Source organism: Artemia franciscana, chromosome 1, assembly GCF_032884065.1.
Source record: "Artemia franciscana chromosome 1, ASM3288406v1, whole genome shotgun sequence".
Classification (NCBI taxonomy): Eukaryota; Metazoa; Arthropoda; class Branchiopoda; order Anostraca; family Artemiidae; genus Artemia; species Artemia franciscana.
This window is the reverse complement of record NC_088863.1, coordinates 16,759,516-16,903,694: the sequence shown is the minus strand read 5'-3', so window position 1 is coordinate 16,903,694 and position 144,179 is coordinate 16,759,516. Positions and strand designations below refer to the sequence as shown.

The following is a 144,179-nucleotide window of genomic DNA, read 5'->3' as shown; positions in this document are numbered from 1 at the left end:
ACTATATCTACATATATAAAAAAATATTAAAAAAAGCTAAAAAATAAAAAAAGTAAAAAACTAAAAAGAAAAAAAGCTAAAAAAAATAGAAAAAACTGCAAAACTAAAAAAAAGAAAAACTAAAAAAGAAACTATATCTACATATATATATATATATATATATATATATATATATATATATATATATATATATATATATATATATATATATATATATATATATATATATATATATATATATATATATATATATATATATATATATATATATATATAAGTTGTTTGTAGGCATGTTTGTTTGTTTGTGGGTTTGCATATGACGTCATTATAAGTATATAAGGTTTTGTACATGACTTTATTATAAGATGACACTACATACCGGAACACCGGGACACAAATGACGACCGGGACACAGGGAATATACAACTACAACGGGGACGCCGGGGGGCACAGTTGTTTGTAGGCATGTTTGTTTGTTTGTGGGTTTGCATATGACGTCATTATAAGTATATAAGGCTTTGTACATGACTTCATCATAAGATGACACTACAGACCGGAACACCGGGACACAAATGACGACCGGGACACAGGGAATATACAACTACAACGGGGACGCCGGGGGGCACAAGGAGATATATAAGTGACGACGGGGACACGTCTATCTATATTCACAGGTGGGACACAGGGACACAACTACAATGACGCGTAACTAATATGGCGCGTAACGACTTACGCGCGCGGGGGGCTGTTGGGGTGGCGCGAAGCGCCACCCCAACAGCTAGTCTATATATATAAAAATAAGTTGTTTGTCTGTATGTCCGCATATGACGTCTGATTTATTTCATCATATACCAATTCAAAAACGAAAGTATACAAGCCGAAGTAGCTGAGTTGGTAGAGCGTTATGTTTCAGGTTTTAGGTCCGAGAGGTTCCAGGTTCGAACCTTGAATAAAAAAGAAGAAAAAAAAACTAAAAAATCATAAAAACTACAAAAAACTAAAAAGAAACTACTAAAAAAAACTAAAAAGCTAAAAAACTAAAAAAAAAATTAAAAGAAGGTAAAAAACTAAAAAACTAAAACAAGAAAAAAAACTAAAAAATCTAAAAAGAGGTAAAAACCACAAAAAAACTAAATATATATATATATATATATATATATATATATATATATATATATATATATATATATATATATATATATATATATATATATATATATATATATATATATGTTTTTAACTACGTAAAACTTGCGAATATACAACATTCTTCGCTGTCTCATTGTCTGTGCATATAAATAGATTGTCAGGGTTACCGACTCTTGAACATGCATCGAACATTCCCTGTGTCCCTGTCGTCATTTATATATCCCCCTGTGCCCCCCGGCGTCCCTGTTGTAGTTGTGTCCCTGTGTCCCAGTCGTCATTTATATTCCCTGTGTCCCGGTCGTCATTTGTGTCCCTGTGTCCCAGTCTGTAATTTCTCTTTGAGTGTCCTGGTCGTCAATTTTTTTCCCTTTGTCCCGGTGTCCCGGTCGTCATTTGTGTCCCCGTGTCCCGGTCTGTATATACATTCGTTTTTGAATTGTTTTCTTTTTGTTTTTACCTTTTTTTAGCTTTTTTAGTTTTTTTTCTTTTTTCTTTTTAGTTTTTTTTTTGTAGTTTTTCCCTTTTATTATTTTTTTTATTTTTTTTTATTTTTTTTAGTTTGTTTTTCTCCTTTATTTTTCAGTTATTTTCCTTTTTTTATTTTTTTTCTTTTTAGTTTTTTACCTTTTATTTAGTTTTTTTTTAGTTTTTTAGTTTTTCAGCTTTTTTTCGTTTTTTTTTTATTAGTTTTTAGTTTTTTTTGTTGTTTTTACCTTTTTTTAAGCTAAGGTTCGAACCTGGAACCTCTTGAACCTAGAACATAACGCCTTACCAACCTGGAACATAACGCCTTACCAACTCAGCTACATCGGCTTGAATACATTCGTTTTTGAATTGGTACATGATGAAATAATTCAGACGTCATATGCGGACAAACACGACGTCACTCGACAGACAAACAGACAGACAGACAACTTATTTATATATATATATATATATATATATATATATATATATATATATATATATATATATATATATATATATATATATATATATATATATATATATATATATATATATATATATATATATATATATATATATATATATATATATATATATATATATATATATATATATATATATATATATATATATACTAGCTGTTGGTGGGGCGCTTCGCGCCACCCCCCCCCCCCCCCCCCCCAGCGCGTGTAAGTCGTTACGCGCCATATTAGTTACGCGCCATTGTAGTTGTGTCCCTCTGTCCCACCTGTGAATAGAGATAGATATATATATATATGTATATATGTTTTTAACTACGTAAAACATGAGATATACAACATTCTTCGCTATCCCATTGTCTGTGCATATAAATAGATTGTCAGGTTTACTGACTCTTGAACATACAACATATAATTGTCCATGAGAAAAACAATCCGTATTCAGATCTATACCTCATTATTCTAATGATGTGTCCCTGTGTCCCGGTCATCATTTCTGTCCCGGTATCCCAGTTTGTAATTTCTCTTTGAGTGTCCCGGTCGTCATTTATATTCCCTGTGTCCCTGTGTCCCGGTCGTCATTTGTGTCCCGGTCTGTAATTTCTATTCGAACAATCCCTGTGTCCCGGTCGTCATTTATATATCCCGCCTTTGTGTCCCCGTTGTAGTTGTGTCCCTATGTCCCGGTCGTCATTTATATCCCCTGTGTCCCGGTCGTGATTTGTGTCCGGGTGTCCCAGTTTGTAATTTCTCTTTGAGGTTCCCGGTCGTCATTTATATTCCCTGTGTCCCGGTCGTCATTTGGTGGGGGCGAAGCGCCCCCACCAACTAGGTGTTGGGGTGGCGCGAAGCGCCACCCCAACAGCTAGTACATAATAATTCCTGTTCGTTTTAAGTTTTGATACTCCTTGCTTCCAATTGAAAAAACTTTTTTTTATTTATTTTTTCATTGTTTTTTTTTAAATAATGCTAGAAAATGCTGCGCTTCTTTCATGTAGATCGTCTTTCGTTGTGATAAATTCCTCCATGGAAAGATCCTTCTACGTAACCCCCTCCCCCAACCCAAATCCCAAAGTGAAAAAGTCCCCCCGAAAACGTCTGTACACCTCCCAATAAGCATTACTATATGTAAACAATGGTCAAAATTTTTAACATGCAGCCCCTTTCCTGGGCACTGTGGGGGATCAGTCATCCCCAAAGACATAGTTATTAGGCTCTTTGACTATATCGAACCAAATGGTTATCTCAAAATTTGGATCCGGTGACTTTGGGAAAAAATAAGCGTGGGAGCAGACCTAAGTGCTCTCTGATTATTTTTTTGTCACATAAAAAGGGCGCTAGAACTTTTAATTTCACGACACTCCAGGACCAACGGCTCAATACGATCACACTTAGGGGAAAATACAAAAAACAGCAACAAATAAACACGCATCCGTGATCTTTATTCTGGGATTAAATATAAAAAAAACTAATTTTTTTTAGCTGAAAGTAAGGAGCGACATTAAAACTTAAAACAAACAGAAATTACTCCGTATATGAAATGAGTTGTCCCCTCCGCAATCCCTCGCTCTTTACGCTAAAGCTTTGAATTGTTTTAAAAAGTAGAATTGTGGCAGAGTCAAACTTTAGCGTAAAGAGCGAGGGATTGCGGAGGGGACAACTCATTTCATATACGGAGTAATTTCTGTTCGTTTTAAGTTTTAATGTCGCTCCTTACTTTCAGCTAAAAGAATTAGTTTTTTTTTATTTAATTTCTGAACGTTTTTGAATTAATGCATGTTTGGCTTTGGTTTGGCAGATTCCCCCAAGGAAAGATCCTCCAACATAGCCCCCTCTCCTCAGCCCCACCCCCAAACAAAATAAAATCCCCCTGAAAACGTCTGTACACTTCCCAATAACCATTACTATATGTAAACAATGGTCAAAGTTTTTAACTTGCAGCCCCTCCCCCAGGGATTGTGGGGGAGTAAGTCATCCCCAAAGACATAGTTATTATGGTTTTCGACTATGCTGAACAAAATGGCTACCTCAAAATTTTGATCCATTGACTTTGGGAAAAAATGAGCGTGGGAGGGGGCTTAGATGCCCTCCAATTTCTTTGGTCACTTAAAAAGGGCACTAGAACTTTTCATTTCCGTTAGAATGAGTCCTCTTGCGACATTATAGGACAACTTGGTCGATACGATGACCCCTGGGGAAAAGAAAAAAAAAACAAACAAACAAACAAATAAACACGCACCCGTGATTTGTCTTCTGGCAAAAAAATACAAAATTCCACATTTTTGTAGATAGGAGTTTGAAACTTCTACAGTATGGTTCTCTGATACGCTCAATCTGATGGTGTCATTTTCTTTAAGATCCTACGACTTTTAGGGGGTGTTTCCCCCTATTTTCCTAAATAAGGCAAATTTTCTCAGGCTCGTAACTTTTGATGGGTAAGACTAAACTTGATGAAACTTATATATTTAAAATCAGCATCAAAATTCGATTCTTTTGATGTAGCTATTGATATCAAAATTCAATTTTTTAGAGTTTTGGCTACTATTGAGCCGGGTCGCTCCTTACTACAGTTCGTTACCACGAACTGTTTGAAAAAGTACAAAATTCCACATTTTTGTGTATAGGAGCTTTAAACTTCTACAGTGGGGTTCCCTGAGACACTGAGTCAGATGGTGTGAATTTTGTTGACTTTTAGGGGGGTTTTCCCCTATTTTCTAAAATAAGACAAAATTTTTTTAGGCTTGTAACTTTTGAAGAGTAAGACAAAACCTTGTGAAACTTATACATTTAAAATCAGTATAAAAATATAATTCTTTTGATGTAACTATTGATATCAAAATTCCTTTTTTAGAGTTGTGGTTACTATTGAGCCGGGTCGCTCCTTACTACAGTTGATTCCCACGAATTATTTAATGAAGCAGTAATTTTGGTCCGTTTTAAGTTTCAAATTTGCTCCTTACTTTCATCAGAAAAACTAATGTTTTTTTTTAAGATTATGCTTTGTTCTTTTCTAGGTTAAAAACAAAGATGCATAATAAAGCTTATAAGAAATATTTTTATCCAACTCAGGCAAAGAAACTAGACATGGCAATATGAGTTTTTGGTCAAATAGGGCATTAAAAGAAGGTTTTACCTTACATCTGTCGTAAATATATCCTAAAAAAAACCTGCAATTTGGTCAAATAGATTTTATAGATCGGACCCATGATTCCCAACGAGGGAAGGAGGCCCCAACAGCTTGGGACTGCAATATTTTAATGGAGTTTGGGAATGACTTGCACCTTTCGGCTAACCTTACATTAGAATATCCTAAGAAACTTACAAGAACTAAATGGGAAGACATTCAAAAGAATTGAAGGCTCCATTTTTACGAAATTTGTTGCAAATTTTCCTGTTTTGTTCCTCCGAATTAAAAACTTTGTTTCATTTCACATTCCTTTTGAATGAGTAAAATGAGAAAAAGAAAATTTGTATTCAAAATAAAATTGTTTGAAAATTATGTTCTATTCAATCAGTGCAATTTTTTTGCCGATTTGCGATGTTAAAAAAGAAAGCAATTTGTTTTCTGGGAAGTTAACGATGGAAAACTAGAACTATACTACAGCTGATAAAACTGCTCCCTAATCATTTTCATTTCAATTGTTTGCTGCTATATCATCTGTTATGGATTTTTTGGACTTTCAAAAAGGGTAAAGTGCTTTACTATCTAATTCTATCTTAAATTCTTAATCACTCACCGTCCACTTATCTCAAAAAAGAAAACCAGCGTCGTCGTAAAAAGAAAACAAAAGTGTTTTCAAAACATATTGATTCTTTTTACCCTTTCAATCATCGAATAAATCCTAAGCCAATGCATATAGATGAGCTTGAAAGTGTATCAAAATAAGAAAAATAACACATTGCTGAGGCCAATTTAATTCCAAACATATTCCACGAATAATAGCTTTATCAGAAGAAAAACAGGAGAACGAATAACAAACAGGAACATTGAAGTTAATACAGATATTGGCATTATCCATGTCAAGGATTCAAGTCCAAAGCTGTTGTTGTATTGATTTTTCAAAAGTAGTCAAAACTGACTGAAGCTAAATTTTTAGATAAAAATATTTTTCTAGCCAAAAATGCTGTCTGACACTAGACATTAAAAAGAAATTAGAATAATCGCAGCGTATACTCTCTTGCAAGTATGAATACCCCACTGACTCTGTTAAAGTACCTTAGGTAATTACAAGGGAAAGATTCAAGGAGTACAAAAGCGTTAAAAATATTATTTGAAATTAAGTTTCTCATCCTGGCTCCTTTCTTGCGAAGGTCTCCCAGTTTAAATCTCTAGTTGTGATTTAAATGCTTGTTTAAAAAAGATTTCAGTTTTTCCAGTGGTGAAAAAATTTATTATCTGTATCCTTCGTTAAATGTTTGTAAATTTTTTAGCTTGCCTCTCCTTTACCATAAACAAAATTGTGTTTACATATATTCTATGCTTTTCACACACCAATTTTTTTTTTGCACAATATGCAAAAATGAGTGAACTGCCACAGAAATAAAACTGCCTAAAAAGATATACACCGCTTGAACATGACTGACTTTTTCCTACTATTAATGTATAATTTAAACTATTCTTCTGAAGCTGTTACTTACAGTTACTGTTACTATTATTACTTTACTGTAGCTGTTACTATTATTATAGTTAATAATATTATTATTTATAATATTATTATTATAAATAATATAAATTATATTTATTATATAGTATAAATAATTATATTTAATATGATAATATATAATAATAATAAATATTAATATTATAATATTAATATAATAACATATAATTATTAATATTATATTAATAGAAAATTAATATTAATATTATAATAATAAATATTAATATAATAATATATAATTATATTTAATATAAATAATAATATTATTAATTATAAATAATTAATATTATTATTTATAATATTATTATTATAGTTACTATTATAGTTGCTTACTGTAGCTGATACTATTATTTCTAGCTAAACACTGAGTATGACAGTTTTCCCAAGCAAATACATATGTAATCGTGCTAGGAAATTAAAGCTTTGAAACGACGCTCTCAAAGCTTAAAAGCTATTGCTTAGATATTAATGAGGTGTCACTTCTTGTGTGTTCTCAATTTATTCCTGTTTTGAATTGTCATACTTCTGTTTACAATCAATTTGTTATTCGTGACATCTTTCTATGACACTAATTAAAACAAACAGATCATTTAGTAATTAGTATTTCACGCATTAATTCACACACAAAAAAAGAGAAGAAAGGCGAGATAGAGGTTTTACGAAGCCAACGAAAATACTGGATGTAAGAAAACAGATATTTCGATTTGATAACTGCCTCCTTTCTTCACAAACATTAAAGAAAGTCTCAAAATCAAGATCACATTTTCCAAGCATAAACGGGAACGATTGAGGCCATAGAAAGAGAATAAAATAAATGAAAAGACAAAAAACAAACAACGTGGAGATAAAAATGAAACATTAATTAAAGTGTAAGAATTAAAAAGCTACCAACACTGAAGAAAATAACACATGAAATCAAAAATAAACAAATTAAAAAGAATGAAACCAAATCTAAAAAGATAAGCAATTTACTCAGAAATAACGACTAGCAACGTTTTAGTTTGAGCCCAATTTGAATATTCTAACATTAATTAAAGAAGTGTGTTTAATCCACTTGTGTTTTAATTGTTAGCAATGACTCATTTTCTGAGTTTTTAAAATAAAAAAATAGAAAAGTGCAATGAAAAAATTGCTAATCAGAGACCTCAGAGACGTGGGGTTTCTGAAATTTGTAAATTGTAAGTACTTCACGTGGATTACACGACTCTGTAAACTTTATCCTGTTTGAATATAGCGACCCGGAACTGAATAATTAATATGCCCCTTTCTAGACGGAAAGCAAATAAAAAATGACCCAAAGTCTTCAAATTTTCGTGATTTGGCAGAAAAGGTGATTTCAACAGTGTTGAAAGGAGACACCACGTCTACTAGTACCATAAGTGAACGAAGCTGTTGAAGACTGTTTAGGGGATCAATGATTGTATAAATTTATTTTTATATAAATAAAACCCGAGGAATATTGAGGAGCCATAGGGACAGTGCTGCCTACCAATAAATATATATCTGATAGTAACTTTTGAAGTACAACGGGACCCAGAAAATGATGCTTGATAGTTTCACAGCCATCTGACTGCCAATACTATTTCATCTTTTTTTCAACGAAAACAGAACAAGGTCACTAGTGAGCAGTGGATAAACTGAATAGTTTCGGTCCTTTGCCTTAAGGGTCGAATGAGTCATGTTAACCGCAGAATTGTATCATTTAAAGTTTAGACTACTGTGAGTAGAAATACGAACTGACAATTTTGGTCTGATTCATTTGGACTTAATAGGATGCCCTGGGGGAACAAATAACCCCAAAGGAAACTAGATACTTTAAATTGACTTCCAGTTTCAAAGAAGAGGGATGGAAAACTAATATAGCTCTAGAATTATAAAAATTAGACATACTTTTCGAATTCAGAAATCGAACTTACGAAAACTTAGACGATATCTATAGAATAAACTAATTAACTGACAACACTTATTTTGGGAGAATATGGTAGCTTTTCTATCAAAGAAATTTCACAAGGGCAATGGTACAAAACATAATAATATAATAAGATTTTTTTAATGAAATCAAATAGTTCGTAGAGTTCGATTGAATTTAGTCTTACTTATCAAAGAGTACAACACTGAGACAATTTCCCTGATTTTTGAGAAAAGGTGAGAAAACCCCCTAAAAGTCCCAGAATCTTAATGAAAATTACACCGTCAGATTCAGCGTATCACAGAACCCCACAGAAGAGGTTGCAAGCTCCTATTTGAAAGATGCGTGTTTATTTGTTTTTTTTCCCTCAAGGATGATCGTATCGACCCAGTAGTTTTTCAAAATCGTGAGAGGGCTCATTCGAACGCAAATTAAAAGATCTAGTGCCGTTTTTAAGTAACCAAAAATAGGAGAGTAACCAGGCCCCCTCCAACGCCCTTTTTTTCTCAAAATGGTCCGATGAAATTTTTAAGATAGCCTTTGTGTTTAGCATAGTTGAAAGGCCAAACAACTATGCCTTTGGAGATATCAAAAGCCCCCACAGCTCGTGGGGAATGGTCGTTATGAAATAAAATTTTCCCTTTGTTTACGTGTAATATTTGTTATTGGGAAGAATGCATACATTTTTCAGGGTAGAGGGCGAATTTTCTGCTGGAGGGATTTTCCATTGTGATGAATTTCCATAGGGAGTGACGTTTTAGGGGGGTGAACTTTTCAGGGGATATTTATACGATGTAATTTGCCAGAACTCGTATACGAAATTCTTCTTATGTCTTGCTTTCTCATTGTCGACTAATTTTACGCTTGACGATGTTAAGGGTAATTGTCTGGGATAAATTTACACCAGGGTTGAGTTGGCTGGAGAACAAATCCCCGAGGAGAAGGTATTTATCCACGAGGTGTATCCAGATCTCCTGACATTACTTAAAAAATGATAAATAAGGGGGGTTGCTCCTCCTCAACACCTCACTCTTCACGCTAAAGTTTGAATTGTGTCCCAATTCCTTAAGTACGACTCCTGAAACCCTGTTCTATTAATTAAAACAATAAGAATCTTTTTAAAAGTACTAAAAAACTTCAAAGTGAAGAGCGAGGTTTTGAGGAGGAGTCCCCCCCTCATATACGTAATAATTTCTATTCTGTTTAAGTTTTAAAGTTGCTCTTTTTTTAATTCAAACACAGCGTGAAAAAGTTGACAGCATTAGAGGAAAAAAGTCATGCCGATCGTTCATAAAATGACATTATGAATCTTGATAGTATCTTTTATGCAACAATGAATAAATTTATCAGCCATATTTGTCTAGTCACTTTAACAAGTGAGGCATGTTGCGTCCCTATACGATATTAATCTAAGAATGTTAATCTTGGAGAATGTTTATTTCCAATTTAAGCTGAAGGATCATTGCTATTGCTCTCTATTAGATAAACAAAAGAGAACCGACCCAAAAGCCAAAAGTAATCATAGGTACTTTATTGCGCATTTTCAGGCTAACTTATTACTATGAACTACGGGATACTTCTATATCTGATCGCAAATCCGTTGTTTCAATATTATTTTTTAGCATAGTCTCATGTCGTTACAAAAACGTGTCATCACTTTTATTCTACTAGGCCTACTACTGTCACTGACAATTCATCGCAGTGCCAGTCTGCAAGACCAGTGTAGTTTTGTAGGCTCTTCTTCCGCCTACTTTATTAGAGCTCCTTCACTGAATCCAACTTCCTTACAGACAGTTCCAACTAGGTAGATTAAACAGTTCACTTTTTCTCATGACATAAGATCATTTCTTTGTCCTTAGTCGAATGAAACATCACCACAAGGCTATGCTGGACGAGAGTCATTTGCAAATTACAAACAAAGAACAAGAGCTAAGAGCTCATATGGCACTTGTGACGAGGCGAGAAGAGCTAACAGCCAAGAGATCATATGGTATGAGCTCTAACAAAATTTTATGAACCAATAGATTGATTTAAAAAGGAAAATAAGAGGCTTAATGCCGGTCAAGATTTAAAATAAGAGCTCTGAGTCACAAAGTCCTTCTAAATATCAAAATACATTAAGATCCGATCACCCACTCGTAAGTTATAAATACCTATTTTTTTCTAATTTTTCCTCTTCCTTTTGCCCCCCAGATGGTTGAATCTGGGAAAACGACTTAATCAAGTCAAATTGTGCAGCTCCTTGACACGCCTACCAATTTTCATCGCCCTAGCACGTCCAGAAGCACCGAACTCGCCAAATCACTGAACCCCTCCCCCCAACTCCCCCAAAGAGAGTGAATCCAGTACGATTCTGTCAATCACGTATCAAGGACATTTGTTTATTCTATCCACCCAGCTTCATCCCGATTCCTTCACTCCAAGTGTTTTTCCAAGATTTCCCCCTCCAACTCCCCCCAATGTTAAAAGATCTGGTCGGGATTTGAAATAAGAGCTTTGAGACATGAATTCCTTCTAAAAATCAAATTTCATTACGATCCGATAATCTATTCGTAAGATATAAATACCCCAATTTTCATGTTTTCCAAGAATTACGGTTTCCCCCTCCAACTCCCCCGAATGTCACAGGATCTGGTCGAAATTTGAAATTAGAACTTTAAAGCACAAGATCCTTCTAAATATCAAATTTCATTAAGATCTCGTCACCCTTTCGTAAGTTACAAATCCTCAATTTTCAAAATTACCCCCCCCCCCCAATTCCACCAAAGAGAGCAGCTCCAGTCCAGTTATGTCAGTCACGTATCTTAGACAGGTTCCTATTCTTCCCATCCAGTTTCATCCTGATCTCACCGCTTTAAGAATTTTCTAAGATTTCCGGTCCCCCCAACTGCCCCCCCCCCAATTACGCTTGATCCGGTTGAGATTTAAATTAAGATATCTAAGTTACGAGGTCCTTCTAAATATGAAGTTTCATGAAGATCCGATCACTCCTTCGTAAGTTAAAAATACGTCATTTTTTCTTATTTTTCAGAATCCCCCCCCCCCCAATTGAGCGGATCCGTTCCAATTATGTAAATCACGTATGCAAGACTTCTGCTTAATTTTCCAACCAAGTTTCATCCCAATCCCTCCAATCTAAGCGTTTTCCATCATTTTAGGTTTCCCCACCCCAAACTTCCCCCAATGTCACCAGATCCGGTCAGGATTTAAAATAAGAGCTTTGAGACACAATATCCTTCTAAATATCAAATTTCATGGAGATCCAATCACCCGTTCGTAAGTTAAAAATACCTCATTTTTTCTAATTTTTCAGAATTAACCCCCCAACTACCCCAAAGAGAGCGGATCCGTTCTGGTTATGTCAATCATGTATCTAGGACTCGTGTTTTTTCCAACCAAGTTTCATCCCGATCCCTCCACTCTAAGTATTTTCCAAGTTTTAGGTTTTCCCCTCCCAACTCCCCCCCCCCCCAATGTCACCAGATCCGGCCGGGTTTAAAATAAGAGCTCTGAGCCACGATATCCTTCTAAATATCAAATTTCATTGAGATCCGATCACCCGTTCGTAAGTTAAAAATACCTCATTTTTTTAATTTTTCAGAAATAAGTGTTTTCCAAGATTTTAGGTTTCCCCCCCCCCTCCAACTCCCCTCAATGTCATCAGATCCGGTCGGGATTTAAAATAACAGCTCTGAGACACAATATCATTCCAAATATCAAATTTCATTAAGATCCAATCATCCGCTCATAAGTTAAAAATACTTCATTTTTTCTATTTTTTCCGAATTAACCGGCCCTCCACTCCCCCCAGATGGTCAAATCGGGAAAACGACTATTTCTAATTTAATCTGGTCTGGTCCCTGATACGCTTGCCAAATTTCATCGTCCTAGCTTACCTGGAAGTGCCTAAAGTAGCAAAACCGGGACCGACAGACCGACAGACAGACAGACCGACAGAATTGGCGATTGCTATATGTCACTTGGTTAATACCAAGTGCCATAAAAATATTTTGCATAACCTTATCCAAAATCCACAAGATTATTTATGGAACCAGACTAATAACTTAACACATCAATAAAATCAAAAATTCTATTAGATTCAAATAAGGTTTTGACCAGTAAAAACAAAGTAAAATTAAAAAAAATGGCATCATGACTAAACAGGAATATAAGAAAAGGAAGAAGAAATATGGCAAAAAAACTCAGATGTATTAAGATTGAGAAAGTGATAGAAGAAACTCATTTAAAGTAAAACATCCTAAAATATGACAAAGTAAAAATAAGAACTAAAAGGTATGGGCCTAATTAATATCACAACTAATACGTCCAAAATATATTAAATTTGTTAACCAAATCATGATAAAAATTCCATCATTCCAAAATTTTTGCTAAGATCTAAGACTTTATTCCAGGAAAAATTCTGATAGTTTTGTAAAGTCTTGCTGAATTTACTTGAAAAGGGGATCCAGTGAAAGTCCTCCAGGAATTTCTAAAGGCTCCTGATGCTTCGAGAGCAACTTTTTCTCAAGTGGTTCTGAAGGGCCCTTGAAACACCGATGGAAAAAAGATAGTCCTTGATTAGCTGACATAGAAAAGCTACAGTCTAACATTCGTTTAATACCTAGATTCTGAAATGGAGAAGTTCTGATCATTTTATGCGGTAATTTTACTCTTAACTTATACTAAATTTTTGAATTTACACAATTTCATGTTCATTTCAAATGTGATAAAAATCTACACGGATTATATTTGGTTTCTAAACCACCATCACAACTACTGTTGGAAAGTTAACGTTGTTTAAACACCAAAACGTTAAATTTAAGGGCTCACCTTTGCATCTTATCCTAGGGAAGGGGGTGGGGTTTACTTGATCAGAAATTGATTTAGGACAAGCACCCCTTCTGTATATTTGATTAAATAAAAAAAACTAGTTTTTCTTAACTGAAAGTAAGGAGCGACATTAAAACTTTAAACGAACATAAATTACTCCGTGTATGAAAGGGGCTGTTCCCTTCTCAACGTCCCGCTCTAAAGGCTAAAATTTGACTCTTTCTCTCAATTCTACTTTATTAAACAGTAAAAAACTGATGACAAAGACTAAATTTGATGTAACTTATATATTTAAAATCAGTATGAAAATCTGATTCTTTTGATGTATCTTTTAGCATAAAAATCCGTTTTTTAGAGTTTCGTTTACTATTGAGCCGGGTCGCTCCTTACTACAGTTCGTTACCACGAACTGTTTGAATAGAGAACCTCGGTATTTTACGTGCAGGAAAACATAGCAATTTCGTGCTAAACGTCATTTTTTCATGTTCTAAGATAGGACGCTAATATTTTCTTCTTTCACTGTCAAATTTTTACCATCAACGCTCTTTAGCACATGTCATAATCAATTAAATTTGACGGGATATTATTTTAGCGTTTCTAGAAATAATTTTTCTGGTACACAAAATCTTACAATAATCAAATCTTTCCAGATTTTCTCAACCTCGTAGGTGGGTAATACTGCCAAGACGTTACAATGACGCTGGGGAGGGGCAATACACTTGGCGTAGAGTTGTCTTAATTTTCAGGCGTTACATGAAGGGAGGAAGTAATGGAATGCAGGCTTTCTATCCTATTTCAGGGACGACATTACATGTAGAGATATTTAATTTTTTTTTCTGGATTGTATTTTTTGTTTATATTCTAAATGCATATGCTAGACGCTAAGGTGTTTTATAATAAACATGTTAAGTTCATTTTTCTTTGACTAAGGTCTTTTTTATTTAATATTTTGAAGGTTTTAGCCAATTTTATTTCTTATTTTTAAGATTTTTTCATATTTTTATTATTTTCTCGGTTTTGTGCATAACTCAATAGGGTTTTTCGAGAGTCTTTGCCTATCACTCAATTTCAGAATACTTATAAGTTCGACTTTTCTTTGAATTAGGCCTTTTTTGATTTATATCTGGAAGGTTTTAACCAATTTTTTATTATTATTTTTGGATGCAATAAAACTCAGATTATGGGAGCTAGGATTAAAACACTAACCCTTTCTAGCGTCTTACACTTTGACCATATAAGCCCTTCCTTTTTTCTTGGATTATATTTAAAGTGTATATTCTAAGCACATATACTAGACGCTAAGGTGTTTTACAATAAACCTGTCTAAGTTCAGCTTTCTTTGACTAAGATCATTTTTGATTAATATTTTGAAGGTTTAAACCAATTTTTTTCTTTGTTTTTTAAGATTTGTTTCATATTTTTATTATTTCCTTGGGCTTAGGTATAACCCACCCGGGATTTTTTAGTCATTGTCTATCATACAATTTCAGAAGGCTTTTAATTTCATCTTTCTTTGAATTAGGCTCTTTTACTTTATATTTGACGATTTTAATCGATTTTGTTTTCTGTTTTTAACATTTCTTTTCATATTTTTTATTATTTTTATGGCTTCATGCATATCACGCAAAGGGTACTTCAGGGGGTTCTTTTCGAGAGGTCTTGGCTGTCACTCAATTTAAGCAGGCTTTTAAGTTCAGCTCTCTTTGAATTAGGTTTTTTAATTAATTAGGTTTTTTTATTTAAGTTTTTTGTTAAAGTTTTTTGAAAAACTTTGTTAAAGTTTTTTAGTTTTATTAAAGTTTTTTATTAAAGGTTTTTTTAATAGGTTTTTTAATTAAAGGTTTTTTTAACTAACCGATTTTTTATATATTTTTAAGATTTGTATATCCCACACAGGGTATTTCATATGTTCTTTTTAGAGCTGTTGACTGTCAGTCAATTTCAGAAGACTTTTAAGTTCATATTCTTGAATTAAGCCATTTTTGCTTTGTATTTTAATTGTTTGAACCGAATTTTATTCTATATTTTTAAGATTTGTTTCATATTTTTTTTTTAACTTTCTCGGATTTACGCATTATGTGGTTATTGGCTGACAAGCACTCTGGCTAGGAAGAAAATTAACACCCTGGGGGAGGGGTTAAATAAACTCTTAACTTGGGTAGTTCAAAATCACTACCAGAAAGTACACCGCTGAAGATGTACTTTTTTGACACATTGACTGAAATAATTTAGGGGAGTTCTTCGTAAAGTGCCCGGTGTGGGAAGGACCTTGGTGGAATAAAAAAAATAAGATTTAGTACTTCAAATTACTGAGAATCGTAAAAAATTATATTAAAGAAATGAAAACATCGAATTTGACAGTATAGTGTAGATATACTGACAGAAATTTTTACTTCCCATCCTTGACGCTAGGGATTCGCGGCACTAGTGTTGATGTACTGACAGGAATTTTACTTCCCGAGTCTGCCGCTAGGAATTCAGAGAGCTATTTTTGCTATTCTTGAAAATTTGTTGGTTCCCAGCCCTGTCACTAGGGATTATTAGCGTTATACTAGGCCTTCTTGGGGGATATCCTTCGTAACCCCAGACAAATTTCAATTCAGTCTGAAAAGTTTCTGCTGTACATTAACATAGAAGAACATGTTGAGTTAGAAATATTTTTTTTATTGTAGCTGTTTTATGTGTAAAGGGCATTAGCATGATTTCAGGCATTGTTGTAAGCCTACTATAATATGTTTGGATATCGTGGACTTTATAATAGACGAGAAGAATCTGGAGAGAAATGAATCTGGACGAGAAGAATCCAGAGGAAATGTCTTTACATAGTCGTAGTCATGCATAGTCATTACATAGTTATGTAGTCATAGACACCCAGTTGATTGACCGTTGCTGAAACAAAATGTACGAAAAATATGACACGATCCCGTTTTCAAGGGCTATAATGAACAGAAAGTTGAAATGACTCGGATATGTTTTACAGATAAGGTATAACAGACTGCCTAGTATCCCTTTTTGCATATCCAGTAAAAATCAGGCCGTTCCCGAACGGGGTGACAAGAAACTAGAAATTTAGTTCTAGAACTTAGAAGGGGAAACTAGTGGAGCTTTTAATATATTGGTGACGAGGAGCACGCACAGGTATGGTGGTCTTAGGTGGCTTGGTGCTGCAGTGAGTTGTTAGCAGTAGCAGTAGTAGTAGTAACAGATATGAATTGAGATCATAACTATTTCGAGCGACTCATTAATTTCCAATCACAAGAATGGCTCTATGAAGATATTAGAATGGATATTTATAGACGATGCCAAAAGCATTGCAAGGGTTTTATACTAGTCACTTTTGGTGTAAAAGCGTATTTTATATAACATCTTGTTTTTCAAGGATGACAAGGCACTGTGATCTTGTCTACTAAATTCAGTATCAGTAACGCCTAATGTCATTTAATATCCATCAGTTTGATGACAGGTAGTAAGATTGGGAAAAAATTTCCGTTCCCTTTCCATGAATGGTAGATTTTAGGCTAATGGAAAAGGATACAGTTTTCACACTTGGAATAAAATTGAGACGACTGGTTCTAAAAGATAGAGACAAATTTAAATCAAAGAAGACTGACTTTATTTTTTCCTCCTAGCGTGTTAAGGTGTCAGAATAATCACAAAATTGGTTAAGATTTCGTGAAACAAACGTTTTTACAAAGAGTGAAAAAACTTCAACTATTTGAAAAATCATGGTTGCAGTGTCACATGCAATCTTTTATTTTAAGACTTGCTCTCAAAAAAATCAAAACGGAACAAAATATCAAGTAGGTATGACTTGCCAGTTCAAGCTGACTAAGTAGTAACTATTAATTTGATTAATTTCAATGATAAAAGTCTATTGGGAAAATAAGTTCATGGAAATCTAAGAGACATCTAAAACTCTACAAAAATGGTGTTTTATTGAAAAGAAAGCTATATAATTGGAATAGCTTATCCATGCACTCAACGTAGGAGAAGTACAGTCCTCCATTTTGAGCAAAAAGGAGAATCACTTTTTCGGATGGAAAGCCGTGATATGTCTCCACTTTTTTTATTTTTCGTCACCATTATTGGGTAACTGAAACACCATAGAGGGTTGTTTAAGGGGTCACTTTAACGCTAATTTCTAGATTTAGTGCCGTGTGTTAACAAAATAAAATGTCAAAATAAAATGCAATTTCTTACAAAACTAGAAAAAAAAAATTTTCTCACTTTTTTGTCTATTTTGGCTCACTTTAGGGTATTTACATACATACATATATATATATATATATTTATATATATATATATATATATATATATATATATATATATATATATATATATATATATATATATATATATATCTATATATATAAAAATAAGTTGTCTGTGGATCTGTGGATCTGTGGATCTGTGGATCAGGTGACGTCAACTAAAAAAAAACTTAAAAAAAGGAAAAAACTGAAAAATAGAAGAGAAAAAGAAAACTAATAAAATTAAGAATAAAAATAAAAAAAATAAAAAAGATAAAAACTAAAAAAAAAGTAAAAAGAAAAAACTAAAAAAAACTAAAAAAGCTAAAAAAAAGGTAAAAACCAATAAAAAACTAAAAAGAAAAAAAGGAAAAAAACTAAAAAAAATTTTCATCTAAAAAACTAAAAAAAACTAAAAAAGGTAAAAACTAAAAGAACTAAAAAAGAAAAAAAAAACTAAAAAAAGGAAAAAAACTGAAAAATAAAGGAGAAAAAGAAAACTAAAGAAATATAAATAAAAATAAAAAAACTAAAAAGATAAAAACTTCAAAAAAAACTAAAAGATAAAAACTAAAAAAAAAAGTAAAAAGAAAAAACGAAAAAAAACTAAAAAAGCTAAAAAAAAAGGTAAAAACCAATAAAAAACTAAAAAGAAAAAAAGGAAAAAAACTAAAAAAAATTTTCATCTAAAAAACTAAAAAAAAACTAAAAAAGGTAAAAACTAAAAGAACTAAAAAAGAAAAAAAACTAAAAAAGGAAAAAAACTGAAAAATAAAGGAGAAAAAGAAAACTAAAAAAATATAAATAAAAATAAAAAAACTAAAAAGATAAAAACTTCAAAAAAAACTAAAAGAAAAAACTAAAAAACCTAAAAAAAGGTCAAAACCAATAAAAAAGAACTAAAAGGGGAACACTGGGACACAAATGACGACCGGGATACTGGGAATATAAATGACGACCGGGACACAGGGAATGTTCAATTAGCAATCACCATCAACAAAGCTCAAGGGTAATCATTAGAATCATGAGGTATAGATCTGAATATGGATTGTTTTTCCCATGGACAATTATATGTTGCATGTTCAAGAGTCGGTAAACCTGACAATCTAAATAAATGACGACACTCAAAGAGAAAGCAACCGGGACAAAAGGTATGTTCGATTAGCAATCAACAAAGCACCGGGACACAGGGAGTATAAATGACGACGACCGGGACACAGGGACATAACTACAAAGGGGACGCCGGGGTGCACAGGGGGATATATAAATGACGATGGCGACTCAGGGAATGGTCGATTAGCAATCACCATCAACAAAGCTCAAGGGCAATCATTAGAATCATGAGGTATAGATCTGAATACGGATTGTTTTCCCATGGACCATTATATGTTGCATGTTCAAGAGTCGGTAAACCTGACAATCTATTTATATGCACAGACAATGGGACAGCAAAGAATGTTGTATATTCGCAAGTTTTACGTAGTTTAAAACATATATATATATATATATATATATATATACATATATATATATATATATATATATATATATATATATATATATATATATATATATATATATATCTATATTCACAGGTGGGACATAGGGACACAACTACAATGGCGCGTAACTAATATGGCGCGTAACGACTTACGCGCGCGGGGGGGGGCTTGGGGGGGGGGGCGCGAAGCGCCCCCACCAACTAGGTGTTGGGGTGGCGCGAAGTGCCACCCCAACAGCTAGTGTATATATATATATATATATATATATATATATATATATATATATATATATATATATATATATATATATATATATATATATATATATATATATATATATATATATATATATATATATATATATATATATATATATAAGTTGTCTGTGTGTGTTTGTGTTGAGTGACGTCATGTTTGTGTGTCGACTGATGTCATGAAGTTAGTTGTCGTCATGTTTGTTATGACGATGCCGTCATTAAAGGTAGTCAGTTGTCGTCATGTTTGTTATGATTTTGACGTCATTAAAGGTATTTAAGACATTCGTTCACTGAGAAATCTATTAATGTTTAACTGTAAAATGACTGATGAACCTACAATGGCAACAGCCGAGGACGATGCTCAAAGAGTCTATGCCAAAAATTTGCTGCTTATAGAGAAAGTAAGAAAAGAAAGCGTGCCGAGGAACTACCAGAGCAACGCGAAACCAGACTTGCTGCTAAAAGAGAAAGTGAAAAAAGAAAGCGTGCCGAGGAACTACCAGAGCAACATGAAACCAGACTTGCTGCTAAAAGAGAAAGTGAAAAAAGAAGGCGTGCCGAGGAAACACAAGAACAGCAAGAAATCAGGCTTGCTGCCGATAGAGAAAGTAAGAAAAGAAAGCGTGCCGAGGAATACGGCCAACCTGAAAGTTATCGCCTTGCAGAAATTAAATAAAAAAATAAGTTTTTTTAAATGAAAGTAAGGAGCGACATTAAAACTTAAAACGAACAGAAATTATTCCGTATATGAAAGGGGCTTTTCCTCCTCGACACCCCGCTCCTTGCGCTAAAGTTTGATTCTTTCTCGCAACTCTACTTTTTAAAACAATAAAAAAACTTTAGCGTAAGGACCCGTGAGCGTAAGGAGGGGGCTATATGAGAGGATCTTTCCTTGGAGGAGTATTTAATGGGGGAAGAGAAATTCAATGAAAAGGGCGCAGGACTTTCTAGCATTACTATAAAAAAAACAATGAAAATATAAACATGAAAAAGTTTTTTCAATTGAAAATAAGGAGAAGCATTAAAACTTAAAACGCACAGAGATTATTGCGCATATGAAGGGTTCTAAAAATACTTTAGCATAAAGAGCGAGGTATTTAGGAGGAGATAAATACTTCGCTCTTTATGCTAAAAATTTTTTAAATAATTTCAACTATTTATTCTACGGCCTTTCTGATTCAGGGGTCATACTTAAAGAATTGGGATAAAACGTAACGTAAGTTGCGTAAGTTATGTACGTTTGTTACGTAAGTTAATTCTTAAGTTACGTTTTTTTTTTTACTAATAAAAACGTTCGTTAAAAATTAAAATATCTAGTTGCCTTTTTGAGTAACCGAAAAATTGGAGGGCAACTAGACCTCCTTCCCCACCCCTTATTTCTCAAAATCGTCTGATCAAAACTAAGAGAAAGCCATTTAGCCAAAAAAAGAATTAATATGCAAATTTCATTTTAGTAATTTATGTACGGAGAGCCAAAATCAGACATGCATTAATTCAAAAACTTTCAGAAATTAAATAAAAAAAAACAAGTTTTTTTAAATGAAAGTAAGGAGCGACATTAAAACTTAAACGAACAGAAATTACTCCGTATATGAAAGGGACTTTTCCTCCTCGACACCCCGCTCTTTGCGCTAAAGTTTGATTCTTTCTCGCAACTCTACTTTTTAAAACAATAAAAAACTTTAGCGTAAGGAGCGGGGTGTCGAGGAGGAAAAGCCCCTTTCATATACGGAGTAATTTCTGTTCGTTTTAAGTTTTAATGTCGCTCCTTACTTTCATTTAAAAAAACTTGTTTTTCTTACTTAATTATTACTAAGGACGACGGATGCGGTGAAGAGTTTAAAAGTAAAATAGCCAAGTCTGGGGTGTTTTTTTTTTCACAGTTGAATATGTTTGAAAGAGTAATACCACAAGCATGTAAAAGAAAATTATAATATTGGAAGCTACAATGAAAATAGTGGTCAAATATGGTTTTGAACCGTGGGTACTAAGGAACATGAAACAGGATTAGTTAGATATTTGCGGATGAAGGATGACAGATTGCAAAGAGAGCCATTGATGGCCAACCATCTAGGGCTAAACGAGAAGCAGTTCATCCCTGAATAGGGTTGGGGAACGTCGTAAGGAAAGATTGAACACTGAACAAACAGAAATTAAAGTAAATTAGACATATTAAATATAAGTAATCTTAAGATAATCTTAATTAAATCTTGATTAAAATCATAAGAAAAGTAAATCTTTAAAAAATCTTAAAAATACTTAATACAAGAAAAAATTAATCCGGGCATGGAGTTTGGCTTCTGCCTTGTTCTCCTTCCCGTAAGACTTTAGGTTTTAGAAGCCGTAAGACTTCTAAAACCTATCGTGCTTTTCGCACTTTACTGAAAAAATTGACAATATATTAAACTTGTTTTTTATATTTATATCCTCATAAAATAAAAATACAGTGAAAGAAGGTGTTGAATTGTTGAAATATCCAGAAATTAGTCTCATTATATATTAAATATTCAAGGTATTTTCATTGGTTCTGTCCAGTAATTTTGATTATATTAGTGATTTATTTTTTATTTGTCGTCGACGTTTTAAAAACTAAAGCATGGCGTTCAAAATTTAGTTTTCAATAAAACCCAAATGAAGCAGCTGGCCTTAGAACCTTTACCATTAGAGAAGGAGGAAGGGCTCAGTATCCAGCTCTTAATACTTTTTACACCTACTGAAATTTGAGACTCCTCAATACTAATATTTCACAATTGTTTCTACACATATTATTCATATTTGTGGATGTCACTTATCCAAAAAGGACGGACGGGCAAATTAATAATCAAATTATAATTTTTTAAATATAACCATTACTTTAACAGCGAGTAAAATTCTCGATGAGGGAATCTTCCATGGGGCATTTTTCCGCAGATGGGAAGTTCTCTGAAAGAGAGAATTTTCCATGAATTTCGCTTTTTCTTGAAATCGCCCAATTTTGACTTTAGACGCTTGTTTGCCAGTCATTCCACAAAAATTAACGGTTAATTTTTAATTCTTGGTTCAACCTGCCCATGACCATAAGGTAGGCGTGCCTTGTTTACCTCTTATTCCAGGCAATCTAATGGTCCTATGTCAAGTTTAAATTCTTGATCAACCTGTCTGAGACTCCAGGCTGGTTGCCTTGCTAAAAGATAACAAACAAGTATTGATTTGACAAGAGAGGCACACTTACTCCCTCCGTTTACCCGTGCCATTTAACCAAACACTTGGAAAACTACAGGTTCTATGACTATCTTAGCTCCATGACTATCTACATTAGTTCTACTGCCCTAGGAATAACGCATGAACGGATAATAGTTAGACATATCTATTAACAAATGTACTAGCATCATACTTTATACAATCCTAATAAGGGGGATTTAACGCCAGAATTACCTCTCCCTCAATTGGACTATCTGTCTTGGCCTTTCTTACAATTAGTCATAACTTGATGCTCACAACTGTTAAATTTTAATTCATTTTAATTCACGACGGGTAGCCTAGTTCTACTTTGAAACTTAGCTGGAAAGAATTGACAATTCGTACTACTTATGGCACTTGCCCCTTGGGTTACAGTTGCCATGGCATTCCCAGGTGAGTGTTAATTGGTTGTTTTAACTTCTTTGGGTAGAAACTACATCTTAAATGAGCATCTTCTCAAGTTTGCATACCACTCTTCCGTGGGAATTGGCCAGGGTTTGCGGCCCTTTTCTGGCTCATTTCAAAGGGACCAATGTTATTTTTCGGTTTTTCTTCTACTTTGACTTCAAATTCGGGCAAGGACATAAAATTTGGTAAGTTTTTTAAAGTTTTGTGTATCAAACTGTTTGAGGTAATAAAGTCTAAGCAAGGAGTGACGTGGGTCAATAGTAACCGAAATTCTAAAAATTTTGAAATCAATAGATACATGAAAAGAATCGGCTTATTATCCTGATTCAAAATATGTAAAACTCATCAAGTTTGATGCTACCCATCATAACTACAAAGCTGGGAAAATTTGCCTGATTTTTCAAAAAGGGAGAAACATCTGCTAAAAATCAAAGAATCTCAATGAAAATCATACCATCAGATTCAGCCATTCCCTAAACTCTTTTGTCGAAGTTTTTAGCTCCCATCTGGAAAAGTGTGGATTTTTTTTTCTAGGAGCTAGGTCTAGGATGTGTGTTTGATTGTTTTTTTGTTTTTATCGTTTGTTTTCCGCGGGTATAATTTTTCGGGGGAAGTGAAGTTTCCAGAGTTGATTTTCAAGGGGAATTTTACACTGGGGGAATTTGCCCTAATTCCAATTCGAAATTATTTTTAATTTCTTACTTTCTCTTTGCCGCCTCAATTTTACGTGTGTAGATGTTAAGGGAATTATCCGGGGGAAATTTTTACCGGGTTGGAACTATTTAGAGTATCTTTCTGTAGAGGGAGTAATTTTCCATGAGGGAGTTTTTCACGAGATAAATTCTAAAGAGAAAATTTTCTACCAGAGCAACTTTCTACTAGTCGGCGAGGAAGGAGGGAATTTTTGAGAATAATCACAGAGGGGGGATTTTTCAAATGAAATTGCGCAAAGAAAAATTTTCAGCCGGAAATTTGGTCCGCAAGACATTTTCCGGGAAGGGGTTAGTTAGAATGGAATTGTCTGTGGAGAATTTTTCTGGTGGAGGTGGAGGGAGTATTTCACGTGGGATGATCTTTCCATGGATGAACCTTCCATGAAGGGAGGGAATATGCCACGAAAGAAGAACTAGAATTTCCGGCATTATTTAAAAACGAAAAATCAGTCTTTTTTCTATCTGAAATTAAGGAGCAACTTCAAAACTTGAAACTAACAGAAATTAATACTTATATGAGGAAGTTGCCCACTCCTCAATACCTCACTCTTTACGCTAAAGTTTCTTTTATAACTTTCAAAAAGGCTTATTATTCTAATTAAATGGCATTTGTTTTTCAGGAGTTGTTCTGGAATAACTTGGACAAAAAAGCCAAACTTTAGCGTAAAGAGTGAGTTGTTGAGAAAGGGACAATCCCCTTATGTACATAATAATTTCTGTTCGTTTCAAGTTTTTATGTTGTTCCATACTTTAAGTTAAAAGAAATGTTTAATTCTATTTTAATATAATGGCTATCCCATGATTTGATCAGATCTCTTTGGAGGCTAGAGGGGATATAAAAAAGGGTAGGGGAAGCTGTTCACCTTCTAATCTGCTTGCATCTCTTAAAAAGAGGACTAGAACTTTCAACTTCAATTTCAATTAGTCCTCTTCAAAATTTTTATGATCAACCCTTCCATTCAAAGGGGAACTGTCAAAACAAGAATAATCAAATGATTCACTGAAAGCTTGTGTCTAGAGGAGACGTTAGTGTTGCTTCTGGTTTTATATATAAATGACGAATATTTAGGAACTTAAGCTGAATCTAAGATGTCAGGTAGATTTCATCGCTTTTATTTGCCATCTAGTTTCCTCAAATTTGGCCTGAGAATGGATTGAATATAAATCCATAAATCCATCGTAAATTATAACGATAAACTTAACACACCTTCATTATAAACGCAAACGAATTACTAAAAGTGTGCCTGGTTGAACTTATTGCAAGGTTGCAACTTTCTCCAGTGCAATTTCTTTTAGCCAAAGAGTGTTAGTTCCCCGTCAGCCCTTTACAGCTTGGACAGTATTATTATTGTGTGCTTCTTATTAATTGCTTTAAACACATTTTAAATATTTAGTTAAAAATTAGACAAAAGGATTGTGATGAAATCTAAATTCTCATTTGAAACTAAAATTTTAAAACAACAACTCCCATTAAAGGTCAACCTTTCTGTGCAATTAAATAAAAAAAAACTAATTTTTTTAGCTGAAAGTAAGGAGCGACATTAAAACTTAAAACGAACAGAAATTACTCCGTATATAAAATGGGTTGTCCCCTCCGCAATCCCTCGCTCTTTACGCTAAAGCTTTTAATTGTTTTAAAAAGTAGAATTGTGGCAAAGAGTCAAACTTCAGCGTAAAGAGCGAGGGATTGCGGAGGGGGCAACCCATTTTATATACGGAGTAATTTCTGTTCGTTTTAAGTTTTAATGTCGCTCCTTACTTTCAGCTAAAAAAATTAGTTTTTTTTTATTTAATTTCTGAACGTTTTTGAATTAATGTATGTTTGGTTTTGGCTCTCCGCACATAAATTATTAAAATGAAATTTGTATATTATTTCTTTTTTTGGCTAAATGGCTTTCTCTTAGTTTTGATTAGACGATTTTGAGAAATAAGGGGTGGAGAAGGAGGCCTAGTTGCCCTCCAATTTTTCGGTTGCTTAAAAAGGCAACTAGAACTTTTAATTTTTAACGAACGTTTTTATTAGTAAAAAATATACGTAACTTATAAATTAGCAACTTACGTAACAAACTTTCATAATATTATATTTTTATTATGTATACAAGGGGGTTTGTATCCTCGTTAATACCTCGCTCTTTACACTAAATCTTAAGTTTTGTTCCAATTCTTTAAGAATGACCCCTGAATCAGAAAGGCCGTAGAATAAATAGTTGAAATTACTAAAAATACTTTAGCATAAAGAGCGAGGTATTTATCTCCTCCTAAATACCTCGCTCTTTATGCTAAAGTATTCTTAGAACCCCTCATATGCGTAATAATCTCTGCTCGTTTTAAGTTTCAATGCTACTCCTTCCTTTCATTTGAAAAAACGTTTTCATGTTTATTTTTCATTGTTTTCTTATAGTAATGCTAGAAAATCATGCGCCCTTTTGCTTGAGTTTTTCTTCCCCTATGACAGATTTCTCCAAGGAAAGATCCTCCAACATAACCCCCTCCCTTCAGCCCCACCCCCCAAACAAAATAAAATCCCCCTGAAAACTGGTCAAAGTTTGTAACTTGCAGCCCCTCCCCCAGGGATTGTGGGGGAGTAAATCATCCCCAAATACATAGTTATAATGGTTTCCGACTAGGCTGAACAAAATGGCTATCACAAAATTTTGATCCGTTGACTTTGGGAAAAAAAATGAGCGTGGGAGGGGGCCTAGATGCCCTCCAATTTTTTTGGTCACTTAGAAAGGGCACTATAACCTTTCATTTCCGTTAGAATGAGTCCTCTTGCGACATTCTAGGACCACTTGGTCGATACGATGACCCGTGGGAAAAAAAAACCAAAAAAAAACGAACAAATAAACACGCAAAAAATACAAAATTCCACATTTTTATAGATAGGAGCTTGAAACTTCCACAGTAGGGTTCTCTGATACGCTGAATCTGATGGTGTGATTTTCGTTAAGATTCTATGACATTTAGGGGGTATTAACCCTATTTTCTTAAATAAGGCAAATTTTCTCAGGCTCGTAACTTTTGATTGGTAAGACTAAACTTGATGAAACCTATATATTTAAAATTAGCATTAAAATGCGATTCTTTTTGTGTAGTTATTGATATTAAAATTTTTTAGAGTTTTGGTTACTATTGAGCCGGGTCGCTCCTTATTTACAGTTCGTTACCACGAACTGTTTGATAGATTTGTAGTTACAAAGCTGAAATTAAGCGAAAAATATCAAGTTCTATTTTGTTGAAATAAAAAAACTAGTTTTTTTGAACTGAAAGTAAGGAGCGACATTAAAACTTAAAACGAACAGAAATTACTCCGTATATGAAATGGGTTGTCCCCTCCACAATCCCTCGCTCTTTACTCTAAAGCTTTTAATTATTTTAAAAAGTAGAATTGTGGCAAAGAGTCAAACTTTAGCGTAAAGAGCGAGGGATTGTGGAGGGGACAACCCATTTCATATACGGAGTAATTTCTGTTCGTTTTAAGTTTTAATGTCGCTCCTTACTTTCAGTTAAATAAAACTAGTTTTTTATTTAATTTCTGAACGTTTTTGAATTAATGCATGTTTGATTTTGGCTCTCCGTACATAAATTATTAAAATGAAATTTGTATATTAATTCTTTTTTTTGGCAAAACGGCTTTCTCTTAGTTTTGAGCAGACAATTTTGAGAAAAAAGGGGTGGGGAAGGAGGCCTAGTTGCCCTCCAATTTTTCGGTTACTTAAAAAGGCAACTAGAACTTTTAATTTTTAACGAACGTTTTTGTTAGTAAAAAATATACATAACTTAAGAATTAACTTACGTAAAAAACTTTTATATTCTTATATTTTTTTACTATGTATACGAGGGGGTATGTTCCCTCGTTAATACCTCACTCTTTACACTAAATCTTAAGTTTTGTCCCAATTCTTTAAGAATGACTCCTGAATCAGAAAGGCCGTAGCATAAATAGTTAAAATTACTAAAAATACTTAGCATAAAGAGCGAGGTATTTATCTCCTCCTAAATACCTCGCTCTTTATGCTAAAGTATTTTTAGAACCCCTCATATGCGTAATAATCTCTGTTCGTCTTAAGTTTCAATGCTACCCCTTACTTTCAATTGAAAAAAGTTTTCATGTTTATTTTTTCATTGTTTTTTTATAGTAATGCTAGAAAATCCTGCGCCCTTTTCATTGAATTTTTCTTCCCCCATGACATATTTCTCCAAGGAAAGATCCTCCACTATAGCCCCCTCCCCTCAACCCCACCCCCCAAACCAAAAACATCCCCCTGAAAACATCTGCACACTTCCCAATAACCATTACTGTATGTAAACACTGGTCAAAGTTTGTAACTTACAGCCCCTCCCCCAGGGATTGTGGGGGAGTAAGTTATTCCCAAAGACATAGTTATTATGGTTTTCGACTATGCGGAACAAAATGGCTATCTCAAAATTTTGATCTGTTGACTTTGGGAAAAAATGAGCGTGGGAGGGGGCCAAGGTGCCCTCCAATTTTTTGGCCACTTAAAAAGGTCACTATAACTTTTCATTTCTGTAAGAATGAGCCCTTTTGCGAAGTTCTAGGACCACTTGGTTGATACGATGACCCCTGGGGAAAAGAAAAAACAAAACAAAAAACAAACAAACAAATAAACAGGCACCCGTGATTTGTCTTCTGGCAAAAAATACGAAATTCCACATTTTTGTAGATAGGAGCTTGAAATTTTTGCTAAATGGTTTTCTGATACGCCGGATGCGATGGTGTAATTTTCAATAAGATTCTATGACTTTTAGGGGGTGTTTCCCCCTATTTTCCAAAATAAGCCAAATTTTCTCAGGCTCGTAACTTTTGATGACAAAGACTAAATTTGATGAAAATTATATATTTAGAATCAGCATGAAAATCCAATCCTTTTGATGTATGTTTTAGCATTGAGTCAAAATTACGATTGAATTTCGTTTACTATTGAGCCGGGTCGCTCCTTATTACAGTTCGTTACCACGAACTGTTTGATTTTGTATCAAACAGTTCGTGGTAACAAATGCAAGGAGCGACCCAGCTCAATAGTAATCAAAACTCTAAAAAACGGAATTTTGATACCAATAGTTACATGAAAGAATCGAATTTTAATACTGATTTTAAATATATATGTTTCGTCAAGTCTAGTCTTGCCCATCAGAAGTTACGAGCTTGAGAAAATTTGCCTTGTTTTAGAAAAAAGGGGGAAATACCCCCTAAAAGTCAAGGAATTTTAACTAAAATCACATCATCAGATTCAGCGTCTCAGAGAACCCTGCTATAGAAGCTTCTATATACAAAAATGTGGAATTTTGTGTGTTTTTTTTGCCAGAAGACAGATCACGGATGCGTGTTTATTTATTTATTTATTTTTTGTTGTTGTTTTTTGTCCAAGGGTGATCGTATCGACCCAGTGGTCCTAGAATGTCGCTAAAGGGCTCATTCTAACGGAAGTGAAAAGTTCTAGTGCCCTTTTTAAGTGAACAAAAAATTGGAGGGCAGCGAGGCCCCCTCCCACGATCATTTTTTTACTAAATTCACCGGATCAAAATTCTGAGATAGCCATTTTATTCAGCATAGTACAAAAAAACCAACTATGTTTTTGGGGATGATAAAGTTTCCAACAGTCCCCATGGGAGGGGCTGCATGTTAAAAACTTTGACCAGCGTTTACATATAGTAATGGTAATTAGGAAGTGTACAGACGTTTTCAGGAGGATTTTTTGGTTTGGGGGAGGGGTTGAGAAGAGGGAGTTATGTGGGGGGAGCTTTTCATGGGGGAAGAAAATTTTCATGAAGTTACCCAGGGTTTTCTAGCGTTATTTAAGAAGAAAAAACAAAGAAAAAATAAATAATGACGAAGTTTTTTCAACTGAAAGTAAGAAGCAGCATTAAAAATTAGAATGAACAAAAATTATTACGCATATGAGGGGCTCACCTCCTCCTAAAACCTCGCTCTTTACGCTAAAGTATTTTTAGTAATTTCAACTATTTATTCTACGCCCTTTGTGATTCAGGGGTCATGCTTAACGAATTGGGACAAAATTTAAGCTTTAGTGTAAAGAGTGAGGTATTGACGAGTTTGCAAACCCCCTCATATACGAATAGAAACGTACGAATATAGAAGTTCACTACGTAAGCTAATTAGGAAGTTACGTACATCTTTTGCTAATAAAAATGTTCGTAAAAAAATTTAAAGTTCTAGCTACCTTTTCAAGTAACCAAAAAATTGGAGGGCAACTAGGCCTCCTCCTCCGCCCCTTCTTTTCTCCCAATCATTCGATCAAACTATGAAAAAGCCATTTAGCCAAAAAATAAATATTCACATTTCGTTTTAATTATTCATCTGCGGAGAACCAAAATCAAAACATGCATTAATTCAAAAACATTCAGAAATTAAATATAAAAAAAGTTTTTTAACTGAAAGTTAGGAACGACATTAAAGCTTAAAACGAACAGAAATTACTCCGTCTATGAAAGGGGCTGTTTCCTCTTCAACGCCCCACACTTTACGCTTAAGTACTGTTTTAAAAAGTAGAGCTAAGAGAAGCTAAGAGAAGTACGTAATCTCGTTTGGTTGCATATTTGTACAAGAAACTGTTGATGCCTCAAACATAGTAATAGAATTAAAAGACGGGATCCTATTTTATAGTTCTTTTATTTATACTTATTGTAACTTTTTTGTTGGATTTGATGCCTTTCGCTGTCTATTTGAAACTATTTTAATCACCAGACATCAATATAAAACTTAAAGAAAATACGAAATTTTACTGTGTAGTTTTGTTTCTCCACTTTTTGGAAGAGCAATTTATTTGATATTGGTCACTTTATGCACTTTTATAGAAAAAATACGAAAATTTGCTGTGTAATTTTGTTTCTCTACTTTTTGGAAGGGCAATTTAGTTGATATTGGTCACTTTTTGTACTTTTATAGAAAAAAACGGAAGTTTGCTGTGCAGTTATGTTTCTCTACTTGTTAAAAGGACAATTTAGTTGATATTGGTCACTCTTCTTACTTCTATAGAAAAAAAAATACGAAAATTTACTGTGTAGTTTTGTTTCTCTACTTTTTGGAAGGGCAATTTAGTCGATATTGGTCACTTTTCGTACTTTTATAATTCATTTGGGAATAATGACAAGGGTGTGCTCTTTTATGTTTTACAATAGGCTATGTTAGTTCCCTTTTTAGTAGGTTTTGCTTTTTCATGGGAAATACTCCATTAACAAAAAAAAGTCATCAAGGGAAAGTTTGCATGAATCCTTTAGCGTGTGTGATACAGTTAATACTTGAATATCAAATCCATTAGGAAAAAAAATCGCAGGGAAGAAAAACTGATTACAAAAATAACAGTTTTTGCCCAATTTAAGAGGGTATGATAGAGCAGAAAGAGAGATCTTAGTGTTCTTAAACAATTACTTTTTCAAAGAGAAATCGAAGTCATCTGTATCATTTATAAGAATAACAATTAAGAATATATAATTTATCTTCCAATACAACAAGCCTGAAAATCCTAAAAAAAGATCATCAGGTAAGAAAAAAAGTTTTGAATGTCTGATAATTCTTCAATTTCTCGTCGAAAGAAAAAAAAAATCAAAGTTTAACATGGCAGCATCCGAAGACCGTAGAGCCATGACGAAGAATTCATTTCCACAGATAGGGTTGTTGTGTGTTCTTTTTTTATAGATTCTAGATTAACTGTCTCCGAAAAATGTGCAAAACTGAAGCAAAACAAGGCATTTTGGGGGTTTTATTTTGACTTTACCCTTGGCTGAAAAGCTAGCTAAATATTTACTAGTAAAGTTTTTGAGACTGTTAGATATGAGTATTAAAAAGATCATCAAAGATAGGACATCATTTCGACAGATAGGGGTATTGTCTGTTCCCTTTAGATATCAGTATTAAAAAGATCATCAAAGATAGGAGTTCATTTCGACAGATAGGGTTATTGTCTGTTCCCTTTTTATGAATTTTAGAATAACGGTCTCCGAGTAAAGAGCAAAACTAAAGCAAATTAGGGCATTTTGAGGGTTTTGTTTCGACGTAAGCCTTAGCCGCAAAGTTGGCTAAATATTTACTTGTAAAGTTTTTAATACTGTTTGATATAAAAATAAAAAATATCATGTAAGAAAAAAAATGTTTTGATCCAAAGAAAAAAAAAATCCAATTTTAGCATTGCATTTTGCTAATGCAAAACAAGGCATTTTTTTCGACTTTAGCCTTGGCCGTGAAGCTGAATAATTATTTACTAGTTAAGTTTTTAATACTATTTAATATGAATATCAAAAAGATCATCAGATAAGAAAAATCAGTTTCAATGTCTGAAAATTCTTCAATTTCTCCTCAAAGAAAAAAAAAATCAAATTTTAGCATGGCAACACCTGATGAATGCTGAGCTAAGACGAGGGGTTCGCCTCCACAGATAGGGTTATTGTCTGTTCCCTTTAGATATGAGTATTAAAAAGATCATCAAAGATAGGAGTTCATTTTGACAGATAGGGTTATTGTCTGTTCCCTTTTTTTGAATTTTAGAATAACGGTCTCCGAGTAAAGAGCAAAACTAAAGCAAATTAGGGTATTTTGAGGGTTTTGTTTCGACGTAAGCCTTAGCCGCAAAGTTGGCTAAATATTTACTTGTAAAGTTTTTAATACTGTTTGATATAAAAATGAAAAATATCATGTAAGAAAAAAAATGTTTTGATCCAAAGAAAAAAAAAAATCCAATTTTAGCATTGCATTTTGCTAATGCAAAACAAGGCATTTTTTTTTTCGACTTTAGCCTTGGCCGTGAAGCTGAATAATTATTTACTAGTTAAGTTTTTAAGACTATTTAATATGAATATCAAAAAGATCATCAGATAAGAAAAATCAGTTTTCAATGTCTGAAAATTCTTCAATTTCTCCTCAAAGAAAAAAAAAATCAAATTTTAGCATGGCAACACCTGATGACTGCAGAGCTAAGACGAGGGGTTCACCTCCACAGATAGGGTTATTGTCTGTTCCCTTTAGATATGAGTATTAAAAAGATCATCAAAGATAGGAGTTCATTTCGACAGATAGGGTTATTGTCTGTTCCCTTTTTATGAAATTTAGAATAACGGTCTCCGAGTAAAGAGCAAAACTAAAGCAAATTAGGGCATTGTGAGGGTTTTGTTTCGACGTAAGCCTTAGCCGCAAAGTTGGCTAAATATTTACTTGTAAAGTTTTTAATACTGTTTGATATAAAAATGAAAAATATCATCAGGTAAGGAAAAAAATGTTTTGATCCAAAGAAAAAAAAATCCAATTTTAGCATTGCATTTTGCTAATGCAAAACAAGGCATTTTTTTTTTCGACTTTAGCCTTGGCCGTGAAGCTGAATAATTATTTACTAGTTAAGTTTTTAATACTATTTAATATGAATATCAAAAAGATCATCAGATAAGAAAAATCAGTTGTCAATGTCTGAAAATTCTTCAATTTTTCCTCAAAGAAAAAAAAAAATCAAATTTTAGCATGGCAACACCTGATGACTGCAGAGCTAAGACGAGGGGTTCACCTCCACAGATAGGGTTATTGTCTGTTCCCTTTAGATATGAGTATTAAAAAGATCATCAAAGATAGGAGTTCATTTCGACAGATAGGGTTATTGTCTGTTCCCTTTTTATGAATTTTAGAATAACGGTCTCTGAGTAAAGAGCAAAACTAAAGCAAATTAGGGTATTTTGAGGGTTTTGTTTCGACGTAAGCCTTAGCCGCAAAGTTGGCTAAATATTTACTTGTAAAGTTTTTAATACTGTTTGATATAAAAATGAAAAATATCATGTAAGAAAAAAAATGTTTTGATCCAAAGAAAAAAAAAATCCAATTTTAGCATTGCATTTTGCTAATGCAAAACAAGGCATTTTTTTCGACTTTAGCCTTGGCCGTGAAGCTGAATAATTATTTACTAGTTAAGTTTTTAATACTATTTAATATGAATATCAAAAAGATCATCAGATAAGAAAAATCAGTTTTCAATGTCTGAAAATTCTTCAATTTCTCCTCAAAGAAAAAAAAAAATCAAATTTTAGCATGGCAACACCTGATGACTGCAGAGCTAAGACGAGGGGTTCACCTCCACAGATAGGGTTATTGTCTGTTCCCTTTAGATATGAGTATTAAAAAGATCATCAAAGATAGGAGTTCATTTCGACAGATAGGGTTATTGTCTGTTCCCTTTTTATGAATTTTAGAATAACGGTCTCCGAGTAAAGAGCAAAACTAAAGCAAATTAGGGTATTTTGAGGGTTTTGTTTCGACGTAAGCCTTAGCCGCAAAGTTGGCTAAATATTTACTTGTAAAGTTTTTAATACTGTTTGATATAAAAATGAAAAATATCATGTAAGAAAAAAAATGTTTTGATCCAAAGAAAAAAAAATCCAATTTTAGCATTGCATTTTGCTAATGCAAAACAAGGCATTTTTTTCGACTTTAGCCTTGGCCGTGAAGCTGAATAATTATTTACTAGTTAAGTTTTTAATACTATTTAATATGAATATCAAAAACATCATCAGATAAGAAAAATCAGTTTTCAATGTCTGAAAATTCTTCAATTTCTCCTCAAAGAAAAAAAAAAAATCAAATTATAGCATGGCAACACCTGATGACTGCAGAGCTAAGACGAGGGGTTCACCTCCACAGATAGGGTTATTGTCTGTTCCCTTTAGATATGAGTATTAAAAAGATCATCAAAGATAGGAGTTCATTTCGACAGATAGGGTTATTGTCTGTTCCCTTTTTATGAATTTTAGAATAACGGTCTCCGAGTAAAGAGCAAAACTAAAGCAAATTAGGGCATTTTGAGGGTTTTGTTTCGACGTAAGCCTTGGCCGCAAAGTTGGCTAAATATTTACTTGTAAAGTTTTTAATACTGTTTGATGTAAAAATGAAAAATATCATCAGGTAAGGAAAAAAATGTTTTGATCCAAAGAAAAAAAATCAAATTTTAGCATGGCATTTTGCTAATGCAAAACAAGGCATTTTTTTTTAGACTTTAGCCTTGGCCGTGAAGCTGGCTAATTATTTACTAGTAATGTTTTTAAGACTATTTAATATGAATATCAAAAAGATCATCAGATAAGAAAAAAAATTTTCAATGTCTGAAAATTCTTCAATTTCTCCTCCAAAGAAAAAAAATAATCAAATTTTAGCATGGCAACACCTGATGACTGTAAAGCTAAGACGAGGGGTTCATCTCCACAGATAGGGTTATTTTCTGTTCCCTTTTTATCGAATTCTAGATAAACGCTCTCCGAGCAAAGTACAAAACTAAAGCAAAACAAAGCATTGTTGGGGTTTTGTTTCAACTTTAGCCTTGGCTGAAGAGATCGCTAAATATTTACTAGTGAAGTTTTTAAGACTATTTAATATGAATATCAAAAATATCAGGAGGTAAAAAAAAAGTACTTCAACTTGAATGTCTGAAAATTCTTCAATTTCTCCTCCAAAGAAAAAAAAAATAAAATTTTAGCATGGCAACACCTGATGACTGTAAAGCTAAGACGAGGGGTTCATCTCCACAGATAGGGTTATTTTCTGTTCCCTTTTTATCGAATTCTAGATAAACGCTCTCCGAGCAAAGTACAAAACTAAAGCAAAACAAAGCATTGTTGGGGTTTTGTTTCAACTTTAGCCTTGGCTGAAGAGATCGCTAAATATTTACTAGTGAAGTTTTTAAGACTATTTAATATGAATATCAAAAATATCAGGAGGTAAAAAAAAAAGTACTTCAACTTGAATGTCTGAAAATTCTTCAATTTCTCCTCCAAAGAAAAAAAAAATAAAATTTTAGCATGGCAACACCTGATGACTGCAGAGCTAAGACGAGGGGTTCACCTCCGCAGATAGGGTTATTTTCTGTTCTCTTTTTATCGAATTCTAGATAAACACTCTCCGAGCAAAGTACAAAACTAAAGCAAAACAAAGCATTGTTGGGGTTTTGTTTCGATTTTAGCCTTGGCTGAAGAGATTGCTAAATATTTACTAGTGAAGTTTTTAAGACTACTTAATATGAATATCAAAAATATCATGAGGTAAAAAAAAGTATTTCAACTTGAATGTCTGAAAATTCTTCAATTTCTCCTCATAATAAAACAAAAATCAAATTTTAGCATGGCAGCAACTGATGACCGTAGAACTATGACGAGGAGTTCATTTCCACAGACAGGGTTGTGGTCTGTTCCTTTTTTATAGATCAGGTAAGAAGAAAAAGATTTCGAATCTCTGAAAATTTTTTAATTTCTCCTCCAAAGAAAAGAAAAATATAATTTTGGCATGGCAGTACCTGATGACCTTAGAGTTAAAACGAGGAGTTCATTTCGACAGATAGGGTTATTGTCTGCTCCCTTGTTATAGATTCTAGATTAACGGTGTCCAAGCAAAGTGCAAAACTAAAGCAGAATAAGGCATTTGGGGGGGGGTATTTTGACATTATCCTTTGCTGCACCGCAGACTAAAACTTACTAGTAAAGTTTAAGACTGTTCGATATGAAAATAAAAAAGATCACAAGGTAGAAAAAAAATTTCTGACGTCTGAAAATTGACCAATTTCTCCTCCAAAGAAAAAAAAATCAGATTTTAGCATGGCAGCACCTGATTACCGTAGTGCTATGACGAGGAGCTCATGTCCACAGCTAGGTTTGTTGTCTGTTCCTTTTTATAGATTCTAGATTAAAGGTCTCCGAGCAAAATGTAAGACTAAAGCAAAACAAGGCATTTTGGGGATTTTGTTTGGACGTTAACCTTGGCTACGAAGCTGACTAAATATTTACTAGTAAAGATTTTAAGACTCTTCAATATTTAAATCAAAATGACAATAAGGTAAAAAAATTATAAATGTATGAAAATTCTTCAGTTTCTCCTCCAAAGAAAAATTTTTCAAATTTTAGCATGGCAACATAAGATGATCGTAGAGCTAAGACGAGGAGTTCCTTCCGACAGATAGGGTTATTGTCTGTTCCCTTTTTATAGATTCTAGATCAATGGTCTCAGAGCAAAGTGCAAAACTAAAGCAAAACAAGACATTTTGGTTTTCTTACGTTAGCCTTATAAATATTATTAAATAAAAAAAAATAAGTTTTTTTTAACGGGAAGTAAGGAGCGACAGTAAAACTTAGGACGAACAGAAATTATTTCGTGTATGAAAGTGCTGCTTCCTCCGCTCTTTACGCTAAAGTTTGACTCTTTCTCTTAATTCTACTTTTTAAAACAGTAAAAAAATTTAGCGTAAAGAGCGGAGGAAGCAGCCCTTTCATATACGAAGTAATTTCTGTTCGTTTTAAGTTTTAATGTCGCTCCTTACTTCCCGTTAAAAAAACTTGTTTTTTTTTATTTAATTTCTGAACGTTTTTGAATTAATGCATGTTTTGATTTTGGCTCTCCGCAGATGAATTATTAAAACGAAATTTGCATATTTATTTTTTTTGGCTAACTGGGTTTCTTGTAGTTTGAGAAACAAGGAGTGGGGGGAGGCCTAGTTGTCCTCTGATTTTTGCTTACTAAAAAGACAACTAGAACTTTCAATTTTTTACGAATATTTATTAGTAAAAGATATACGTAACTTACAAATTAGCTTACGTAACGAACTTCTGTATTCTCATGTTTTTATTACGTATATGATGGGATTCACCCCCCCGTCAGTACCTCGCTCTTTACACTAAAGCTTAAATCTTGTCCCAATTTCTTAAGAATGACCCCTGAATCACAAAAGCCGTAGAATAAATGGTTGAAATTACTAAAAATGCTTTAGCGTAAAGAGCGAGGTATTAGGAGGAGGTGAACCGATCATACACGTAATAATTTCTGCTCGTTTTAAGTTTTAATGCTTCTCCTTACTTTCAGTGGAAAAAACCTTTTTCATATTTATTTTTTCATTGTTTTTTTTTTTAATTATGCTCGAAAATCCTGCTCTCCCTTCATGAAACTTTTCTTCCCCCATGACAAATTCCTCCAAGAAAAGTTCCCCCAACATATCCCCCTCTTCTCAACCCCCCAACCTAAAAATCCCCCAGAAAACGTCTGTACTCTTCCAAATAACCATTACTATATGTAAGCACTGGTCAAAGTTTGTAATTTGTGGCCCCTCCCACGGGAACTGTGGGAGAGTAAGTCGTCCCCAAAAACATAGTTGTAAGGTTTTTGACTACGCTGAATAAAATAGCTATCTCAGAATTTTGACCCGTTGACTTTGGGAAAATAATTAGCGTGGGAGGGGGTCTAGGTGCCCTCCAATTTTTTTGGTCACTTAAAAAGGCACTAGAACTTTTCGTTTCCGTTAGAATGAGCCCTCTCGCAAGATTTTTGGACCACTGGGTCGATACGATCACCCCTGGGAAAAAAAACAAAAAAAAACAAACAAATAAACACGCATCCGTGATCTGCCTTCTTGCAAAAAATACAAAATTCCACATTTTTGTAGATAGGAGCTTGAAACTTCTACAATAGGGTTCTCTGATATGCTGAATGTGATGGAGTGATTTTCGTTAAGATTCTATGAACTTAGGGGTTGTTTCCCCCTATTTTCTAAAATAAGGAGCATTTTCTCAGGCTCGTAACTTTTGATGGGCAAGATGAAACTTGTTGAAACTTATATATTTAAAATAAGCATTAAAATGCGATTCTTTTGATGTAGCTCTTGGTATCAAAATTCCATTTTTAGAATTTTGGTTACCATTGAGCCTGGTCGCTCCTTACTACAGTTCGTTACCACGAACTGTTTGATAACAGCTAGTAAATATTTAGCAGCTGTGAAGCTTGCTAAATATATACTAGTAAGGCTCATAAGACTGTTTGATACGAAAATAAAAAAGATCACCAGGTAAGAAAAAAAGGTTTTGAATGTTTGAAAATTCTTCAACGTCTACTCCAAAGAAAGAAAATCAAATTTTAGCATGACAGCACCTAATGACCGTAGTGCTATGACGAGGAGCTTATGTCCGCAGCTAGGTTTGTTGTCTGTTCCTTTTTATAGATTCTAGATTAAAGGTCTCCAAGCAAAATGCAAAACTAAAGAAAAACAAGGCATTTTTGGGGTTTTGTTTCGACGTTAGCCTTGGCTGTGAAGCAGGCTAAATGTTTACTAGTAAAGTTCTTAAGACTGTTTGGTGTGAAAACAAAAAAATTCACCAGGTAAGAAAGAAAGATTTCGAATCTCTGAAAAATCTTTAGTTTCTCCTCCAAAGAAAAAAAATCTAGTTTTTGCAGGGCAGCAGCTGATAACCGTAGAGCTAAGACGAGGAACTCATATCAACAGATAGGGTTATTGTCTGGTTAGAAACTAGTCTGATTCGTCCAATGAACAGAAATATTAATTTCAGCCTAGTTCCTGATATGCTGGTAATCACCTCTTTTGCTGATTGATCTAGGTAGTCTCTTTTTAAAGCTCAAGCTCGTTCTCCTACCCTTGCCAAGAGTCATTATTGGATTTTAAGACTAGCCACCAAATTATGGCATACCATTACTTGGTTCCAGAGTTGTTGTTTTTTCCTTTTTCTTTTCCGCCTTTTTTCGGTTATGTGGCACTGTGTGGTGGTCTCAATTTTATCCACCTAAGCTCCGGACATATCGATCCAACCTAGATCCTGGTCTATTGCAGCCAAATTGATTAGGTATTGACCTGCTATGTTCGTAATTTTAAAGAGTGATACTTCAGTACTAATTTTCCGTAGTTTTGTTCAAACGTTGTGTGTATATGTGTTGCTGTGAAAAACCGAAACTGGAGTATTTCGAACTTCACAGGTGAAAGTCCAAAATTGCTTTTTTTCTCCTTGGATTTTAGTCGTCTTTATCAGAAAGTTTTTTCAGTTTTATGCTAGGTTTAATTTTGTCAGGTTAGGTTACGTTGGGTTAAGTTAGGGTTTTAACCCATTTCTGAGATTTATAACCTAATTTCACCTAACTTTTACCTTTACGTCTGGCATAATACTGACAAAGCTTCTGGCAAAGCTGATTGAACAACTAACAGAGAAACAGGGAAAAACAGAGAAATCTAAACAGAGAAATAGGATTTTTGAGACCTTCACCGGTTAATTTCAATATTTACCAGATTTCCGTCTTTCACCGCAAAAAGTGCAGGTATTTTTTTCTTTTACTTCTCAACTTTTATGTCACCCTTATGAAAGAAATTTTATAAGGTAAATGGCAAAAGTTTAGATAATTTTAGAAAAGCAGGGGAAACAATCGAATATCACAAGTGGCGTTCCAGGAAAAATTTAAAACTTACAGACAGACTTAAAAAAACAATTTAGTCCTTTTGGATACATTATGTTTTAGCAAGTACAAGGATTTATTATATCTGGTGCGTACACTAGAGGTAACCAAAAGTCCAAACCCCATTTACAAATACGATTGAATAACATGGTTCTAAATGACGTATAGATAAGATGGAAGGAAAGAAAAAAAAGTGAAAGCTATAAACCTAGAGTAATTTTAATAGACGGACAGGAAAAGCGGAAGAGAAAAGAAAAAATCCTGGATTTTCAAAAATAAAAAGGGCCGATAAAAAAATTTGCAATAGTCAAACAGATCGAGGTAACGAACTGTAGTAAGGAGCGACCCGGCTCAATAGTAAACGAAATAATGCCTTATTTTAGAAAATAGGGGAAAATACCCTCTAAAAGTCACATAATCTTAACGAAAATCACACCATCCCATTTGGCGTATCAGAGAACCCTATAGCGAAATTTTCAAGCTTCTATCTACAAAAACGTGGAATTTCGTATTTTTTGCCAGAAGACAAATCACGGGTGCGTGTTTATTTGTTTGTTTTTTTTGTTTTTTTTTCTTTTCCCCAGGGGTCATCGTATCGACCTGGTGGTCCTAGAATGCCGCAAGAGGGCTCATTCTAACGGAAATGAAAATTTCTAGTGCCCTTTTTAAGTGACCAAAAAAAATTGGAGGGCACTTAGGCCCCCTCCCACGCTCATTTTTTCTCCAAAGTCAACAGATCAAAATTTTGAGATTTTTTTCCGCATAGTCAAAAACCATAATAACTATGTCTTTGGGAATGACTTACTCCCCCAGAGTCCCTGGGGGAGGGGCTGCAAGTCACAAACTTCGACCAGTGTTTACATATAATAACGGTTATTGGGAAGTGTACAGTCGTTTTCAGGGGATTTTTTTTTGGTTTTGGGGATGGAGTTGAGGGGAGGGGGCTATGTGGGAGGATCTTTCCTTTGAGGAATATGTCATGGGGGAACAGAAATTCAATGAAAAGGGCGCAGGATTTTCTAAAATTACTATAAAAAAAACAATGAAAAAATAAACATTGAAATTTTTTTCAATTAAAAGTAAAGAGTAGCATTGAAACTTAAGACGGACAGAGATTATTACGCATATGAGGGTTCTAAAAATACTTTAGCATAAAGAGCGAGGTATTTAGGAGGAGATAAATACCTCGCTCTTTATGCTATAGTATTTTTAGTAATTCCAACTTTTTATTCTACGGCCTTTCTGATTCAGGGGTCATTCTTAAAGAATTAGGACAAAACTTACGATTTAGTGGAAAGAAAGAGGTATTAACGAGGGTACAAACCCCCTCATATACATAATAAAAATTAATGAATATAAAAGTTTGTTACGTAAGTTAATTCTTAAGTTAAGTATATTTTTTACTAATAAAAAAATTCGTTAAAAATTAAAATTTATAGTTGCCTTTTTATGTAACCGAAAAATTGCATGGCAACTAGGCCTCCTTCCCCATCCCTTATTTCTCAAAGTCGTCTGATCAAAACTAAGAGAAAGCCATTTAGCCAAAAAAGGAATTAATATGCAAATTTCATTTTAATAATTTATGTGTGGAGAGCCAAAATCAAACATGCATTAATTCAAAAACGTTCAGAAATTATATAAAAAAACTAGTTTTTTAAACTGAAAGTAAGGAGCGACATTAAAACTTAAAACGAGCAGAAATTACTCCGTATATGAAATGGGTTGTCCCCTCCGCAATCCCTCGCTCTTTACGCTAAAGTTTGACTCTTTGCCACAATTCTGCTTTTTAAAACAATTAAAAGCTTTAGCGTAAAGAGCGATGGATTGCGGAGGTGACAACCCATTTCATATACGGAGTAATTTCTGTTCGTTTTAAGTTTTAATGTCGCTCCTTACTTTCAGTTTAAAAAACTAGTTTTTTTTATATAATAAATAATAGGACCAGATGAAGATGTCCATTCTGGGGTATAATGCCGAGATAAAAGTCAGTAAGATCACGTTATTTTGGAAATCAATCTCATTTTACGGTTGTTATATAAAATCTTAATATTCCTTTGCAATCAGTGCTAGTTAAGCCCTTTTATTTCTTTTTTTTCTAAAAAGAGCTTTATTGGCTTTTCAAACAACAGTGTATAGAACTCACGGTTTCAAACAGTTCGTGGTAACGAACTGTAGTAAGGAGCGATCCGGCTCAATAGTAACCAAAACTCTAAAAAATTGAATTTTGATATCAATAGCTACATCAAAAGAATTGCGTTTTAATGCTGATTTTAAATATATAAGTTTCATCAAGTTTAGACCTAGCCATCAAAAGTTACGAGCCTGAGAAAATTTGCCTTATTTAGGAAAATAGGGGGAAACACCCCCTAAAAGTCGTAGGAAAATGGCACCATCAGATTCAGCGTATCAGAGAACCCTACTGTAGAAGTTTCAAGCTCCTATCTACAAAAATGTGGAATTTTGCATTTTTTGCCAGAAGACAAATCACGGGTGCTTGTTTATTTGTTTGTTTTTTTTGTTTTTTTTTTTTTCCCAGGGGTCATCGTATCGACCAAGTGGTCCTAGAATGTCGCAAAAGGGCTCATTCTAACGGAAATGAAAAGTTCTAGTGCCCTTTTTAATTGACCAAAAAATTGGAGGGCATCTAGGCCCCCTCCCACGCTCATTTTTTCCCCAAAGTCAACGGATCAAAATTTTGAGATAGCCATTTTGTTTAGCATAGTCGAAAATCATAATAACTATGTTTTTGGGGATGACTTACTCCCCCACAGTCCCTGGGGGAGGGGTTGCAAGTTACAAACTTCAACCAGTGTTTACATGTAATAATGGTTATTGGGAAGTGTACAGACGTTTTCAGGGGGATTTTTTTGGTTTTGGGGGTAGGGTTGAGGGAGGGGGCTATGTGGGAGGATCTTTCCTTGGAGAAATATGCCATGGGGGAAAAAAATTCAATGAAAAGGGCGCAGGGCGAATCTGGTCACGTTAGAAAAAAACGTCAAATTAAGAGCTTAATATACAATGCTGGGTGTTCGGAGCCTCTCTATTATGGAGTATAATTTGAAAATAACACAACTATACGAGCGATAAAACATATATACCACAACCATAACTCAACTAACGAAAGAACTGCTAAGAGATAACACAACTATAAAGCGAAAACAGGTGAAAACTAACGGGAAAATAAACGAACTAAGAGGTGGAAGGGGCCCAGAGAAAAAATATAATCCTTTTTCAATTTTGAGCCTTACTTCCGCAAAGGAGTAATAATGTCAGAAGCCCCGAAATACCGAATTATTTTCTTTTCAAACAGTTCGTGGTAATGAACTGTAGTAAGGGGCGACCCGGCTCAATAGTAAACGAAACTCTAAAAAACCGAATTTTGATGCTAAAAGATACATCAAAAGAATCGAATTTTTACGCTGATTCTAAATATATAAGTTTCAATTAATTTAGTCTTTGTCATCAAAAGTTACGTAAAGCGTAAAGCGTAGCGTAAAGAGCGAGGGACTGCAGAGGGGACAACCCATTTCATATACGGAGTAATTTCTGTTCGTTTTAAGTTTTAATGTCGCTCCTTACTTTCAGTTAAAAAAACTAGTTTTTTTATTTAATTACAAACAAGAAACCTTTTTTGACACAATGGACTTGTGGTTATATCGCATCAATCACTGCAGCTGCCTTCTCGCTCTCATTCTCATCTTATATCAACTTAACCTTAATGTATCTCTATGTGCGATTACTTACTAGCAAATTCATCTGGGAAATCAAATCGACCTTATTAATCTTCATTTAGGAGGTCCTTTGTGGCTATTGTTACAGTAGCTATTGTCTACCTTAAAAATATACCTCATCTGTACTGATTATCCCAAAAGATCTATTTTCCTTTTCACGAATCTTTACTTTCTGAATAATCTATCTCTAAGGATACAACACCAATTTAGGAATATTACAAGTAAAAGAGCACGAAAAAGGTCTTTAGAATACGATATATCACTTGTACCATATCTAAGGACCTTTCTTCTTTGACGAAAAATAAACAAAATGTCTGCGATGATCAAATCAGTGCTTGAGGTTGTAATAACAACCCCGTGTCTTCATGAGACTATATGCCTTAGTACCCTTTTATTTAAATCCGTACAAGAAGTGTTCTTTCAGTTGATAAGCTTTGACGAACATAACGGGTAAGACTTAGACTTCGCTTGGTTTCATTTGACTGCTAAGGCTGTAAAGACAATGTAAAAATTATCATTTGTTTAGCATTTACTTTAAAGAGTTATATTATTCTCTAATATAATACCCTTTCATGTTCGCTGTTACATTTTTTTTCTATTTTTTAAAGTTTAAAAGGAATAGCCACTAACTAACCTCTCATAGGTAAATTTAGTTTTCTTTTTTCTTTGTTAATCCACCATGTAAGGTTGCACAGTCAGTTTGTTATGCTAATTGTAAATATATAAAATTCGTTTAGTAAAGTTTTGGCCACCTAAACTAGCTTGAAAAAATGTGTTTAATTTTAGAAAGAGGAAGAGAACTTCCCCCAAAATTCAAGGGATCTTAATGAAAATCGTAAAACGAGATTTGGTGTATCAGATAAACCTACTGTGGAGGTTTGAAGCTCCTATATACGAAATGTCGTGTTCTGTATTTTTTTTTCCAGAAGAAAGATGACGGATGTGTTTTTTTTTCAGTTTTTGTTTTCCGTAGTGATGATACTGCGTGTTCCTGGAGATTACTTAATCGAACGGAAATTGGAAGTTCTAGTGCCAGCTCCTTTTCGGATTAATATTTCTATTTTTCTGTTTCTAAACTTTCAGATTAATATTTCTGAATATATGTCTGCTTAATGTCGCTGTTTTTTCGTGTTTTTTTTTTTATTTAATTTATTTGGTGATGGTAATTACAGGTCGTTTAAAGTTCCGGTTTTGTTGGCTCTATAATTTTCTTTCAATAGTTTCTTTCACAGAAAATTCTTTTCAAACAGTTCGTGGTAACGAATCAAACAGTTCGTGGTAACGAACTGTAGTAAGGAGCGACCCGGCTCAATAGTAACCAAAACTCTAAAAAATTGAATTTTGATATCAATAGCTACATCAAAAGAATCGAATTTTAATGCTGATTTTAAATATATAAGTTTCATCAAGTTTAGTCCTACCCATCAAAAGTTACGAGCCTGAGAAAATTTGCCTTATTTAGGAAAATAGGGGGAAACACCCCCTAAAAGTCGTAGGATCTTAACGAAAATGACACCATCAGATTCAGCGTATCCGAGAACCCTACTGTAGAAGCTTCAAGCTCCTATCTACAAAAATGTGGAATTTTGTATTTTTTGCCAGAAGACAAATCACGGGTGCGTGTTTATTTGTTTGTTTTTTTTTTTGTTTTTTTTTTCTTTTCCCCAGGGGTCATCGTGTCGACCAAGTGATCCTAGAATGTTGCAAGAGGGCTCATTCTAACGGAAATGAAAAGTTCTAGTGCCCTTTTTAAGTGACCAAAAAAATTGGAGGGCATCTAGGCCCCCTCCCACGCTCATTTTTTTCCCAAAGTCAACGGATCAAAATTTTGAGATAGCCATTTTGTTCAGCATAGTCAAAAACCATAGTAATTATGTCTTTGGGGATGACTTACTCCCCCACAATCCCTGGGGGAAGGGCTGCAAGTTACAAACTTTGACCAGTGTTAACATATAGTAATGGTTATTGGGAAGTGTACAGACGTTTTCAGGGGGATTTTATTTTGTTTGGGGGTGGGGCTGAGGAGAGGGGGCTATGTTGGAGGATCTTTCCTTGGAGGAATCTGTCATGGGGGAAGAAAAATTCAAAAACAAGGGCGCAGGATTCTCTAGCATTACTATAAGAAAACAATGAAAAATAAACATGAAAACTTTTTTTCAAATGAAAGGAGGAAGTAGCATTGAAACTTAAAACGAACAGAAATTATTACGCATATGAGGGGTTCTAAAAATACTTTAGCATAAAGAGCGAGGTATTTAGGAGGAGATAAATACCTTGCTCTTTATGCTAAAGTATTTTTAGTAATTTCAACTATTTATTCTACGGCCTTTCTGATTCAGGGGTCATTCTAAAGGAATTGGGACAAAACTTACGATTTAGTGTAAAGAGTGAGGTATTAACGAGGGTACAAACCCCCTCGTATACATAATAAAAATATAAGGTTATGAAAGTTTGTTACGTAAGTTAATTCTTAAGTTACGTATATTTTTTACTAATAAAAACGTTCGTTAAAAATTAAAAGTTCTAGTTGCCTTTTTAAGTAACCGAAAAATTGGAGGGCAACTAGGTCTCCTTCTCCACCCCTTATTTCTCAAAATCGTCTAATCAAAACTAACAGAAAGCCATTTAGCCGAAAAAAGAATTAATATAAAAATTTCATTTTAATAATTTATGTGTGGAGAGCCAAAACCCAACATACATTAATTCAAAAACGTTCAGAAATTAAATTAAAAAAAAAACTAATTTTTTTAGCTGAAAGTAAGGAGCGACATTAAAACTTAAAACGAACAGAAATTACTCCGTATATGAAATGAGTTGTCCCCTCCGCAATCCCTCGCTCTTTACGCTAAAGTTTGACTTTTTGCCACAATTCTACTTTTTAAAACAATTAAAAGCTTTAGCGTAAAGAGCGAGGGATTGCGGAGGGGACAACTCATTTCATATACGGAGTAATTTCTGTTCGTTTTAAGTTTTAATGTCGCTCCTTACTTTCAGCTAAAAAAATTATTTTTTTTTTTTAATTTAATTTACATTAAGTCCTGTTCTTGCTATTATCAAAACTCTGTTGTGATTAATGTTAAGGATAAATTATCATATTATGGTTATTTTTACAGCTTAGATACGCATAGGATCCCTTACATTTAGCTCAATATCCTCCTCAACATTCCCTGAAGTTTCAAATGAACGTTTTGAAGTCCCTTAGGCGTTTTTGATTTAATGCACATACAGTACTTTTGTACGAAGTGGATGTCCCTAGTTGTTTTTTTTTTTTTTTTTTTTTTTTTTTTTTTTTTTTTTTTTTTTTTTTTTTTTTTTTTTTTTTTTTTTTTTTAGTTTAGCTCGTAATACTCCTAAATATTTCCCGAAGGTCTCAAATTGATCCCAAATATCATTCATAAGATATTTTACATAAATCACTTTGACAACCCGGATGCAAATGCCGTCTTTTGATTAAGTTAAATATCCTCCTCGGTATTAATAGAAACCCTTTCCTGAGATATTGCACTCACACCCTTCTATCAGCCTCTAGGTATATTGTGTCTTTTTACTTAGTTAACATCCCCTTTGTTCAACATCCCCAGCATCTTGTGAAAGAGTGCATATACGCTATTTTGAAAACGTGGATGTATATTTTGTGTTTTTATTTGGCTTATTATTCCATTCAAAATCCCTCAAATTTTTAACTTATTATCCTTGCCATCCCTGGAATAATGTAGATGTGCCTTTTTGACAACATTGACACAAACAATGTTTTCTGTTTAGTTCAACACCCCCCTCAATATCCACAGGAAGGTTCAACTTAACACCCTTTGTCGTTTCTGTGACAGTGTAGATTTTTTCCCCTGATCCTATTGAAGGACACAATATCCTTTGAAATTATACGTCAACGATCCCAGAACCCTTGATGTGTAGAGTGTTTTGATTTATTTCGACATCCCTCTCAAAAGTGTCTTAAAATTTCAATTTAGTACCCGTAACCATTCCTGAGATATTATAAATTCATCCTTTCAGAGGCACATCGTATCTTTTGAGTGAGTTCAACTCCCTCCTCAACCGTCCCTGAAACTTTCGAATTAATACCCTTGGCAACTCCTGTGATATTAAATATGTGCTCTTTTGCCAACTTTGATGAACATAGTATTTTTGATATAGTTCTAAAATTCTCTGAAAATTTTTACTTAATGTACTTAGCCGTTCCTGCAGTATTACGGATACACCCTTTTTCAAACCTGTATGAACATAGTGTGTTTTCATTTAGTTCTACATCCCCTCAACAACCCTTGAAAATTTTCAACGTTATGCCTTTAGCCTTGCCCTAGATATTTTGCTATTCTATTTTGTATTAGAGAATATATGCTTGAACACCTGTCGATTTAAATCATTTATCGCCATTGTATCTCAAGTACCAACATTTTCCTGTGTGAGAAACCATTTAAATAAGTCGAAATTTCGGAAAAAATCTATTTTGTCCTTCCAGTCCACTCGGTGTTTTCCTGATTAACCGTCAGTTAGCTTAGTCAGTTAGGTAAGTTATATCCGTTTAGGGTTTGTTATATCTGATTGTAGAAACTTTCAATCTAAAGGTTGAAACTTGGTGCAATCAGGCTAATATGTCAGTATAATATGCAACAAGGTACACCTAATAATATAAATTGAAGTTGTAATTAAAAAACTGACCTTCTCCGAGTGGTATTTCAAATAAGTAAGCAAATTCATTTATTTAACCTTCATCTCACCCTAATATGATAACTGAAGGACAGAAGAATTAAAAGAAATAGCATATAAAAATAATCCTATATGGTATCCTAAACCGTACATACTACCCATATTTCAGAATGTAAGTATAACATCCAAGAATCCCTTCTTTTTCTTTATTATTTTTATTTGCCTTACTTTCCCTTTGCCTGCTTAATCCTAAGTCAGGAGAAAATTATCCAAGGGTGAAGTGACCAAGGGGGAATTATTCCTGAAGCGAGGAGATTTTGAAAGGATATTCTTTGCAGAGGAAAACACACAGGACACCATTTTAATGATTTAAGTTCGCTTCAGAGAGCAAAGTTCGGTCCTCTGGTTCTTGCATACAATGCAGGTATATCAAACGAAAAAAAATACTTGCTGACCTTGAATGCGACCCTCAATCTTATGGACATAGAAATTAGAGGTATAGGGACAGCAAAAGATTTAAAAAAAAAAACTAAAGGGGAGATTCATAATCCTTAAGTGATTAAAAATGTGGACAAGGAATAAATCACAAAATTGAAGAATTTATTCCTCACTTTTTTTTCTGTCGCAGGGATAATATGGGCTTTCGATTTCAGAGGATAAGATGTTTAAGGTGAGAAAGTAAACGTGTCTACCATAATATTTAGTAAGTTCAGTATTTAACAATGTGTAAAAGACAGTAAAGTGAGAGCAAGGGTGCTTGATCGTTCCGGATATTCTAAATATGAAAAGGTAGTTACGATCAGATAGCCTTATCAAACACTTTCTGGTAATGAACTGTAAATAAGTAGTGACTTGGTCCAATGGTAACCAGAACTCTTAAAAAAATTACTAAAAATTGACACATCAAAAGAAATGACCCATCGAAGAGACTGAGAAAGTTTACCTTTTTTTCGAAAAATGGGAAACACCATTATAAAATCAAGCGATCGTAAAGGAAATCACACCGTCAGATTCAGCATATCAGAACAAAATATTATAAGTGTTTCGAGATACTTTCCACAGAACATGGGATTTGTATTTTTGTTTCTTCAGAAGAAAGACTAGGGATGCATGTTTATTCCATTTTTTTTCTGTTTTCCCAGGAGTTAACGTATTGAACCAATGGCACTAGAAGGTTAGAAGAAGACTGAGTCAAACAAAATTCAAATATTTTATTGAGCTGAATGAATGATCCCAAAGATTGGAGGGGAACTAAACCCCCTCCCCTGCTCTTTTTTTCTCCAAAGACATCCGGTTTAAATTTTTAGTCTATCTGTCATCAGTCCATCCGTCATTCCTAGGGCAGAACTAAGGTAGATAGTCATAGAACTAAGGGATGAAAGATTGGATTTATTTTGGGCGGACGCGTGTTGGACAATATCCACTGGATTAGTATGCAAAGTCTGGGACTGAATTTGCTTGGACTCACAGGCGAACAAGTGAAACCTGAGCCTAATAGGCTTGACCACTTGTTGTCTTAAGGTGGCCATTGACATTATGTAGTCTAAAGGCCATTTAACCAAGCGCTTAGTTAAATGGCACGAGTAAACGGCGGGAGTAAGTAAGACTCTCTTACTGCACAAAAACTTGAAATTTATTTATTTATTTTGTGTGTGTGTGTGTTCTCTCTTTTTTATATTTTAGTTGGGATCAAGAACTAACGATATTGGCTAAAAAAAAAAAAAAAAAAAAAAAAAAAAAAAAAAAAAAAAAAAAAAAAAAAATACTCATCCGGTGTTCTAAGACGCTTTTGATATGATCACATCTAGGGAAAAAACATAACCCTGTGAACATCATTTTTAGAACATATTATATTTTTTTTTTTTTTGTATCTAGGGACTTGAATTCTCTTAGAGAACTCTCAGAGTTTTCCCTTTTTCTTAAATTTCCTTTTTCTTAGGTAGGCATTAATTAGTGCATTTAACATATTTGGCAACCATATATAAGAATTTCTTTTATGTATCGCTATTAAAATCCCTTTTTTTAGTTTCTTTTTTTATTAGTAAGGTTCACTTTAACTTACAGCTTGTTATGAAGAACTGTTTGATAAAGCTACTCGAAGATTGCTAAAACTATTTACAAGGTGAACATAAATTACGGTAAGCAAAGTAAGAACTTTTGTTTTTCATTATATTGAAAAGGCTACAAAGAAATTTATGAAATTAATCTAAGCTTATTGAAGCATGGCTTATGAGGTGATGTTAAATGACGGAGTCCTTAAAAACTGAAATTCCGTGCTAACTGTTTCGTGGATTCCCTCTCTCGGGGACAATGACTTCTTGTTCCTTTTCTAACTTCTCGACCTTTGCTGACCTTGTTAATGCAGGATTTTCAAACAGTTCGTGATAACGAACTGTAGCAAGGAGTGACCCGGCTCAATAGTAACCAAAATTCTAAAAAATGGATTTTTTATAACAATAGTTACATCAAAAGAATTGCATTTTAATTTTGATTTTAAATATATAAGTTTCATTAAGTTTAGACTTAAACATCAAAAGTTACGAGCCTGAGAAAATTTGCCTTATTTTAGAAAATAGGGGAAAACACCTATTAAAAGTCATAGAATCTTAACGAAACACCATCAGATTCGGTGTACCAGAGAACGTTACAGTAGAAGTTTCAAGCTCCTATCTACAAAAATGTGGAATTTTGCATTTTTGCCACATGACAGATCACGGATGCGTGTTCATTTGTTGTTTTTTTTCCAGGGGTAATTGTATTGACCCAGTGGTCCTAGAATGTCATTATAGGGCTCATTCTAACGGAAATTGAAAGTTCTAGTGCCCTTTTTAAGTTACCAAAAAATAGGAGGGCTCCTGGGCCCCCTCCCACGCTCATTTTTTCCCAAAGTCACTGAATAAAAAAAACACCGAATGGAAAAACGTAATAACTATGTCTTTGGAGACGACTTACTCCCCCACAGTCCCCGTGGGAGGGGCTGCAAGTTACAAACCTTGACATGTGTTTACATATAGTAATATTTATTGGGAAGTGTACAGACGCTTTCAGGGGGATTTTTTGACTGGGGGAGGGGTTGAGGGGAGGGGGTTATGTGAGGGAGCTTTCCATGGAGGAACTTGTCATGGAGAAAGAAAATTTCCATGAAGGGGGGGGGGCAGGATTTCTTAGCATTTTTTTAAACAATGAAAAAATAAATATGAAAAAGTTTATTCAACTGAAAGTAAGAAACAGCATTAAAACTTAAAACGAACAGAAATTATTACGCATTTGAGGGGTTCACCTCCCCCTAATACCTCGCTCTTTACGCTGAAGTGATTTTATTAATTTTAACTATTGTGATTTGTGATTCAGGCTCATTCTTAAGGAATTGGGACAAAATTTAAGCTTTAGTGTAAAGAGCGAGGTATTGACGAGGGGGAACCCCCTCATATATGTGATAAAAACATACGAATATAGAAGTTCGTTACGTATGTTAATTCGTAAGTTGTGTGTATTTTTTACTAATAAAAACGTTTATAAAACAATTAAAAGTTTTAGTGGCCTTTTAAATAACTAAAAACCTGAAGGGTAACTAGGCCTACTCCCCTACTCCTTTTTTCTCAAAATCGTCCGATCAGTACTATGAGAAAGCCATTTAGCAATAAAAATAAATTAATATGCTAATTTTGTTTTAATTATTCATTTGCGAAGAACCAAAATTAAAACATGTATTAATTCAAAAACGTTCAGAAATTAAATAAAAAGAAAGTTTTTTTAACTGAAAATAAGGAGCAATATTAAAACTTACTCCGTATGTGAAAGGGGTAGTTCCCTCCTCAACGCCCCGCTCTTTACGCTAAAGTTTTTTACTGTTTTAAAAAGTAGAGTTGAGAAAAAGAGTCAAACTTTGGCGTAAAGAGTGAGGTGTTAAGGAGTGAACAGCCCCTTTCATATACGGAGTAGTTTATGTTCGTTTTAGTTTTAATATTGCTCCTTACTTTCAGTAAAAATAAACTTGTTTTTTTTCACTTAATGTTAATCAGAAGCTATAACGAAGTTTTGATCAGTGAATTTTGCTCAAACAAGAAAAAGAAATTTATGTTTTGACTTTCGAGGTATAAACACCTGAACGAGAACCCATATTTAGTCTTGACTGGTTCTATATGAACTGAAAGTGAACTCATATTGTAGCTGGTAGATTGATGGAAAAACTTGGTTGATGGATAGAAGATTTATAGAATCGCGGATGACTTGATTTAAAGCCACTGAGTGAATTCAATTGGAAATATTTAACAGATGCTGCGAATATATAATCCTTAACAGTTTTTGAGAAATATCCCTATCGTCGTGATGGGAACGTAATAATCTAAGACAGCTCTACACAAAAATGATGCAGCCAAAAGTCAAATTCTTAATTCTTCGTCAAGAGCTGTTTTTGTTTTTGTTCATCTTGCGAGCTGTTATATTGTAGATTAGATTTTTTTCTAAAACAGGTTTTTTTCGACTAAGTTTAGGACCAACATTAAAACTTAAAACAAACAGAATTTATTCCCTATGTATTAGGCGTGACTGCCCATTCCTCAGCTTTTAACGCTAGAGTCTTAAAGCTCTTAGAAAAGATTCTGACAACGGTCCTTGTGCTTGAACGTTCTTTCTTATAGAATTATGGCAAAATCCATGCCTTAAGAGAAATGGCTAAGGAAGGTACAATACTCCTGATAAACAGAATAATATTGTTCGTTTCACGTTTTAATTTTACTCCTTAATTTCAGTTGAAAAAACTTATTTTTTTAAATTTAATTTCTAAGAGTTTTTCATATCATACCATGAAATCACCTTCGGAGGAAAAATCGTCACCCCAATGTAAAATTTACCCTGAAAATGTCCTTCCCTTGGAAAACTCTCCCCGTGCAATATTCTTCCCCCACAAAAGATTCCCAACCCTTCAAAAAAATGACCGTGTATTTCCGAACAACGAATACTATGTGCGAACATGTCAAAATTCAAATCGAATGTCTTGGGATAAATGGGGGTGGGAAGGTGGTTAGTTCCCCTCCCATATTTGGGATCAATTCAACAGCTCAATAAAATATTTGAGTTTTGATTGACTCAGCTTTCTCCCGACCTTTTAGTGCCATTGGTTCGATACGACCCCCGAGAAAAAATATAATAAACACGCATCCGTAGTGTTTCTTCTGAAAAACAAAGCAAATACAACATTTTATGAAAATACATATTTTGTGGAAAGTATCTTGAAACATTTATAACATTTTTTTCTGATATACTAAATTTGACGGTGTGATTTCCATTAGGATCGCTTGACTTTATAATAGTGTTTCCCCTTTTTCGAAAACCAGATAGATTTTCTCAGTCTCGTAGCTTTCACTGGGCCATTTCTTATGATGTGTCATTGTTAGCATTTTTTTTTTTAGAGTTTTGGCTGCCACTGAGCCAAGTCACTTCTTACTTACAGTTCACTACCAGAAAGTGTTTGACAAGGCTATCGTGATCTCAACTACCTTTTTCATATGTAGAATTTCTTTAACGATCAAACACCGTTGACCCCTTGACTTCACTTTACTGTCTTTTACATGTTGTTAAATACTGAATTTACTAAATATTGTGGTAGACAGGTGTACTTTCTCAGCCCTAATATGTTATCCTCTGAAATCAGGAACCCATATTATCCTTGCGAAGAAAAAAACGCAAAAAGGGGAATAAATTCTTCAATTTCGTAATCTATTCCTTCTCCTCTTTTTAGTTTACTTAAGGTTTATGAATCTTCTCTTCGGTTTTTTTTTAATTTTTTTGCTGTCCGTATAGCTCTAATTTTCATTTCCATAAGATTGAGGGTCACATTCAGGGTCAGGAACTATTTTCTTTCGTTTGATATACCTTCATTGTATGCAAGTACCAGAGGACTGGGATTTGCACTCTAAAGCGAACTTAAATCATAAAAATGGTGTCCAGTGTATTTCTCCTGCTGAAAATATCCCCCAAAAATCCTCTCCTCCCATGAATAATTCCCTCTTGGTCAGTTCAGCCTTGGATAATTCTCCCCTCACTTAGTATTAAGCAGACAAAGGGAAAGTAAGGCAAATAAAAAGAATAAGGAAAAGAAGGGATTCTGGAATATTCTACTTATATTTTGAAATATTAGTAGTATGTATGGTCTAGGATGCCATACAGGATTTATTTTTATATGTTAATTTGTTTTAATTCTTCTTGCCGTTGAGCTATCATATTAGAGTAAGATGAAGGTAAAATAAATTAATTTGCTTACTTATTTGAAATACTACTCGGTGTAGGAAGGAAGTGCCTTAAAACACCAGATGAGTATTTTTTGAGCCAATATCATTAGATTTTGTTCTAACTAAAATATAAAAAATAGAGCAAGCTAAACAAAGATAGTATTTCCACCACCTTGTGGCACCTGACAACACTTTTTGGTCCGAAAAACGTCAAAGTATTTTCTAGTGTCAATTTGAAGACAGTATGTCGATTTATAACTACCGGAAAGCCTTTCAATTAGCATCCTACTTTTATAATCTATTAAATTCCAAAAAGGGTGGGGCACTTGTCTTTAAAGATATACAGTCTATTCGAAAGAGGTGCTTATTATAGACAAAGATTTTTAAGCTTAATTTAACATAAATAAGAGAGTTAGTGTCTGAAGTATCAGAAAGTACATTTTTAATTGACTAATTTTCTAACTGTCTATGCGGCATTCTTCAGATAAAGTGTGGGTGCAAGGGGGAGGAAAATATTTATGCATTGAGAAATGTTTCTGAGCTAAGCTTTCAGTATAGATACTGTGGGGCTAGAGTACCTATCTTATTGCAGCAGTATTTTACATGTATAATAAACTGTATAAATATGCATTGAATAAGTGAACTTATCTTGGAAGGGTAGGGAGGCATTCCCTAAAAACAAGATTTTTCCATGGAAGCGACCCTGAGAGATGAAATTTATAGAGGCACAACTTGTTTTTGACCTGTAAGGCCCATATCCTCCAATGAATATTTTCAAGGATGTATTTTTTTGGAACTATTTATCATACTAAAAACACTGTTATATAAATAAAAAACTCACAGGAAAACAACTGGGGTTGATTGTTTAACAGCCTCCCTCATATTTGAAAGAGTCCTGGATCAAATAATTCTTGGCTACCAAGTACAAGTCAAGAACGATTGCTTTAAATAGAAACAAAAATTTGAAAATCTTAATTGTAATATATTCTATATTTGTCTACATTCCATATGTATATTCATATATCAATCAATTTTAGTTTTTCTAATCACAAGTCTTTATGACAATAAAGTTGGACTCTTTCTCTTAACTCTATTTTTAAAACAGAAAGCAACTTTAGCGTAAAGAGCGGGGCGTTGAGGAGGAAAAGCCCCTTTCATATACGGAGTAATTTCTGTTCGTTTTAAGTTTTAATGTTGCTCCTTACTTTCATTTAAAAAGCTTTTTTTTATTTAATTTCTGGACGTTTTTGAATTAATGCATGTTTTGATCTGGGCTCTCCGCACATAAATAATTAAAACGAAATTTGCATATTAATTAATTGCAATTAATCAGAAGATTTCGTGAAAAAATGAGCGATGGAGGAGGCCTAGTTGACCTCCAATTTTTTGATTACTTAAAAAAGCAACTATAACTTTTAATTTTTTACAAACGTTTTCATTGGTAAAAAATATATGTAACTTACGAATTAACTTACGTAACGAACTTCTATATTCGTATGTTTGTATTGCGTATATGAGGGGGTTCAACCCTCGTCGATATACTCGCTCTTTACACTAAAGCTTAAATTTTGTCCCAATTCCTTAAGAATGACCTCTGAATCACAAAGGCCGTAGAATAAATAGTTGAAATTCCAAAAAATATTTTAGCGTAAAGAGTTAGGTATAATGAGGAGGTAAACCCCTCATATGCGTATTAATTTTGTTCGTCTTAAGTTTTAATGCTGCTCCTTACTTTCAGTAGAAAAAACTTTTCATATTTATTTTTTCATTGTTTTTTCAAATAATGCTAGAAAATCCTGCGCCCCCTTCATTGAAATTCTCTTCCCCCATGAGAAGTTTCTCCATGGAAATATCCTCCCACGTAACCCCGCCCCCCTCAAATCTCCCCCTAAGCCAAAAAAATCCCCCTGAAAACGTCTGTACACTTCCCAGTAACCATTACTATATGTAAACACAGGTCAAAGTTCGTGACTTGCCGCCCGTCCCACGGGGACTGCAGGGCAGAAAGTTGTCCCTAAAGACATAGGTATTAGATTATTCGACTATGGTGAATAAAATAGCTATCTCAGAATTTTGATCCGGTGACTTTTGGGAAAAATGAGCGTGGAAGGGGGCCTAGGTGCCCTCGAATTTATTTGGTCACTTAAAAAGGGCACTAGAACTTTTAATTTCCGTTAGAATGAGCCCTCTCGCGATATTCTAGGTCCACTCAGTCGATACGATCACCCCTGGAAAAAAAAACACGCATCCTTGATCTGTCTTCTGGCAAAAAATGTGAAATTCCACACTTTTGTAGATAGGAGCTTGAAACATCTACAATAAGGTTCTCTGATATGCTGAATGATTTTTAGGGGTTGTTTCCCCCTATTTTCTAAACAGAGGGAAATTTTCTCAGGTAACTTTTGATGAGTATATTTAATCTTGATGAAACTTATATATTTAAAATCAGCATTAAAATGCGATTCTTTTGATGTAACTATTGATATCAAAATTCTATTTTTTAGAGTTTTGGTTACTATTGAGCCGGGTCGCTCCTTACTACAGTTCGTTACCACGAACTATCAAGGAGGCACACTCGTGCCTCTTTAAAGAGGCGAACCACGACAATGTTAAGCGATCTTCGGTTCCAGTTGTCTCAGAGGGATGGGGAGGGATGCATTTCGTAGCCCGAGCTCCAACTAAGAAACCTGCCAAATTTCATCCCCCTCCGACTTTTCCTTCATGGGGAAAATCTGGCTGAAAGTTTCGACCCGTCAACCCCAGCCCCCCTTTAACGTTGTCCGATCGGGCTGAAATTCACAAGTTAAGGTCCCCTAGGGCCCAGGAGCTTATCCGCGAAATTTCAGCTCGATCCGATAACTCTTTCCCTGTTTTCCAGAAACCACGCATAGCCACTTAATGTTCATTTTCTTTTTTTCTGAGACTACAGGTTACAGCCGACATCGGATCTGGGTGTACGAAGACTCATTCGACGCGGAATTCTCCGAGTAATTTTCCTGGAAAGTTTCGTCGGAAAATCTTAACCCCCCGATTTTCTAGCTTAGAAAAACCCATTTCCCCATTGAAGGTAAAATTTTCTCTTGTAATAACATCACTTGTTTGAAAAATTCTCACACTAACAGGAGCTTGGCGCAGCGGAAGCGTGCTGGGCCCATAACCCAGAGGTCGTTGGATCGGAACCGCTAGCTGCTAATTTTTTAAAATTTGTAAAATTAGGTAATTTTGTCAGTTTGAATTTATTGATACAGAAAGGGAGAAAATAAACATGGAAACATGTGATCAGAATTACATACTGGAATGTTCACAAGAATTTATACTGAAGCGGGGGTAAGGCTTGATGGAAGCAAGTTAAAAGAACCATTTAAATTGATTTCCTATATGAAAAAAAACTTCGTTTTCTTAAAGAGTTAAAGAGGCTGCGTCCCAAAGTCGAACCTTAAAACGTACAGGAATTAGGAGAGGCAGTTGGGGGGCTGCCGCCCCCCAAACCCCCCGCTTTTAAAGACTCTTTTGTACAGGTTTTTTGTTATGGGGGGCTGCCGCCCCCCTCAACCCCCGCCCTTGGCTTCGGAAAGGTCCTCTTTTAATTAACAAAACAAAAAACCTGTACAAAAGAGTCTTTAAAAGCGGGGGGTTTGGGGGGCAGCAGCCCCCCAACTGCCTCTCCTAATTCCTGTACGTTTTAAGGTTCGACTTTGGGACGCAGCCTCTTTAACTCTTTAAGAAAACGAAGTTTTTTTCATATTATTTGATATAAAAATCACAAGAAATAATGATAAATCACAAGGGGTGGCAACCCTGATACCATTGTATGCAGAGGATAATTGTTTTGCGGGAGCAACATTTTGGTTTTGTTCCGTTTTTTTTCCTATGCCGCCGATCTTAGCTTATTCCCGGAAAATGGCTCATCAAACCATGTTTCTGCTTTCGAGTGGAAAGCTCCGTTCTAGCAGGCAAGCAGGCAGGCACCACTTCCAAATTGAAGACGGACTAAAATCTATAAGAGTTAAATATATTCGGCAGTTACCCGGCCCCACAGCAAATATATCTTCTTTAAGTGATAAATAGAAAAATTTATAGAAGCAAAAATGTGGCATTCTCCCATGGGTCCGAAAGTGCTGCGATCTATTGTTTCTACCCATTTCTGTTCGTGATTTCAGCTGAGTTTATCGTTCTGTTTTTCGGACTTGGGATTGCGGTAGAGAAATGGTATCAGTATTGCCTAATAAACTTTAAAAGTTCTCTCATTGCTAAAGAAATTGAAGCTTATTCTTTGTTCCTTTCTAAGTGGTGACGTTAGAAAGTTGGCATACGGCAAAACAAAAATCAACTTTCGAACTAAGACAGATAGAATTGTTTTTATCGACGGCAATCGATAGCTCTTGATGAGCTGATCAAAGTGTATGACATCCATTTTTTGGTACAAAAATCCCTTCATGAGGTATACCCGTTTGGAAGTTTCAAGGGGTTGACAACTTCAGTAGTAAGGTACACACTGAAACGAAATCTAGGCCCATGCACATTGTGAGACATATAGAGTACTTGTAAGCAACGGTCAGCTGTTAGGTAATAATCACCCTCGGCAATGAGGGGTTAGCAACTTTTGCTAGTTGGTGTATCTATTATTTGTTTCCAGTGTATTTGATGGTAAAACCAATTTGGTTCCAGTGGTGAGACATGTAGGGGCTTAGAAGTAATAATCTGCTCTTAGGCTACAGTCAACTTCAGCAATGAGGGGCTTGCAAATATGCTAGTTGGTGTACCCATTTATTTGTTTTCGATGAACATGATGCCCATCAAGGGAGAGGGACTTATATGTAAGAATCGGTTCACTATGGGCGAGAAACGGCTGTTAGCTAATAATCGTCTTCGGCAGTGAAGGGTTTGCCACTTTTGTTAGTTGGTGTACCTATTATTTGTTTCCAGTCTATCTGATGGTTAAACCAATTTGGTTTCAGTGGTAAAACATGTAGGGGACTTGTAAGTAATAATCGGCTGTTGGGCCACAATCCTCTTCAGCGATGAGGGGTTTGCAACTTTTGCTAGTTGGTGTAGCCATTTATTGGTTTCCGGTGAACGTGATGTCTACCACGGGAGAGGGACTTGTAAGTAAGAATCTGTTCACTCTGGGCTAGAAACTTGTGCAAATTGGAACACATTGTACTCGATCTCTTTAAATCTGACAGAATTAAGTGTTTACGCAACGGGTACAAGCAATAACGTAAAACAATAAGGTAGTTTCGTAATAATTAGTGTCATGTATGGTATTTTAATCCTGAAAAGTTACGGATAGCTTTATAATACCAACTAGATTTATATAAAATATTGTTCCAAGTTTTCATCCGTCACGATGTCTACGATTGAAAAGGATAAAGTTCAACTGGCTGCAAAGTCTATTTAGTCCCTTATTTCGATATTATTTTGTAGTTGTTGTTTTTTCAACGCTGAGGAATAGCCTTTTGTCATGTGATAAGTGATTGCGTTTTCGTTTGAACATACCGTTTTAAAAACTTCGATAGCCTGACAACTTCATCATTTAACCGATAGTGAAGAAACAAGCACAAACGAGAATGTAAAACAATGAGATAGCTTCGTAATAATGAATAGAATGTCATCTATGGTATTTTGATTCTGAAAAGTTAGGGATAACTTTATAATACCAACTAGATTATATAGGATATTGTTCCAAGTTTTCGTCCGTCACGATGTCTACGATTGAAAAGGATAAAGTTCAACTGGCTGCAAAGTCAATTTAGTCCCTTCTTTTGATACTATTTTGTTGTTTTTTTTTTCAACGCTGAGAAATAGCCTTTGATCATGTGATTATTGATCGATAGCGAAGAAACAAAACCAACGTGTTGCTCTCGCTACACTATAGTCGGCGAAGCCGGACAAAGGTTGCCGTAGCGCTTCACGTTGCCCGGGCAACGTTGGTCTAGTTTAGTATAGTTTTAAGTTTTAGTCTCGCTCCTTTCTTTAAAGGAAAAAACCTGTTTTTATTTAATTTTTATAAGGTATAAAAACAAGTGATAGCACCAAATACTTGTATAAAAATTTATTGACAACGTTTATAACATCAGTAAGATATGCAATATGACCTGTTCCACAGAGCTTTAACGAAACTTTTCTTCCTATACAGTAAATTTACAGTATGCACATTATACTACAAGGTGATAGGCTTGAAATATATCATAAGATAAACAGTGTAGAAAAGATCGTTGTTGATATTAGAACCAATGAAAGAAAGCTATGGGAGCTCGAATTAGCTGAAAAATAAAATATATAATCATTTATTTTTGTGACTTGATTCTATAACTTTTTTCAGTAGCATTTTGAATTGTTCGTTATAATAAACCGTTACAAAGACTATCATGGGCTAATAGTACCGAAATCTCGACATAGTAGCAAAATCAAACCATCAAATAAGAGAATTAATCGTCATGGAATTTACAATATCAAGCTCAATATATCAGAAAATCGTTGTTTTTCTTTAGTGAAAATCGTTGTTTAATTTAAAGAAAAAAGCAATGTCTGGCCCAAAGAGGCGGTGTTCTGGCCTGTGGAACTGGGATATTGAATTGATAGTCCTTTACGTAATTCCAAATCGATTGGTTACCTCAGAATTTTTCTAACGATGCATTTGGGTCCTCTTTGGGACGAACATTGTTGTTTTATCCACAAAATGGCTGAAAACCTTGTCTAGCTGGGGCTTGATCTATTTTGTGAAGAGTCCTAAAAATTTCAGTTTCTGTTTGAGTGAGCCCTCCGTTTGTATTTGGTTAGCTGAATTGATTTATTCCAGGTTTCAAAAACGTTTAAGTTTCATACTTGCACCTCAGCTATAAGGGAGGAGGGCTAATTGATCTTAATGTCGGTACGAACGGTTTGTAGTATCAAATTTACGTTTTTAGGTCCAAATTCTCTTACTTTCAGTAAATCTTCAGATGACTATAGGAGCCGCTGAGAGTGGTATGTAATGCTGGAATTTCCCCTCATCTTAATCCCCATTGATTCTAAGCAACTCTTTTGAGCTAAGCATGTGATAAAAATGCTGCAGTGCGACATCTTTCGTTTTACCATAATAAAATTTTAAGTGTAACATTAAAGACAAGAAGTCGGAGAGACGGGGAGAAGCATCATCTAAAAAAAGAATTTATTCGAAGAATTCCAGAACAGACAGTGAGTTTTGTTTGGAAAATTCCCCTTGAAAACTGTAAAAATAATAATCCTAAACGATACTTAATTATCAACTACGGGTAATATTTGGTGGGGTCCATTTTTTCAATTTTGATGATAATTCTTAAAGCACTATCATATGTCAATAAAAATACAGGAATTAAACAGAGGGGGTAGCTTGCTCTATTACGTTTAAGGGACCCTAGATCTTGGGGTTTGTAGTATCAAATTGTAAGCAAAGAACAACGCGATCCCAATAGAAAACAAAGCCATGAAAATATTTCATTATAAAGATATATAAATCAACAGAACCATTATTTATACTGAACTTCATTACATTAAATTAATTGCTTTTTAGTTTGCTCATAAAGAGCCTTTGGAAAATATTTATAATTTTAATACAAAAAAATTTTTAACCGTCCCTAAAAGTTCCGTGATACTAATGAAAATTATGTAATGAAACTCAACAGGCCTAAAACCGAAAATCAGCTATTAAAAAAGGAATCAAGTTTCACATTTATTCAGAGAAGGATCGTCATACAAATGTTTTTTTTCCTTTTTTCATGAGGGTTAGAACGGAAATTAAAACATCAAGTGCCCATTTCCCTGATAAAAAGATTGCACTACAACAAACAGCTGATCTCTGTCCTTATTTCTGGCAAAACAAAAAATGTTGGCTTGATTAAGCCGAAACATCATCGAACAAAATTCTTAGACCTGTTGAAATGCTATTTATGTTGCTTTCTAGTTTCAAGTCATTAGGGGCATTCTCGTCATTATACAAAAATGAAGTCCTTAAATAATCGTCATTATAAACTGTTTATCCAATGAACAAATGTTTAGAGAGTAGGGCATTGTATTGCAAACCAATTATTTGATGACACTCATCGTACTCTTTTATGGAGAAAGAAGTAGCTAAGACAAAGAGTTTTTTTTAGGCCCATTTCTATTAACTTCCCGTGAAAGGTGCTCCAGATAAATCGAATGAACATTCTGATGAATGTTGATTTAAACTCTGGCCTTCCTTCGCTTGGAAGAATATATTTTTGGGTAAGTATATGATGAAGCTGAGGTGACGAAAGCCTGTCAGGGCGATAACGATGATTTATCCTGTAAACTTCTTTTTTATTTTTGAAAAGGGCAAAGTATTTTTATTATAAAAGTCAAACGTTACTGTAAAGAGGTAGGAAAGGGAGGTACCCCTCTTCTATTTTTAGAATTGGTCTAAATATGATATTAAAAACGAATAGAAATCTGATGAAACGAAAAAAGACTAGTTTTAATAAGATTCATGGGCAGTGGAATAGCATTGTTTAAGTAAAAAGCGATATGGCTGTTATGTGTTATTTCCCCGTGACCACTTCTTCTGGAACGTATTGTCATAAAAAGTTTGAAAGGAGTTCATTTGACTAGAAACTGAAAGTCCAAGCACACTTCGAAGAATTAAAAATAATGGAGGTTAACTAGCCCCCCTCCCTTGCTCTTTTTAGCTGTCCTGCCCTAAATAGGTGTGATACAAATTTTGGAATAGCCATTTTGTCCAAGGTTTTCATATCTTAAAATGTCGTGGAAGGAGGCTTATTGTTTTTCATTTAATTTTAGCAACTTTCAGTTCAAATGTGAAAGTCAACCGGTAAACAAATATTTTGGAAATACTAACTTTCGGTTTACTGTACTCAAAAATGTTTTCAGTAAATCACCAATACCGTTTTAACGTGGAGAGCAGGGGTTTGAAAAAAGCAGTGGTGGCATCCCCCTAGCTATAGATTTATTGATGTATGATCTAAGTTTTAATGTCGCTCTTTAATTATGCTTTCAAAATTAATGCTTTCTTTTTTTCAATAACTTTTCAAGAAACGCACTGATATTCATAAAATCCAGAAGCTCATATACACATTCATTGTTTATAAACTTGGAAGTGAAAAGGATGGACAAATGGAGTTACCTATGTGCAAAACTTCACTTTCTGATAATGAAGGCCAGCCGACTTGAGCTTCAATCTTTTCGTGATTATTTATGTCTGAAATTTTTTCACCCAGATCTTCTAAATCGAAAGAACCTGTAAAATCTGTAAAAGTCAAAGAATTGCAAGAAAATAAACTTATTTTTGCTGTTGATTATTTTACCTGAGGTTCTACATTTGAAGGTTTTTGACCTTTTTCTAGATTTTTACCAGCAGCTTGAGTTTTATTTAGTTTTATTTAGTTAACGATATTTTGCATCCCCTTTATAAAAGACTTTTTCTTTTGAATAACTGCATTTCATATGTTGCATATCATGCTATTGTAGAGGAAAACCTCCTTTAAACAGAACTTAGAAAGAAATTTGTGTCCTTTACTTAACAAAAACTGGCTGTTTAAAGAAGATTGTGACTCCCCTTCAAAATAAACTGAAAATTTTCTTCCTGAAATATTACTAATACTACTACTAATAACTCACCGCAGCACCACGCCGCCTGAGGCCAACACAGCTACGCACGCTACTCCTCCATCCTAATATGTTCAAAGCCTCTCTCTTTATACCCTCTCAGGAAGTTCCCATCTCCTTTAAATCTTTCTTTATGACATCCTTCCACCTCAACCGCGGACGGCCTGTTTTCCATTTAGCCCTAAACGGTTGGCCGAAAAGAACAATGCTTCAGGGCCATATTTGACCACTGTCGTCACTCTAGCTTCCAATATTCTAATCTTTGTTAGCACATTTATCTTCCTATTCTTCCAAACTTTTTTTTAACTGTAAAAACTCCCTGAGCCTTTGCTATCCTACTTTTAACATCTTCACTGTTCCCACCGTCTTAGCTAATAACGCTACCAAGGTAAATGAAGCTGTCTACCTGATCAATCTTTTCGTTACCTAACGTCACCTTTTCATCTTCACTTATTCCTAGCCTTAGTGACTTAGTTTTCTTAGCGTTTATTTTTAAACCTATTCTAGAACCCTGAACTCACAAAACCTATAGAAGTTCATTAATTTTGCTCGCACTTTCATCTAGGATGCTTAAATCATCAGCATAATATAAGTCCAGGAAAGCTTTTCTGTCCCTTTTGTTTCCATGATCTCCCACCGCCTTTCCCTTAAGACAAGACCCATCTAAATTATCCAATTAAAGGGGAAAGAACACAATCATGCTTAACTCCTGAGTTAATACAAAACCAGCTGCTAAACTCATTTCTTACCTTAACTGCAGCAGTGTTATTCTCGTACATAGCACTAATTACTTCCATGTATTTGTCCTGTGTAAAATATAAGGATAAAACCTTTGCTAAAGCTCTTCTATCAACAGAATAAAGCACTTGCTCATAATCTATGAAACTGAAGACCAAAGTTGCTTGATAACTCATGCACTTCTCAATTGTTAAATTAAGAGTGAAAATTTGGTCGACAATTCCTCGACCTTTTTGAAAATTTGTCTACAGCCTCTCTCAGTCTAAAAAGTATCATAATACTAAGTAATGTGCTACCTACAGAGACCAGACAAATGCATCAATAATTACCACAATCACTATTATCACCTTTCTTATATAGTGGTTTGATTAAGGTTTTCCTAAGACCATTGGGTACTACCCCTTTTTTAAAAATCATATTCACAATCTTCGGTAACTTATTTCTAACCTCAGAGCCGCCATATTTACCACAATAACACTCATTTACCATAATATCAGAGCCTGGAGCCTTATTATTTTTTAATCCTTTTAGTGCTTTCGTTGATTCATCTTCACAAAACAAATTTTTCTTCACATCCAAGGTATCACAAACTTTTTCATTTTCCTCTATATCTTTTCCTACAACTCTATCTCGGTTTAGAACATTCTCAAAATTTTCTGCCTATCTCTCTTTAGTTTTTTCCTTACCACTAATTGTGGCCCAGTCCCTATCTTTAACTGGGACAAGTCCAGATTGACTACTCCCTCTCAATGTATTAACATACCAATACAATATTTTACTATTAAACCGTCTAGCTACATCTTCAAAACCCTAAGAAATTTTATCCATGGTCTCCGTTTCACACCTCCTTAGTTCATATTTTAATGCTGTCTCTAAATCTTTACATTCCTTTTTTGCATATGATTAAATAAAAAAAACAAGTTTTTTTAACGGAAAGTAAGGAGCGACATTAAAGCTTAAAACGAACAGAAATTACTTCGTATATGAAAGGGGCTGCTTCCTCATCAACGCCCCGCTCTTTGCGCTAAAGTTTTACTCTTTCTCTTAACTCTACTTTTTTTAAACAGTAAAAAACTTTAGCGTAAAGAGCGGGGCGTTGATGAGGAAGCAGCCCCTTTCACATACAAAGTAATTTGTGTTCGTTTTAAGTTTTAATTTCGCTCCTTACTTTCCATAAAAAACTTGTTTTTTTTTTTATTTAATTGCTGAACGTTTTTGAATCAATGCATGTTTTGATTTTGGCTCTCCGCAGATGAATAATTAAAACAAAATTTGCATATTTATTTTTTTGGCTAAATGGCTTTCTCATAGTTTTGATCTAATGATTTTGAGAAAAAAGGAGTGGGGGAGGAGGCCTAGTTGCCCTCCGATTTTTTGGTTACTTAAAAAGGCAACTAGAACTCTTAATTTTTTACGAGCGTTTTTATTAGTAAAAGATATACGTAACTTACAAATTAGCTTACGTAACGAACTTCTGTATTCTCATGTTTTTATTACGTGTATGAAGGGGTTCACCCCCTCGTCAGTACCTCGCTCTTTACACTAAAGCTTAAATTTTTCCCAATTTCTTGAGAATGACCCCTGAATCACAAAAGCCGTAGAATAAATAGTTGAAATTACTAAAAATAATTTAGCGTAAAGAGCCAGATATTAGGAGGAGGTGAGCCCATCATATGCGTAATAATTTATGTTCGTTTTAAGTTTTAATACTTCTCCTTACTTTCAGTTGAAAAAACTGTTTCATATTTATTTTTTCATTGTTTATTTTTTTAAAATAATAATAGAAAATCCTGCACTCCCTTCATGAAAATTTTCTTCCCCCATAACACATTCCTCCAAGGGGAGTTCCCCTAGCATATCCTCCTCTTATCAACCCCCCACAACCTAAAATCCCCCTGAAAACTTCTGTACACTTCCAAATAACCATTACTACAGGTAAGCACTGGTCAAAGTTTGTAACTTGTGGCCCCTCCCACGGGGACTTTGGGGGACTAAGTCGTACCCAAAGACATAGTTATAAGGTTTTTTGACTAGGCTAAATAAAATGGCTATCTCAGAATTTTGATTTGGTGACATTAGTAAAATAATCAGCGTGGGAGGGGGCCTAGGTGCCCTCCAATTTTTTTGGTCACTTAAAAAGGGCACTAGAACTTCTGATTTCCGTTAGAATGAGCCCTATCGCAAGATTCTAGGACCACTGGGTCGATACGATCACCCCTGGGAAAAACCAACAAACAAACAAATAAACACGCATCCGTGATGTGCCTTCTGGCAAAAAAAAAAAAAAAATTCGCTAGGACACCATCAGTAACTCCAAAAATTGTTTTCCTAAAAGTGTCTAATCCATCTTCCACCTTGTCAAATTTTAAACTCTCCAGTTTATTATTCATCTGTCCCTGAGACGTTTTTCTCAAATTTTTATTTTGGAGTCTATCAACCTCATAAGTTCCCGTAAGGTGGGATTCCTTCCGAAATTTCAGCTTTAAATTAACCCTAGACACTACCAGATGGTGATCTTTACTTTTAACATCAGTAACAGCACTCCTATATACCCTAAAATATTTTATTGATCCTGCCAGTCTTCGATTTATGGTAACATAATCAGCAAGATTTTATGTCTTACCATCACGTGAATACATGTTAACTTATGGGTCATTTTATGATCAAACGCCGTATTGGTTATAAGTAGATTTTTATATCTACAAAATTATAACAGTCTGTAGCCATCGCTGCTTTCTTTTCCTACACCAAATTTACCTGTGCTAGGTCACCATCAATTCCTATTTCTACCGACCTGGGCGTTAAAATATCCTAATAAAAACACCATATTTATACCTAAAATCCTGTCTTTTTATTTCTGTAACTGTAAGTAAAATTCATCCAAATACACAAATATCTCCGTCATATGCAGGGGTTACAGGGGTTACACATATACATACAGGGTATACAGGCGTTACTATAACTGATATCCTGAACTTTTTAGTTATAAAATGAGTCATTAGTATTCTATTATTAACGCCTTCCCGCCTAAGCAAGACTTGCCAGCTTCCTTATTCATCTTGAGCCCTAACCCCTATTGATGTACCCCGTCCTTCCTGCCTGAGTCAACAAATTCTATCTCATCTAATTTCATGCTTCCTACCCTCTGGGATATGAGCTTCTAAGACTTCTAATAAGTCCTGTTCGAATTGTCTGATTTCGTCAGTCAAAATACCGACACGATAGTTATTTATTAACGTCTTAGCATTCCAAGTTCTGTTTTTCATGTTATTCAAATATTTGAAATTATTTTCGCCTCAGGAAAAGCAATGGTCCCGGATACCAGTACAGGACGGAGACCAACACATCTCCTCAAGTCCGCACCTAAGCTCTTAAGCCAGCTTACAACCGGATAGCAAGAAGTCCCTGGGACCTCCAGTATGAATGTTGGATTTATACAATCTTAGGCTCATCTTGGTCACAACATGATTTTCAGAACTTGATGATACTCTTCTATCAACAAGAGTCGAAATCCTACACATACTTTCTGAAGCCTATTACCTCCGACTCATTATATATTGATGTCTAAAACATTTTGCTACCATGGGGAGGCAGCCCATAGTAGATACTTACTCCTGAAATACATATTTCTGAAATACAATACATTATATATTCCACATAAATAACTTAAATAGAATCGTTTCTTTAACCAGTCCCCCCAATTTTTTTTGTGTACCTTCATGGAAAAATGAAGCTGCAAAAAATAACTTAATTTTTTTTCTGTATAGACAGTTACTATTCTGTCACACATAAAAAAAAAGAAAAAAAAATCACCGCCAATCAAAGTATCAAGGACTATGAGACAGTAATATGATTGCTCGAACTGGTTAAGTGGAAACATATGCAACCTGATGTTTTTAAAATTAGAAAGAACAGGAATTCAATTTTAATGAAAAGTCCTCCATGCTTAGCTATGCAATTTTTGGTAGTAGCAGGCTCCTTATTTTGAAAAAACAAACATGAGTGAAAAATAAGCAAAAATAGGCTAAACGTCTAGCACCAAAGATCTTATGAAGGTGCAGCATTCCTTTAAAGGTGTAGTTATCTTTCCAAATCAACATTATAGTTAATGTTTGAGTTTTTATGAACAACATCGTTGTCAAATTTAACTAATTATTTGGTATTCATTTTTACTCTTAAACGCAGCAACACTGACAACACTGCCCTGTAACCTTTATAGTTTTAGAGCAACCAATCAAAATATAATAGAATATTGTGAATTTAGGGCATGAATAGATCTAAGATATGTCCAGGGGAAAAAATGTCTGTATTTTGATGTCCTTAGTAATTTAAGGAAGTTTCTTCAAATTATTTTCTCAGAAAATTTCTAGAATTTCTTTTCGCACCCTTCCCCTTACTGATGTTCTTCAACTTCATCATCAGGTTATATAATTAACTTAAAAAAGGTAATCACATAAGAATGTTTAGTAATTTACGCAGTCCGTATATTTAAAATATATTGATTATTCGTGTGACATTTTGTGTGATTATGTGAGTTTTATGGTATTATATGCCTTTTTGTTTTTACTTTTTTTCCAATTGTTATGCTTTTTCGTAGCTATTATTATATACCCTGTTGTGTGGGTTAGTATCATGTGGTATTATTTTGCAATATTTTTTGTTTTTTGCCATTGCCCCTAAGGGGCATTTTTGGCAACAAAAATCTATCTATCTATCTATGCAACTAGAATATATATATAAAAATTTGGGAAAAGAAATTTAACAGAGCCCTTGTAGCTTATCCATAGCCTAGACTTGAGTATGGTTAATAGAGTATATTGTAGGGCTATAGATGTATAGATTTAAGTCTAGATGTAGAGTATAGATATAAGTCTTCACTATTAACAATTTTGTTTGGTAAACTAATCAGAATTTACTGTTTTCCTGTTATCCTGAATTGATTATTTAATGCTATTAAATAAAAAAAACTAATTTTTTTAGCTGAAAGTAAGGAGCGACATTAAAACTTAAAACGAACAGAAATTACTCCGTATATAAAATGGGTTGTCCCCTCCGCAATCCCTTGCTCTTTACGCTAAAGCTTTTAATTGTTTTAAAAAGTAGAATTGTGGCAAAGAGTCAAACTTTAGCGTAAAGAGCAAGGGATTGCGGAGGGGACAACCCATTTTATATACGGAGTAATTTCTGTTCGTTTTAAGTTTTAATGTCGCTCCTTACTTTCAGCTAAAAAAAATAGTTTTTTTTTTATTTAATTTCTGAACGTTTTTGAATTAATGCATGTTTGGTTTTGGCTCTCCGCACATAAATTATTAAAATGAAATTTGTATATTAATTCTTTCTTTGGCTAAATAGCTTTCTCTTAGTTTTAATCAGACGATTTTGAGAAATAAGGGGTGGAGAAGGAGGCCTAGTTGCCCTCCAATTTTTCGGCTGCTTAAAAAGGCAACTAGAACTTTTAATTTTTAACGAACGTTTTTATTAGTAAAAAATATGCGTAACTTATAAATTAGCAACTTACGTAACAAACTTTCATAATCTTATATTTTTATTATGTATACAAGGGGGTTTGTATCCTCGTTAATACCTCACTCTTTACACTAAATCTTAAGCTTTGTCCCAATTCTTTAAGAATGACCCCTGAATCAGAAAGGCCGTAGAATAAATAGTTGAAATTACTAAAAATACTTTAGCATAAAGAGCGAGGTATTTATCTCCTCCTAAATACCTCGCTCTTTATGCTAAAGTATTTTTAGAACCCTTCATATGCGTAATAATCTCTGTTCGTTTTAAGTTTCAATGCTATTCCTTCCTTTCATTTGAAAAAACGTTTTCATGTTTATTTTTCATTGTTTTCTTATAATAATGCTAGAAATTCATGCGCCCTTTTCCTTGAATTTTTCTTCCCCCATGACAGATTTCTCCAAGGAAAGATCCTCAAACATAGCCCCCTCCCCTAAGCCCCACCCCCAAACAAAATAAAATCCCCCTGAAAATGTCTGTACACTTCCCAATAACCATTACTATATGTAAACACTGGTCAAAGTTTGTAACTTGCAGCCCCTCCCCCAGGGATTGTGGGGGAGTAAATCATCCCCAAATACATAGTTATTATGGTTTTCGACTATGCTGAACAAAATGGCTATCTCAAAATTTTGATCCGTTGACTTTGGGAAAAAATGAGCGTGGGAGGGGGCCTAGATGCCCTCCAATTTTTTTGGTCACTTAAAAAGGGCACTAGAAATTTTCATTTCCGTTAGAATGAGCCCTGTTGCGACATTCTAGGACCACTTGGTCGATACGATGACCCCTGGGAAAAAAAAAAAACAAACAAATAAACACGCACCCGTGATTTGTCTTCTGGCAAAAAATACAAAATTCCACATTTTTGTAGATAGAAGCTTGAAACCTCTACAGTAGGGTTCTCTGATACGCTGAATCTGATGGTGTGATTTTCGTTAAGATTCTATGACTTTTAGGGGGTGTTTCCCCCTATTTTCATGAATAAGGCAAATATTCTCAGGCTCTTAACTTTTGATGGGTAAGACTAAACTTGATGAAACCTATATATTTAAATTCAGCATTAAAATACGATACTTTTGATGTAGCTATTGATATCAAAATTCAATTTTTTAGAGTTTTGATTACTATTGAGCCGGGTCGCTCCTTACTACAGTTTGTTACCACGAACTGCTTGACTATGTAACCCTAATAAAGAATATTTAACTATTTTTAAACTGAAAATTGAAATAAAACTTGTCTATAGTGAGTTATATTCGATTGAACCTACACGGTTCAATGAATGAAATGTTTCGATTATTTTAGTTTTTTAATTGCATAAAACATTTATCCAAATTTGCTAAATAGCTTTGTTGCCATTTAAAACAATTAAACCTTTCTGTTACTAAAATCTTTTAAATATTATTATTGTGTGTTGAGATCAAAATGTACGTAGAGCATATAATGTAGTATAACCTGTACGCTTCAACTGAAGGAGTACTTTCATTGCTTTAATTATTTTAAGATGGTTTATTGGGTTCTTGTATAATATATAGCAAATACTCAAGTTTACGCTGTCTAAAACTCAAGAACAAACAGGTTTCTTCGTTAGTTTCTTTCAGCTTAGCGTGAGACACGACAAGGACAAGTAACAGAATAGAAGGAATATATATAATTTTGGATACATATTTGCTCATTGGGGGGGGGGGGTAAGTTATATGGACACTTTGAATTTAAAAGACAATTCTTACTTCATAATATGCAGAATAATTGTACCTAACACATTTTGAATGCAGATCCTCAATACTTTACCCCCTTCCCATAATGTGCAAATATATAAGCCCAAACTTGTTACTAAAGCATTATATTTTCATTATATTTTCTGATATATCAGTAAAATTCAGCTTCAAGGAAAAAGGTTCTAATAAAATGAAGCAATTGAGTGTTTGCCGTATAATACACAAGTACCGTTTATTGTCTACTGTAATTTCATATTCTAAATTATTATACACAACTGTATGCTAATATCAATAAATTTTGTATTTTATCATATCAAAGTTGTACGCTAGAATGAACTCACCTTTGGTGAGTGATCCTACAGAAGATGCACACTTTAAGAGCAGGGATGATTTCAAAACATGATGTTCTTCCACTCTAAAAGACAGGCCGAGTACTGTTGACTCCAAATTATTTGTGCCTACCACAGTTTTATACTGCTTTAAAACTTTTTTCGGTGCCTAAAACATAACAAAAAATTACCAAAACATTGCTTGAAATGCTGTCAAAGCTAGATTTAGACGTATGATTAAATCTTCGGCATTAATTGTTCTAAACTACATTTATTAATGCTAAACAACGTTTCGATTATATTTTTATTACTTGGCTTTATATTTAAAGTAATTTAAAAACTTTTTCCACGAAATAAGTTTTTCCAAAAAAGTAAAGAGCTACATTAAACCAAACTAAGCAGAAATAAAGTCAAGTAATTTTTCAAACGTAAAACTATCAAAAACTAAGTGAAACCCATAATAAACAATAAATAACCACATTAAACTCAAAACGAGCCGAAAATAAGATGAGACGGGCTGACACGTCCCATGCCTTCCAGAGACAAGAGCATAATTTGCACCTTTACTGAAAACAAAATACATTTTAAACGTTTTGCTCCAATTATTCCTTAAAAATATTCTGAACTATATAAACAACAAAGGTACTATAACCACAACTGTTAAAAAGTCCTTCCACCAAAATGTATGTTAAACTTATATTTGTAACCCAATCCCTGTTAGCTGAGTATAATCCATTCTTAGCCTATGTTCTTTACATAGGCTAAGAATTACTATGTACTTTATGTTCTTTGCGCTAACATTTCTGAGTATAATCCATTAATCCTAGTTGAAATGTTGTTTTTCTCATTTCAAGTATTCGAGTTTTCTTATTTTCGCTTTTTCCTGTTTTACATTGAAATGGATGTGTTATTGCCACGGTATTTTTTAGTTACTACTATCAACTTCAAGACTAACCAACAAACAACAAATCAATTATTAAATTAAATATTAAAAATACTTTTTAACTTCCTTAAAGCATGCCTACGATAAGTTTTCTTATCAACTATCACTGCTACATTTGGGTATTGTCTCATGAAATGTTAGCGCATTGCTATTCCAAAAATAATAGTATTAACTTTTATTCGTAAATGTGCTTATATAGTGTAGAAATCCTCGATTTTCCTTGAATCCACACCTGCTTTTTACTTTCATTTAATATTATTAAGATGAGTTTTTTGTTGTTGACATTTGCAACATTCCATGCTATAGTCGACCTATTTTTTCTTTTTTTTTCATCAAGCAGAAGGTTAAGACATCATTTAAGAGTTAGGGTGCAAAAAAACATGTAAACTAGAAAAAAGAAACAACTAAATTAACCATTTCGTAATCTATATATAGCAAAAAGTTTCAATATTATAATTAGCTGATTTTTAATTAGTGCATTTGAACATACAATCAAAAGAGGAAACATTAAATTTTCCAAAATAAAGCCTGACTTGTAAGACCTTACGTAAGTTTTTACCTGCTTTCCATTTATATACCAATTTAGAATGGCCGGTGGCTTTGAAGGGGCTGAAGTACAATTAATATCAACATAGTCCCCCACTTGGTACTTTGACTGACCTCCTGTGATAGAAGGCTTTCCTTGTGGTAAAACGACAACCTGTAAATTGACGATTTCTCTGAATACTAAATTAACATATTTATAACTGCAAGCAGAACAACTATACCTAAATTAAGGATAGCTTGAAAAATTAATTGACAAGGAAGGTTGCCTTCAGATTTGTATGAAACGCTGAAGACTTCATCTTCAAAATCTAAATCTTTAAAAATGAGTAAAATCAATCAACCTCACTTTGTAATATTTTCCTGCTATCAGGTCTCTCAGTAATTTTATAATATTGGATCAAAACTTTGAAATCGCCCTTTTGTTCAGAAATTTCAAAAAAGTCTAATAAGTATACATCGAGACTCGATACTACCCTCAAAGCTTTAGGGGCAATGACTCTAAATTTTTAAACTATTACCTGTTAACAAATTGATTCTAAAACAGTTCTTGCTAACAAACTTTACGAAAGGAGTGACTCGTCCCAATAGTAACCGAAACTCTAAAAAGTGGAATTTTGAAAACTATAGATACATCAAAAGAGTTCGCTTTTTATTTTAATTCCAAATGTATAGAATTCGTTAAGTTTAATGTTGCCCAAAAAAGCTACAAACATCTAAACATGTGCTTAGCTATCGAAAAAGAGGGGAAACACCCCAAACAGTCAAAAAACTTGATGACAATCGTATCATCAGATTCAGCTTATCGGAGAAACCTGCTGTAAATGGTTTCCACCTCCAATATGCAAAAGTAGGGAATTTTGTGTTTTTTTGCTAGAAGAAAAATCACGAATGCGTGTTTATTTGCTTTTTTCCTCTTTGTTTCCTTACTTTTTTTCCAGGGGTGATCGTATCGGACCAATGGGCCTGGAAGATCTGCAGAGGAATCACCCAAACGGAAATAAAAAGTTCTAGTACCCTTTTTAAGTGACCAAAATGAATGGAGGGCAATTAGCCCTCACCTGACAACCATTTTTACCAAAATTTTTACACAAAAAAATTTTGTGAGCTCAAAGTACCTGAATCAAAGCCATGCTGACGTAACTGTGTATTCAGGCTCTGATAATTTATGGTCAATGGTATTATTTCATCTCTAGAAAAAAAGTACATTCTGAAGGCGAAAATTAAGTTGAAACCCTGAATAATAGATGAAATAATTTGGGAAATAAAAATCCGGAATTCAGTATATGAGCAACATCTCAATGCTGAAAATAATGATAATTTGAAGTTATTCAGGGTAGAAGGAATAAAGTGAACAATCTTAGAAGAAAAACTTAAAAAAGAGTATTATCACCACCTGATACAGGACAACTTTGGTTATACTAAAAGAAGGTGGGGAGTGATTAGTGAAATTATGGGGAACAAGAAAAATTCGGAAATTATTGCGCTTAAAATGAATAGTTCTGTAATAACTGATAAAGCAACTATTGGAAACTGTTTTTGTGAGTATCAAACAGTTCGTGGTAACGAACTGTAGTAAGGAGTGACCCGGCTCAATAGTAACCAAAACTCTAAAAATGGAATTTTGATACCAGTAATTACATTAAAAGAATCGCATTTTAATGCTGATTTTAAATATATAAGTTTCATCAGGATCAGTTATACCCATCAAAAGTTACGACCCTGAGAAGATTTGCCTCATTTTAGAAAATATTGGGAAACACTCCCTAAAAGTCATGCAATCTTAACACACATCACACCATCAGATTCAGCGTATCAGATAACCTTATTGTAGAATTTTCAAGCACCAATCTAGAAAAATGTGGAATTTCGTATTTTTTGCCAAAAGACAGATCACGGATACGGGTTTATTCGTTCTTTTGTTTATTTCTTGTTTTTTTTTTTCCAGGGGTGATCGTATCAACTGAGTGGTCCTAGAATGTCGCGAGAGGGCTCATTCTAACGGAAATTAAAAGTTCCAGTGCCCTTTTCAAGTGACCAAAAAATTGGAGGGCACCTAGGCCCCCTCCCACGCTCATTTTTTCCAAAAGTCACCGAATCAAAATTCTGAGATAGCCATTTTATTCACCCTAGTCGAAAAACCTAATAAGTATGTCTTTAGGGACGACTTTCTCCCCCGCAGTCCCTGTGGGAGGGGCTGCAAGATACAAACTTTGACCTGTGTTTACATATAGTAATGGTTACTGGGAAGTGTACAGACGTTTTCAGGGGGATTTTTTAATTAGGGGGAGATTTGTGGGGGGGGGTTACTTGGGAGGATATTTCCATGGAGGAACTTCTCATGGGGGAAGATAATTCCAATGAAGGGGGCGCAGGATTTTCTAGCATTATTTGAAAAAACAATGAAAAAATAAATATGAAAAGTTTTTTCTATTGAAAGTAAGGAGCAGCATTAAAACTTAAAACGAACAACAATTATTACGCATATGAGGGGTTTACCTCCTCGTTATACCTCACTCTTTACGCTAAAGTGTTTTTAGTAATTTTAACTATTTATTCAACAGCCTTTGTGATTCAGAGGTCATTTTTAAAGAATTGGGACATTTAAGCTTTAGTTTAAAGTTACATGCATTAATTCAAAAACGTCCAGAAATTAAAAAAAAAACAAGTTTTATTTAAATGAAAGTAAGGAGCAACATTAAAACTTAAAACGAACAGAAATTACTCCGTATACGAAAGGGGCTTTTTCTCCTCATCGCCTCGCTCTTTACGGTAAAGTTTCTTACTGTTTTAAAAAGTAGAGTTAAGAGAAAGAGTCAAACCTTAGCGTAAAGAGCGGGGCGTTAAGGAGGAAAAGCCCCTTTCATATACGGAGTAATTTCTGTTCGTTTTAAGTTTTAATGTTGCTCCTTACTTTCATTTAAAAAAACTTGTTTTTTTATTCAATTTCTCTAAGGTTGGTGAATCTGTCCAGAAATAAGCCAGAAAAAAAAAATGTCATTATGATGAGCAGCAATTCCAGGACAACAGAAGACATGAATTAGGATTCCAGTTCGAGCCCTGTACATATGGTGAACTTGACAAGGTAGTTAAGTTGATTAAGTCGAGCTCAGTTGGCCTATATATTTTGAGTCTTCGTGCTTTCATGGCTGTCATGGCCTACTTACTAGTAATTAACCTTTTAATACAGACTGGAGACTCCTCGAGCACTTTAAATGAAGCAAAAGTGATTGCATTGCCTAAAACGGGATTATCAAATGAATATCGAAAACTGAATAAAAATCTCCATCCTCCCTCTGTGCACTTTTAAATGAGTGCAAATTTTACAAAACAAGACAGCAGGACTAATCGGAAGATATGTGAAGAGAATAATGGCATGTCTTTATGTTTTAGGAAGTTGAAGACTATTAATGTATGCCAGATAAGAGAGTACCAGGCCACTATTTTTGCTTATAAATGTTAGAATAACGTATAATATGAACTATTTCTATCACTTTATACAATTAAAATGTAAAATTATTTGGTCTGAGAGCATCCCACCAGTACGCGGGGTTGTTTACGATCCGGCACTAAGGACTGAGTGTATGGAATCCCCTTACTCCGAGAATTAGGGTGGCTGAACACCAGCATCTTTTTAATAGAAAAATAAAAAGGTATTTTTCAGGTGAGGAGGTTAAGGCACCATATTTTTTTCTTTTTTTCTTTTTTTTTGGAGGGGAGGGGGGTTTTCTATTTTAATTTTTTTTACGAGAGCGTTTTTTATTTACTTTATTTTTCATTGTTTTTTTTTAATATTTTGTTTTTGTAATTATTAGTTGTTAGTCGCCACTCGACCCTAATGCGTTTATCGTGTCTTTTTTAGAGGGGCTACGGCTATTATTTATTTGTTGAAGTTATTTGGTTATAAATGAATATATTAACCTCTATTAATCTCTATTAATTAAAATATAGTGACGAACTACCACCAACTACTACGACAAAAAACCTAGGTGGCCTAGAGACACCCACCTCGTGCACAAATAAAAAAAAATTACACAGCAAAAATCCACAATAAATCCGATGGCAATAACCGAATTTAGCTGACACAAGCAAAGTATTCTGCGTTTCCAGAGTACTCCAGCCGATAACAATTTTTAATTTGGACAATGTAATATGTACTTGTCAAAACATCAACAGCAAATAAAGACGAAAACTCACCATCATAATCAACATTACGCTACTGAAAAGAACTTGTGAAAGCATATTACTTGAACTTGTGACGCCGTAATATATTAATAATATATATTCCTGGAAGTCTCTGTTTTTCTCATTAACTATAGAAAAATAAAATGTTTAAAATATATTTGGTTCTGGTGAAGCACGAACTACGCTCTTGCCTTTATTAGGTGAAGGGGGTGTCAATCCTACTTCTGTTAGTGATAATAACAGATCGTTTTAAGGTTGGCTTGATTATTGACTGTATTTTCTGTTTGCTTGAGTTTTTGTTTATCCATTGATAATTATTACAAAATAATGTACAGTCCTAGAATTCTGCGTATTTCTCATTAACTATTAACAAAGATAAAATGTCTAAAATATATTTGGTTTTTCTGAAGTGAAAATTGCGCAATCCTCCCTCTTTACTTCTTTATAAGAAGTTTCAATTGCCCTTTAATCCTACCCAGTGGCCTCCTCCCATTCAATTTGGGGGTGACTTTATTTTTGTTATGCCCTAGATGGTTACCCAAAAAAGGTGATGATATTTGGCAATCTATCATCCTACATCCACGGCACGTGTCCTAGCCAGTTCGAACCTTTTCTCATTGTAGCCCGAAAAATATGTTGAAAACCGAACGTTAACGGGAGGATTGAGGTTCTCACTCAGGCACTGCATAACCAAACTTCGGAATGTGAATGGGTCGGGTCTTAATCTCGGTCTTTCTATTTGTACAACACATGGCGGCAATTAAAAACTCTTTTACTAACCCTTTGATCATTTTTTTTTTTTTCATATATATATATATATATATATATATATATATATATATTTATATATATATATATATATATATATATATATATATATATATATATATATATATATATATATATATATATATATATATATATATATATATTGTCGTCCTGCTGATTCATTCTCTTGGTCGAGTTTCCCCGCGGCTTCACTTCATTTTTTTTTGTGATATGTTATGGTAAGTTCTCCATTTTGCTGGTGGCTTGGGGTGATGCTTGGTAAGTCATACATTTTTTTTTATTTATTTATAAAAGAGTATGATTGTGTTTAACTACAGTAATATATTATAGGATGTATTATTTTGTTTTTATTTGTTATTGGCTGCCTGGTAATACAAGCTAGACTTTTGTAGTTGTATTTAGTTTGTAAATACAAGGAGCCTGAGCCTGAATGATGTTGTTACTACAAAACTTATAAAAACATGGCTAAAAAACAAAAAATTGCATACCTCGATTACTCCACCTCCGGAAACAGAAACAAATGATGGTGCTTCTGCCGAAACCTCGCATTTGTAATGACCACTACTTGGTAATCCTACATTTGGAAGTACAACATTCTGATCTGACGATGAGCGTTCCTGAACAATAATTAGAATACACAGGTTGAAATTCTATAATTTTGAAATTATATATAGTTGAATTTCTATGTTGAATGTAGTTTGAATTCTAAAATTTTACAAGAATCTTTGAAGAACCGTTACGCTAAGAAGGTGTGTAATAAAGTATTTCCACTTCCATTCTGATATATTTTAGCTACAGTGCGATATCAGGTGTGGCTTGTAATGTTGTTTTTATTAAATTTTGCTTAGAAAGCCCTAAATAGGATGATGAAGAAGCTATGCCACAGTATGATATATTTTTGCCTATTAAAGTGACGCCTAGAGGACACAGACTTAAGAAATAAGGACTGAGAGATACTTAGAGTAACGATCCTGATGGGGAAATGGGGAAAATGGGAGATGATACAAAAATTATTGATGTTGGTTTTCTAGGTGTTTTCAAATTTCATATCAACAATTTTTAAATCAACAAATTTTATATCCTGCCAATCAGAAATCAGCATAAAAGTTTTTTCATTACTGTTGTTGTGCAGGTAACCAACAAATAAAGCAACATGAGGCTGACGTTGATTTGGTTTGGTACATCAGTATCAATCAAAGAATGTTCCTTGTGAAAAATGTGATATTTTGAGAAGCCTACAGCTGTAAATTGTACTTAAAACCCCGGTATGTATATTTTTGGATTTATAAGCTTCCATCCTAAGCATTGCCTGAACGAGAATTTTTCATATTATTTTGAATTTTTGCTAGAATGAGTGAACTATTTGATCAGGCTTAAAACGTAGGAAAATGATTTCATTTGACGTATTTTTGATATATTTTCTATGTATTTTTAGATATAAAAAAAAACCAATGCCAATTTCAAAACTTTAATTTGGTACATGGATTAGCCTTGGCTACTAAACGATAGCACTACTGCTGTTACGTTGAAGCAGTAAAACTGTAGCACTGCAGAAAAAAAAAACATTTTAAAGATCCACAGAGAATACAAATTTTAATAAAAATTTCTTCTGGGCTTAGCATCCACAAGACCAAGCACTAATAAATAGACAGGGAGCTTGTGGAAACACAAGTTTTCATTCTTTCTATTATTTGTGCTACCTGGGTCTTCTGAAATGATTGTTTCGTCCATGGTTATATAAAATGGTTAAGAAGAACGTAATTTTATGAATCTAGCTTGAGTTTCAGTACGAATTCTGAGTGTTTATTTTCGAAGTTCTAGGACGCGGAGAGGATTTGCTGACCAGGTTTTCACACTTTCACTGTTACAAAAGAGGTAACGAATGTGGAATTGGACTCTGAAGTCCCTACCCGCGGTACTGGTCTCCATTTCATGGCCCCTCAGTTGTAAAGCTCGCTGAGGGTGGGGGGGTAGACATCCTGTACTTTCGTACACCCTTCCTGTGGACCTTCTCAAGGTTTCTCCAGGTACCCGTTTAGAGCTGGATTGACTCTGTCTGAGCTTAAAGAGTCACGCCACTAACCCCCAATCAAACCCAAATAACCAGCGGTGCCAGGAATCGAAACCATGTCCTCAAAGACAAATGATATCAAGTCTTGAGTGCTAATCACTTGGCTAGAATGGTTATTAGGACCATTCCAGAGGTTGAAAAGATCTAAAATTTAGATTATCAGAGCCATATAATCCCCAGGTTTATAGACTGCGGATTTGATCCAGTTTACGACATTCGATTCAGTTGATGAGAAAATTTGAATGAAGGCTTTATACTTTAATGGTGCACAAGATTTGCGCAGCAAGGTGGCTAATGTAAATTGTACTTACTGCCTACACTTTGACTTTACGGCAAATATCTGCAAACTTTGCTTCATCGCTTCAAAACTACATTGGACACTTTTGAATTTAATTGTTAATAATTGATGTAATGTATAAAGTTTATCTGCCAGGGAAGCCTTTGGACTGCAGTCATCTCCTACACTCTTTGAGCATATGGAAATATAATGTCAAAATATCATTTGAATTGGGAGACTCATTTCAGTTGGCTATCCTAATCTCAAACTCAGGGCAGTGCTTTTTCAAGACTTTGTGATTTTAGAAAAGTCTGAGCCTTAAGTACTTAGGCAGCCTGGACAGTAAAATCTTAAGAGACTGAACAGATGCTATACACAACTGTCCAACAAACACATTTTCCCAAAACCACATTGTAACCTTAGACAACTTCATTTCTGTTTTTGTGAAATATAGGGTTAGTGTCATCATTCAAAGTGCCACAGTTAATGTGGTACAGATTGAGGAATATTGCCAAAAAACAGTTTACTTTTGCAACTAATATTTTACAGAAAGTCACGGCCTGCCCATCAGGATGCGAAGGATTCCGGCTGTATTCCAATCATACAACCACTATATATATAAAAACCATATATATATATATATATATATATATATATATATATATATATATATATATATATATATATATATATATATATATATATATATATATAACAACTTCCATCCTCTTACGAAAGTTAAAGGAAACGTCTTTCATATGTGGTGGAAAATGCCACATACATTTATCAAATAATTCAGAATGATTCGCTAGGCACGTAAAGAGAGCATCTTCGACAAACTATTATCAAAAAAAAAGCGCAAGCCCTTTCTTTTCGGTACTTAATGACGAAACAACATTTGTTTCAATTATTGAGATATTGAGCATCTTTCTGTTCGCGTCTGTTACGTCTTCACTGGAAACCTTCATGAAAATTTTCTTGGTCTGGTATAATTTCTAATTTAATCGGACAAAGTTTTTCTTCGCCAAAGGCTAATTTTTTTTTAAAGCCTTGTGTTTAATCTGAAAGATATGGGTTGCCAAGAATGTGAGGGAGTAATAGGGGTCATCTAAGGATAGTTCACGCAGCTATACGCTAACAGTACCCAAACGTTCTTTACAAGCACTGTAGTGAAAACTGTCTAAGCTTTATCATTTTCTCCGTGTGATCAATTCCAGCTTACAAGCATTTTTTTTGAAACCTCATAACAAAGGTCTCTAAAATGAGGGAAAGGTTGGGATGGCTAGGGCATGTTTTGAGGAAGCTGGATGAAAGATTACCAAAGATGGTTATTTTTGGCCAACCATCAAGGGCAAAACTAAAAGCAGACTGTCCTCGGCTGTTTTGGTAGGTTGTCGTAGGAAAAGATGTAAGCAAAATGAGAACTTCCTGGGAGGGTGTAAAGATGTAGGCTTTTTATAGACTGGGATGGAGGAGGAGAGTACGTAGTAGTGTTGGCAAATCTAGAAACGTCTGTAGAAGCATTAAAACTGCTGCACATCATGAACCAATTGACTAAAAGCTCGTGAAGTGTCTGCATTTAGTAAAAGTTTCTTTCTGCTGGACACTTCCCCCTGTGTTAGGCTCTTTAGTCGTTTGACTGTGATTTGGCTGCCATTTGACGGTATGAAAGAAAACTATTCTTTCCAGAACATCAGAAATACGAGGAAATTTGGCTACCACTTCGCGACAAATATCAGCGGTGAGCAAAGACCTTAGAACTTGGACGTATTATGATTAGTCGAAGGACAAAAGTTGGAAGGAGTGTGAATCTAAATGATCTTGATTTGTTTACTAACTTTAGAACCTCTCTGTTTATGATTTTCATATGACCAGCTCATATGACAGTTCAAGAGATTTGAGCTTCACTGGAATGTTTTGTCACATCTCAGTGTCCTTGCCATTCCTAAAGTTATTTCTATTGACCCAAAACAATGAAAACAGAATCTGCTCTTAAGCTACACTTTCTTTGTCTACCCGACTCAGGCTGCTTGAAGCAATAGATCAAGCTCTGGTGTAAATAATGGGAAAAAAGTTTCAATCACAGAAATCCCTTGTTTTGCTCTGTCTTCTCTTCAGGAATACCACTTTTCCTTTTTCCTGAGAATTTCTCCTCTGTTTTGCTGTTCTTGTGACGTTGCCTGTAACCACAGCTATTCCAGAAAAAAGTTTTTCGACACTTTGAACTCTAAAAACTAAACAGGATTAAAAAATTAAACAGGACAAGAAAGGCTGATTAGTAGAGCCCTTCTTGCTGTCCATAGGAACATTGATATCTGGTCTGAAAAGATAAAAGACATTTTTGAAGAGAAGAGAAATAGGTTTTTAGTCTTTGTTTTGTAAACACTCATTTGACTGAACATAGAAAAAAATGTCACTGAACGAGTCAATAGTATCCCTATTGGAGGCGTCTTCGTCCGCAAGAGGCGAAGTACCCGAGTACCAAGCTAGCTTGATCTTATTTGAGACCGTATACAAAGTCTACAGGACTCTCATCCCCCCGGAACAAAAATCATGGATACGGCCCTGAAGATACCGACTCCAATCAGTGGAACAGCGTAATTTTTGTTTTCCGCTTTTTAGATTTTAAAGCAGTACGATTACTTCTTATTTACACTAAATAAAAGTAGACATTGCAAAGGGTGAGACTGAGAGAACAACACATTCGAGAACTATTATTTATAAGTTCTGATTTGTTCTGTTCTTTGTAGATATTCTTAGTTTATAAATATCATCAAATTTAAGAGTCATTGCAGACTTTTGCTCGACTATTCCATAAATTACATTTTTTTATTATTGAAACTTAAAAAATGACCAAAAAAAGAGTAAAAATAGTAAATTTTAAACAAGATGCTGATACTTGGTTCTAAATATCATTTTCTCCAATAGGAAATGTTCTTTAGAATTATAGTTATCTTCTTTAAAGCTCCTTAAAAGTGCTTGGTGAATTCCCCAAGGAAAACACTCCCCGTAGAAACCACTGGAAATTCCCCATCCCGTGTGGACGATTACAACCCTGAAAATTACCCATTAAAATTCTAACATCCCTCTAAATCTCATTCCTCTCAGAAGGGCTTTTCCGTAGAAAATTTCCTTGTGAAAAATTACCCCCGTAAGTGAATATCCTCCCAAAATTTCCCCTCAAAAACATTGTCCCCACTTTCGAAAGTTGGAGCGAAAGACAAAGTATGATAATTAAAAAATTATAAAATAAGAAGAAATTTTGTAAGAACTCCAAATTAAACGCAGAATACTACTACTACTTCCACTAACAACTCACAGCAGCACCAAGCCGCCTGAGGTGAGCACAGCGAAACACGCTCTTTTTTCATCTTCAAAGTCTCATTTTTTTCAGTCTATTCAAAGTCTCCCTCTTTACGCCCTCCAAGAAGTTCTCGTTTCGCTTAAAACTTTCCTTGCGATATCCAACGAAATTTCAAGGTGAGACTCATGACGTCCCGTCTTGCTTTTTCCATTTTTGTGTCATTAGTCCTGTTACTGTGACATTAGCAGTAATGGGTAAATGGGGATAGGAGGAACATCAAGAAGAACGTCGCTAAGATCTCTTTACGTCCAGGAGGAACATCAAGAGGAACCTCGCTATGGCCTCTCTACGACCAGGAGGAAGATCAAGAGGAACTTTGCTATGGCCTATCTATGTCCAGGAGGAACATAAAGAGGAACCTCACTATGGTCTTTCTACATCCAGGACGAACATCAAGAGCAATATATTGCCTATATTCCAATGCGGGCATTATTTACATATACTTATTGGACCCTAATTTGCAAAACTGGTTTACCCAGTAGCCAGATCTGGTCATAAGCCTTCCCTAGCAACCACATTTCCTATGGAGCCAAGGGATAATAATTTGTATATTCACAGGAGCCAATAATTTTTACACAAACCCATGAGACCCTAGCAACCAGCCGTAGAAACCAGATTAAATATAAGGCTGGATTTTAAGTGCATGAAATATTAGTAAGAAATTAGAATTAAGAGAGAAAGAGAGAGCAGTTTCAACATATCTCTTTCATCAAGTTTTCATTTGACAAGACAAAATAACAAATACAAGCGGATTCTTAATACTTTTGGATGTTAATAGTGGGGTTGCAGCAATGATACAAAGACAAGAGTACCAAAAGTAGCAGTAGAAGTTACAAAGAAATGTCGACTAAGCCTTGAATGGGATGAGAGCTTTGTGAGATATGTGATATCACTGAGCAAATTCAAATTTGAGTAACAGTTATGTTTTAAAGCAATACTTAATATAATGCATATGCATAGACTTCAAGCTGCTTTAAATTCAATAGTGAAATATATTGAGGACAATAACTTGAATCAGTATGTCCAAAATGAGTGATATAAGTGTTATTATAATTTTGGAATAAAAAAAAATATGAATCGAAGGTGTTTTTTTATTGGTTGACCTTGTTTTATCTCGACGTTTAAACGAATGAAGCATAAGGAAATACATAGCTTTCAGAGAAGACGCCAGGTAGATAGATTGTAAAAATGACACGATCTTTGCCACTGGTGCTTCTAGCACTACTACCATTGATTATAGTTTGTTTCAATACAAGAATATCTCTAAGATTATCATTGAGAATAACCTTCTCATTGTAAATGGGGGAACTAATGTAGATCTTGTCCAGTTCCATTTCGTAGTTAATTTAAAGGCACCATACATGCGAGTGAAGATTATTTTATTCATAGAACGACAAGAATCATTCAAGCTAGAAAATTATTTGTTTGGTAATGGTTGAAAGGATATTCACCCGAGTTAGGTGATTCTATCTATTCCTTAGTAAGGAGTGGACAATCATGTGGTCTATGCTTTATGTCACTTGTATGATTTTTTCTTAGGATATCATACGTGTTTTTGAGAATACAATCAACAATATTAACTTCATACTCCCTATCGAACTCGATGGCAGGAGAGAGTTTTGTCCAAATATCACTTGTTTTATTCAAATCATTGTGCAGTGGATCAGAAATATTGGACAAGAATATGATTTAGAAATCATATTGGACAAGAATATCACATAGAAATCATTGGGTATGTCTTCAAGTGTCACCCAAGAATCAAAATCAGAGTTTTATCCTAGCCAACAAACAAGTAACTGTCTTTTGAAATGTGTCAACGACTCTTTAATATCTTTTCAGTTTGATAAATTTCACTTTTTTTTACTTTTTCTAGTTCATAGTCATAAAAACCGCCGATAGTCTTTGGTGTTTCGTAGACGTCACGTTATAGGTTTAGAGTCTAATATTATTCACACTGTAAAAAGTTCAGTGGACCTTAAGTAATTCCTCTGCCCAAAAATTTTAGTAATTCTATTCATTCGAACTGTATCAACAACATTGAATTTTTTCTTCTTCACAACCTTTTCACTGGAATATTGTTTAAGAAAAGTGTCAAGTGTATCATGTTATCCTCGATGAACTTCCCGATGGCCGACAATGGATAGAGATCGATGGGGGCGTCGATTATAAATTTGTATGAGTTTATCTAATTCTTGAATAAAAGCAGCAGTATTTTTAAATGTACAATATCCTCAAATTAAAAGCCGAATAGTTCTTATAGTCATTCGGTGCATTTACTTTGCATTTACTATGATAGAGAATTTTATTATATTTCAACAATACCTTCTCTACATGAGGATTAACAAATTCACCACCTCAATTCGTTTGAATTTTTCTATAGCACTCTCGCTCAATAATACTTTCTATAACTTCAGCAACTTCATCATCTCTCTTTGTCCGCAATGAAATAGCATATGCATAGCGACTGAAGACACTGATTTTTTTATTTATTTAACAACAATAATTGACAGAAAACTTAACATAAGCACGTCTCTTCCAAATGCCACAACATGATATACATTACGGATAACCAAAGAAATAAAAAAAACGAAAAACGAAGAGAACTTAACATAATTCTCAGAAGGGCTGTAAAAACTAAACACAACTAAAATATCATATACCCTGCTACCAATCCACGCACAACTCCTTCCTTCACACTACCAATCGACGCACAACTCCTTCCTTCACAAACCTCAATAAAAATTAAAAGCTACCTTAAATGATTTAATACAAATTTAATCTATCAACTATGCATCCTATTACATTAAAACCATATTTAGAAAACAATTCATTCTTCAACAGCCTTTTAAAAACCCTTACCTAGACGTAACTAAATTAGGAACATAAGCTTCAAGCAGAATTTATTTGTAGGGTGTATTGTGAAGACTTTGAATCTCATCTCGCGTTAAAACATCTGATTGCATTATATGCAGTACGCAAAAGGCTTTAACTTTTCGTTAATGATTACCAGAAACCCTATGATTATGATATAGAACTTAATTTCTTTCATTTTAAAGATACTCTCTCCCTAGCCCTGTTTTAAGTCCAGTGACTTGAGAAAATGTAGTGGGGCAACTTAGATTTCCCACTTTGCCAATATTTTCATAAACACGTTTCAAAGCTTCAATCATTTTGAACGCAAACACGTAGTGTTGAGTCCACTAACCTTTTTCACACTAATGGGTGGTGATGATGATGATGGGTTGATACCAGGACGTCTTCACTTTTGTCTCACCACCAGTGGTGTCATCCAATCGCTGTTTGTACAACTACTACTAGTAGCGGTAGGTGCGGTAGTATTTTCCAAGATTAATTTAAAATCTTCTTCTTCCTCGTTTAGTTTTAGACTGTTGCTACTTTGTTTCGTTAAACTAATTTGCCTTTGCTTTTTGGTAATAAGACGTTTCTGAAATTCTAATGTGCTTAAAAAGTTTTATAGATGATAGTCAAATGATAAAAAGTCGTTTACGATTTGTAACCATATCATATATTAAATTAAGTGGATTATAACTTTTCCCTTGAATTGTACTTCTATTCCCTTTCTATCAATTTGAATGTATTCACTTTCCATGAGATATTTCAAGAGTCTTTTACTTTGCTCACGATACGATTGAGGTAATACGTCTCCAACACTTGAGAAAACATTGGACAATGTTGAATCTTACTTCTTTGGCTGTGTTGCTGATGTTGTTCCAGATTCTTGAGGCATTTCCTTTTTATCAATGCCACTAACATTGACTGGTATTACATGATAAAGTTTTGTCTGTCCACTCGTCGAGGTGCATCTTGGAGCAAAAGCAGCTTTTTATCATTGGCAATATTTTCATCGTTAATAAATTTAATGATATTGTCCTCAAAGTGTTCCGTTGGTGAAAGAGCGAATTTTATTGATGTCAATTTGTAGGGTTTAACCATTTTTCTAGAGAAAGCTGTTTACATCTCTTGCAATTATTGGCAGTAAAAGTATCAAAAAGCTGCTTCTTGCTTAGAGAAGACGTTTTCTTTTAAGCTTTAAATCTTTTCCTTTGTTATTGCTTCTTGAAAGGGAAAGCACAACGAAACGATGTTGCTTTGTTTATCGCTTAACTACTTCTGGCAATAGAACATTGCCCTCGGTTAGATTTAAACAAGCTCTGATATGAGGTTAATGAATTCTTTCTCAATACCATATTTGACTATGGCTTTCCTAAGTGCTGGTTTTGAACTTCTTGGGACGGTAAAAATCACTATTTCAATGTATTTTCTTCCGTGTCATGATAGCAAATAATGACTTTATTTTATGTTCAACGGAAAAAATACGGTAATTCCGTTGTCTGAAATATTTGCGACTACACGCAAATACTCAGGTGTATTCTGATTGAGATTCAATAGAATGTAACCATAGGGTCTATTTGGTGCCTGATGGTATGCTGAAATTAGAAATTTTGCAGCACCTGGATATATTTCTTTATTGAGAGTTATTAGAGAACTGGAATCACGAACAACCCTTTAGATTTTTTTTTTATATAGTAGGTACAATTCATACATTTACACTGATGAAAGAGATTCTGAAGGACAAGCGTTACAGAAATTATTTTCATGATGCGAGCGAACAGTAAGCAATTGTAGCATATCTTTTGACCATTGCTCAATGGATTCAGTTAAATCATCAATAATCAACCAAGAGTTTGGTTCAATAATGTCGAAAACGTCATGTCCCAGTATGAATTGTGCGTCTGGTGCAATAGCCTTTATTTTATCGTAAAACGCTTGCCAAGCATTTTAGCAATGGTATATTTTTTGGGGGTTTTCTAAAAATGTCTGATTATGATTTGAATTATTTTTGCTAAGAGTGTCTTTTTTCCTGACACTGATGGACCACAAAAAAACGATCTAAATCATATTTCAAATTGATACCTATTGATGATCTCGTCAACGTCTTCAATAGCTGGCATACAAATAACTGTAAAATGTAGTTGGGTAATAAATAAATAATCATAATAATTTCCGTATGAGTCCTCCTCCTACTTCTACGATGTTAAAGAACAAAAACTTAGAATAATATATTTTTTTGTTTATTCATAATAAACACACAACATTTTTTTTTTTAAATCAAAACTTTACAAGAATATAAATTAAGTGGTTTTGAAATCACTTAGAACTGGATCCCCCCCCCCTTTCCAGAAGGGCAAGGCAGTGACTGGTAGTGGCTGGTTGAGGGCTGGATCCCCCTACCCTCGGGCCAGCCGTGGGTGCCGGGGCCAAATAAATAATTTAAAACAATTTTTAATTAAAAATATATGTAAACACATTGAGAATATAACAACTTAAATCAGCTCTGTACACACGGAAAAAATATCTCGCACCTACTACTATTGAATTGAAAGGATATTCTTGAGACCTTGTGTTGCTAAAAAATATTTTGCACCTACTACTATTGAATTGAAAGGATATTCTCGAGACCGAGAAGTTGTCTATATTGTACACATAAACCCCGATGTGAAGTGAGGTAGTGCCCATAGAATAGTACCTTCACACCACCCTCAAATACATAGACTTCATCTGATATGGATGACTTGACAATTTCTCTCTACTCTAACTGTGTAGTTTTTAAAATTAAAAGAATGAATCGCCAAGACTTTCACTCTTGTAACTAAACTACTTTTCAGACAGTTTCTACAATTACTCACATCGAAATTATCTTTCACATATTGTGTAGGCACCGTCTTGCAGACTTTTTTTTATATCCTCATGATGAGTTTGCACACAGTACACCTTCAGACCTGTAAGCACACCATTGGATATCAAGTAATTCCCCATCTCAAATCTTAGGTATAACAGTTTATTTGGGTCCTAGCGCCTCAGTAGCTCCGGATAAATGGACCCGTTCCAATTGAGAAAGTTTATTCGAGGGCTAATTTGCTTATCATTTTCCAAATCCTTTAATAAATCATCACTTATAACTTTAAGAGGAGTGAAACAGTGTGTCCATAATAAACTTGAACTTCCGCTCCCTCAGCCTTTAGTGTCTCCATATATTGAATAATTTCAACATGAACTTTTTGGAAATTTCTAAAATTGAACTACCATCAGCACTGTTTTTTTAATAATGTTATTTTTTCTATGCAAAAGGACCATATTGGAATCGATGATGGTGAACTGTGTGAAGTTAAGGCCGACAATGATTCTAACATATTCTTTTGGGTTGGTTACAACGTCAGAAAGACTGCTATTGCGCAAACTCTCGCACATTTTACCCAAGGTTGAATTTAAAGAATCTTAAAGATTTCTTTCTCAACATTCGTTTTTGCTTCTGAACTTTTACGTAAAAAATTGTCAATAAATGTTTTCGAATATACTTTTTGATCAAATCAGAGGGCTCTATGAATATGTGTGACACTGAAACCGTTGGCAGCCATCCATCGTAGAAGAATATGGTGAACAACAATATTCTGTTTCGGATGAAGTTTGACAACAGCTTTTTGTTTTGAAGGTCTCCCTCTATCCTCTATCAACAAAAAATTATTTGGAATTCAAAGAGGTCCTAGTCACTGGTTTACTAATGCTCGAAAAAATCAAATTTTGACCGAGTAGTGGAGTTTTAAAGGTATTTCACCATCAATTTTAACAAACCATCCTCGCGGTGAATTCTCCTCAGTGGTGGTAATATCAGCAACATTTGGAGCACGAGGACTGTCAAGCCCTTTTAAATTACCACTCGGCAAAGAGTAGTGAGACATTGCAGACGAATAAAGGGGATTCATATCCAGAAAAACTGCGTCCGACTTTCACGGGTGCGCTGTCAAGTCGGGTCTGTATCACGACCCCCGTGAAAAATATGTCTTTCTCTCATGGATCTATTCACAAATAGATTCTGATCCACGCCACAAACCAAGCCGATGCCTTCTTTACTGATTTCTTGAATTAAATCCATCACCGAATATGGATTTGAAAGATAATACTCAAATCTAACTCCAATTCCTGACAGATTTTACCCGTGTTTTTACACACAATATCCAACAGCGGCAATACAGCACTTGCTGGGTACTTTTAACAATAATACTCCATATTTTTATACTCTCCCATTGCACAAAATTTCCTAGCAAATTCATAGTCAGTATTAGTGTATCGACAATTTGAAGTGAATTATAAAACTATTCGATGGATGATAATTTTTCCTCACGAAACGTCCAGGTGGGGTTGTAGTGCACATACAGGTATATGCCCTTAAATGTTAGTAAACCATACATTTCATCATCTGGAAAGCGCTGTTTAAGGAGAGGAAAACTATTAAAATTATCGTTTTTCTGCACCTTAAATCAATTGACTTTGAAATTCAGGAGTTTTTGTGGTGAAATATATGAATTTAAGAAGCGGATTTTATTCAAGCACGTATTACCATTATCTATTGTTTTTCATAGAAGATCTAAGAGTAAATGCTGGTCGGGTGATTTGGGTATGATATTCTATGAAAAAGAACCCATGAAAAAATCATGCACCCTCTAAAACTTCACCTTTCTTCAAACGTGCCAAAACTGGTAAAATGAAATTCGAATTGTAATTGGAATTGTGTATAACCAGATAGAAAGTACTGCTGTTTAACGTTTAAATTACATGATTTATGGGCCGATCTTTGAAAGGTGCTACCCCCGATAAAATTGGATTGCATAAGCGATCATGATTGTAATATGACATCCTTAACCCCAGTACCCACAACAAATTTCCCGTTACAAACCTAACATATTTTTTTTTATCTCTAATGACCAACTTGTTCTCTGGTGATGGGGTCATTGGGTGATTGATATTGTGCAACCGGAAAATTGACGTATTTTCTATTATAATAAATGTTGTCATGGTTAAGCCCATATTATCTTCCTCGCCCAATATCTAAGAAACTTCTACCAATTGCGTGGTAATACTTCAGTCTCTATCTGCATTGACATTAGAGCCAGCATTGGCTTCATTTTATTTGACACGATCAAAATTCCATGAATCGTACACATCTGTAAGTTTATCGTTGCAGTCTACTTCTACATTGACACTCTGTAGAAATAAGTTTCGAAAGTTTTTGAAACGCAAGATATTCTTGTCACCGCTAAATGTGTCCAGAGACTGAAACCCATGACGCTTACAGTGTCTCGTATCAAGCCTTAACTTTAACTTGGTTTTAAATCTAGAAAGACGTATTGGACAATAGTAGCATATCCCCTTCTCATTGTCACTCTCTATGAGTAAATCTTGAAAGTTCTTGAAACGCAAGATGGCCTTGTCAAAGAATTTTGAAAGTTCTTAAAACGCAGAATGGCCTTGTCAACGCTAACCATTTTCAAAGATTGGAGCCAATGACTCTTACAGTGTCCCAAATGATGCTTTAGCTTTTATTCAATTTGAAATCTACAAAGAGAAATTAGACAGTAGCCGCACGTTAACCCCCGTTTATGATATTTTGAGCGATCACATAAAATTCGACTAATATCTGCTCTTAGTGAAAAATATTAAACTAAATCAGGTTCTGTAGCAGGCGTGTAAAGAAGCCATACCCAGTGCTTCACCGATTCAATGGAGGGAGCCCCCACTGAATATATTACCTCTTTTTTACATTTGTGCTCAACCCCTTAAATAATGTGTCATGCTATTGAACATTAACACCAATCTTTAAATTTTAGCTACCCAACTCAAAAATATCGATTCCCTTAAGTGTTACTGGATATTGATTATTTAAACAATTAATATCCACCTTTGGAAGCGTTGCCCCTTCCCATTAGTTGCCAATTTGTACATATGTGTTCTATTAGCATTCTTTTGCAGGGATTTGTGGGCTACTATAAGGAATGTATATTTGGAACACTGAAGCCCTGTATCAAAATGAATTTACTGTAGACCTTTTCGTCCCTTTAAACCTATGATATATTCTAAAACCTTAGATCTCTTCTAAACTTTTATTTTCAATTTAATTAAATTTGCATCAAAATTTTCAATAAAAAATACCACTCACTTACTCCTCCTTTCATTATACTTGTCTAGTTTTATCACATATTGTCAACTGAGGCCAAAAATACAACCTCAAAATTATTTTTTTGCTGGTGAAGTATTAGCATTTCAGTTTGCACATAGTGCAAATACACATCCCCTGACTTTTTATTAAAAAACAATTTTTGTGCGATGGATGATTTTATGCTCATTATGTCTGTTGTATCATTGATAATACTCCTCGTATTAAATGTATTGAATGGATCCCCCCATTTAGCCGTATAAACATATAATTTGCGCAAGGTAGAGTCTAATAGATAAAACTTTGGCAATACAGAGGGTGTTTCAGGGTTTTCTTCGCCAATCTACTGCTACCACTTTTCCCTACTTTAACATCAGTGTTTGTAAGAGCGGTGGAGCACAATTTGAAATCACCCAAAAAGTTTGGCAATACAGGGGGCGTCGCGAAACTCTCCTCTACCCAGCACCACTACAACTTTGTCCTGCTTTACCAATAGTATATGTAAGAGGCGAGCCAATATGGAGATTATCATGAAACACATTATCAGCACTCATTTCTTCAAAGCGAATTTTCACTAGTTAATCATAATATACGAATCTTAGTTCGTTGTTATCGGAGGGCAAGTAAATATGGTGATTGTCCTGAAATTGTACTGGTGATGTCAATACAGGTGTCTCCGTGCCATCAACGAGGTTGTATTTCCCCTGAGTTTGTGGTGACAATACAGGTACTTTAACCTACAATAATAAGAATAGAATTCATTTTCTTTTGAAATGATACAGTTTTATAAGGCTGAAAAAAAGAATATTTTACTTGTGGTTAACAACCTGTATTTTCATTTCATTTAAAACAGACACATAATGAAATAAAAAATGAATACACACACATACAACGTTTCTTGATTTTTTTTTCCGTATGGTTAGATGTATTAAGATCCCCTGTGAGGTGACCTCTTGTACCAACTTAGGTATTGGGTTACCACTTGTCTTAACGTAGGCATGGGAGGTGACCGCCTCCCATCAACATACACCCATCAACCGCCATCAACATAGGTATGAAATTGACCACAAATATCTATGTAGGTATGAAGGTGACCGCAAATATCAACGTAGGTATGATGGTGACTGCATGTATCTATCTAGACAAGGGAGGGACCATATTGCAATGGTTTTTATGTACCAAATCATGTGATTTCAGAACAATATACACACCTATGATATAGTAATATTGACTCTCAGTATTTGGTGAATTTTACATTTGGCAAATGGCTTTATTTAAAATGGGATGTTAATTTTGTTGTTGTATCTAGAGAAGTAAAGGAGGAGTGTGACCAATTCTCATCCCACTTTTTGACAATATATTTTCAACGCCATTCCTATTGAAAACCATTTAAATTTAAAAAAGCAGTAATAGTTAATTAAAACAGAAGAATCAAATGTAAATGAATAAGAAGAAGTTCCACATATGGAAAGCGTACCAAAGAGAATTTAAAAAAACTTACTTCTTGCATCTCCAGTCGTGTGGGACTAGCCCCCTCTAATTCCTCATCTATATCATAATCTATATTTATCATTTGTAGAGCATTCATTGATCGTGGTATATCCGAACTACCAGTTGTTTTATATCTCTTTGCTGGTGGTGGTATCGTTGTTTCTGTGTCAGAGGTCTCCTAGAATAAAGATGTGAAAACTAATTTAAATTAAAGATGATGTATCTCCTAAAATCTGACAATTCAGTAACTAGAAACCCACTGCATTTCTTATAACCCTCCAGAGGGAGGCACTACATAGCCCCCAAATCTTAATTTTTTATTTAGATTTAAGCCATATACTTGACTATTTTAATTCACCCCTCCTTGGTTTCACTTAAGCATATTTCACTGAAAACGTACATAACAAGTTGATTTTACTTTTCTCTCCATAATAACATTTATTTCAAAATTGTTAAATTACGTAAAAAAAGTTAAGTAAAAAAAAAAATTCTACTTACGTGCATAAGCCCAACACCCGTGTAAATAACTTTTAAGGGATTAGTGAAATAATATTTAAAAGGTTAGTGAACTTTCCTTTGAGAGATTAAATCAAGTATAAAATATACACGCACCATGACCATTAATAAGCTGATTAAGATCTCTCTGCATACCTGATATCTGACACTTACTGTGGCTTACAATCAAATAATTGTAATAATTGATTTTCATAAAATCATTTGATTTGAATCAAATACGAATAGAAATTTGATAATTTTCAAGAATAGTTACATTTCTAGTAATATGTTTAAGGAAAAAGTGTATCATATAAGCATTGAAATGACGAGGTTGGGAATTACTTATTTCAGTAGTAGCTTCACAAAATTGAACTAGTTTCTCTTTAAACATAAAGTCTCTTAAGGAGGGGGCCTCCCCAAACAAAACATACAAAAATAGAAACTACTTACATTTGAATTAGAACTTGCCTTGCCTGACACTCATTGTAGAATGGTCCCATTTTCGACTTTAGACGCTTGTTTGCCTCTCATTCTTGGCAAATTAACAGCCCTGTGTCGATTCTAAATTGTTGGTTCAACCTGCCTAAGACCATAGGTAGGCGCCCCTTGTTTACCTCTCATTCCAGGCAATCTAATGGTCCTGCGTCAATTTTAAAATCTTGGTAAACCTGCCTGAGACTCTATGCAGGCTCGACTTGCTAAGAAATAACAAACAAGTATTGGTCAGAGGCACACTTACTCCCGCCGTTTACCCGTGCCAAATTAACCAAACACTTGGAAAATTATAGGTTCTATCATTATCTTAGCTCTATGACTATCTACCTTGGTTCTACTGCCCTAGGAATGACGCATGGACGGATAATAGATAGACATAACTATTAACAAATCAACTAACATCATTTTTATACGATCCGAATAAGGGGGAGGGGATTAATGCCAGGTTCGCTTCTCACTCAATTGGACCATCTGTCTTGGCTTTTTCTACAATTAGCCATGACTTGATGCTCAAAACTATTCCATTTTAATTCAAAATTGATTTCGTTTACTCATTATTATTCAAGTTCTGAACGAACACTGTTGAATATCTTTAGCTCTCAAGGGCTTTTTCTGCAAGAAACATGCAATTTTTGCGTCCGCTCTCTTAAATAGTACGAGCGGTTAAATAAATCATGTGCTCCTGTGGTTAAGCAAATTATGTATCCATTGGCCCCATAGGAAATCTGGTTGCCAGAGAAGGTTCATGACCCGATTTGGTTTCTAGGTACACCGTTAATACAGAGGCCATAGAGAGGCCATAGCGACAGTTCCTCTTTATGTTCCTTCTGGACATAGAGAGGCCACAGCCAGGTTCCTCATGGTGTTTCTCCTGTCCCCATGTACCCAATACTATTAACACTTTACGCTAAGTTGAAAATATTGGAACAATAGGAGGAGTTCTCCCCCCCCCCTCCACACCAATGATAAGAGCTTATACCAGAAATATTTTCAGGAATAAAGATGGAATAGTTATCAATTTTCATCCCCCCCTACACACACACCTTTCGTAAAGCTAATTCCAATGTCACATGAAGGCTCAATGATAGTTAGGATATGTGGGCATTAGAATGCACTCGTTGAGGCATCTGCCCCCTCCCCCACCTCCCAAAAATGACTTTTCTCCTCCTTTTATAGGTAATTTGCCTTAAACATCATCGTATATAATTTTATGAAGTAAAGTTTAGTTGAGTGAAATAGTCTAGTTTAGTTGAATGGATATGTCAGAAAAGTTTTCTACAATAAGAAGGCAGAATCGCCTCGCAGCATCCTTGTTCCGGCTTAGTCTAAATTAAAAGAGATGAGAGACTAATTCCTACCCCAATACCCCACCCTATATTTAGCTGGAGGATCAAGTAGATTTATATATTTTGGGCATTAAAATTGTTTTTTAAATATTTAGTATCACCGCCACCCGACAACAAAGTGACCCACCTCCCCTACTTCAAAACAGCTGTTGGACAATTACACTTATTTCTCTAGGGAAGTTTTCTAGGGGAATCGTTGGTGGGAGCTTTCTGGGGGGGGGATTTTCTGCGTGTGTGAAGAAATGAGAGTTCAGGGTGGTTTTTAATGGGGGAGTTTTCCAGGGTATGGGAATTTTCCGTAGGGAGGATTTTTCGGCAAAATATTTTCTGCGGGGGCTTGTTTTCCAGAGGAAATTTTAAGGAAGGAGGAGTGATTTTTTGGGGGCACATTATAAATCCTTGGCCGAGTTCCAAATAATCTAATCAGTCAAGTATGCTTGTTTTTTTTAATATTTTTTTTCTCTTTTTGAAAGCTGGATATCCCTACTTGCCTAATGTGATAGAGTTTTACAAATCTCCCGCCACTAAATTTTGGTCCAGTCATAATTTAGAGTTATATCCTAGTTTAGCATTATCAGCGGATGGTACTCACATCAACGCGCAGTCCATCAACAACGTACGTCGCAATAGGAGGGTCTAGCTTCGGAATGAAACGAAAAAACTCAACATTATCCTTGTACCACTTAACCGAATAAAGTCTGTCCTGTTCAAGGTCAAAAATGCATTGCAAAGTGGCTGTCTCTCCTGCTTGAATTACACTTGGAACTGTCACTTGTAGAAGTCTTATTGAGAGTGAACCTAGAAAAATAACTTGGAATAAAATATTTTGACAAAAAATTGCATATGATGGCGTTAAATATTTTGACGTCACTACCTTCACTATAATGACGTCGAAGCTAGGGTATAGTGGAGGGTGTCAAATCATATCGCCATAACAGTTTAGGTTTCTAATTCATGATGGTGCCTTTTCGTGGTTGCAGCGATAGTTACAACCTAATGTAATCTCAACATGGCCCATAGTAATCAAAAATCCTAGATTGAAACCCCCCCTAAAAATGGTGTCAGATCAAAACGAAAAGTACAATATTGGAATTGCCTTGGCTTGCTATTTGTATGTAGGATAAACTTTTTCCACAATTTTTAACAAAAAGTACCCTTTTGAAAATCTGGACTAAAATAGTATTTTCTAGTTTGGTCTTATACTTTCTCAAGTTGACCTTAAAAATAAAACTGAATACCGTTCTCGAGAAACTTATCAATCCTCTTTGACAACCTGGGTACAATTAAACTCTTTTGATTCACTAAAGCTGTAAAAGCAGAGATAGTATTAATACAGTTGTAGAACTGAAATTTCAGCTTAATACCCTATGTCGTTCTTAGAATATGGCTAAGATCTCTAATCAGTCATCTGTATGCACACAGTACCTTTTGGTTTATTTTTAAAGTAACATTTGCTTTCCATGCGTAATAGACAAACTACGTATCTGTGCGGGGTCAACGTACCCAATATCCCTAAAGACACTGTTACTGGATTGTTCAACTGTGCTAAACAAAACAGCTGTCACAAAATTTTGATTGGACGTGTCTGGGAGATTCATGGGTTTGGGATTAGGACTGTTTGCCCTCCAATCACTTTTGACTTTTAGAAGGGCACTAGAACTTTTAATTGTTGTCAAATTAGCTTTTTTAAGAGTTTTAATAATACTGCTAGCTATGATAGAGCGGTGTTACCTATGATATTGCTTGTAAGCCCTTTTGAAAACCTGCATGCATATAGTTTTTACGCTTAATTGAAACTCCAGATAAACATTTCCTAAAAGTACTACCTTAATACCCTTAGCGTCATTAGTTACAGCAACTGTAGCAGCAGTATAAATATTATATACACAATATCCCTTATGGCTAGTTCAAAATTCGCCTCAACTTATTCTGAAATGTCTGTTTTAATAGTGTAAGCCGCTTTTTAGCTATCACTTTGTCACCATATGACAATCTACATGCTTTTATTTCGTTTTGATTTATTTCGACATCCGTCTAAATATTATTTGGAAGCTACACCTTAATCCTTATCTTGTGTAGTATTAGAAGCTGTAGCAGCAATAGTACCAATAGTAGCAGTAAATGCATAACACCTTTAGTTTTGTTCAATACCCCCTTCAATACAGACTGAAAGTTTCAACTTAACACCATCCGCCATTTCTGAAGTACTGCTGATACCTCCTCTCGACAACCTTTGTGGCTGAAGTGTCGTTCAATTTAGTATAACACAGTTTCAATATTTATCTAACATTTCACCTTAATACCCTTAACTTTAGCAGTAGTAGTAATAGTGCCAGTAGTAATAGCACTAGCTCAAGTAGTAGTAGTATAAGAATTAATAGTACTATCTTTAGCTTTAGTAGGAGTAGTCGCAGTAGCAGTAGTGGTATTGACATTAAAATTAGTAGCAGTAGTAGTAGTATGAGCAGAAACAGTAGCATCATGATGCAAATATTATCTTTTGGCTAGTTCAACATCCCCCCAAAAAAGGGCTGTAAGTTTCAACTATACAAGCCAATTTGTTCGTAAGATATCACTGATACGCCCTTTCGACAATCTTAATACAGACGGCGTATTGTGATTTAGTTCATCTTGTTCGTCACCTATTTTTCGTCACCTTGTACCCCCAGATTTCCTTATGACTATGACTTGCAATCCTGTTCAGTCCGAAATTAAGGAAACAGCACGTACAATAACTGATGATAATAAAATCTATCATTGTGCAGTCCCCTCAAGATCCTACCGATCTCGTTGCTTGAGTTGCGAAATTGAAATTTGAGGAAGTAATCAATCAAATTAACAATAGACGGATATTAGGAAAGGTGGCAAGATATTTGTAGGCTATACGATTGTATTTCAAAAACGTGGACTACCGCATATGTATTTGTTATTTGTGATCAAATCAGTAATCCACGCGAAAATGATAGTTAAATTTCGGCTGAAACTCCAAATACATACGATTCTTTTATAACAGAATTAAACCTAAAGAGGATGATTCATAATCCCCGTGGAGATTTAAATCAAAATAAAAAATGTATAGTCAATAAAGATAGAAAATTGCAGTATCACTTTGGTTTACCGATGCAATACAATTCATTTACTTCATCGGTGGAACTCAATGTATTGTTGTATTTGCGATCCCCAATGAGGCGAAATCAACAAAGAAAAATTTTCATATGACCGTGCTGTTCATCGAAGAGACTCCAATAATCCCCAAGTTACTGATGATAATCGTCGTGTCAAGACAAATAATGCTCATATGTTAAAAAATTTCAATGTCACATTAATGTCAGATATGTTGGTAGAATAAGTCCAGTAAGATTGTGATTCAATAAAGATTGTCGAAAAGCAACGGAGTTTGGTTTACAATAGAGCAGAAAACTACGTGGAAGGACGCTGCATTACGCCAACTGAACCATGCTGGCGACTATTTAGTCACGATATCCAGCAAAAAGGTTATGTTTTCAACATTTAAATATTCATTTACCTGGAGATACAGAGTGCAAGATATCAACCAACTCCATGAAGACTAAGGTAGATATTAGGCGTTGAAAAAAATACTTTAAATGGGATGGAAAAATGAATGCATGGGAGCCACGAAATTGTCCATTGCGTGTCACTGGTTGAATTCATAAAGTACATTTTGTAACTCATCCAGAGTGTTTTCATTTGCCTATACTTCTTTATTATGCGAAGAATATAACAAGTATTAAAGATCTTAAAATTGTTAATGACATTCTTTATGCCCTATATAAACCAGTATGCCTAGTTCATGGCCTTGAATTCGAAGCTAAACTGTGTTTTGATGCCATAGAAGAATCGGCACCGTTTCATTTGTCTTCTGAAATGGGAATACTTTTCGCACATAATTGTTTTCAGAAATCCCACAGACCGAAAAGGTATCTGAGAAAGATTCCTACATAAGCTGGCAGTGGATTTTATTCGGCAAGCGCGACGAATTAATATATTCGAACCTACTGCTATTAAGCGTACTTAATGTATAATTACATTCTAGTCAAATTCGATGGCAATACAAAGTCGAAAATTTTGTTTTTGAGTGGAGCCATATGAAACGGACAACACTAAAACATATGAAAATGACCAGAACTTAGAATTTTTAAATTCTAGTAAGGACTGGAGATAGTATATATCAGCCTCTGCAAGGAAGATAGCTTGAAATTGTAGATAATATTTCACAGGCTGTCAATGATCCTGATTATGATGAGAAAAAATGCCTTTTGATGGATGGGCCAGGTGTACATGTAAACATCTATTTATAAAACGTTTTATCACATCCTATGTGGTGAAAATCACAAATTAAAATGTATGGCTTATACAGGAATAGTATCGACATCATTGACAAATATTACCACAAATTTCATTGTGCAAGATTTTCGTTTGCAATTTTATGTGATTTTTGCTGTTTTTTGTTCCTTGCCTTTTTCCTTCAGAGTCATTTGTCATCTTTTGTAATTTTCGATGCGTCATAAATACTAAAAAATACGACCACTGGTGGGGGGGATAATTTAATCTATACTCTTGAAATGCGCTCATAAATATGACACGGCTCGTATGAATTGCTTTCTAAAATTAAGGCTCTAAATTAAATTTCTCAATTTCTTGACCTATCTAGATCGTTTTTTCAGGTCAGAAAATCTTGGGGTGCCAATTTGAAAAAAATTGAGCCGTTTTCGAGAAATAATAAATAAATACACAATTACTGCTCGTTCGTTCTTGCCCTAAATGCTCAAATAATACCTTAGGAGAAAAAATAAAAAGATCGGAAAATAAATCTAATGATCGCTCAATGAATACGCTTAATTCTACTTCAAAATTAAATCCAGCTTAAAACACAGCTTCTACTCAATAGTGAAAATTCATGTAGCCTTTTTTTATGAGTTCATTTTCATTCTATAATCTCAATGGATTTGGCATGCTATTTTGTCTCTAAAGATTTAAACTCTTTAGAAGTACCACACTATTAACAAGAAGCTGAAAAGTTCAAGATTTCAGTTGAAGTTCAAGTGCCACATTATGGAAATTCAGGAAATTTCAAATCGTATAATATAACGCGAAATTATGAAGTCAGAAATTTAGTTACGGGGAATTCTAGAGAATGAATATTTAGTGGAGAGTTCCCAATCTTCTATGAAAATTACCTTAACTAGCATATTTGAGCTATTCATGTGTAGCTTAAATGAGAACCTGACAAATGGAAAACTGACGGACAATTTCTTGTTATTTGGGAGGAAAATCTTATTTTGGTTGAAATCAAGCAAGCTGAATTCAAAATCTGAGAAAAAGCATAGTTACAACACAAACAAAGAGTATGGAGCTAAATTCGGCTACCTCATAGGTATTTTCTGCTACTGTCTTTCTGTCATTAGTGTAATGTCCCATCTTCTAGGAGAGGGAGGAGGTTTGCTCACCTTTGTAGCCTGGATCTATCCCTGGATAAGAGAGTAGAAAAAATAGTTCTCAAAATAAATTTCCTGTATAGTCTTTGGTGTGAAATCTAAACGATAAAAAGGTTGTACATTTGTCCAATAGCACATACACACCTAAAGTCTATAAAATATATGTCACAATGCAGAAACCCAGGGGTGTCATTTCATGAAAAAAATAAAATAAAATGTATCTATCAAAATCTATGGATGGGGGGGGGGGGGGTTGATGACAATAAAAAAAAATGTATTTCTTAATGAAAATACCTCCAAGATATTTGATTTAAAAATCTATGTATGAGGGGCGAAAAAATTGATTATTAGGGCATAAGATGAGTATTTCACTCCTCTTACCTAAATTGACACCCATGGGACCTCTTAACCATTAATTTCCATGATCAGTAGCAATTCAATCAAAAATTAAATGAACAAGTTTATTTTTATATTTTGTTTCATTGCATTTATAAGAAGTCAACGAGACGCCCCCTACTTGCCAGCCTATACAACGCTACTGTTTTACCTCATATTCTGTACCTGGCACCATTTTGGAAACTATTCTCGAAGGCTGAACTGTCTAAAATCCGTGCGCTTTTCTTCCGTTTTGCTAAATACCTCCTGCGTTTTCCTCCCTGGTACAGAAACTCAATCCTCATTAAAAAGTATCACATAACCGACCCTCATGTTGCAGTTGAAAATTTAATCAAAAGACACAATATTAAAATAATAGATCACGATTGGTATAATCTCCTTTTACAATAGATCTGTTTTCGTTTTATTCATTTTAGTGCTCTTTTGTTTGCCCTTTTATTAGTTGAGTCTCTTTCTAGTTATGTCTCTTCTGATATGTTCTTATATATTTTCTTATATTTATATGTTCGTGCTCCGTCTTTTTCATTTCGTATGATTGACGGGTTTTCAAATAAATAAACAAAATAAATAAATAATCAGGGGGATGGGAATATACAGCCTAATCTCCCTTCGTTTTGTTGTATTTGTTCATAATTTGCTTGCAAACATAAAAATTGATGGGACGACAGCTTCCTTTTCATTGCAAAAATTGTAGTTATAAAAGACAAATAGAAGTTTGTAATTGAAAAAAGCTAGTTCTAAGAAATGTAAGACTTCTTAACACAAAATTTGATGTTTAATGTAAAAAGCAGGAGGTCGATAAAGCGGATCCAGTCCTCTTAAATGGCTTTTATGCATCCTCAGGGTCGTATTCAATTTTTTTCTCGTGGGTGGGGGAAGTGTAAAAGGATTTTTTTTCGGGAGGGGGGGGGTTACAATTTTTTTTAAAGCGCATCAAAAACGTGTTTAATCATTTTGCTACATTTTTACGCGTCAAACTATCATTTTTTTGGGGGGGGCCTAACTCCTCTCCCCTTGACAGAGAATTACACCTGCTATTGTTTGAAGATAGTCCCTATAAATGAGACATTTCTATTCCGAAGTCATGTTGTACAAAATTTAATTTGTAGCGTAAAGAGTAAGGGTCTAAATGCAGTGGCAACGCATCTTATACAAACGCAAAATAGCCCAGAAAATCACATTAACATTAAAAGTTTTTTTAAGAGAGTGAAAAATCAATTCTAGGTATAAAAAGTGAGCATACATTATTTTGAAAATAAAAAGGACTGCTGCTCCCGCTGGGTCTCCACTCCTTCATTTTTTGTCTCAATTCTTCAAGAATTATTTTATATTCTTCATTTTGTGCAAATTCTTCAAGGTCACTGGCTTCATTTAATTGTATTTGCATTACTACATTAAGAGTCGTAGCGTATTTACATTAATTTTATTTAGTTGTATTTAAATTAATTGTATTTGAATATAAACTCCGATTCAAATTTTTTTTGAAATATAATCGGTCGGTAAAAACTTGCTGATGTCAAACTGTCTATATCAGTTTTATTCTTTAAAAAAATTAGGAGTTATGGGAAGCAGAAGCCAACTCTTTATACAAAATAATAGTTGTTACTTTAAGTTTTAGCACGTTGCTTACTTTGATTTTGAATTATTTGAAATTATTTCATCTTATCCGAAGTCTATACGCGGCACTGTCAATTGTTTGTGCAATATTTTATAAAATGAGGCTGAAGCAATGTCAAATTGTTTACAGTATTTGGTAAGCTGAAGCACAAATCGGTTGTTGTGTAAATAAAAATGTAGATTATGCATATGAAAACACATATTTTCTAATTGTTAGGTATATGACAAAACAGGCCGATTGCATCTTTATAGAATCAAATAATGCAGATAATCGGCTTCAATGATTAGTGACAAAAAAAAAATTGACGCTAACATAGAAGAGATCTACGATGTGAGTTTAATTATCTTATGACTGATACCGGATTTTATCAGTGACAAGGCAAGCGATATTTAAATAGTTATATAGCGCACGTGGTTGTTTTAGGGTGGAAAAGAGTTTTTGCTAGGGAAGTTTTGAGAGATGTTTGAGAAAATTGTGAAAAGTACCACAAAATCCCCTTAACCATGGAATTAATTTCTAGTTCTGTCTTAACAACGCGAAAGTTTTGTTGAATAATACTGTATGTATAAATATTGAACACACAAGGTATCCAAAAATAAAATAAAAACTTTTTACCATGTTAAAGATCCTACCTTGTTCTTTAAAATTATCTGAGGATTCTCACTTACATTTGATGAGCGCAAATTGGACAACAATTCCAAGCCAGCTAAAGAAACTGCTTCCCATTATTCTGCTTATATCCTAAGCAGCACTAGAATGTGAACTGCCTTGAGGTTTCAATTTAGCCTAGACAAGATCACTTCATTTTACAGCTCCTGTTTTCCATCATGCGCTGCTCTTTTGGAAGTTTTTCGGCAAGGCAAGAGCACCAATGAATTAGTATTTCTCTGGCTTCAGGCAATCAAAAGGGTAAAAATAAAATACTGTTCCCAAGCCCATTGCCACGGCAATTGAGGTTGATAAACGTTACTCAGAAGCATTTGAATAGCCACTTTGGAAAGTACAAAGGCGTGTTCCATCAGGAGGGAAAAAACACATTGAGTTCGTTGATTTTCCTGTAAGTGAAGTAGGACAAAACATTTAACTCATTTGATAAAAACTAATTTTATTACTAACTTGAAAGACATTGCATTTATTAGAAGATATCCAAGTAGTTGTGAAGACGAAAGCAGTATTAGTTGTAGAAGTCGAAGTAGAAGGTTTGAGATACACAAATCGTAGAGAAAAAACTAGCAATAATAGCAAGGAAATATGAAGTAAGTATCGCGTAAATAGTGGTGAAGTTTCAACTCCAGTAAATAATAACATTCTACTAACCTAATTTGTAAAAAACAAAACTTGTATGTTTTCACTGTAACTAACTGTAAGTAAAGAGCAACAAGTGCCGATAGTGACTGATGCTCAAAAGTCGGAAGTTTGGACACAAAATATACATTTAAATAATCTCTATTTTACTCTAGTGTTAAATATGTATAACTTAACAAGTTTAAAGGTACTCAGAAAACTTTTTGCACAAGTAACTCTCTATAATGTCAAACCAATCCCTAAAAATAATCAAACCTTCACAATATTCTCCGTCAAATTCTACATGCCAAAGAACCCTAAACAGGGTTTCAATTGCTTTAATACAAAAAAAATCGGATTTTGATGTCACTGGCACGTGTTTATTTGTTGCTTTTTTTTCCTTATCATGGGTAATTACATCGAGCCAGTTGGTGAAGAACTTTGGGAGGATCATAAATCAAATAGAAAATGTAAGTTTTAGTCCCCCTTTTCAGGATCAAACAGTGATTAAAAGGCAACTAGGCTCCCTCCCGTACCATATTTGAGCTCCAGGGTCCATCACTGGAATATGCATTTCTGATACTCCTTATAATTATTGTCTGTAGTGTCTGAATTTCTCAGTCAAAATGTTGATGCGATAGTTGCTTTTTAACGTCGTAACATTAAGTTACAATTTTCGTATTCTTTAAATCTTTGAAACTATTATTTCCATAGGAAAAGCAATGGTCCAAGAAACAGGGCAGGAAGGGGACTAAAATGCCTTCTAAAGTCTACATAAAGCGCTTCAATCGGCTTAGAACCAGACAGCAAGAAGTCCCTGGGACCTCCAGTTGATTGGAGGCTTTTTATAATCCTGAGCCCATCATGGTCACAACTTAGTTTCCCAACCGTGGTGATTCCCTTTCTATAAAAAAGAACCAAATCCTTTACAGACAATCTCAAGCTTATTACCTCCGACTAAGTATAAATTCATGCCTACAAATATTATGCTTTTTTGGGAAGCAGCCCATAATGGATAATTCAGTAAGGAAGAGATTTTGCAGCACAAAAACGCCCAATAAAGCAAACGAAACCCAGAAGAATTATCCATTCATCAGAGATCAGACCAAATGAGGTGTTGTTTACTAGGCTATAATTTCTTTGAGGGCTAACACTCCTCAAGGACACCATGCAGCACTTTTAGTAGTCACAGTTTTGGTTAGGAGAATTCGTGGAAGTTTCACACTGAGGTCACGTAAGAAGGATTTCCCCTGCCACGGAGAGGGATGGAAAAAGGAAGTCATTATGGAGTGGAGACTCCAAAACCTTCTCACAACACAAGAATAGTTCCAAATTTTTATAGCCATCCTTCCCTTGTACCACAATTTACCATAGTTTTGTCATACCACAGTTTTGGCATAAGGGCTAACCGATAAACTTTAAAAGATGGATATTTATTTTTTAAATCGGGGGCTTTGGTTTTTTTCGAGAAGGAGGGGGGACAAAAAACCTACAAAACTCGACAACATTTTTTTTACAATCTTTCATTGTTACTTTCTTACGAATTGCACAGAGATTCCGGGGGGAGGGGGCAAACCAGGCAGTGCTCCTCTCTGGATACAGCACTGAGCGTAGTCTTATTGTAACACTTCGAATTGAACAGATTAGGTCATCCAATCAGATTCTACAGAATTGGCGGGCTGTATGACGATGTCTTCCTTATATCACCCTAATAATATGATCGCAACTACTGACAAAATCAAATCAATGGCCAAAGGATATTCGCAAAGGGTTCTATCAAGCCCAAAATTTGAACTCCCTTTCGAAGAGTTGAAAATGGTTGGGGTTCCTTTTTGCTTTTTAGGCCTTGGTCCCATCTTGAAAAAACAGTTATTTCATTGTCAAAACTGTCATAACAGATATCTCATTGAAAAGAACGAAAAATTACTAGACTCTTCATTCTGGCGGTAAACTCCTTGAAATTGTCTCGAAGTGATGTTAAAACAAACATAAATTAAATAAAAAATGGCCTTTTTCCAATAAAAGAATATTGCTCGACATTAATCTTTAAATGAACATAAATTTAGGCTAAAGTCTGAGTTTTTCCCTCCTAGGCATTAAGAATGAATACTCTTACAGAATAATCTTGTGATAATATTTTCATTAATTTTCTACTATAAAGTTGAGAATTCAAGTGCTTATTCACATATACTTTAATTAACATATTTTTAGTTCAAGCATTTTCGGAAGGGAACTGGGAGAGATTTTGAGAAAAATTACATACTTGTAAAATTACCAGCTGGCTATATTGCTTTCCTAGTGCTTCCTGTTAAATAAATTTCTAATTTTATTGTAAGGTGGTGGGGTTTAGGGCGCATCAGTCCCCATCGTTAACGGGATTATTTCTGTTCATTTGGATTTCTATTGTCACTCTTCATTCTTATTTTGCAACTTAATTTCGAGAAGGTGGGTCGTAGGCACATATTTACTTGTTTTCTTTTTTTTTGACGCAGATCCACCGGTCCTAGACTATTAGAAGAAACCTCAGTTGATAAAAGCGACCACGAAGAGGTATAATGTTTATCTTATGCACCATAGGTGATTGTAAATCCTTCAATTCTACGGGTTTGCCTTTAGAACTCACTGACGTCCCCCTCGTAGCTTATTTCCGTCCAATATACAATAGGTTTTCACATTTTCACTTAGCCTAGGAAACAATTCAGCAGTGACAAATCTTTGGTATGACCCCTTAAGCAAAGAAAGAGCAACAAAGACAAATTTTTTAAGAAAATCTTTTGTGGCAGCTGACATTTTGCATAAATAAAAAATAAGAAGCTGCAATGATAAATTCAGTGATCATATTCAGTACCAAAGAGTATGGGTAACTTACAAGAGTAAAACTTGCGTTAGTGTTGACAAAAAAATACTAACAACACCCTGTAGTGATTGCCGACACTAAGCATTTTCTTAGGGTAATAATAACATTAGTTAATTTAACTAGTGTATTTGGTAAAATTAGGGTAGTAATAAGGGTCTCATCTCAGTTGCTGACAGAAAAACGATTACAAGGCTTACAAAATACCAAGTGTTGCCAGAAGCTAGATGGCCTTGATATTTTTTTACCGTCGTCCCTATAGCCAGTTCCGACTCTTATAATTTACCCTTACTCTTTGCTTAGTACTTACACTTCTATATCAGTTTTAATGGCTCCTTAGTGGTGAACATTGTCAAGTTTATCGTGCATGGACAAGTTTACCCCGAGTGGAGATTAAAAAAGATTATATTACTAAAATAAAAAATTCAGTTAGTGTAAAACCTGGCACGTACGCAGGGGGAGGCCTTCGGCCCCCCCCTGGGGCCCGGGGGATTTCTGGCAAATTTCTGGCAGATTTCTTCTTGGTATTTCTGGCAAAATTAGGACATTTATTAAAAATGTGCATGGAATTATCAGGTCAAGTCACTGCCCAATTATTAACCCATTTTCTGTCTAACTTTTTACCGTCTTTGAAGTAGGGAAGAGTGGGGGAGAGTTAATTTCTTCCACTTTAGTGCAAAGCGAAGCGCTATCCTAAAAACTTATACTGCACTTGATCTTAAAGGCTTGTGCGAAACTAGGTGGGTCGAAAGACATGATGCTATTCAGATCTCAAAACAGTTGATTGTGCCTATCTTTAAGGCCCTAGAGGAGATAGAGACGGATGGGGACTCGGTAACGTTGTCGAAAGCCAGAAGTCTGCTCAACAACATCCTGAGCTTGGACTACATAGTGACCCTCATTGTGATGGATTTTTTTCTTGGGTATACATTGAATCTATCTAAGCTGCTGCAGTCTGAAAACATAGATATGGTTATGTGCATTCAGTGCGTCGAAAGTGTAACAGAAATGTTCAAAGAAATCCAAAATAGTGCCGAGGGAAGGTTTCATCAGCTGTTTCTGGAAGCAACTAGGCTATGCAGAGAACTAGAAGTTACTCTTGTCATGCCACGAAAGAGGAACCTTGTCAAAATCCCAAGTAATATCCCGGCAGAGAAACATATAGAATTTTACTATCGCGTCTCCATTTTCCTCCCATTTGTAGATCAGCTAATACAATCACTTGAATCTCGATTCACAAAACACAAGGTCACGCTGAAAGGCCTCAGCGGAATACTGCCATCTTTCGTTGTGAAACAGCCTAGCAGCGATCTTAAAAAACTGATCAAATTATATGCCTCAGATCTAACGAGTTCAGACTCCGCTGTGATGGCTGAGCTTGAACTATGGCGAGCTAAGTGGCTGAAAGTAGTACCCAGTCTTTTCCCGAAGACAGCAGTGCAGAGCTTGGCTGAGTACGAACGTGGAATATTTCCGAATATTCACAAGTTACTGAGCATCTTTTGTGTCATTCCCACGTCTACAGCATGTGTTGAGAGATCATTTTCTTCGATGAAAGGATCAAAAGGTATCTTCGCAGTCAGATGAGTGAAGACCGACTGAATGGCTTGGCACCGTTGAATGTCCACAGAGATGTTCTCGCATCAGTCGATGAAATTTTGGAGAAATTTGCTATTAGCTCTGTTCGAAGGTTACGATTTAAAGTATAGATAAAGTTAATCTGTATTTTCCGACATACGTGCTTTTTGCCTTTATTTAGTTACTAAATAAAACACTGTTACATTATATCTGCTGTTTTGAAGGTTTTGGGCCCCCGAAAAAAATTCCTACGTACGTGCCTGTGTAAAACCACACATTACCATGCGAATATCTCTCCATTTTTAATTTTCTAGGGGTAAAAACGCTGAATTCAAACTCTATTAAGTGGAAAATTATTTTAATATAGTCTAAATAATATTCCATTCTATTATTTGGCGCAATTATGGTTTCTAAGTGATATTCATTGAAATTAACTTCACTTTATTATATTTCGCTTGACTTTGAAAAACGGATTAGGCCCAGTCAGGCTTGTGATAGTTATTATTATTTTATTTTTTATAAACATCCTATCTAAACTTTATGTTCTCGTCGGAGGATGCTATTCCCTGCATGTTCTCATTCAGTGTTGCTACATGTTCAAATTGCTTCATTTTTCGCAACAGAAAACCAAGACAAGTTACAGATTGAGTATATCCTAATTTTAAACCATAAAATTTCTAGATATTTATTTCTATATATTTACTAATGGGTTTTATTTTCAATCATTTATTACATTTTCTTGTAGATTACGCATAATTAGAAGCTTAGATTAAAGATTAATCTCATTCATATCAATTTTGGATTGATCATTTTGCCCTTTAGAACTACGTCAAAGAAAGCCACCAAAAGCTGCAATTCAAACACGATTAATTAGTATACCATTCCAAATCGATATGAGGGAAGAGGCATCATGAACAAGGAGCATATAGAACAAGACACTTCTCAAATAGCTGTTAGCTGCTATTTTTGAATAAGTAATTAAAATAAAACGATAAGACATATGGGTTAACTTGAAATGACCGACTTAAAAGGCTACGTAATAACACCAAAGACTAAACAACTGAAAGTTCCGATAAGAAGATAGTTTGCACTACTAACAATTTGACCATATGAAAAACCCTTTTCTAAGAAAAAACAAAAGTTTAAACAAACAAATATTCTTTTTTTTATTTATTTAAAAGGTATCAATAAAGACAATTAAAAATACCGTTAAATAGTCATTTATCACGTAAAAATATTGACATCCTCTTTGGAAGAAAAATATCCCTTTGGAACTTCCAAAATCTCTTGGCTATCCTATCTAATTTTGCATTCATTGTTTTTTTTTCAACCTTTGATTAAAACAGGGCAAACAAAATTTTCTCTATTCCTCGCAACTTGACTGTTCACATCATAACGGCTGGGGTCCAAATGATGCATTTATCCATTAAATTTTCAAAATAAAAATAAAATAAGAAGTATTAAGGGTTTAATTCTATTAACACAATGTTTTTGCGCTTACAGGTAAAATTCTAATGAAAATTTCATAACAAGACAAAAGGAGTCATTTTTAGATTTTTTAATATATTCAAAAATAAAAATTTTCTCTTGAATAACAATAAAATAGATATAATACTTAAAGTGGTATATATATATATATATATATATATATATATATATATATATATATATATATATATATATATATATATATATATATATATATATATATATATATATGAAAAGAGAAATCACCAATGCTACAGCACAAACACAAAAAAAAGAGATAGAAGGAGAAAAGGAAGACTGTTTTCCTAAATTAGTGATTAATATAGACCAGCACTTGAATGAGGCCTTAACCCTACTCATCCATACAATCACATAGGTCAAACAGCATAGCCACACACAATCAACCATAAAGAATAATCCATGGACAGGCAGTCATGTCGTCAATAAGTATAAGTCGTCATTTACCGAACAATAGAAAAAATAATATAGACAAATAATTCAGAGGCAACACCCAACATAAGGGCTCATCAGGAGAATACACTGGCCTATATAGGGTTTCGCCACTCTAAATTCTCTACCCAGCACAGTGTTTAGGCTACCATAGAATACTCATGGCGTCCCCGCGTCAGGTATCACCCCCAAAATACATGCCTATGAAAAAAAAAAACAGCAAATGTAAAACAACCAAGTAAAACCAAAACAAGCTTATCCTGTTAATATATCCCTCCCTTTAGCAACAATAGGTAAACTAAATATTATAAATTTTACCAAATCACAAATATTAACACATTGCAAAAAACCTGAATGAACTAAACAATTATAGAATTCATCTTTACCATGTGGCTAATTTTTAAAAGAAAATCCGCTCAATTAGAAACACAATTCAAAATAAATGGCGCTGTGACAACATTTCTCGAACCTCCGAAATTAGTTAAAAATTTCTTTAAGTATTTCTAGATAATTCTTTTGATATTTATTTAAAAGTTCGTTATGATGAAAAATAAATTTTTTAAATTGCCAAGTTAATTTATTTGCAGAAAAACCTCTTGATATCAATTTTTGGCTTAAGATTTTACATCTATTTTTAAAATCAATATAATTACTACAAATCCTTGCATAACGAAGTAACTGTGAGGTTCACAGTATGTTCATATTCAGAAACGCTGAATATGTGATATTTGAGTGTATATTACTTTCAGGGAATGGGAAACTAATCACTTCAAAATCAAAATCATCCGTTTTATTATACATTTTAAAACTTAATTTATTATTATCACAAATATTAATATTTAAATCTAAGAAATGATCTTCATGACCAGCGCCATGACTAGGCTCAAGAATAAGCTCTGATGGATATATATTTTTAAAAATATCAATGAAATCCTTACAATTTAAGACCAAAATATCATCTAAATAAATTTTATTATTTGACAAAGCATGTTTTAAATTAATTGGATTATTCTTATCCATCATATATTTGTATTCTAGTTGACTTAAAAACAAGTCAGCTATAAATGGGCTGGCATTCCCCCCCCCCATAGGAATTCCCATTATTTGCTTGTACAAATCACCCCCAAATCTTATATAAGTATTGTATAAAACAAATTCCAATAACTCAAAAATCATATCCAAGCAGTAACATCTCAAGTTAACTGTAGTATTAAAGCAGTTTGTCCATATGGCTTTTTTATTATAACTGTCTATTTTTAAGAACCTTTTACTAGATAAGAGGAAAGATTTCTTTATAACAGTTTTAAAATTATCAAACACTAAATTAAGTGATAAATTAGTATACATTGTCGCAAAATCGAAAGACTCAATTCTTTTAGCTGAAACCATTGTTAAAGAATCTATCACCTGCAGTGAATTATTAACACTCCAATATGGATTAAAATTCGAAACTTTTTTAATACCAGAACAATAGGTTTTAAGTTTATTTACAATTTCCTTTAAAATTAAAGAGAGGTCAGTAGCAGCAATGCGGGTTGGACATTTAGCTGCTCCAGCAATAAACCGTGGTTTAGGGGGATTCTTATGAAATTTTACAGTCCAATATAGGAAAGGGAACTTTTTATCATTGTCATTTATTTTAATATTAAAATTTTTAAAAAGTATTTCTTCATTCTTTTCAATTAAATTCTCATCCTCTATATTTACCTTTTCATAAACATTAGTTGTGCATAACTCCCTTTTTAAGATATCACAATACAGCTTCTGACAAATTATGGCAAAATTATTATTAGCTTTATCCACTGGCACAATTACAAATTCATTCTTTAGATTAGCAATTGCTTGTTTAATCTTCGCATTATAAAATAATGATTTAGTGTTACTATTTTTTACGTTAGAATATATTTTAGTTCTTACTCTACTAATAACTAAATTCTTCCAACTTTGAAAACTCTCTTTATTTTTATTCTCTTTTTTACACCACTTATCAATAAATAAATCAAAATCATTTTCCAAGCCATCAAGAACACTCGATGGTTTCAGATGATGAGAAAGACGGAAATTAGCCCCTTTATTCATTATAATTTGAAGATCATCATGCTTTATTATTGACAAGTCCCCTGTTATAACATGTTTGTAAGTGGGATTTACAAATGGGCCAAGTTGCTTACAATTACAAACCGGTTTCCAATTTATATCGCTATCTAGTTTTTTTAGTATTAAATTATAATTAAAAATAATTTGCCCAATAGTTTTTGAAAATTTATCAGTTAAAACTGGACTATCATTATAATTTAAATTACTAGGAAGGGCCTGTTTCACATGCCGCTGATTTAAAATTTCTGGTAAATTAATATCTTCAATCTGCATACAAGTAAAATTAATAGGTAAATATAATCTGTTATCCTTATTACTAATCTTATCGAACTTTTTCTTTTTTGAAATAAATTTCCTTTTAGTTAGAATGCAAATTGTATCACATATTACTTTAAAATTATAATCAAGAGCTGTATTATTCTTAACAATCCAGAAAAGTTTGATTAAATTCCTCTTGGATAAATTATTTAGACACTTTATTACAGAAATCATACCCCTAGATTCAAGTAGCTGGCATAGATCTATAGAAAGCATATGTACATCTAATTCATTTTTTCTATTATTTTTCCTATGTCCTCTCGATCGTTTTTTACGTTTAGTAGGACAAGTAAAAGAAGGATGGTCCATAAAACCATCAATACATTTAACAACAACATATATATATATATATATACATATATATATATATATATATATATATATATATATATATATATATATATATATATATATATATATATATATATATATATATATATATATATATATATATATATATATAAATATATATATATATATATATATATATATATATATATATATATATATATATATATATATAATATATATATATATATATATATATATATATATATATATATATATATATATATATATATATATATATATATATATATATATATATATATATATATATATATATATATATATATATGTATATATAACAGCATGATATATTTTATTTTTATTTTCTTGGATTTATTTTCTCTGTGTATTCTTAGAAGAAACATCTGTCGTAAAAAAAAAAAAAAAAATAGCCACTGGGTTTCGCCTTTTTATGGCTTTCAAAGCTAATTTTGGGCTGTTGTAGGCACAATAGAAGCTCTTAACGTCCATTCTTAGTTGTCCTTAGGCGATCATCTATATTCTAGTCACCATCAATTTGAGCCTGTGAGGGTTGTTTATTAAACACGAAGCAAATTGTAATCGATAAAAATTATCATTTTTACACGAAGATTTATATCTAAACATGCATAGAATAATACACTTGCTTAATGTTTCTACCCTTGCTTGAAAAGACGATTATCCCCCATTTTTCTGTTTTTCAAATACTATTTAAAATTTTGACACTTCTGCCTCTCACATTCCACGTTACGTATGAAAATCTTATATCCACAACAAACTTGTTTTTTTCGAGCTTCCCAGCTTTTTTTTTATCAAACAGTTCGTGATAACGAACTGTACGTAAAGCACGACGCAGCTCAATGGCAACCGAAATATATATAAAAAAAATATTTATAGATACATCAAAAGAAGTAGCTTATTATGCTAATTCCAAATATATAAGATTCATTAAGTTTAGTATTACCTATCAAAAGCTAAATGCCCGAGAAAATTTGCCTGATTTTTAAAAAAGGGGGAAACGCTCCCTAAAAGTCATAGAATATTAATGAAAATGTCATCATCAGCTTCAAGCTGCTATCTGCAAAAAGTGAAATTTTGTATTTTTCCTAGAAGATAGATCACAGATGCGTGTTTATTTGTTTGTTTTTTTCCCTAAGGGTGATTGCATCAAATTAATAGTCCTAGAATATCGTAAAAGGGCTCATTAGAAAAGAAATCAAAAGTTTTAGTGCTATTTTAATTAATCAAAAAGATTGGAGGACAATTAGCCTCCGACTCACACCCCCCCCCCCCAATCTTTTCCTCAATACCGTCCAACAAGAACTTTGAGATTGATATTTTGTTCACCATAGTTGAAAAGTCCAGTAACAATGTCATTGTTACTGGCTCCCTACATCCCTGACCCCCCATGAAAAGGTTTGTAAGCCAAGAAATTTTCTCTTTGCTTACGAATGATGTTTGTTATTACTGAATATACAGACATTTTACGAAAGGGGGGATGAATTTTCTGCAAGGGGAATCTTCCACGGGATAATTTTCCTCGCGGAGAGAAATTTTCAAGGGTAAACCCTCAAGGAGAAATCTTACACTGGGAGGATTTGAAGGAATATCTCATAGATGTATCCTTTAATTTGTCTTACTTTCTCTTCGCCAGCACAATTTTACATTTGGAGGTATTTTGGGAGAATCATCCTTGCACTATTTTCAGGGAATTTGGAATTCAAAGGAAAAAATTTCCACAGAAGTGAAAATTTCAAGAGAGATCAGGAAAATTACTGCAAATTAAAGTCTTATTCAAATAATGTATGCTAAGGAGAATTTTTAAGGCTGAATCATCCGCAAAAAAAATTATGGGGCAGGGGGATTTTCGGAGAGAATGGAATTGTTCAGAGGGAATTTTACAGATGGGAGAGTGTATTTTAAGTGAGAGGAAATCTTCACGGAGTATTTTCCCGTAAGGGGAGGGAGTTTCTCCCGGAGGGTGACCCAGATTTACCGGCACAGTTTGAAAAACGATCTGAAACTAAATAAAAAAACAAGGTTTTTTATTTGAAAACGAGAAGATACATTAAAACTCAAAAGGAATGAAGATATTCAAAGAATGAAGAGAAATTATTCTGTGTATAATCCCCCTCCCCTGAATCCTCTTTACTCTAAGGTTTGACTATTTGTCCCGATTTTATAAGAACGACTCCTGAAATACAAGGGTCGTTTAATTAATATTGCAAGCTCTTTTTTAAAGTGCTTGAAGCCTTAGTGTAAAGAGCAAGATATTGACAAGGGAGACAACCCTTTCATATATGGAATAGTTTTTGTTCGTTTTGAGTTTCGATGCAGCTGTTAAATTTCAGTTAATTTTTTTTTATATTAAACAGTAAAATAGATTGAAATCTGAAACAGAAAATCTGGAAATTACAGGAAATAAATAGAAATAAAGAAAGAAAGACTGTATTTTTAGCAAATACTCTACTTTAAAAAAAATAAACGCTCAAGTTTATTCCGATAATTCATTTAAAATAATTTGAGTGTCTAACTGTCCTTTCTATTCTCATTCATAAGAAAATATTCCTTATTTATGCAGTTATTCAAATTAATAATTCAAATATTTTTTCAAATTAAGAGTAAGGAGCAACACTAAATGTAAGAACGAACGGAAATTATTTTGTAGGCAAGGAAGACTTCCCCTTCTCAAACCCTCGCTGATTCAGCTAAATTTTTAGTGCATTAAAAAAGCGCGTTGTTTCAATAATCGTTCTTAAAGAATTGGGACACAGTCAGACTTTAGCATAAAGAGTAAAGGGTTACAAAGAAATCTTACAAAGGGTGAAATATTGCGCAATAAGAAGGGTTCTACGATCCCGCAACACCTGTAGTTAGGGTTAATTCAAATGAAAGGGAGTTAAAGAAAAAATTTACTTACCCCTTTCTCCAGACCATCTTCTACATTTACCTAAATGTTGAATGAAAGTTAGAAAATATTTTTGTAAAAATATACTTTTGATGCACCACGCACCCTCCTCCCTATGCAAAGAACCATCGACTCTCCTCTATAGTAGCTGATACAATATTGTACGTTGTTGTATACAATTTTATCAAACATAATCTGAATCAGCTTGGTTAAACGAAGCTTTAAAACAGGCGTCTATATTAACCGTTTATTTTGTATGAACTAAGCGACTCTTCAGGAACAAATTTGTAACCACATGGCTTTGATGCCGCTGAAACAGGGAAGCATAGTGTACAATGTTTAATTAATCTTAAATCTAATAGCTATCTCATAATTTTCAATTGATGACAGCTTGACCGTCCTGGGACGAAAGTAGTAGTTAGATACTATTTGGCAACTAACGTCACATTGCTTTGGTACAATCTTTTTAGTTAATCATCCCAATCATTTCCAACAGAATGAACTGTGACTAATGGTTTGATATGACCATCCTGTGGGAAAAAATGAATCCTTGACTTTATTTCTCGGTTATTTTGTAAAATTCTACGTTTGACCCGCCACGTAAGTTGATCCGTCCACAATAGGGCTCTCCAACTGCCGGGAAGCATGTGAATGTGATATTTTATGCTAAATAGAAATATTATTGCCACAGGAGGGGTCTATTACCCTCCACCCCTACTACCAATCATAAAGTCATGGACCAAAGATATTCACGAAGACCAAGAGTCATGAAATATGAAATTCTACCTTCCCTAGAACTCGCTCATTTCAATAAATAGTATAAATTCTACAAAACTATTTTACTGTGAATGCGCTAATTTGTATTCTATATAATACCGTTCATTTAATACGGACTCTATAACATAAGTCATAAAACATGTGTAATGTGCATGTTTTGGAGCGTTTTCAAATTATGATTTAGGCATGAACGTGGCACCCCATGGCAGTAAGGCTTCTGAAACTGATACTCTATGTACATAGTTTTAAGGGAGTTGGATTCTCTAATATTCTTTCCGAAAAGAAAGCAATCATGGTGAATAGAGCAGTGTCAAATGCAACATTCCTATGCAAAATTGCCTCACATAACATATGACCTAGGATGAGATCTCTCATTCAAGATAAGAGATTAGATATTGACCTACTTTCTGGTAGCCTGTGACGTTTAATGACGGTTTTGACGATATGACGATTGATGGTTGCGAATATTCTCTTGTAATATCAACAGCAACATCAATTTGCGTTTAACTACAAGTTATCATTGTAGAAAAATCAACATCCTTAGTTTAGGGTGTTACACGTGACTTTCCTCATTGAAACAACTTAATATGTAACTTCATTGTATGTGCAAAAGGACGGGGGTCATTTCAGGTGAACTGAACATTTGCTCACTTGTTCTGCATTAATAGGCGAATGCACAATAAGTATCCAAAGCAGAAAACAAATTTTCCAAACAAAAACACCCTCTATTAATGCTTTCAGAAGCAACGCTCCTGCATCAAACAGTCCGTGGTAACGAACTGTAGTAAGCATTCAGTGGTCATCGTATCGATCCAGTGGTCCTAGAATGTCGTGAAAGGGCTCATTCTCGAGGAAATTAAAAGTTTTAGTGCCCTTTTTAAGTGACCAAAAATCGGGGGGTACCTAGGCCCACTCCCACGCTCATTTTTTTCCGAAGTCACCGGATCAAAATTCTGAGATAGCTATCTTATTCACCATAGTCGAAAAACCTAATAACTATGTCTTTGGAGACGACTTACTCCCCACAGTCCTCGTGGGAGAGGCTGCAAGTTACAAACTTTTACCACTGTTTACATATAGTAGGGTTATTAGGAAGTATATAGACGTTTTCAGAGGATTTTTTTTGGTTGGGGGAGGGTTTGAGCGGAGAGAGTTATGTGGGGGAACTTTCCATGGAGGAATTTGTCATGGGGGAAGAAAATATCCATGAAGGGGGCGCAGGATTTTCTAGCATTTAAAAAACAAATTGAAAAAATAATTATGAAAAGTTTTTCAAATGAAAGTAAGGAGCAGCATTAAAACTTAAAAACGAACAGAAATTATTACGCATATGAGGGGTTCATCCCTCCTATTACCTCGCTCTTTACGCTATTGTTAGTAATTTCGATTTGTTATTCTACGACCTTTGCGATTCAGGGGTCATTCTTAAGGAATTGGGAGAAATTTTAAACTTGTAAACAACGAGGCAATGACGAGAAGGCGAGCCCCCTCATACACGTAGTAAAAACCTACGAATATAGAAGTTCGTTACGTAACTTAACAAAATCCTCCAATCAAAACTATGAGAGAGCCATTTAGCCAAAAAATAAATTAATATGCAAATTTCGTTTCAATTATTCATGTGCGCAGAGCCAAATTCAACACATGTATTAATTCAAAAACGTTCAGAAATTAAAATAACTAGTTTTTTAACTGAAAGTAAGGAGTAACATTAGAACTTAAAACGAAGAGAAATTACTCTGTATGTGAAAGGGGCTGTTCCTTCCTCAACGCCCCACTCTTTACGCTAATGTTTTTTACTGTTTTAAAAAGAAGACTTGAGAGTAAGAGTCTCTTTCACATACGGAGTAATTTCTGTTCGTTTTAAGTTTTAATGTCGCTCCTTAGTTTCCGTTAAAAAAAACTATTTTTTAATCTCTAGTAGAGATCCATAAGCCTTAAATCTTTTTTCCCATAGAGGCACTTCATTTGGAAGGTAGTGTGGAAGAAATTTTGAAGGTGTTCATTTGATTGGAAAATGAAAGTTTAAGTATTCTTTACGATTAAAAAGGGTCGGAGGGCAAACATTGCACTCCTACGCTCTTTTTAATGCCATCCCCCAAAAGCCATGTAAAAATTTTGAGATAGCCATTTTGTTTGGAACAGTTGAAAAGCTTTATAACTATGCCTAACGGGGTGATATGACCCTCCCTCAGTCGCTTTGGCAAGGACTGTATATTTTAAAACTTGTGCATTTTTTATTATTGGGTTTATTACTTGAAAAGAGGAGGGGTTAGATTTTATCTTGTGTCCCCAAAGGGTTATCAGTAAATAGTTCTATCTTCAAGAAACTTTACGAGGATATTCAACTAAATCAAAACAATCTAAGTGCAGGCAGATGGTAAAAAAGACGCACCATTAACATCACAGTAACGATTGAGAGCACAATGGTTGAAAATTTCAGGGTAAAATAGATGGGAAAATTGAATTAGGCGAAACACACTATGTGCAAAGTACTACCAAAGATTGGTACTGATGTTTGGAAAGTGTTAACAGGTCTTTGAGAATTCGAAACGAGTTTGGAACAATGGGCAGCGAGTGGATTAACGTTGAAATGATAAAACGATGGGCACTACCGGTTATAAACACAGAAAATGATTAACTTAAAAAACAGAAAATGATTACTAAGGTGCCAGAGAAGATTCTGTAAGTCATACGATGAATTCGAGAGATGAAAATCTATGGGGTTCTGAGTGACTATGTAGGAAATGGCGAAATGAAAAGGGTGGTCGTTGGATCATTAAACCGTAGAATTTGAATAACTTAGTCATTGAGTTGAGTTTCCCTTAAGTGGGACTCAGGTGATTTTTCTATAGCGTGGGACCAATGTCAATTTTTCAACCGATTTATGAGAATACATGTCCCTTACGACTTGTAAAGCAAAAGAAGGACGATCCCCGCAAGCCCTGAATTACCAAGGAAATAATAGATATGATAAACAATAGAAACTTGTTATTTGAGCTATGTAATAATAGTCAGGATGACGCAGACTTTACAGAATTCAAGGCACTGAGAAATAAGGTGAATAGTATGAGAAGGCATAACAAAGAAGAAGTACTTTAAGGAGAGATTTTTTGATAGTAAGGGAGATACAAAAGTACATGGAAAGTTACCATTGAGTTCGAGGGAAATCAGAAAAACAGTCAGTCGCCTTGTATTGATTGCATTGATATCAAGAGAGTGCAAGATGTGACAGGGAAAATGTTCTCACTGAGGAATTCAAGGATTCTGGTGGTGACAGTGTCGGGTTCCAGTTTGAAAAGTGTACAAATGATGAAGTGATTAAGATAGTGGAAAACATAAAATCGAATGCTGGGGTAGAAGGCGTGGATCTCAAAATTTTTAAAGCTATTAGGACGTATATACTACCATTTATCCTACATATTATCAACCTTTCTCTGAAAACAGGGACCTTTCCAGAAGGACTGAAGCAAGCTAAAATTATTCCGCTTTATGAAGGGGGTACCAGGTCAGATGCCGGTAATTGGAAACCGATTTAGATGCTGCCTTTATTTTCACAAATTTTAGAAAAAAGTAATTCGTCGTCGTCTATTCGACTATCTCGCGAAACTTGGCCTACTCAGTCACGCCAAATTCGGGTTTAGAAAGGGTCATTGAATAAGTCATGCTGTCATTCATCTTGTTGATTTTATAAATAATTGTTTTGAAAAAGGTGAGATCCCCCTGGTAGTATTTTTGATTTTAAGAAAGCATTTGACACAGTCGATTTTAGCATTTTATTGCAGAAATTAGAATGCTTTGGTATTAAAGGAGTTTGTCTGAAGTGATTTGAAAGTTATTTACGCAGGAGGTCTATTAAAGTGATGATTGATTACGTGTTTTCTTCTTCTTATGAAGTGTCTTGTGGTGTGCTACAGGGGTCGGTCTTTTGTTCACTTATCTATCTAGTTTATGTAGATAGCATGAGGTTTCCTCCCTAGCATGTGGTCTTCCCCCTCAGGGTCTTAAGAATACACTTTCGTCGGGTGAAGCCCAACGAAAGTTCAATAGGTTGTCGTCATGTAGTGCCGACAAGCACATAATAAACGAAAAATTATCAGCTTCCACCGGGCAATGCTCGAAAGTTCACTCGTCCCTTGGCACAGAACGGCAAAAAACACGTAAAAAAGCCATTTCTGTAAGCGTTAGTTGGGTAACGCTCGAAAGTATACTAGTCCGTCGACACAGAGCGCCAACAAACACATAAAAAAGCTAATTCTGTCAGCTTTCGTCGGGCAACACTCGAAAGTTTACTAGTCCTTCGGCACAGAGCGCCAACAAACACATAAAAAGACTAATTCTGTGAGCTTTTGTCGGGCAGTGCTCGAAATTTTACTTGTCTGTCGGCACAGAGCGTCAACAAACACAGCTTGAAGCAAATTCATTAAAGCATGCAAAAAAAAAAAGTTTGTCAAATTTTGTCGGGCAACCCTCGAAAGTTAAATAGTCCGTCGGCACAGAGCGCCAACAAACACATAAAAAAGCTAATTCTGTAAGCTTTCGTCGGGCAGGCATCGAAAGTTTAATTGTCTGTCGTTTATTTGTCACAGAGCGCCAACAAACACATATTAAAAGCATATAAGAAACAAAAGTTTGTCAACTTTATTCAGACAATGCTCGAAAGTTTATGGGTCTGTCGGCACAGACCGCCACAAGCAAACACAGAATGAAGCTAATTCTGTCAACTTTCATCGGGAAAGCATATAAGAAAAGATACATATCTTCGCACTATTAGCGCCAACAAACACATAATAAAAGTCGGGCGAATCCCAGTAGCCATCTCTGTTTAAACGTAAAAAAAACAGCTGAACAGAAATTGCAGGAATTTGGAATGTCAGAAGTACAGCATCAGGGATGAAACCGATGCAGCCGAAGATCTTGCGGTAAATAATACATTAAGTATATTCGTCCTTATACGACTTTTTAAAGAGAATATTTTCCGATCCCATATGCAACCCTAAGCAAATTCTCGATGTGAATTTAAAAGAGAGGAAATGCTATTTGGCTAAGAAACCAAACCGGTTTATTGTGAAAGAGGGAAGCTCAAATAATGCCGCCAGTTGTATCAAGTTCCAAAATGTCAAAGTAAGTGTGATTTTGAATTAGTGCGACATTGGGTCTAGAACTATAAGACACGAAAGTTTGGTATATTGTATTGTGCTGCGCTTCGATAAGGGAAAATGTCCGGAGGACAAGGAAAAAGAGCCAGAACTAGGAAGAAGCTTGTTTGTGAAGTTTGTAAGGAAAGAAAGAAAGATGAGAGATATTTTGAATTCAACTCAGATTATCGAGCTACTCACTTGCAAAAGCATCATTCCAAAGAACTAAAAACTGAACTGAGGTGAAGATTAAGTTAAAGAAAGTGTAAAAGACAACCCTGTTTGACATTCCAAAATGGCTTCGGCCAGGTGGCTTGCAGAAAGCTCTGGAAGAATCTCTGGTTGGCGAAAGTGATCTTGAACAGCAAGATGCAAGCTTCAGTCAATTTAGTGCAGCAAAAGCATTAAATCAGTCTTTAGCGGTGCCTCTTTTTTTAGTGCTTCAGAGTCGCAGCCTCCTCGTGTACTTGTTGTTTGAATAATTATACTCGTAATAGTTAGGGAGGTGAACCTTCTGAAATTTGGACACTAAACGCATAGGCTATCTGTCAAAAACTTATCCGATTAACTAATTATGGGTAAATATTATCGTCAAACAGAGCTGAAAAATATATTTTTCCCTAGATGTGTAGTTATCGCCTTCCGAGACAATATAGTTTTACGTAATTAAGGCGAATTAAGTACTAAAATGAAGGAGTATTAATATTTTCAGGTAGGGAGAAAGAATAAAAAATTGTTGTAGAACTGGAATTCCCAGAAATGACAAATAAAACGGACAAAATTACTAGACCTTTACTTTGGATTTTCAAATAAGAAATAATTAGCAATTCATTTAGCTGAGCAGCTGCCGGTTTTTCGGATACAAAAGTAGTCCTGTGTATGAGGCAGCGGTTGTTCTGTCCCAAATATTGAGCGTCCTTATATTGAAACATTTTTTGTGCAAGAAAATGGATATGGAATGTGTTCAAGCTATACTAATCTTTCTCGGAGCCCTTTTTTAGGGTTAACTCGGGAAGCCGGAATAGGAATTTACTGCAGAAACAGGCGGTGCTAGAGACTTGCTTACAGAGAAGCACACGGACATTTATTTTACATTGTGTAGCAGTTTTCTTAGCCTATTTTCACGTGAAAGCTTCTGCTTAACGCAGATGAAGCATTTCAAATAAGCTCCATAGAGGGATTATGGTCTGGAACTTTTAATGTGATTCTTTAGCGCGATTTTCAGATATGTGAGGAAAAGACACAGATTTTAGGTATTGCTTATTTTGGACAATAAGCAGCTGCCAATAGAACATGTCTGTTTTTGTTTATATATGGCTTCTATTCACATAAAGTGTTCGTTGATATCGGTTTGAACTGTTTTGCGGTTAACCCTTTCTTGTTTTTAATGTGCGAAACAGCGTAATATAAAACTGTCTACGGCCTTTGGAAGAAACGTCTGATAAATATGATGTCGTTTATTGCCAGATTCCGGAAGTCTCGGGGCTTCCGTCCATGATCGTGAAAAGATATTTTGCTAAGAAATGCGAACGGTAATGGGAAATATGACGCGATTCAAACTATTCAGATGAATATTAGAATTTGGTGACTGAATAATACACAATGGAGTGGGGGCTAACAAAAGAGTAGGTGTGGATGATACTGGCATGGCTGCTTTAAACATCAAGATAGGTGCATCCCTATGTGGCTATAGTTAACTTCGAAGACCACACTGCCTTTCCATGACGAAAGTAAAACGGTTCAAAATAGGGATGATACCTTTTTATTGACAGTGAATAAATATAAAATTATTTAACTGTTTATTTCGAACACATATACAATGTTCATCATCAGCAGTAAAACTAAAAGAAATGAATAAAAATAAACAAAATTTATACCTAATAAACTAATTACATATAGTTTATTGCTCTTATTTTTTTCAATGCAATAGCCGTGGCAAATCTCTTTGACCTTTCGGGTTCCGGTTCATTAGAATTATCTGACGTATTACGTGGACAGAGGTCATAGCTCTTAGGTGAGGTGATATTTACTTTATTTGACCTCAGTAAATTATCATAAATTGAGTTCAATCCAAATTCATCTGTATCTCTGTTTACGGAATTATTCTTAAATATAATTTTTTAATTTCGATTGTTTCCCTGAAAGTTTGCTTTAAACCTTGGTCCCTAGAAATCAAAGAAACATTTTCAAACAAAATAAGATGATTTGGAAAATTAAAGATATGCTCCGAGAGGGCCGAAATGTAATCTTCAGGTTTGGTATTTTGCTTTAAAGACGATGAAATAAGATTTTGATATTGCAGCAATCTCGTTTTTAAATTCTGGTTAGTACGTCCCACATAAGAGCTTCCACAAGTACATGGGATTTCATAAACCCCACTTTGTTGCTCTACGGAAGTCCGATCCTTTCCAGAATTTAAAAAACTAGCCAAAGTATTACTACCTCTTATAGCTACCTTTGAGCCATTATTTTGTAAAATTCTTTTAAGTTTTTCACTATAACCTGGAACATATAGCAGAGAACAAAAAAACTTTCTTTTCTGTTGTTTCCAGAATATCGTCAGAACATTCTAGAAATATTTTCCTTCTTTTCGAAAAAGTCTGGTCAATTAACCAACCCGGATAATGGTTACTTATTAAAATCTCTTTTACAACAATAATTCCTCCTCAATGAATTTTGGAGAACAAATTCTAAAAATGCGGTCAGTTAAAGATATGATTAAACCGATTTTTACTTGGCGAGCATGACCGGAGAAAAACGACAAAAATCTGTTATTGTTAGTAGGTTTTCTGTAAATCTTAAAATCCAGACTATTTTCATTTTTTAAAAGAAGGACATCCAGAAAAGGAAGTTTATTATCCTGTTCAAATTCTATTGTAAATTTTAAATCCCCTCCCCAAAATTAAGATGTTCTAAAAAACTTTTTAATTCCTCCACCCCGTAATTCCATACTGAAATTATGTCATCCATATATCTCCCCCAAAATTTATGCTTTAAAAAATATGAATCTAACGCTATTGTTTCAATATTTTCTACAAGACAATTTGCTAATAAAGGACTTAAAGGGGCCCCCATGGGTAAACCATTTACTTGTTCGAAAAAACCCCCTCTGAATGGAAAAAAAATAAGAGAACATGTTGCACAACCTAACTAAATTCATAATTACACCGACTTCCAAATTAGTTTCACCACCAATTAAGTCCAAATTTCTTAGTATCTTTCTCTCAAGAAGAATTTCTGCGGCTTTTACATCAATGCTCGTATACATTGACACTATGTCGAAACTTGAAATTATAGAATTTGAAGAAATCTCAACTTCTTTTAGTTTTTTTTACAAGTTCTGACGAATTCTTAATGTAAGAAATTTGTGTAGACATGAGTGGTTTACACAATGACACTAGCCACTTACTCAGAGCACTTGTTGGTGACTTGTTACTCGCAACAATTGGTCGTAATGGCAGATTTGGCTTATGTATCTTTGGAAGTCCATATAATTTAGGGCACAAAGAACCTCTTGGTAAGAATCTGTAGAAAAGTTGAGGTGTAATCTTCCCTTCTTCCTTCAAACTCTTTAACTCGTTCTAAAACTTCTTTGTGTATGAGTCCGTCGGGTCAAAAGAAAGTTTTTTGTACGTTTTTTCATCTTTCAGGAAAGCGTTTAATTTTGAATCGTAGTCCTTTGTGTCCATTACCACTAAAGTGTTACCCTTTACTGCTTTTGTAATAATAATAGATTCATCCCTTCTTAAATTATTAAGAATCTTTATGTCTTTGATAGAATTGTTAGGGATTTCTGGTTTTAAAGCAAACTCTGACAGGGTTTTAACTGTAGAAGCTCTTACTAGGCTAACATCTTTCATTAGGATGGGGTTTCTATGTAAAGATTTTTCTATTGAAGAGATAATTTCTTCTACTGGGACTTTATTAGTTTGAAAACAAAATTTTGGACCTTTTTCAAATACGGACTTTTCTTGTAACACACAAATGTTATAAATCAACAAGATTTTCTTCATCAATGTAAGAAGAAAAGGATTTTGCCACCTTCAATAGAATTCAATCTACATTTAGGCACTTTTAAAGAAAAAAAAGTTCGAACAAGGTCTACAATTCAAGACTTTAAGTCATCTGATTAAAGATAAAAGGAGAAAAAGAGCTTTATTAGTGAAAGATAAACTTTTCCTGGAAAATATTATATAAAAAAAAGGTGAGTGCAACTGATTTTTGTTTTATTCAACAAACAGCAAGAAATCATTTCAATCATGACTTTAACCTTTCCAGAGAAAGATTACTTAAAAAGTTTTCAAAATTATCTGAAAATAAAGCTGTAATACCTTCGTCAACTCTTGGACCAGGTGTAATTAATTTTTCATCAAGGACCTTAACGTTACAAGAAAAGTCCGTATTAGAAAAAGATCCAAAATTTTGTTTCAAAACTAATAAAGCCCCAGTAGAAGAAATTATCTCTTCAATAGAAACATCTTTAAATAGAAACCCCATCCTAATCAAAGATGTTAGCCTAGTAAGAGCTTCTACAGTTAAAACCCTGTCAGAGTTTGCTTTAAAACCAGAAATCCCTAACAATTCTATCAAAGACATAAATATTCTTAATAATTTAAGAAGGGATGAATCTATTATTATTACAAAAGCAGACAAGGGTAACACTTTAGTGGTAATGGACACCAAGGACTACGATTCAAAATTAAACGCTTTACTGAAAGATGAAAAAACGTACAAAAAACTTTATTTTGACCCGACGGACTCATACACAAAGAAGTTTAAGAACGAGTTAAAGAGTTTGAAGGAAGAAGGGAAGATTACACCTCAACTTTTCTATAGATTCCTACCAAGAGGTTCTTTGGGCCCTAAATTATATGGAATTCCAAAGATACATAAGCCAAATCTGCCATTACGACCAATTGTTGCGAGTAACAAGTCACCAACAAGTGTTCTGAGTAAGTGGCTAGTGTCATTGTGTAAACCACTCATGTCTACACAAATTTCTTACATTAAGAATTCGTCAGAACTTATAAAAAAAACTAAAAGAAGTTGAGATTTCTTCAAATTCTATAATTTCAAGTTTTGACATAGTGTCAACGTATACGAGTATTGATGTAAAAGCCGCAGAAATTCTTCTTGAGAGAAAGATACTAAGAAATTTGGACTTAATTGGTGGTGAAACAGTTTTGGAAGTCGGTGTAATTATGAATTTAGTTAGGTTGTGCAACATGTTCTCTTATTTTTTTTTTTTCAATTCAGAGGGTTTTCTTTCGAACAAGTAAATGCTTTATCCATGGGGGCCCCTTTAAGTCCTTTATTAGCAAATTGTTTTGTAGAAAATATTGAAACAATAGCGTTAGATTCATACTTTTTAAAACATAAATTTTGGGGGAGATGTATGGATGACATAATTTCAGTATGGAATAATGGGGTGGGGAATTAAAAAGTTATTTGAACATCTTAATTTTTGGGGAGGGGATTTAAAGTTTACAATAGAATTCTAAGAGGGTAATAAACTTCCTTTTCTGGATGTCCTTCTTTTAAAAAATGAAAATAGTCTGGATTTTAAGATTTACAGAAAATCTACTAACAATAACAGATTTTTGTCGTTTTTCTCCGGTCATGCTCGCCAAGTAAAAATTGGTTTTATCATATCTTTAACTGACCGCATTCTTAGAATTTGTTATCCAAAATTCATTGAGGAGGAATTATTGTTGTTAAAAGAGATTCTAATGAGTAACCATTATCCGGGTTGGTTAATTGACCAGACTTTTTCGAAAAGAAGGAAAAAATTTCTAGAATGTTCTGACAATATTCTGGAAACAACAGAAAAGAAAAATATTTTTTGTTCTTAACCATATGTTTCAGGTTTGAGTGAAAAACTTAAAAGAATTTTACAAAATAATGGCTTAAAGGTAGCTTTAAGAGGTAGTAATACTTTGGCTAAATTTTTAAATTCTGGAAAGGATCGGACTTCCGTAGAGCAACAAAGTGGTGTTTATAAAATCCCATGTACTTGTGGAAGCTGTACTTGTGTGTTGAACCAATTTATGATAATTTACTGATGTCAAATAAAGTAAATATCACCTCACCTAAGAGCTAAGGCCTCTGTCCACGTAATATGTCAGATAATTCTAATGAACCGGAACCGAAAAGGTCAAAGAGATTTGCCTCGGCTGTTGCATTGAAAAAAATAAGAGCAATAAACTATATGTAATTAGTTTATTAGGTATATATATTTTTAATTTTTATTCATGTCTTTTAGTTTTACTGCTGATGATGAACACTGTATATGTGTTCGAAATATCCAGTTAAATAATTTTATATCTATTCACTGTCAATAAAAAGGTATCATCCCTTTTTTGAACTGTTTTACTTTCGTTATATGGCTATACCCTTTGTGACCGGATTAGAACTGATTCGGTCGAAAATTTAATGCGACGTAGGCTAAGCCCGTAGTTAAGGACTGTGAAATAATCAGTGTAATTTTTTAGACATCGTTTGAAAAAGCTCTGCCTGGTCCATCCGCTTCAAATGTAGCAACCTCAGTAGAAGAAAATACGGCCGAAACAACTGGAGCTATGTGTTATCTGCTAACTTTTACTGTGGATTCTACTGAAAGAGGATAACCTCCTTATTCAGAAACTGACCTGGAAGCGACGGTAGGAATCGGCAATATCTTCGCTCTTCTTTCTTGTATTATTGAAGTGACAGAGGCAGCAGAAAAATTGACACTTGCAGTTAGGTCAGATTCCGTTACCAACGAGTTGGATGCTCCAATACAGGCACTAGACATCGGGTAATCGTATACTGAATACGGAAATAGACTTGTTAGTCAGTCTAATAAACTCATTGCTCAAAAAGGAAAGGGAAGTGAATCGGTCGAATCAGAGGCCGAAACTCTACATCAGGTAGGAATTGTAGAGTCGAGCATGATCCTGGTTGAGAAAAGAACAACTTTTCGACTCTGAAAAGCTGAAACTTATTGAGCTAAGACCTTGTCAGCCCAAGTTGAACTTCCCAGTAAACGACGTAATCCAAGCACAGAGTTCCAAACACCAACTGCGCTTTGTTAAAAACTGATATAATGAGTACCCACACTTAGAGTATATTGTGGAAAAGGATTTGGCCTACTGCTCCGCGTTTTCCTTGCTCCCAACTGGTCCTGGACGCAAATACAGTAAAAAAGATACGGGTTTCGTTGCTGGAACTAGAAACTAGCATGATATGCATAGCAAGGGTGTCAAGCCTGGGAATGCTCTTCACTCATCTCCAATCAAATGGCCTTAAAGCTTCTGTTGGTGATCTCATTTCTTTTGTAGCGAGAGGCAAGTCTTTACTCTACTTAGTTGACAAGGAAAAACTCAGAAGGGAAATATAGTCAGAAAAAGGAAAGGAGAGAGGACGTTGCATTATACGCATGCTGCTCGACATCATCACCACGCTAGGGAAACAAAATCTTGCATTTCACGGCAAAGACCATGAAGGGGGCAACTACGTTTAACTAGCCAATCTGCTTTCGAGGCATAACACTGAAATGAATCAATTGATGAATATGCAGAACAAGCCACATGTCACCAGCTATTTGTCGGGATTTAGTCAAAACGAATTGATTGCCCGTTTTGGAACAGGGCTGGTTCAGAGAATCGTGGCAAAAGTTAATGAATCTCACTTCTTTGTAGTGTTTGCAGACGGACACCGACTGTCAGCCACGAAAATACGTTTAGCTGTAGGTGTACAATACGCTGATGTCGAAGGAGCCACTAAAGAGCGCTTTCTCACCGTCGTTGATTCTGAGTCAAAGAAAGAAGTAGATATTTCTGAAGAAATTCCGCAAGTTACAAGAAGCTTGGTATCAATGAAGACTAACTGGCCTTTCAATGCTATAATTTTGCCAGCAACATGAGTGGCCGTTTTAAGGGAGAACAGGTTCACATTTCCAAGAAACTCGGAAGAAATGTTCCGTACCTCAGGTGCCTCGCCCACAGAGGGAGCATTTTAGTGGAGCATTGCTGTGAATCAAGCTCTCTGGCCTGCAACATGTTTGGTGTCTTACAGCAAACCTATAATTTTTTCACCGGGGGATCCTTTCTCTTCAATCTTTACCACAAGGCTGTAGAGGAAGTTGAAGGCAAGCTTCATCTAAAGGGAGTGTCAGAAACAAATAGTCTGCAAGATCAGAGTCACTTGAAGCGCTTTGGAGTGTTCTGCCAGAAGCTGTCAGACTGCTGAGAGAAATGGCAAATTCAGATGCCCTTGATACAGACACTAAGTCAAAGTCCAACGGGCTTTTTAGTGTCATTACTAGATTCTAATTCATAGCACAGCTGATGTTTATGAGGGCATTACTTTCTCGAACAAACGTCCTGATTCGTGAAATTCAAGCAGTACAGCTAGATATCACAAGTGCATGCAACTTGATTTAAGCCAAGGTGACTGTCACCAAACAATCCATGAGCAACTAGAGTGAACTTGCTGGCCAAGTAACAGCATCTATCAGTATTGAAAAGCAATTAATTTGCGCAGAAGAGGACGATGATTTTCCCATGACTGACGAAGAATTCTACTCTTAGTTGGAGGGGGAACATAGACGATACCATCGTCAGCGGCGACTTCCTCGATACGCCGATGGCAACAGAACGAGTGAAGTGTTGCAGACGTCACTTGCCACATTTAACGCTAATGAGCTTAAGAAAGTTTTAACAGTCGCAGGTGAAGAGTTGTCCCTAGGAAACGTAGAAACCAATGAGCTGGTACTTTCTGTCTTTGATTGCCTCGTGAAACTTGAACCTTCGCAGTGTCAAGCTTTCAGTGCCACGTTTCCATTAGCAGATAAGCCTGCCCAAGCGTTCCAGTCTGAAATGGAAATTTTTGCAGAATTTTGAAAGCGTGAAAACGACAGACTTTCCGGAAGCGTAGTTAAGTTTGCCCAGGTATTCTCTCTAGCGAAGAAGAATAGAAGACGATTGCCCTTAGTTTACAGAGCATTCATATTTGCAAAAACAATTCCGGTAACATCGGCCTAAGGTGAGCGAATATTCAGTAAAATGAAGATCGTGAAAAACAGATTGCGGTCAACAATGGGAGACGTAAGACTTGACCATCTCATGTTTATGATGTGAGAAAAAGACATGCTGACCCAGATCGACCTCAACCCTCTTGTTGACAGTGGAAGCTTGTCAACCCTCTTGACAAGTGGAAAGTTTTGAAGCACCACCGGCTAAGAGTTTAGCTGATTCATTCGTACGGGTTTGATCATGTGTCTCATCTTTTTTAATTGTTTTAAACTATAATATATGACATATTTTTTTTCAAGTTTAAATTTCAACAAAGGGTACTGACATCTGAAGAATTGTTTTTCGTCGGAACTTGCCTAAGATTTGTCGGCACATCTCAGGCGTCCCCCCGCCCCCAAAGGTGAATGGCTAGTGACGCCCCTGGCTAAGAATAACTTCATTTTATATTCTAGAGTTGGCAAGTCCAATGATATTAATGGTAGAATTTCGTTTGAAAATAATCATGTAGTTCAGGTTCAGAAGTTCCGTTATTTAGGTTTATACATTGATTGTAATCTTTCGTGGAAACGCCACAGTGATGTTGTTGCAACAAAAGATTGCCCGTGGCCTTAGAGCAATTCAACGTTTTAAAGATATTTTTACCTTTGAGAGTTTTGTTGCTTTTATACCACGCTCTGGTTTATCCTTATATTTCGTATGGCTGCATGTTATAGGCAAGCAATTTTTATATGAATTTTAATCGTGTTCACGTTCTCCAAAATAAAACAATGCGTCTTATTTGTGGATACGTGGAAGGTGAATACAACACCACAGCCTGCTTGAAAAAGTTGCAAATGCTTAATGTAGGACAGCTATGGGAGTACCAAGTTTGAATCTTTACTTACAATGTTGGAATAACGTAAGTCCTGAGGTTTTTCGTGAATACTTTAGTGGAAATAGATGTTTGCATCATTATGAAACGCGTCACACTTGTGATTTCGTCATTCCACACAGAAGTGGAACCAGGGCCTGCTTCTCTATTTCATTTCCGGGGCCTAATGTCTGCAACTCTGTTTCAGAGAGCGTTCGGGTGGCTGAGCACCTGGAGTTATTTAAAAATAAATTGAAAAAGTATCTGCTAGGCCGAAGTTCAAAGTTCTTGCATTTATTTTTCTTTTCTTTGTTCTCTCTTTTCTGTTTATTATTATGAGATTGGTTATTAATATTGATGAGTTGATGAGAGATTGGTTGTAATTAGTTATTTTTTTTGTTTGTTGTGAATTATTAATTAGAAAAAGAGTTTTATGTACCCGCCCAGTCGCAAATGCTTTTTTGTACCTTTTTTGGGACGAGTACTTGTATGTTAGTTAAATGTATCTGATTGATAAATAAAGTGAACTGAACTGAACTAAACTGAATTGAACTGTAGTAATTTCTTGAGGTGAAACCAGAGAGCAAGCTGTTGTGGTAATTGTAATAAAATTGTGTGAGTGTATTTAGAAAAGAAGGAAAAGAGAGAAAATTATATTAAGAAGGCTAAGTTTTGATTGTAGGTGGGTGAGTTTATGTAAAAGTGACAGCAAAATGAGAAAAGGGGTAACTGGAAATTGAGTGAATTGAGTTTATTGTACAAGATTTGATTGTAATGTTAATTTTGTCTTGTTTATGGTTTTGTTTTCACTTATGAGGTTTTTTTTTGTTCAAATAACATCCGAAATAGAGTATAGAGAAAAGTTGAATAGTAGATTTAGAATGTGTTATCATTTTAAATTTCTTTAATTTTTCGTATACATTTCGTATGTTGTTTATGTAAAAGAAAGTTGTAATGATCGAAAAGTTTTTTTATTATTTATATCTATTAAGTATATTAGCTTTTGAACGAGTTTTATTATTTATTTTTCTCCCTTTTGAGAATAAAAGGGGTGCGCCTTTTGCAGGGAAGACATGGAGGGCCACTATTTGCACAAAGTCTGAAACAGTAAAAAAGACCACAATGAAAAGGGATTCAGGTGGGAAGATCCCTGTTATTATGAAAAAGGTATTTTTTGTATTTTTTCTTTTTTACGGAATGGTTTTTGTAATATATTGTGGTTTGAAATATGCCCGGTTTGGCCGCTATTGTTGCTTTGTTTCAAAGTGTAGGTAACACAGTGTTTCCATTTTCTGTTCATCAAAATTCCATTTAATAGTTTGAAAATCCCTATAAATCTACTTAGTCGACAAAAATTGTCATGAAATCCCTACCCTGTCATGGGTATTTAAGCACATGATGGGAAAAACCGGGCAGTTTTATACTTGGGGGAATTTGCAGGCTGTTTCCATACAAATGGAATAATATTTTCAAATTGAAATTCAAACTCACTTAATTTTTTATGACTGAATATAGTGTTGACTGAATAGACTGAATATAGTGAATTATTTGGTCAAAAGAAAGTATGGAAATAATTAGAGTTTTTATTACTAAGGTATTTATAAAGAGCAATGAATATAATGTTACGATTAATTTTTGTTGGCCAAAACCAGACTGTTAGTTTCAATTTAAATGTCCCTCATATCAATAAGTAAGTAATACTCGAGTCATATCATGGTTAAACCTCCAGATAAAAAGCAAAAAAATATGAATGATATGCACTTTCGTATATTATAATCTCACATCTGTACTACTAAAGAAGAAAAATGGTTAGCACGAATTTGGTCAGAAAAGCTTGTGTCAGAACTAATTTGCGTAGAAGCCTAGAAGTGGGGTTATTGAGAAGAAAACATGATAAGAAAACAATTCTTCCTTTTTAGTATGCAGAAAAATTGTAGCTAAACATTTTGAATGCACTTCCACTATACTTCACCTTGACTACCTTTCTCTCCTAATATTCAAATACATAACCCTAATTTCCCATGTATTTAGCTATGTGTCACTCTTGTTTTAAACTTTTCTCACGTAAATTGAATCAACGCTGATGAAATCGAGAAACGGAAAATACATAGGAAGTATACAACTTGGACAATATATTTGCACATTATAGTGGTTTGAGATAAAGTGCAGTGGATGTATACTCAAAATGAGGAAACTAAAGACATGTACACATTATGAAATAAGAATTTTTTTCTTGGCATGCATCCTTCTTACTAGCCCCAGTTCTGGGCTGCTATCTTAAATTATTCCCAACTGCTCTCTAATAATGCTACGTCTTCATTTCAATTGTAAGATTCCTTTTCCTGGAAGCTTCCTTCCCCAGTGAAAAAAATCCCCGTGGAAAATACCATCAGCAAAAAATTTATCCTTCCCCCACCCGAAAAATCTATACATACTTCCCAATAACAAATACTATGCGTAAACAATGGGCAAATTTTATAGTTCAAATACCGTTCCCAATTGGCTGGGAAGTCGAGTGACATATTGAGTGACATGATCGAGTGACCACTAACTATATCGAGAGACATAGTTATTCAGCCTTTCAACCATGCTAAACAAAATGGCTATCTCAAAATTCTGACCGGATGATTGAGCGTGGGAGGGGGAACAGTTACCCTCCAATTTTTGAGTCACTTAAAAAGGGCACAAGAACTTTCAATCTCCTTTCGAATTCCCTCTGGCAATATTCTAGGACCATTGTGTTGATACGATCACCTCTGGGGAAAAAAAGACAAATAAACACAGATCCGTGATGTTTCTTCTGGCAAAAAAATACAAAATTCCACATTTTTACAGATAGGATCTTGAAACCTCTCCAGTAGGGTTCTCTGATACGCTGAATTTTACGGTTTGATTTTCAGCAAGAATTTGTGACTTTTTGGGGGGTGTTTCCCCCTTTTTTCGAAAAATAAGGTAAATTCCCTCAGGCTCATAGCCTTTAATAGGTAAGACTAAACTTAATGAAACTTATATATGTGAAAAAAATTCAATTCTTTTGATTGATGTATCTGTTGGTATCGAAATTACGTTTTTAGAGTTTCGGTTACTATTGAGACGGGTCACTTCTTACTTACTGTTCGTTGCCACGAACTGTTTGATTTTATTCATTATAATGTTTGTCTAATATGGCTGAATTGGTCAATCTAAGTAGGGCCAAATGAAAGGTAAAATTCACATAAATAGGATGGTAAGAGTCGTACACAAAGATAAAAGGGGAAGAGGAGCTTCGGAAGAGGCAGTATAGAGTGATACTATCAACTGAGTGGAGCAGAGGAAGGATACTAAGATGAGTTATCAGTAGTATTTGAAATAATAATTTTAGTAATATTCTCCGTTTTTTGTGGCAATATTTGCTCTTGTTCCACAACGGAATGAATTCAACAATGGAATGACTGCTTATTTATTATAGTTTTTGTTCTGGAGTTTTGAACAAAGCGGTTAAAACCTTGCCTTTGATATAGTTCATCAATCTCTGAAGTTGCTCTTCATATTAACCATTTCAGTTAGTGTAGGCTAGAGTTAGCTCTGTATTTTAAAACCCGGACGATTAAAACTCAGTCTCCTACTAAATTTAAATTGAAGCTCTCAGGGATAATTTAAATTGAAGTTTTCTGGGGCCTCAGAGATAAGTTGTATCAATTATGCAGATCACCTAATGTTAGAATTCTTTGCCGTATGAACCTTTCATGGTGTAATCATCAGCACTTACTACATTGAATCCTGCGATGTGTGAGTTCAAAGCTCAGCGGAGTCTTTTTTTTATAACTTGTGGATTTCTTATATCACCATGTATTAGGTTGCGAGGTTGTATTTATGGATTGGGCTCACAGTTTTTTTTTACAAAACTTGTCAACTTTAACAAGAGGGGGAGTGAGTCAGTGGTATTATTTATTGCAAATTTAGATATAAATATATGCATATCGAAAAAAGAATTTATTTTAAAAGATGTGTACAACAAATTTGTTTTGCAACAGGGCTTCAGTAGTTCAAACATGCATGCCTTATAGCTGAGAGATAATGCCACAAATTCCTGAGAGATGATGCCGGTAAAATACATTTTGACAAATTGGCATCTAATTGTGTAGGGTAGAGTTTTCTAAAGTATATTATAATTGTTTAAATGAGCAGTATCTATTAATACTTAAGAGAATATATATTTTTGAGTGGGCTAATGAACATTTAATGGTTGGTGTTTCTGTCTTAAGATATGATACAGATTATGTGGTGGGTAAGTGCACATACAAAAAGGGGATGATATATCCAGTAAGGGCTCTGTCCATTCAATTGGTGATGTACTGTGTATGGCTTGTTTACATACCTGATTTGGAACCTGATTTAATTGGACGTTTAATCCAATTATAGATATTAGTTGGGTTTTGTGTGGGGGCTCAAAATATAATAAGGGGGGTTAACGTGCTACTATTCTCCATTATGTTTTTTCTAGATTTCACACTAAATAATAGCTAAAGCATTATTTGAGACACTGTAAGTGGCTTGGGTGTCAATCTTTGGAAATGGTTAGCAGTGACAAGGTCATCTTGCGTTTCACGAATTTTCAAAGTTCACTCCTATAGAGTGACAATATGGCATCAGAATGCGAAACTAAACTCACAGATGCGTACGATTCTTTTAATTTAAATTGTATTAAAGAACATGAAGCAATTGCAGTCTCTTATGCTCAGGCAAAAAGAGACTCAAGTAATACCATACAATTGATAAAAATTTTTTAGATATTGAGTGGGGAAGATTGTATGGCTCCAACCATGACAGCACTTACTAAAGCAACAAGTAAGTCAATTTCACGGTTGCTCAATATGAGTTATCTAATGACTCTTTCATAAGGGGACGATTTGGCCATTGAAGTTGAAAAAATGTGTTGACTTTGTAAGGAAAAATTTGTTGAGGGTAGTTGGGGGATATCAGTTCGCAATCACGATTATTCAAGCAATCTAATTTTATGGGGGGTAGCAAGTTTTTTGGACCGGCCATAAATCATGAATCTAAACATTAAATAGAAGTAGTTTCTAACTTATTATATACACAATTCCGATTCAAATTTGAATTTCATTCTACCGGTGTTGGCACGTTTGCAGAAAGGTGAAGCTGTAGATGGCGCATGAGTAGGTCGGTTTTTTCGTATAATACCATATCCTAACCATCTGAGAAGCTGCTAGTCTTACAACCCCCATGGAAAACAATAGATAATGGTAATACGGGCTTAAATGAAATCCGTTCTTTAGATTTTATAGTTTTTTTTTACTCAAATCTCTAAGTCAGTTGATTCAAGTAAAAAAAGTAACGATTTGTTTAGTTTCAACCTCCTCAAAGAGCGCTTTCTAGATAGTGAAACGTATGAATAATTAACGTGTAAGGGCATATATCCGCATGAGTACTACAGCTACACCTCGAGGCTTCGTGAGGAAAAGTTAACGTCCATCGAATTGTTTTCTGATTCACTTCAGGATTTTCAATGTGCCACTACCGACTATGAATTTGCTAAGAAAGTTTAGGCAAAGAGAGGGTGTAAAAATGAGGCGGATTATTGTAAATTGTACCTGGCAAGTGCTGTATTTACGTTATTGGATATTGTGTTTAAAAACATAGATTAAATCTATCAGGAATTTGGGTTGGATTTGGATTCGGGGTATTATTTTTTAACTCCAAATCTGGTGATGGATTTAATTTTAAAAATCAGTAAAGAAGAAATAGAGTTGATCACCGATGTGGATCTGCATCTGTTTGCAGAGAGCTCCATGAGGGGAGGGTAAGTTTTCCACGGGGATCGTATCCTAAAAAATGACCCAACTGAACAACGCACAGGTGAAAAGTCGGGTGTAGTTTTTTTGGATATGTATTTCCTTCATCCGTCGGCAATGTCTCACAAAACTTAGCTGTGTGGTAATTACAAATGACTTGACAATCCTTAAGCTAGAAATTATCCCCAGCATTGCAACCGTTGAGGAAAATGAATCGCAAGGATATTTTTTGAAATTGATGGTATTGTTTACTTTCATTTATATGAAGCTAGTGAAACACAGGGCCCAAAATAAACTATTATATTTAAAACCTGAGACGGGGAATGGCTTGAAATCTAATGGTTTGGTTGCAGGTCCAAAGGTGTAGTGTGTGCAAAATCACCACGAGGACATCAAAAACGTCTGCGAGGGGGTGCCTACACACTATGTTTCGATATGAGTATTTATATAAATTGTTTTGAAAGTAGTTTAGTTAAAAAGGTGAAAATCATGAAGATTTATTCTTTAAAATTTAAAAACTACACGGTTAGAGCAGAAAAAATGCCGTGTCAGCTATATCGGATAAAGTCTATGCATGTGAGGGTGGCGTGAAAGTACTACCGCATGGGAAATTCCTCACTTCAGATCAAGATGTATAAAATATCGACCACGTCTTGGTCTGGAGAAATAATTTAAATTCAGTAGCAGAAGGTGGGAGGTAGAAGAGATTTTATAAGCAATATGTTCCGTGCATACAAGGCAGAATTATTGTTGTTGTGTTTTCAATGTATTTTTATATATCTTTAAAAAATGATTTTTGAAAATTATTTACTTATATCCCCGTTTCTGCTTCCGGCCCGGGAGAGGGGAAAAGATCCGACCTTCGACCAGCCACCACCAGCGGCCGCCGCGGTCCAAAGGGACCCTTTTCTAAGTGTTTTTCAAATCATTTATGTGCTATTTTTGTAAAGTGTTGATTAAAAAAAGTTTTATATTTATTATAAATAAAATAAAATGCATTATTCTAATTTTTTTTCTTGAACATCATAGTATGAGCACTGAAAGGAGAAATTAATATTATTTATTTATTGGACAAATACATTTTACAGTTATTGTTTTCCAGCTGTTTAATACGTTGACAACAACAATATGTATTAATTTCAAACATCGTTCAGATCATTGTGGTCTACCAACGTCGGGAAAAACGACGCTTTTCATAACAAGGTGTTTTTGGGAAACCAAAAAAAGTTTACTCTTGCCACAGTGTTTGTTAGGAGTTCAATGATAAAAAAAAGGCTATTGCACTAGACAAACATTTGTAGTTAAACGGTTCAAAGGCGCTTCCACTATACCTCCCCTCAAAAACCTTCGCAAAGACGTAAACGGAAGAAGAGCTCCATATGAGGCAGTAAAGAGTGAAACTATGAACTAAGTGGAGCAGGGGAGAGGAGATAACTGTATGGCTGTATTTTTTCCATTCAACCCGACACTAAGATGGGTCGTTAGCAGTATTAGTAATAATAATTGTCGTAATAGTCTGCAATGCTTTTGTAGCAATCTTGGTTCTTGTTCCACAATGGAACAAGGAATGACTTTCCAAAAAGGAAAGACAGCTTATGTATTGTGGTTAATGTCTGTTTCTGATCTTTTCTCTTCATTCATTACAATTTATTTTCAGTTTTTACAACCAATTACGGCTTCTTATAAGTTTTAATGTCACGGTTTATACTTAATTATAATTATTTTTTATTTTGATTTGGTATTCTTACTGCTTATTTTTCAGGCATTGCTATTTATGGTCAGTTTTACAATCAGTTACGGCTTTTAACTAGTTTTAAAATCGCTGTCTATATATTTTAATATATTTTATTTTATTTTAATGATCAAATTCATGCTGTTTATATTTCATTCATTGAAACCTATGGTCAGTTTTACTACCAATTACGGCTCGTTATATGTTTTAATATTGATGTTTAAATTTTAATATTTTTATTTTAATATTTAAATTTATACTTTATTTGTTTCATTCTTTTCAATTTATATTCAGTTTTACAATTAAATACGGCTCGTCAAATTTCTTAAAATCGCTGTTTATTTCTTATGTGAAACCTTATATCTATACTGGTTATATTTCATTTACTGTCATTCATATTCGGTTTTACAATTAATGTCCGTTACAAGTTTCAATATCGACATCATTATTTTCCTATTTTTATTTTAATGTTTATATTTAGACTGGTTATAATTCATTCATTGCAATTTATATTCAGTTTTACAATTAATTATAGCTTGTTATAAGTATTAACATTGTTGTTAATATTTTAATTTTCATTGTTAAAATGCAGAGACAATGTCTTCAACCATGTTTTTAATTAAAGTTTCCAGAGTTTAAAGTTTGTATGTATAAACCAATTTCCTTTTTAAAGTTCTTATACTTGGAAGCTTTGATTATACACATAAAAGAGATATAAGGATTGAGAAAATTTTCAAACTAGCTAAATTACAATCATAAGGAATTGTAAAATTCGAAACAACCAAGTTGCAATTTCGGCATAAGAAACTCCCTATAAATTTGAGATGATATTTCCTTTATAGAAGAAGAATTTTTTTTGAATAATGAGTACATTAACAAATAAAATATTAAAGTTTTATAGTATTACAATCCCCCCCCCCCGAAACTCAATAGCCAGCACAAAAAACAATAAAACATAATATCGAAGCAATGCTTAAAAATGGGGAAAAATTGGGATACCAATTGCGCTTAAATCCAAAGAAAAAGACTTTTTTTATATTAATTTTCAAAACTTTTTCGACAAAACAAGTCTCTCAAAAAATAGTGAAGAGCTTCATTAAACCAAAAATTAGCAGATAAAAAGTCAGGTAATCTTCCAATAGTTATAAGTGCCAGAGATCACCATCAACAAACAAATGAAACCCAAAATGATCAGAAATTAGTATAAGTAGCCGAGTCAAATTCAAAATGAGCAAAAATTTAACATGAGTAAGGTTATCAACCCCCTTGCCTTCTCAAAAGCAGAACATAACTAGCACTTTAATAAAAACAAAATACATAAGAAAATTCTCACTTTTATTATTTAAGTAATAATAATAATAAATAATAATAATTTATTTATAACCCACAAAGTACATTAAACTGTGGAGTAAACACACAAAAAAAGAAAAAACAAGACAAAAAACATAACAACATAAATATCATAGCAGCATAACGACATACAACATAAATAAATTACCTCCAATCAAAAAATGGCCAAAGAGGGTCAAAAACACCGACCATTTGCCGAGTTTTAAAACATATATCTTTAGATAAATGTTTCAGTCGCGAGGGCGCATCAACGATGTCAAATTTAGAGACGACTGTATGATTCCGATACCACCGAGGCAGACGCAGCAAATACTTGCAATACTTAAAATATCCTGAGCGTATTTTCTTTGTATCCTTCTTGCGAAGGAGGAAAGCAAAACCAGAAAGATAAAAAACAGCAGGGGCACAAAAACTAGAATAAAGACGGCATAGTCCATTTCGGTTATACCGACCACGATTTGGTGAAATTTTCGCGTATCCAACCCGCATACTTTTCAGCACGCTGGACGTAATAGCGGAGCAAGTAGACGAAAGTGACGTGGAAAAAGAGAGACCCAACCATTTAATACTTGCTGAACATGGTATAGTTAAAGAACCCAAGCAAAGAGGTGATGCTGGTGGAGGACTCCCAAAACACAAAAACTCACATTTGGAGGCATTAACTGAAAGGCCTACTGTGGATAGTGCGGCTGAAAGCCGGTAGAAGTTGGTAATTAGACTATTTTTTGTCCGGCTAAGAAGCAGAACATCATCAGCATATGCAACGTGACTAATGCCTAAATTATCATTGTAAAAAATTGACGGTTGAAGACGTTGGAGACACGAAGCTAAAACACATTTAAAAATGCTCGGGGATAACACGGCACCTTGCCTAACGCCTTTTTTAACAGAAATATACTCCCCTACCGTACCATTCCACTTCACCCTAACTGAAGAATTAGCATACCAATACTTAAGCACGGAAACAATAGAAAGGTTAACACCCGAGGCTGCTAGAGAAAACAAAGCATTTGAATGAATTACATTATCAAAAGCACTAGATATGTCAACAGTCAAACAATACAGGGGACTTTTTTGAGCAACAGCTTGTTTCATTAGCCTACCCACAATATGGTGAGCTTGAAAACAGCCCATACCTTTTCTAA

At 34.4% G+C, this 144,179-nt stretch overlaps 2 protein-coding genes across 3 annotated transcripts; one reads left to right on the top strand and one right to left on the bottom strand.

Moving 5' to 3' along the window:
• Window positions 1-60,730: 60,730 nt before the first annotated feature.
• On the bottom strand, window positions 60,731-105,947 carry LOC136026354 (cytotoxic and regulatory T-cell molecule-like). Of its 2 annotated transcripts, none has more exons than XM_065702880.1 (7): window positions 105,743-105,947; window positions 98,197-98,402; window positions 79,544-79,672; window positions 74,098-74,238; window positions 72,608-72,764; window positions 63,812-63,934; window positions 60,731-60,956 (listed from the first exon to the last, which is right to left on the bottom strand). In XM_065702880.1, exons 1-7 carry the CDS (start codon window positions 105,798-105,800, stop codon window positions 60,880-60,882), a joined length of 891 nt encoding a protein of 296 aa, XP_065558952.1. In that variant the 5' UTR covers window positions 105,801-105,947; the 3' UTR covers window positions 60,731-60,879. The 2 variants fall into 2 exon arrangements, with proteins under 2 accessions (XP_065558952.1, XP_065558961.1); XM_065702889.1 differs by having other exon boundaries at window positions 63,812-63,925.
• Window positions 105,948-106,764: 817 nt separating this feature from the next.
• On the top strand, window positions 106,765-110,799 carry LOC136042365 (52 kDa repressor of the inhibitor of the protein kinase-like). Its single transcript, XM_065727617.1, has 2 exons — window positions 106,765-106,828; window positions 109,937-110,799. The coding sequence occupies exons 1-2, from the start codon at window positions 106,765-106,767 to the stop codon at window positions 110,797-110,799; spliced, it is 927 nt and encodes a 308-aa protein (XP_065583689.1).
• Window positions 110,800-144,179: the final 33,380 nt, after the last annotated feature.

Excerpts from the sequence above, each read along its gene's own strand:
- LOC136026354 (XM_065702880.1), bottom strand. The coding sequence starts at position 105,800 with ATGGGAAGCAGTTTCTTTAGCTGGCTTGGAATTGTTGTCCAATTTGCG. Across the intron at positions 72,765-74,097 it reads GGTATATAAATGGAAAGCAG|GCACCGAAAAAAGTTTTAAA; the intron begins GTAAAAACTTAC and ends GTTATGTTTTAG. Across the intron at positions 63,935-72,607 it reads TGTAGGATCACTCACCAAAG|ATTTTACAGGTTCTTTCGAT; the intron begins GTGAGTTCATTC and ends TGACTTTTACAG.
- LOC136042365 (XM_065727617.1), top strand. The coding sequence starts at position 106,765 with ATGGGTAATTACATCGAGCCAGTTGGTGAAGAACTTTGGGAGGATCAT. Across the intron at positions 106,829-109,936 it reads TCATAAATCAAATAGAAAAT|GCTTGTGCGAAACTAGGTGG; the intron begins GTAAGTTTTAGT and ends TTGATCTTAAAG.